This window comes from Meleagris gallopavo, chromosome 1 (genome assembly GCF_905368555.1).
Source record: "Meleagris gallopavo chromosome 1, MGAL_WU_HG_1.1, whole genome shotgun sequence".
NCBI classification, from domain to species: Eukaryota; Metazoa; Chordata; class Aves; order Galliformes; family Phasianidae; genus Meleagris; species Meleagris gallopavo.
The window spans coordinates 128,177,404-128,320,132 of NC_139404.1; the positions used below are offsets into that span (position 1 = coordinate 128,177,404).

General features: G+C 40.5%; 5 protein-coding genes and 1 long non-coding RNA gene across 12 annotated transcripts; 2 read left to right on the forward strand and 4 right to left on the reverse strand.

The window, feature by feature from the left end:
* Positions 1–877: 877 nt before the first annotated feature.
* On the reverse strand, positions 878–5,394 carry LOC146545611 (uncharacterized). Its single transcript, XR_014880468.1, has 2 exons — positions 4,441–5,394; positions 878–1,121 (listed from the first exon to the last, which is right to left on the reverse strand). It is a non-coding gene; the product is annotated as an uncharacterized LOC146545611 (long non-coding RNA).
* Positions 5,395–5,518: 124 nt separating this feature from the next.
* Positions 5,519–28,782, forward strand: TUBGCP5 (tubulin gamma complex component 5). 2 transcript variants are annotated; one of them, XM_085213431.1, is made up of 24 exons: positions 5,519–5,773; positions 7,804–7,857; positions 7,961–8,069; positions 10,135–10,231; positions 10,784–10,894; positions 11,436–11,515; positions 12,526–12,661; positions 14,714–14,831; positions 15,482–15,571; positions 16,123–16,216; positions 16,497–16,728; positions 16,952–17,154; positions 17,688–17,803; positions 17,988–18,256; positions 19,157–19,355; positions 20,593–20,781; positions 21,674–21,856; positions 22,135–22,219; positions 22,335–22,455; positions 23,410–23,588; positions 24,383–24,508; positions 25,046–25,134; positions 26,235–26,335; positions 27,733–28,782. In XM_085213431.1, exons 1-24 carry the CDS (start codon positions 5,589–5,591, stop codon positions 27,777–27,779), a joined length of 3,213 nt encoding a protein of 1,070 aa, XP_085069557.1. In that variant the 5' UTR covers positions 5,519–5,588; the 3' UTR covers positions 27,780–28,782. The 2 variants fall into 2 exon arrangements, with proteins under 2 accessions (XP_085069557.1, XP_085069566.1); XM_085213440.1 differs by lacking the exon at positions 10,784–10,894.
* Positions 28,783–34,267: 5,485 nt separating this feature from the next.
* On the forward strand, positions 34,268–97,736 carry CYFIP1 (cytoplasmic FMR1 interacting protein 1). 3 transcript variants are annotated; one of them, XM_085213423.1, is made up of 31 exons: positions 34,268–34,448; positions 46,648–46,771; positions 46,940–47,029; positions 48,124–48,201; positions 48,874–48,975; positions 50,414–50,595; positions 51,283–51,379; positions 51,519–51,647; positions 52,285–52,389; positions 52,582–52,673; positions 53,760–53,877; positions 54,501–54,623; positions 55,958–56,083; positions 56,385–56,551; positions 57,553–57,700; positions 59,566–59,719; positions 60,930–61,086; positions 61,697–61,793; positions 62,521–62,597; positions 62,683–62,791; positions 63,357–63,476; positions 65,622–65,821; positions 70,823–70,910; positions 81,175–81,318; positions 83,148–83,238; positions 90,763–90,893; positions 92,537–92,609; positions 93,727–93,821; positions 95,422–95,660; positions 96,554–96,701; positions 97,124–97,736. In XM_085213423.1, the coding sequence occupies exons 2-31, from the start codon at positions 46,655–46,657 to the stop codon at positions 97,286–97,288; spliced, it is 3,762 nt and encodes a 1,253-aa protein (XP_085069549.1). In that variant the 5' UTR covers positions 34,268–34,448; positions 46,648–46,654; the 3' UTR covers positions 97,289–97,736. The 3 variants fall into 3 exon arrangements, with proteins under 3 accessions (XP_085069549.1, XP_085069539.1, XP_085069528.1); XM_085213413.1 differs by lacking the exons at positions 34,268–34,448; positions 59,566–59,719 and adding an exon at positions 59,120–59,267; XM_085213402.1 differs by lacking the exon at positions 34,268–34,448 and having other exon boundaries at positions 52,585–52,673.
* On the reverse strand, positions 74,992–76,467 carry LOC104916013 (fibronectin type III domain-containing protein 9-like). Its single transcript, XM_010726986.4, has one exon. It carries the CDS (start codon positions 76,347–76,349, stop codon positions 75,696–75,698), a length of 654 nt encoding a protein of 217 aa, XP_010725288.2. The 5' UTR covers positions 76,350–76,467; the 3' UTR covers positions 74,992–75,695.
* A 1,825-nt stretch (positions 97,737–99,561) lies between the features above and the next one.
* NIPA2 (NIPA magnesium transporter 2) lies at positions 99,562–110,630 on the reverse strand. Of its 4 annotated transcripts, none has more exons than XM_085213443.1 (8): positions 110,354–110,629; positions 108,181–108,237; positions 104,178–104,236; positions 103,635–103,857; positions 102,153–102,209; positions 101,694–101,784; positions 100,946–101,106; positions 99,562–100,542 (listed from the first exon to the last, which is right to left on the reverse strand). In XM_085213443.1, exons 4-8 carry the CDS (start codon positions 103,771–103,773, stop codon positions 99,905–99,907), a joined length of 1,086 nt encoding a protein of 361 aa, XP_085069569.1. In that variant the 5' UTR covers positions 103,774–103,857; positions 104,178–104,236; positions 108,181–108,237; positions 110,354–110,629; the 3' UTR covers positions 99,562–99,904. The 4 variants fall into 4 exon arrangements, with proteins under 4 accessions (XP_085069569.1, XP_085069572.1, XP_085069575.1 ...); XM_085213446.1 differs by lacking the exon at positions 110,354–110,629 and adding an exon at positions 109,930–110,283; XM_085213449.1 differs by lacking the exon at positions 110,354–110,629 and adding an exon at positions 109,807–109,828.
* A 3,214-nt stretch (positions 110,631–113,844) lies between these two features.
* On the reverse strand, positions 113,845–128,342 carry NIPA1 (NIPA magnesium transporter 1). Its single transcript, XM_085213465.1, has 5 exons — positions 128,081–128,342; positions 125,137–125,184; positions 121,528–121,618; positions 120,178–120,338; positions 113,845–118,862 (listed from the first exon to the last, which is right to left on the reverse strand). The coding sequence occupies exons 1-5, from the start codon at positions 128,238–128,240 to the stop codon at positions 118,351–118,353; spliced, it is 972 nt and encodes a 323-aa protein (XP_085069591.1). The 5' UTR covers positions 128,241–128,342; the 3' UTR covers positions 113,845–118,350.
* Positions 128,343–142,729: the final 14,387 nt, after the last annotated feature.

The following is a 142,729-nucleotide window of genomic DNA, read 5'->3' on the forward strand; positions in this document are numbered from 1 at the left end:
TACAAGGGAATAACCTCTTATCACAGTCTTACTTTGTTTTCTTAAGTAGGTTTTACGTTACTGCAGCAGACAATACTAAGCAACTGTACTGGTACACTAAGTTGTAATACCACTGTACACAGGAACAGAATAACAACGTGCCAGAAGGACCTGACAGGGATGGAAACTTACATCAGTGCATTTACCATTAAAAGAAAACCAAAACTGATCTATAAGAGCAAAATATTTTTAGTTGGGAAGGGTAAAAAGAAGAGAAAGCATTTATATTTTTTAGCAAGAAGGAAAGCAGCATATGGTAAAATTGTCCAAGAAAGCTTGATAGCTTTAATGGGTGGGAAAAGTGAAGAATGCAGAAACAAAATATAAATGACTGTGACAAACTTCACAAACTGGAATACTTGTTAATGTTTGTGAAGGGCAAGTGCAGTTCCCATAGAAAATTAAAGAATGGTTCCTCAACCTCGTTCACAAACAGGTGAGAAAATGTGGGGAGTGGCAGCTCCCGTGACCTTCTGGAATTATATTAGTGAAGGAAAATGCATTATGCCCAAATAAAAATTCAGACTAAAAAGTAATTTCAGCAAAGAGGCCTTCCATGGAGCCAGTTTCACCAAGCTGCCACGTAACTGTTGAAGTTGTAACTACTCAGGAACACTGGAAGTTTTTCAGTATTCCAGCAAGGATTTGCTGTTGCTAGTGCAATAGTGACCTGGGATACAACATGATTTCTTTCTTCTCTGACTTTACAGCACAAGGCATTACAGCCCTGATCAAATTGATGGGCTGGCTGTGCACACGAACCTAAGCTGAATCACGAAGTGTGTTACCCTCTACATTGTTTAATGTCTCTTACTTGTTTTCTTCCTTTTTTTTTCCGTTCCCCTTTTTGGAAGTCTTCTGCTCATCTTTTCTTGTTTTATTTTTTTCTCTGTGTGCTGGGTGCATCCTGTAAGGTTTCCAGTCTTAAGTCACAGTATCAGTCTTCTAGCTCTTTCTTCACCCACTGTGTCACATGTTTGTGTGCTTTGGTTAACTGACAAGGAAAAGCTTATGAGTCTGATTTGGTTTCAACAACATGCGTAGGTGAGGGGAGACTGTTGGCCCACACTGCCCTGCAAGACCTGTAAGAAAAAATGACACGAAGTCAGAATTTTATCTATTATTCTACTGTGTAGTTAAATTAATGCTTTAGGTGCATCAGATCTATACAATTATCTTTTTGAAGCTGGTGTTAATAGTGTAATTAGAAGACTTGCAGTATGCATTCCGTTTCAATATGAATAACTTGAATAACAGACGAGTGGAAACTTAACCTGCATATGAAATACTGATTCTTAAGATTAGCAAGACTTTAACATGATGTGAAATTCATCAAATCAGCCCTACTATCCCACTGTCTTTTTTTTTCCAGTTAGTCAGTTCGGTAGCCTTATCTGCTCTCCTACATCTTTTTATGACTGCTAAAAATTACAAAGTTTTTTTTTTTTTTTTTTTTCCCTCTAGGACTTATACCAAATCTTTATCAGGCTAGCATAAAAGACTGCTGGATCTGTAGTTAATGATAGTTTAACTTTTGTCCTGGAATGTCTATTTAAACAGGAAACACAAGCAATTGTAAATCACAAGAGTTAAAGTAAGTTCCAGAAGTTTTTTATAATCTGTCCTACATTTTACTCTGTTGTGAAACTCCACCAGAGGAAGAATTCAGAGTGAGATGTTATAGCGTGCTTAAAAAACTATTGTAGTAAAAAGTTATCAGATGACCTCCTTCCTGTTAAGGATAAAGATCAGGTACACCATCTTCCTGTTACTCTTCTGAGATACTTTTTATGCAGCTTCTGGTGCAAATCATTACCTAGATTCCAATAGCTTAAAGCCTCCCCTGGTATTCAGTCACCAAGATTGATTTTTGCAAGACCATAAAGGCAGGCCTTATTCTATAATGATAGTTCAGCACTCAGATTAGCCTCATTCAACCTATGTTTATTATTAAAGGAAAATATAGCCACATCTTACTTATAATAAATATCTATTTTCTCTAACTTCCTCCAACTAATTATTAAATAATTATTTCTGTAGATACACCGACAATGAAAAAAAAAGCACCTTAAAATATTAAATACTTCTTTAAACATATATTTTAAATATACTCTCCCTCAATCCTTTGGAATTTATTGCATACTTTTCTGGTAGCAGCCAGCAGGCTGAAGGAAGCAATTGTCCATCTCTACTCTGCCCTCGTGAGACACCACTGGGGGTACTGCAGGAGACCAGGGCCCCCAGCACAAGAAGGACATGGGGTGCCAAAAAGATGATCGGAAGACCTCTCCTGTAAAGGCAGGCTGAGAGAGCTGGGATTGCCCAATCTGGAGAAGGCTCCGAGGTGACTGTATAGCAGCCTTTCAGTAAGCCTTTCACCTTATTCCCTAGCAGTAAGGTGGCTTACAGGAAAGCTGGAGGGGGATTCTGTCAGGGAGTACAGCGACAAGACAAGGAGTAGTGGTTTTGAACTAAACCAGAACAGGTTTAGATTACACATTAGGAAGAAATTCTTTACTCAGGGGATGGTGAGGTACTGGCACAAGCTGCCCAGAGAAACTGTGGCTGCCCCATCCTGGGAATTGTTTAAGGCCAGGTTAGATGGGGCTTTGAGCAAACTGGGTGGCAGACCTGCCCACAACAGGGGATTGGAACTAGATGAACTGAGAACCTCACATAGCTGATCTGATGAATGATCCACTGGAGTCAGAATTTCACCTGTTATGGTTCATATCATACAATACTTTTGCTTTCAAGTCCTACTTGACAAATTAGCTTGTCAGCTGTAGTTGAAAAGCAGGGGAGAACTCACAACAATCTCACTAAAAGAAATACTTCAACAAAACTTGCTTCTAAAACAAAAAACTTTTAAAACTTGCTTTTTCCTCCTCCAGCACGTAACTGCACGCAGATGTTTATATGACTTTATATGGAGAAATGTGCCTCACAGATATGACCTAGTTCTATGATCAAGGAAAGTGTTAGTAGAAATGCATCTAGTTCATAGCACTATAATCTGGACAGACAACTCTTAGGCTTCCTAGCTTTAAATCTTAATTTGAAATAAGTTGAAATCTCTTTTAGAGAGGGCCTTCATGCCCTCTCTCTGCCCAGTGCTCTGTCTCCAAGTTGAAAACAGACACCAAGCCTTGCTACTGTAAACTGTCAAAACAAAAATAGAAAATGAAGCTTATGATGAGAAAAAAAGAGAAAAGGAAAAAAAAAAAAAACTAGCATTAAAACCTTTTATGACTGAGGGAGCACAGATGTTACACATTTGTCCCAGCCCTTGTATCCTGTTTTGAAAGCCAGCTACAGATTTCTGATTCACCAGCTACTGAGGGTTTAGTTTTACTGCCTGGAGGCTTTAGGGTGTGTGGTTCTTCCCTCTCTTCTTGACGCCTCAAATGCAAGGGATTGGTAATTTGGCCTGGGTTAAAACTCCTTGCAAAACAAGAACAAGATTATTTTTTAAATGGGACCAATCCCCTGATACAGCTCACTGTCAAGCTCCAAAAACAGTGCAATTGAGGGTGTGGTGTGAGGGAAAAGGACTTGTACAGGGCAGCTGGGAAGCAGGAAATCTTTCAGACCGTGTTGTTATTAAAGTCTGTGTTTTGTGGGACTCAACTTGTCATGAGGCATCTAACAAGATTTGGAACCCTCCCTGTGAAAATCCCTTTTATTCTGATGGTGTATCGAAATGGGTGGCTGCCAAGTATAGCATACCACAAAGGGCACAGAAGACGCATGCCACAGTTACTGCAAAACCTGGAACTTCCCCTCTCAACAACTAAAGCAATGGCACAGATATGCTTAAGCACACGGGAGTAGGCGATAGGCTAAAAACCACAGCAGTGTTGTATAAAGAACATCTGAAGCTTTAATGTCTAATAACTTTCTTTAAACACCGTTCATAGCATTCCAACCATTAACTGCTATGATATATACCACTGAAGTGTCTACTGCTTTTCCTCTGAGTATTTGGTAAGTTAAGGCTTTACAGGAAAGGCCCTAGAGTCCCTCTGAGCTCAGGCTCATGCCAAATTTCCTGCCTGCAGGTGCACTGAGAGCATCACTTCCTTGCAAATGTACTCTGAAACTTAAGATTTAGCCTATCTACATAAAAATGCACTAGTGCTCCTTAATATAACTTATAAGAATTTCAATCTTATTTTCCTGTTGTCAGGAATATAAAATTACACTGACTACTGTATTTTCACAGGAAAACAAAACAAAGCAAAACAAAACAACAACAACAACAAACACCCAGAAAGAAATGTCCTTTAAAAAATACATTAAATGTATCAACAAAATGTAAAAGCTATCCTCCTCTGTTGATAAATTTTGTGTATTTTAAAAAGGGACACTTCTTTCCAAGGTCCCTTTTTTACTGCTCACTGTGTCCCACTGTCTGGTCCTTCGGTTGTGCGAGTTTCAATGTTGTAATGCTAAAGAAGAAGGTCATTCCTCTTCACCGCAGAGAGGGAGAGGAAAGGTTACACCCAGTATTTGTTGGTGAAATCAGGCACAACAGAGCCTAACGGTAAAGGATATGGGGTATGACAGCTGCAGTAAAGGAAGGACTTGCAGTAAAAGGTCAGTAATCATTTCCCTCTGATTCGGATGATTGCTTTCCAGAAGGAAGCTCATGCTCAGGATGCTGTTGCTGTGCTAAAAAGCTACTGTGAAGGACTGAAGTGCTTTAGGCTGCTCAGTGCCATAACTATGAACATTTAACACAGAACGAGGACAACACTGAAGCTGGTTTATCACTCCACTCCTCCCACATAACCATGTACTATTACAGAATATACACAGTGGATTTCTCCAGCTATGCAAAGCAGTGCTTGGTTGGGGAGGTGCAGATGCAGCTGCTTGAGGACAGCTCACTGACAGCTGGACCAGCTGGGGATGCGGGAGGTTATGAAAAGGCTGAAATCCAATTTACAATAGGGTGGATGATGTGACACCGCACACAAAACCCCAGGGAAAATCCCTGAGTGGTGGAGCACCCTACTCTGACTTCAGACCCTCCTCACTGCCAAGACAGGCACAACATGAGTTGGGTTGGAGCAGACGATCTCTAGAGGTTCCCTCCAAACCCTACGGTTCTGCGCTATGTTGGGTCACTGAAATGAACTACGTAACGTGGGGCCAGCCCTGACTCTTTATTAGAATTGCTACTCAGCAGTTAATGACCCACCCTGTGTTGTGCTTCTGTGAACAAGTGACACCCACCGACCATGGAGCTGTGGATGTGGCTGCAACCACCCTGAGACGACCCACACCCCCTGAACTGTTCAGCAGCAATACCCACAACCCTTCACATCCCTGAGCCCTCCCACCTCCACACGACCACACAGCACGTCCACGATCACCCTACCTTCCCGCCCCGCGCATGCGCACACTCCCTTCTCGCCTCACTCCCCCCTCCCCACACTGACGGAGGGTTTGTGCTCTCGTGAGGAGTCGCTGCGAAATCTCGCGAGAGGTGCAGCAGGAGGCTCCGTGGCGCCTCCCTGAGGTCCCCTTCCCGCGCCGCGGTGATGGCGGCCCCGCTCCTGGCCTCGCCCGGCCGCCGGAGCCGCTTCGAGCAGGAGCAGGACCGGACCGTCCGCGCCCTCATCCGCAGCGTCACCGGCCTCCCCGAGGAGCAGGAGGAGGAGCAGGAGGAGGAGTCGGGCGGCGGCCGGTTCCAGACGGCGCTGAATTTCGCCTGGTCCAACTTCAGGTCAGCGCCCGCGGACTGAGGAGCGCCGCTGCACGGCCCCGGGGCTCGTGTGTGGGCTGCGCTGTGGGCGGCTGCGGAGGAGGGCTGAGCCGCTGCTGCGGTGTTCGCGGGAGAAGGTGCCCTTCGACAGCCTCGCCTCAGCGGGCAGCGTTTTGTTGGTTGCCGGGAAATGAAGAGTAATGGCTGTGCGTGGTGAGCAGGGGAGCGAGCTGCCGGCCTGTAGCGTTGCTGATACCGAATGTCATCTGAGCTTGTCGTAAACATGGTGCATTTTAACCTGCCTCCCTTAATCCTGCATTGGCTGCATCCCTTTCATTGTGTTACAGTGCCAGCCAGTTCCTACTGAACTTCCCTCCGCTGCTTTTTCAGTTGTCACAACCACCGTTTCACTGTCTGCTGCCACTCCTGACATGACCCGTTTCCAGTTTCCCTCACCACCAGTTGGCTGCTGTCACTGCTGGGCCGTATGTGCTTGCTGAGCTTTATGCAGTGAGCGCTGAATCCATACTTTAATGCTGTTTAAATCCAGTTTTTAGATAAGCAGTTGCATTGAGTGAGGCAGGGAATCAGCTCCTCATAGGCTCAAATAAGGCTGTTTTATACAGAACACTGAATAGCTGTTGGACAACAGTGTGGAGGCTTGACAAATTCAGCTTGGATAGATATTCAGGAGGCCACTTGTGTGCATTGGGAATGTGGGAATATGGTGTAACTGCTGTCCCGTTGTGATTTTTTTTATTTACCAGAAGTATTTTGTATTATGTATCACAGCACTACATTTAATCCTTTTGTAGCCAGATCAGAAACATTGCTTGTAACAGTGGTCATGCTGAGGCTAAATGTTGCTCATGGCCCCAGGGTTTCTCAAAACCTCTGATGATTCTCATTAATAACTTCCTTTCACCTTAACAACTTATCTTTGCCTTGGATGGGATTTTTAAATTTTTCTTTCTAGCCCTTTTTTTTTTTTTTTCTTCTAAGTCTTCCAGTTCTTGTGCTTGCCACTATTTACTGTCATTTCTAGTTGTTCCATCTGGTATTTATTCCAAAGCCTTAGATGCATCTAAAATCAGGCTAGTAGATCCGTGGTTAACAGAAAAGTTCTTCTTCATTTCCTAAATACAGGTATGTCTTTATCCTTCAATGATGTTATTAAAAAGCATTGCTATTAGGCTTGCAGTTTGATTTTTTAGCTCATTACCTTGACCATGAAGTGATGTTAGATTGTTTTTTCCAAATTCACTTGGTTAAACTTGGCTTTTGCCTCTGATTCAGAGGCAACGATTTTCATTTCTTTCTGCAGTCATATGAGTTTAGCGTAGCTTTCAGGCCTGTGTTCTTGGTATCTTGAATCTTGCTCATGTGCTCAGTGCTGTTACATCCCATTTCCTGTTTTTTCTCCCTCTATTCCTAACTGAAGAACCTTATTTGTGTTCTGATGTCTTCTGCAAAGTCTATTGTACCTTTCACAAGTTTGGTTTTTTTTTATCCCTATGCATGCTACTTTTTCTGGTTTATCTTTTTGTTTGTTTGGATGAGGTTCTATTTTCTTTTAGGCACTGCCCTTTGCCATTTACAAAGGAGTTTCATTTGGGTTTGCAGACCTTTCCATGTGGGTGTTTGTTTTGCCTGTGCTTGTGGTACAGGTCCCAGATAATTTGTGCGTTTGACACAGATGACTTTGACAGTATTTTTTTTTTATTTCCTTGCTCTGCTTGACTTAACTGATGACATACTTTAATTACTTATTTTGCTATTACTGCGGTAATTTTCCATTCATCTGGAATTGCTGGTTAAATTTAAGCTGCGTTCCATTTTTCTGTCTTTAAGGCTGATTGCCCTTAATCCTCCTTGAGATAAGAGGCACGGAGATTAAATTTTGTTGATGTTTAATGATGTTGCTGAATTAAGCAGGCTTTGTTAAACAGAAAATAAGATTAAAAAAAATTGCCATCGTGTAAATTGACTTTATTTTCTTTCTGACGTAAGTTGCCTTATCAAGCATCTTCTAATACAGATTTCTTATACAGATTTCACCGTTTTCTTGATGTGAACAGTCATAAAGTAGAGAGGACTATAGAAGGGTGAGTTATGTGTTTATTTATGTGTTTATGGATTAATAATGGATTAGTTAACTTTTTTTGAAGCATTACTTGTACTTTTTTTTTTTTTTTTTTTTTTAATTAGAATACATGAAAAATTGATAGTTCATTCTGACCTGGGAAAAGCAGCAAGCTGGAAAAGATTAACAGAAAAATTTCTGAATTCACCGCTCCCAAGCATAGAAGAAACAAAAGTATGTATGTTACAGTTTCCTTCTCCTTTTTGCACTCTTCTTGATGCAGTGGGCTTCTACTGTAATGTCATGTTGGAAATTTCAGATGGCTTAGCAGTAGAGTTTGTGGTTGCTGTTCACATCGTGTATTTTTAGAGTTGTATTTTGTAGTTTCCCTATTTGTTTGAGAAGCAGTCTTATTGTCCTTTCAGTGTTCCAGTGTGCTCATTTTCACAACTTAACATATTTTTCACTGCCAAGCAAATGTATTGTGGTCAACATTGTACAAATGTAGCTGAACCCTTGTGTAGATGTTTTAAAACAGTGGCTGAGCAGAAATTCTTGCGCTTTGCCCAAATTTTTACCTTAGGTAATGAATCTGAACTTTTTGATTTTATTATTCCCAAATGGAGCAGTCATGGATTGTAGCTTCCTTACTGAGACTGCATTTGTGGCTTTGGAGTGGATTGGATTTTTTTTTTTTTGCTTTTGATACAGTTTGTATCAAAGCAATTTAAGATGTGGCCTGAGTGGAAATGGCAAAAATTGTCTCACTTGAGCGTTTTCCATTGTGGTAGTTTATTATGAATTTCACCTTTGAAAACTGGAAGTTTCTGCTATTAGGAGGTTTGAGCTTGCAATTTGAGAGGTTTTGCTCCATATAATGTCATTCTTTAATACAAGGCTCTGTTTATAGTTGGAGTCAATTCTCCTTCTCATTGAACTGCTGTCATATACCTTTCTTTGGACTTTTTTTTTAGTTTTCTTCTACTTTGTGGGAAAAAATGTGGAGCCCTCAATAGCTGGCACATCTTGAGTTACTGTACTGTGCTCCTTAGTTTTTTTAATTACAACCTTTAACTTGTTTTGAGAGTCGAATAAAAACAAAAATCCAAGCAAACATTCTATAATTGAATGTTGCAAGTATCCCAAGACATTTTTATTTATTTTTTTTTTCCAATTGTGACTAGAATACAGTTGGAGATATTATATATCTCATTCTTGAAAGTTAAACTGCTTTTAGTTTTTAGCAGTGTCACATAACTGGGAAGATTGGGTATTTAACAGTTTTGTGCCTGCTAAGTGGAACGCCAGCTCTCATTTGTGGCTCTGCTGATGACCTACCAAAGCTCTCTGACTAACACTTAAGGTCAGTAATGCTCAGTAGGAACATGTTATACTCCATGTACGCTAATTGAGGGTGATGCTGGTCTACAAAAAAATTGAGAGTTTTTATTAGAAGTGGTCTTGGATCACATTCCCAATGAGCTTTTCATGTATTTCTTTTTAAGTCCATGTATATGGGATGTAGATAGCAGAATATCCACGTGGCTAGATGTGGAGTGTTCTGCTGAAGAACTCTGGAAGGTGAGAATGAGGCCAATGAAAAATCTTGCTTCAGAAAGAGAAAGCTCACTAATGACAGCAGTGGTTGTCCTCTAAGCAAGTATTAGGAATTAGGACCATAACACCAATCTTTGCCAAATACCACTGTTGCTGTAATATTCTAGCTTAGTTGAAGGCCTGTTTCAAAACTGCTTTAGCACAATATCAGAGTTAAAAATGTGTCCTTAACACTTTGCGTAGGTTTTCAGATGAGGGAAGATGATGTTGAAGATGATATCTAAATGTAGCAGTTTTAGTGAAATGTTTTCAGCTAACTTTGATTTAGCCTCTATTTGAAATAACAAACCATATGAGTGTGAGGAATTAGACTTAGATACCTGCAGGCCCTTTTCTTTTGTCCATGTTGATATAGCTGTGTACACTTACCCTGGCCTCAGCTGACTTTTTACTTTCACAATAGTTGTGGGTTCCTCTTATCTCTTTTCTAAATCACCTGATTAGCTGCTCAGTAAGAGGCAGCTGAGAGTGTTTTTATAGTGTTTGCATATTGATCAGCTAGCTGGTGGGCAGAAGAGAGCAGATAACTTTTGATATTGTGTTGCAGATTTTATTTTTTAGTTCAGGACTGAGGTGAGGGAATTAATTGTGAGCATTCTTAAAGATAATAGACTGAAGTTGTTTTTAACCAAAATCTTTTCAATCTCTTTTTAATTAGCTTTTTTCCCAATGTGTTTTATAGACAGATACACACTATTCCATACTGTCTCTTCTGCTATGTTTGTCTGATTCTCCATCTAACACCACCTATGTGGAAAAACCAAGAGAAAAAGAAGCAGGTAAGTTTACAAGATGTTTGTGTTGCTAACAAGAGATGCACTCAGTTAATACAAGCTGATAAGAAGGCTGTTTTCCCTCTCCATTTTATTATCTCCATCACATCAAGGTGCATTATTGATTGTCTTTTTTACGATGTGTACATTTCAAATAGCCTGCAAATAACCTTTCCTACCTCCCGTTCATGTTACATTCCATTATTGAGTTTTCCAGCCAGCGAAGTACCTTGGGAGCTCTAACACGCTCAAAGACAGACAGCTTGTTTCTATCCTCAGTCTCTGTCTTGCACCTTAATAGGATATGTATTGAAACAGCTTTGGTAATATAAATTCCTGTGTTCCCAGTGTAGTCAAGGAAAGGTAAATACCTTTGAAGGTTCCCGGAGGGAGACCCCAGTTGCCTGCGTTCTGAAGTAGGACTGTTTCACTCAGTGCCTAAAATGAGGCTTGTGCTTAAGTTTGAGTGGATACCATCCCCCATTTGTTTGCAGTGTTGTATCGTAGACTGAAAGAAGAATATTTCAGACTAACCTAAAGAAAATCTTGCATCTTAAGATTCCTTTTTGAATGATCTCTGCACATTCCCTCGGCGGTGTTTTGAATGCACTTTCAGCCCATTCCAGGAATGTGAATATGAAGAGGTTATCTCAAACAGCTCTAATTACAGTTGAGTAAGCTTCATGTTTAAGATATAATATATTCTAAGTGTGATTTGTTACTTTTAAAATGTGACACATCACATCATGGATATGTGGTGTCTTTGGGAGAGTAAGACAATTCTTGCTTTATTGTTGTTTATTGTCCACTATGATTGTAAGTTACACATTTAGACTGTCTCCACTGAGCTAATGGAGTAGTCACACTTAGTGTTATGTTGCATTCTTGCATGTTTTTTCAGGACTGAAGGATAGGCTAGTGTAACATAATAGAGATAAATGTGTCAAAAGCACTCCGTGCTGCATATTTTGAGTGTATAAACAATAAAATTGAGAACTCATAGATAAAGAATATACATAGTCAATATCACAGTTTGTGTGTCATGTTCAAAGTGTATAACCTTGTTAAAAGAACAGTGGTGTAACCTTAAGTGGATGGCTATGTCTTTGCTTTAGATTTAGAGTATAAAGGTAATTTAAGCTCTGGAATTTGTTTTCAAAGGAAGTCAGAGTGAAGTGATACTTACTATTTACTTTATTTATACTTCTAGAAAAGGAAGAAAAATTTGATTGGGGAAAGTATTTGTTGGAAGGAGAAGAAATTTACTTTGGCCCAGGCATAGATTCACCAGTAAGTAATTTCTTAAAGTAAAAGGAAAGCATATAAACTGTTCTGATGTATGCTGGAGATCTGGTTAAATTACCCTGACTTTGTGTGCTCTGTTTACATTGATTCTTAAAGGATTCCCTGGCATGCTGTTGCCTACTTAACACCATGAAATTCATGCAGATTCAAACAGAGTAGCTGCAATAGAAATGCTTGTGTTCTTCATTCTGTTCTGACTGAGCTGGCCTCGTCTGCCTGCTACTAATCAAAACTTCCTTTAGCTCTATAGTTAAACTCTTCCACTCCTAAATTCTGATCCCCCTGAAAGGTTTCAGAGAAAATAAATGGCTTTTCTTTGGCAGCCTGTGTACTTTCTTGACCTCTTTCCTACTTAATATAGGTGATTGCTAGCCTTAACTAAATATTGTCCATAGTATAAAGCAGTATATGAAATTCTTAGCATCAAAGTAGAATGTATATGGCAAGAGGAGATGAGGACTACAACAGATTTCCAAGCAAGTTGAAATTAATGGAATGTATGTAGCTTTCCCAGATCATCCTAAGATGGGTTTCCAAAAGTTACAATCTTGCCAGTATTGTGACAAGTTTTGGTGGTAAGTAAGAAGCAGAGGAAGTTCAGGTCATGCTACATTTTGAGTCTCAGGAGGAGAATTTCTATCAGTAACTTTGAAAAGCACCGTATCATCATCAGAGCCTTCTCCTGTGACTGGGCATGAGGAATATAGCTTGAAAAATCAGTAGCGTGTGTTTTATTCTACAGTGCTCAGTTTCTGTGCAGATAAATACAAATGCTTCTTCCACCTAAAATTTGCAGCTTTAATGTTAATATAATTTAAACCAGTCTCTGTGAGACAGTTATGTTAGTCTTAATGTCCTGAATTAGCTTTGTAGTGAAAGAAAGAAAATTGTTATATCCAGCTACAACAAGTCAATAGGAACTGAGTATAGTATATAGTATAGGAACTGTCCATTATGTTGTAATGGAACATGTGGGGTTTTGTTTTCCTTGTTAGGATTGGTCTGGAGAAAGTGAGGAGGAGGATGATACTCAGCCTTTGAGCAGGGAGGACTCGGGTATTCAAGTAGACAGAACACCTTTAGAAGACCAAGATCCAAACAAGAAAACAGTACCTAATGTTTCCTGGAAAGGTTAGTTTAAGTATTAATGTTTCTAATCTAATCATACATACTCAGATTTTACAAACAAATACTGCTTTATTATTCTTTAGTGAGATACTAAAGATACTTAGTGAGATACTGCATTTTAGACCTATAATTCACTTTAGTGTTTACTTGTTTAATTTTTCAATATGGAAAGCTTGATTTAATTTCTGCTGATGCTAATGGAGAAGGCTTCTGTTTATTTGTGTGGAAACAGGCGTAAATATTCAAAGACAGAAATGAAAACTTCCAAAGTGGATGTAGCATGCAGCTTTATGGGTATAAAGTAAATGTTTATTATTAACTATCAGGATGCTAAAATAATATTTAATTGGCAACAAAACTCATTGACTCAGTTCTAGGTATAAAACACTTCCAAAAAATTAGTTTTATGTCATTAGAACACTGGTGGCTTATTTTTGAATAGTTTCACAGAATATTAACTATAGCAGTAGATTTTCACATAGAATATTGTTGGATTTATGATATCCTGTATAAGAAGTCTGTAATATTCATAATTTGTAGAAGTAGTAGTTATCTACTGAGATTAGTTATGGTTTTCTTAGTAATCACATTTAAGAAAAAAACATTTTTGTGTAATGTACTGAATAGTAAAAAGGAACAGCATGACAAAAATGGTGATATTTGGCAGTTTATTTTTGAAGTCTGCTTTGTTTTGTATTGCCAATGGCTTATGGGCTGGTTTGGCCCAGTCCTGTGACTAGTAGGACAGAGGGACCCACAGATCTGTGCCTTGGAAAAGGATAGAGAGATGGGCCCTAAAACAAAACAGCAGTGTTGATCTGAGGAGAAAAACTATTTTGCTAAATAAGATATCAGAATGCAAGATAACACACTATAATACAGTATAATACAATACAATTAGAATTTAAGCTAATAAATCAAATATGAGAGAGAGTGTCCAAAAGCCAAAGACCTTACTGTAATGCTGAGATGAGACAAGCAACAGACATGAGCCAGATGATTCATCAGGTGACCTACAAAGGCCTTTTGTCTTCTTCCCCTGAATGGAAATGCTAACAGAACAGCAAACAGTCCTCTGTGGTATGTAGTAGCTCTTCTCTTCATGGACAGGTACCTGGACCTGGAGCATTGATTCTTTAACTCCCAGTGCACTACATGATGTTATGATGTGGAATACTGATAACCAAATATCATAAAACCATGACGTACATATATCATATGAAAATTGCCTGAAATAAAAAAGCATTCTCTGAGGAATAGTTGAAAACTAGGTACATCTCTGAGTTCTTTCTTTAAGACATAGATTCATAGAATTGCTCAGGTTGGAAAAGACCTTAAAGATCATCGAGTCCAACCACAACCTCACCATACTACCCTAACTCAACAACCCTCCACTAAATCATGTCCCTGAGCACCACATCCAAATGTTTTTTAAACACATCCAGGGATGGTGACTCAACCACCTCCCTGGGGAGCCTATTCCAGTGCTTAACAACCCTTTCTGTAAATAAATGTTTCCTGATATCCAACCTATGCTTACCCTGGTGCAACTTGAGGCCATTTCCCTTTGTCCTGTCACCAGTGAGAAGAGACCAACGCCACTCTCACTGTAAGCACTTTCAGATACTGGAAGAGAGCAATAAGGTCTTTCCTCAGCCTCCTCTTTCCCAGACTGAACAGCCCCAGTTCCTTTAGTCACTCCTCATAGGGCATATTCTCCAAGCCCTTCACAAGCCTTGTTGCCCTCCTTTGGACCTGCTCCAGTACCTCAATGTCCTTTCTGTACTGAGGTTCCCAAAACTGAACACAGTACTCGAGGTGAGTACAACTTTACAACTTTAGGAGGTGAGACATTTCTGTGTGAGTTAATTAATGCATGATGCACAAGTCACATGATCAAGGTGAAATGTAAGCAGTTGAAAACTCTGATTTATATGAAAAGATCTTTGCTTCTGCAGCTGAGCGGATAGGCTTATAAAAACACACGGAAATGTTATCATAAGCATTTCCTGAACAAATAAAAAATACCTCACCCACAGTCGTGTGTTTTTACAGTTGGGGAGCCTGATGCCCGCAGCTGGCTGGAGCAGCATGTCGTTCCTCAGTACTGGACAGGAAGAGCTCCTCGTTTTTCTCATAGTTTGCACTTGCATTCCAACCTAGCTGCAGTCTGGTGAGAAAACAATGTCACTCGCATCTTCCTTGCTGGCACGTAAAGCTAAATAACCACTTAATTAAGCGCCTTTACTGTAAAGTATAAAGCTAGTATAGTTACTGCTTGTGTAACTGCTGCCTCTGATAAAGAATCAAACATTACAAATATGAATAATCGTTATGTCCTAAAATATGAAAAATACTGTGAAAGAATTGTGCATTACTACACAGAAGAGTTCATAGTTGCCTGTGCAAGTTTCAATTTCAGAAGCAAACTTTTGAGATAGAGTATGAATTTGCTGCAATGAGTTAAGGAAATTGAAACTTTACTTTTTAGCTTAGTTTTTGGAATGGAAAGATTAACTCCATAACTTTCCATACTGTTGAATGTGAAATAATTAAAAACAGAAAACAAATATCAAATTCATTACTTATTTCCTATCTAACTGTTTGCCTTGCTGTGTACAACTAGATGACAGTGAATGTTTTCCATAGTATTATATTTAGCAATGTGGAAACAAACTGACTTAAAATGTCTACACGAACATTGTATCTATCCATATACAATTAGAGCAAAACTGAGCCTTAAGAGTATTGCTTCATCCTTACTTTCAGATTATTGATCTTCAATTTCAGGCCTTAAATTGTTTTCATTTCACATTTTACCAGGGACCACCACTTGTACACCAGTGATCCTTTGTATGTGACAGAAGAGAGAACACTAGTCACAGAAACCCAGGTTATAAGGGAAACTCTTTGGTAAGAGCAATATCGAAAAGCTTGCATTTTAAATTTCTATGTTTTTGTATCCTCATTCAAGGAAATAAGAGATTTATCTTTGAAGTTGTATCTGAAGAAAGAATTATTACAGAGCTTTTAGCTTCCAGTGTTGCTGACAACAAAGATGCTGCTAGTGTATATTTAACCATTGAGATTTACAAAGAAAATAGTTTACTGCTGCTTGTATGTATTGATTCCTCAAGTCTAACTGTTAAGAAGAACCAAGCTGTTCTTACCTTGCCCTAGAGTCTTTTAATACAGTGTCCAGCTTTGCAAAGTAGGTTTTGATCTATCCCATGGCTGGAACATGTCTTATTTGGAGAGGAACTTTAGGATGAGTTTGCCTAGTGTCAGTGTTTTGTTCTTGTTCTAGCAAAAGCTTAACAGTATGAATAGCATTACAGTTGATCTGTGAGCACCTTTCATTTGAAAACAGAAACGTAGGTAAGGCGGAGCTGATTCTTTTACTAATGTTATTGTGAGTCCATAAAGGCAAAGAAAAAGCATTAATCTTTCTGTTTCTTTTCAAGGCTACTTTCAGGAGTGAAAAAGCTCTTTATATTTCAGCTGAATGATGGAAAAGTGGTTGTGCGGAACGATATAATTGTAACTCACTTAACCCATGTAAGTTGTTTCTGAATCTCAGCTGAATGTATCTGTCAGTAGGAAGATGTAGTTTTGGGAACTAGGAAGTTAACACTGCTTGTGGGAAAGTAACGTTTCCGTAATTGTTCTTCATTTAGTCAGAGTGGAATGGGCTGTTCCTATATGTGAGAAAGTGATGAAACAATAAAGATGGCAGAATTTCATTGCATGTTTATTCCGATAAATATTTTGTGATTTAATTGTTAGGCTTTCATTAAAAATATATATAAATATATATATATATATATCTTTATTCTAGAACTGCCTAAGGTCTGTGTTGGAGCAGATTGCTGCGTATGGTCAAGTTGTGTTTAGACTGCAGAAGTTTATTGATGAAGTGATGGGACACAGCCCGGAAACTGTTTCTACTCCAAAGAAAACCACCGAAGCCCCATTCAGAACATACCAAGCTTTTATGTGGGCCTTATACAAATACTTCATTAGCTTCAAAGAAGAACTTACCGAAATTGAAAAATGCATCATCAACAAAGGTACAGTGCAAGGGAAATTTTATGGGATATTTCACAAGAGGGAGGCACAGAAGGAAATTTTTATGAGGGAAGCATGCAAAATATTATGTGAATGCATTTTGAAACTGTGAAAGACGCAATGCTTCATTTTAAAACCTCATGAATAGCAATACCAGAATATTTGATTTTCTGTTGCACGTTGCCTTTATACATCTTTCCCACCCTCCTTTTTTTTTTTCCCCAGACAAAACAGTCACACTTTCAATAGTAATAGATAAGCTGTCTCCCCGCCTGGCACAGCTGAAGGTACTTCACAAGGTTTTTAGCACAGGAGTAGCAGAAGTGCCACCTGACACTAGAAATGTTGTACGAGCGTCTCATCTGCTTAATACTCTTTACAAAGCTATTCTTGAATATGACAGTGTTGGAGAAGCATCTGAGCAAACGGTAGGCAAAAATCATTCTTCCTTAATGAAATCATACTCTAGAATATTTGGTAAGGCAGATTTCATTCTGCTGACTGAGTACATTGTCCTTCAGCAACTGAGGATGAATCTGGTAGCCATAATGAATTACTGTTTTCTGATGAGAGTTCACTCAAACTACCTACAAGATTAATAAGGAGATGAGCATTAGTGAAAATGTAGTAGATGTCACCGTGTCCATTATAAAACCACAGTGTGTTACAACTATCAGTTATCATTTAAGGAATGTCAGAGTGAGAGTAATGAAAGTTGCTGTTTGGGTCTAATTGCAGTGACAAAAGTAATAAGGGGAAACTTGCACAATGCATGTCTGCATTTATAGTGCGAGGCCTGTATTTTTAGTTGAATATTTTATCTTTAAAAATCATTAAGTATAGTTAAGTATATCTTATAAACTTACTGCCATACAATTAATGGGTTAGACTTTGCCATGTTGCTTGTAATATTTACTGGAAAAATGTTCAGCTTTTTTTTTTTTTCTTTCTTTAAATTCAGGTGTCCCTTCTGTTTTCTCTCTGGGTTGAGACTGTGAGGCCATACTTACAGACAGTGGATGAGTGGATTGTCCACGGCAATTTGTTTGATCCTGCAAAGGAATTCATCATTCAGAGGTAGGGATGCTGATGTTGGACACTCAAAGTTTGAAAGAACTTCTTGATTGTTCTAAAAGAAAGGCTACGTATACAGCAAAGATGACGATTAACCTTCTAGTAAGGAAGTTTCATCTTTTAAAAAGGAAAATATTCAACACATTGTTTTTTCTTTTTGTTTTTTCTTTTTCTTCCTTCTCTGCAGGAACAAAAATGTTCCAGTTAATCACAGAGATTTTTGGTATGCTACCTACACATTATATAGTGTGTCAGAAAAAACAGAGAATGAAGAGAAGATGAGTGATAATGCCAGTGCCAGTTCTGGCAGTGATCAGGCCCCTTCAAGCAGGCAACACACTATGGTCTCTTTTCTGAAACCTGTGCTAAAGCAAATCATCATGGCTGGAAAATCCATGCAGCTGTTGAAGAATCTTCAATGCAAAGATGGCTCTCCACAGCAGGCCGCATCCAGGGGTGAGCTGTCAGTTGGTGGAGTATCATGCCATAGGGTAACTAACAGCATGGGAATATTTTATATAACGGTGTTTCTGTGGCTATAGAACAACTTAACTGTCCTCCTTGTATGTCAGTATCATGGTTTGTAACTCCAGTTCTGATCGAAAACTTACTCTTCCAATGCAATCAAGTGACAAGAACAAAGCAAACAATGATCAGTGATCAAGTACTCCCTTCAGGTCTTGTTGCTTCAAACTTTCATAAACTTGTTTTCATATGCTTTCAAAACATTTCATTTGTTATTAGACAAACAGTAAACAGTAAAACTGTGTTTTGGTCTAATAAATAGTTGTTTTTCATTATTAAGTGGCTGAGTAATTTCGAGGTAACATACAGTACTTCTTCAACAAAAAAAGTTTACTAATAACCAGATGAAACTTATACTGACATTTTTATGTGTATCTATAGTCAGGTTACTTTTTTGAATGATTGTAAAACATAGTGTAGCAGGTAATCAATGTTGATTATTTATTTTTTTATTTATTTTGAAGGAGATGAAATGCATTTTTTGGTCATGCAATTTCTGTGGGGTTAATACTGATAGCTGAATTATGTTGGTATTCTCCATAGGCTTGTTTCCCTCTGTAACATGGTTGTTTTAGGTGCTGAGAATTGCCTTTATGAGAAAGAAATTCTGTTACAGTCTCTAATTAGCAGTGCATTTAACCAGATGCCTGACTTGAAGCATTGGAGTAGCCCCACTCATTTAGCAATATTTAGTTCTAAGCACTTGAGAAGTGGCCTAAATTTTGTTTAAAATCTATCAAGTGTATGTTGGATTTTGCAGTTGGTCTTGTAGTTCAGGCGATATTTTCTCTTACAATGAAATCTTAGCATGAAACACGTTGCCCAGTTTAGATGCTGAAAGGAAGAGTTTGTATACGCTGTTCCTGGAATCCGTGCAGTCTCGCCTGAGGCATGGGGAAGAGTCTGTTCCAGATATTATTACAGAGCAGCAGGCCACCAAGCAGAGCCTAATAAAGATGCAGTCTATAGCAGAAAGGCACTTGGAACTGGATGATGTCCATGACCCACTGCTGGCTATTAATTTTGCCAGGTAAGTAAATACCCACTAGATGAATGATCTTCCTGCTGTGTTGTTGAGAGCAATGTTCTGCTCAGTGACATCTGGTAAAGCAAATTTTTATTGCTGCTGCAGTAAACAAGCAAACAGAATGAAGAGGAACACCAATAATCAGTGGCAGAATCTCAATAAATACTACCCTTCTGCTTAGTTAGAGAAAAACAAATCAGTGAGGAATTGGCTGCTTACATCAGTTAGTGTAGTAAACAGGTGCAGCCTTTCTCATGACCTTTTTTGCACATAAATAAGTGTTTGAGTAATGAATGCTATGGTAAAATCTAAATTGTAAATGTGCTTGCTTGGAATTTGTATGCAGTATATACTAAAAATCTTTTTCTTTTGTCATTTCAAATAAAAAACAGCTATTGAGGTTTTTCCTAAATACTAGTTGGCAATTTCTGTGTTTTCAGTTCAGACTTCAGAGGAGGTTGTTTTAAAGAAATCATAATTATTAATAGGTAAAACTATCACTTCTCTCAGTTGTTGGTACTATTTGTTTAAGTTAGATAGGTAAGTTAATTCAGTGTCTGACTCATCCAGTCTATCAGGGCGATATCTGCAGTGAACCAGGCTTCTCACGCTGGATTCAACTATTGAGCAGCTTTTCAAACATCATTATAATAAGTTGACCTTTTCTGATACAATAATAATTAAACTTCACAAATGTAGATTGCCTGCAAATAACACAGGTACCTTATACTCAAGGTGCCTCAAACAAATTCTATTTTCCCCAAATTGTTGCTTTTTTTAAAAAAAAAAAAAATTCCTTACAGGGAAGTTCATCTGGCTACTGTGTGTGCATAACAGTAGCATAGTTTTAAAAGTTCCAATGAGAAAGGGTTTATTAAGCTGGATAGTGTTCAAACTTGATGTTGTTTTTCGTAATTACTCCTTTAGCATTATTTAGCAAGAATTAGTATGCCATCCTTTTTCATATTCTTATGCCTGGTCACTATATTAGGTGAAACTAATAATTAATATATTAATGGTTGCAACTGTCATATTATTTAATTCTATGTTACGTAGTAATAATATAACTTTTAATGTAACAGTTACAATTAATAGCTGCAAACAGCTTTTATTCTGCAATCCTGTTTTTTGAGCAGAGGTTCCAATTTTGATTAAAATTTTCTAAGGTATGACATTTTTCTTCTATAGTTTGCACAATATGTATGTATTCTAACCTAAGTATTTTTATTTGATTTTTAAGATTATATTTGGAGCAGAGTGACTTTCATGAAAAGTTTACTGGTGGGGATGTTTGTGTGGATAGATCCTCAGAATCCGTCACCTGCCAGACTTTTGAACTGACACTGAGGTCTTGCCTTTATCCTCACATAGACAAGCAATACTTGGAGTGCTGTGGTAATCTAATGCAAACTTTAAAGAAGGATTATAGGTAAGAAAGTAATGTGTTTAGCATTTCTAATTATCAGTGTTATGCCATTTAAGTAAAAGCAGGAATTTTCCTTAAAAAAAAAACAAACACAAATGTGAATTAAAGGCCTTTCTGTACTAATCGAATCATCAAGGAAATACTTAACAAAAAAGGGGAGGTCTGAGATGGTCACAAGTGAAACTATCTACTTGAAACCAACAGCAAATACATTGTTGAACACCCACTGAAGGAAAACAGGGAAATTGTTTTGGACAGTATTTTTAATAGTCTTGTCATTTGAAACTGGAAGATGAATTTTAGGAGGCCAGAATGTATTTATATAGTCTGAAATTTGGTTATGGTGATATAGAAATTATACTATGTGAAACAATGTTACGCAATATTTTTTTACAACATGAAGTAAAATGGCCTATTGCTTTTAGGTGGTTAGAAGAGGTCATGCTTTTAAGCTACCTTAAGTACTTAATGAATTTTTGTAGTTATGTTTTGAAAGAGATGCAGAGGTACTGTTCTTCTTACTGCTTTGTGAAGGAAGAATCACTATCATCACTTTCTGGAGCTCCATTTTGAAGTCCTTGCTTACACAGAACTCTCTTATGTTGTGTTCAGAAAGAAGGAGAGGATTGCCAAACTCTAAGCCATTTTTGAGAATTGCCTGGCCTGTAAGAAGGCTGAATACCATGATCACATCTGTTGAAGACAGCATACCTTTCAAGTTGACAGGAAAACATGAGTTGATTATTTTGTTTTATTTGAACATGTTTGGAGGCTTTCTTGAGCAGTGGATTTCATTACATTTCTGTTCAGCACATATAATGAAGAGTTGTTAAGGTTTGGCTTTGCTTGTATGATGAAGGCTTATGTAACATTCTGTATTTTTTTCCTTCTTTAGGCTTGTAGAATATTTGCAAGCTATGAGAAACTTTTTCTTACTTGAAGCTGGAGATACTATGTACGATTTCTATACATCCATTTTTGACAAAATCAGAGAAAAAGAAACTTGGCAGAATGTTGCCTTCTTAAATGTTCAGCTTCAAGAAGCAGTAGGACAGCGCTATCCAGAGGACAGCTCAAGGTAAATGCAAAATCCCGTAAAATAGACTTTAGTTACAGTTTCTTTTACGTCTGCCTGTATTAATACATTTCACTGGCATAGTTCAATACTAATTACTGCATATTTATTGCAAGAATCTGTTTCAGTGAAGCTTTGAGCTGTTGTCACCTTTTCAACACAGCTCTATCAGATTAAATTAGGCAATGTTTAAGAAAGTGGAAAAAAAAAATCTCTAATGCAAGTAGCCACTAATTTAGAATTAGATCACCACCAATAAAATCACTTCTTTCCTTGTAAAGGTTGTCTATATCGTTTGAAAGTGTTGATACAGCAAAGAAGAAACTGCCTGTCCACACCCTAGATGGCTTGACATTAAGTTATAAGGTAGGGTATAGTAACTTTAATATTGCTGCTGGTTTTTATTCTAGAATGGATTTGAAATGTTGTATTAATGTGACTTACCTTTTCTTGTCTCTGTCTTATCCTCTGCTGTTCTTAGGTTCCTTGGCCTGTGGACATAGTTATAAGCCTAGAGTGCCAAAAAATTTACAACCAAGTTTTTCTGCTCTTGTTACAAATAAAGTGGGCCAAGTATAGTCTAGATGTTCTAAGATTTGACGGTAAGAAACTGTTTGAATAAGAGATACTCTAAAAACTTGTTCTGGGGTCTAAGGATATAAATGGTCTGCTGCTTTTTGAAGTGAGCAGTTTGATTAAATCTGTAAAATATTAATCTCTTTTAGCTTCACAGTTCAGACATATTAAATAGGACATGGTTTTTACATCTCCTCATAACCTCATAAACAATGTTGTTCCTGCATTCTTGTTGCCTGTTTGGTTCAGGCCTACTTGGTTTATGTATGATCTTCTTACCTTGCTGTTGTAGGAAGATCTGTCCATTACCCCCCCTTATTCATAGCCCAAGTTTTTTGTGAGTAATATCTTGCAAGCAAGTTTAGAAAACAAGATAAAAAAAATACTGAAGTTGAGATTGAAACAGTAAACTTGATAAGAATACACACTTTAAGGTACAATTTAATAATTTGATGTCTGTAGAAAGAGGTCTGCTTCTTAATCTGTACTAATGTTTATGCTTTTCCTTTCGTATATGAAGTTGATATGTGATTCATGTCCTGGAAAATCAAATTAGAGAGTTTGGTGCTTCATCTGTGTTTTGTACATCAGCTAAATTCTGTTCCTAAAAGTATGCGGTTTTCTATTGTTAAAACTTTACAGATAAGGCTTTGTGTTTTACGTATTTCCCCCTTTGTGGAGGTAGTATACACTTTATTTATCTATTTATCTATCTATCTATTTATTTATTTATTATCTTTTTACATAATTAACTCTTAAATAGCATTTCCTATTCTAGTATTTATCAAATTACATTGTACTTATATTTTCAAAATACAATATATTGCTGCTATATTTTAATAAAAACACCTGAATTGCAAGAAAAATCTTATATCAGTGTATCTTGCATAGTAATGAGAAATAAATCAATTTTATTGATTTATAGTAACATCTTAGCTACAGTTTGTTTTCATAAATGTTTTAATATGTTTTATTTTTAGAACTAGTCTGTGCTGCAGAAAACTCACAGGTTAAAGAGGGACCTTTATTAGAACACGGAACACTTCCTCGATTTGGACCACAAACAGAAAGTATAAAACAACAAATACATCGCATGTTCCTCTTAAGAGTGAAACTTATGCATTTTGTTAACAGCCTGCACAATTACATCATGACTCGGGTTTGTCTTATATAATAATTTCATTTATGCTAAGAACTTGTAACTGTAAATGCAATGTTATTTTTTATTTAAAACTATCCAGACCAAAGAGAGGGAAGTTAGTAAAGCAAAATCCTTTTCTAATGTCTGTTCTGCAAGGTGATTTTAATCTAAAGTTTAAGCTAAAAAATGTTTCAGCTTTCACTTGGGCAGTTAAAATCAATTCTAAAAATGCTTCACAAGTTCTATGTGCAGACTGATCTTTGGATATTATTTTTTCATATCTCTTTTTCCTTCTTGGCTGTTTGTACCAGAGCTGTGTGTGCAATGCATGCCAAAATAGGCTTCTTTAAACTGTTAACAATCTCTCAAGAGCTATTATGGTCATAGAAGTGTTGCTGCAGATGTTTTTTGTAATTAGATTCTTCTAAAAAATCTCTGCTATGCAGATCCAAAATTATTACTACTCAAAAATAAAAGTAACATCTAGAAGGCTCATATCTAATCAATTGCCTTTTTTTGGCCTTTAATGAAATAATATAGTCCAAATTGATTCCTCCAGAGCTAATGTATCTGCCTGTGTGTAGTGATAATGTTCCTACTTGTGCAAAGTATACAAAATGTCACTGAGTTATGAGATGAGTTCAGAGTTTTCACCTTATAGTAGCTGGGAGGCTGAGCATCCAAGTTGAGACTGGAAAGGGAAGAGTGAATGTATCAGGCAGTTATTGGCTCTCAAAAAGGAAGTCTTGGAAATGAGTCACGAGGATTTGTGTGCAGCATAGGATTTAAATAACTGTGGTTTTCTCTTTAAGATTCTTCACAGTACTGGCTTGGAATTTCAGCACCAAGTAGAAGAAGCTAAAGATTTAGATCAATTAATAAAGATTCATTACAGATACCTATCTACAATCCATGATCGTTGCTTACTAAGAGAAAAGGTGGGTAAAAAATGAAATATTTGATGTATTGAGTTCAGCAGGACATGAAAATAGTTTAGTACTAATGATGCTGTGCCTGTTTTGCGGTTCATACGTACATTGTGATAAATAGATCCTCTTGAGGAAATGGTAACTTGTTTAGGATTAACACTGATATTGTTTCCTTTGCAAGTCTCAGCTTCATTTCTGTGAAGGAGAGAAAATTATCTACACTGGAGTTTACATACGTTTGTTTTTTTAGAGATGCTGGGATTTGAACAAACAGGCTTGGAAATGTAATGAGGATTGTACACATGGAGGCATGTCTGTTGTCTCATATACTGTCTGTACTAATACTCATTGAAATAATCATGAAATGAATGAGGGCAAATACAAAGCATATCTTAACTGGGCAGACTTGTGTTATGCCTTGGAGACCATTTTTACAGATAAGATTAGAAGGCGTAGGATACGTTTGTGTCCTTAATAATGAAAATGATTATTCACTTCATTAACAATTACTTGCTGATTGTTACTCCTTTTGTTCTGTTACTCTAGGTGAGCTTTGTCAAAGAAGCTATAATGAAAGTTTTAAATTTAGTGCTGATGTTTGCAGACCGTTGGCAGGCGGGTCTGGGGGCTTGGAAGTAAGTATACGTACCTAAAATAAAACACACTCATGATTTCACTCAGAACGTGCTTTTGAGATGTTTAATGCTGGATGCCAGAAGCTAATCACTATTTCTTAACAAAAGTGAAATTTATCTTAGAACATAACAAGTATCATATGCTTCTGTGAGTGTGCGTTTGGTATTTTCTAATTACAAGGGTGGTTTGTATGTATCTTTAAAATATTGGAAAAGGTTGTACAGCGTAGCAACAAAGAGAGGTTTTCATCCATATTTGTTTGCAGTGATAAAATGGGATGTTCATAGGTTTTGTTTATCATCTTGTTTTCTGGCTGTGATTTGAAGTCGTAGGCAGCCAGCTGCTGACATTTATTGGTTCACGAAAAGTGAGATTGTTTTGCATGACTGTCATTCTAGAAGGCAGTGCATTTTTGTCTTTCTTAAAAATAAATGTAGGTTAAAAATAAGTGTAGATAAATCTAAATCTAACACCTAAATAACCTTATTCTTCCAACTTAGACTGTCCACATTATAAAACCTTTGTCAAAATTTCAAGGGCAAAAATGTGGAGATGTTGAAGTCTGTGAAAGTTGACTTTGGAGTGAAGATTTTCATGTAGAAACTAGGTGATCTCCAGAGGTCCTTTCCTGCCCCTACAATTGTGTGGTGTTCTGTGGTTCTGTAATAAGAAAGCAGTGTGGGTGATTGGGGCCTGTGCGTCCTTGTTTTATTTGGTAGTGTAAGTTTATCCCAAAGAGCTCCAAAGCAATTGGGACCAGGAATGTTTGTCTTGAAATTCCTGAAAACTGTTGTGAGTACCTCAGAACAGTGGTTCTCAGCTGAAACCACAAAGTTCCTCCTAGTAACTGCAAATACTTATAAGGGAATGACAAAACCACTAGTAATGCCGCTCTGATAGTGTTCAGGCACTTCAGTCTAAATTGGCCACAGTTTAGATTCTAGAGTGGTATACTCAAATATAACTGAAATATTTTAAGTTGAAGATGGAATGCAGTGCGAAGAACATGTTGGTTGTTCACTGTGAAGTTTTGGTTATATTTTGAAGGTAACAGTTGCTTGACTGACTGGTAAGTGTACTTCCCTTATACTTCTTGTAGGATGGAATCCATAGAGAAAATGGAATCTGATTTTAAAAACTGCCACATGTTTCTTGTAACTGTCCTCAACAAAGCTGTCTGCCGAGGCTCTTTTCCTCACCGTAAGTACATGATGCTATTCATATACCTGCACTCATCACACAAAATGTATTTAAGTTTTAATCTATTTGTCAGTACAGATTAAAGAATTGTGAAAATTGTGAAAATAATAAATGAAGTATTCAGAGAAACATAAAGCCTTACTTCTGAATAAGTTGAATTAATTCATTTTAGAATATACGTACCATAATTTATTTTTTATGGCAACTATCTTCAGTTTATTTATTTGCTTGAAGAGAGGATCATAGTATCACAGAATGGCTTGGGTTGGAAGGGGACCCAAGGGTCATCAAGTTCCAAACCCCCTGCCACAGGCAGGGCCACCAGCCTCCAGATCTGGCACTAGACCAGGCTGCCCGGGGCCCCATCCAACCTGGTCTTGAACACCTCCAGGGATGCGACATCCACAGCCTCTCTGGGCAGCCTGTGCCAGCACCTTATTAGTCTCTCTGCAAAGAACTTCCTCCTAACATCCAATCTAAACCTTCTCTCCTTGAGCTTAAAACCACTCCCCCTTGTCCTATCACTGTCTACCCTTGTAAAAAGTTGATTTGCCTCCTGTTTATAATCTCCTTTTAAATACTGAAAGTGTGCAGTTGAGGTCTCCTTGCAGCCTTCTCATCTCCAGGCTGAACAAGCCCAGCTCCCTCAGCCTGTATCCCTTGACTGATACAACCAAAGCGGTCTTCTAAATAGGTAATTAAAACAAAGACCTGAAGAGCGTATACAAGCATTTTCTGATGTTGCTAGGTGACAGCTGGGGAATAGCCTGAACAAATAACATTTTAGAATTTTGATGCCTTAGCTGCAGCTGCCCTTGTGCTCTTGACTGCCTGCTGGAGGTTACTCAGTACCAGAAACAGCAGAAGAGGATATTTGTGCTTCTACTTGCAGCCTGATACTAGCTTAAATGGGTTCTCAATGCCAGTTAGAGCTAGGTTGCAACTTCTGAATTGAATGAGCTGGGATTTAGATGCACATTCACCTGTTTTTCCTCTGAGATCAGCCCTTTCCGATAGGGAAGGGGAGATGGGCTTCTAAAAGAGATTATATGTTATCGCTGCTCTTCAGTCAACAAGAAGTTGTCTGCAAGAACTGTCTGTGAGAATGGCTAACTGCACATAATTCCCCCCAACTTTTATCCAGTTTTCTGTTTGCTGCCATTTGCTGCAATTAGTATTTCAAACAAAGGAGCTTATTTCTTGCCAGTTCTTACCAGAGAAATGTCAGAAATTTATAGAATTTAAAATATCTTACCATCTTAAATCCTGAAGTGTTAACATTTAAAAAAAAATAAACTGGTATTTTCCATTTAAACTATGAAATTGAATGTTACAGTGAATGTTTGCAGACTGATGTAAGTGCAAATACTCATTTTTTTTAATGGTTTGATTCACAGTGGAATCTTTAGCTCTGTCACTGATGGCTGGCATGGAACAGAGCTAGCCCCTGAATCTGCTGAGCTGCAGAACAACTGAAAGCAGCATTTATGTTGAATGTCCTTTGTTAACTGTAAGCATCTTACACTTCATTTTGAAACGTATATAGTTGAATTATGCTGATGGTTTGGAGTTGTGTAAAGTATTTTCAAATGTAAATAATGTACAGGTATTTAAGTGTATTGGTTGTGGCTGTATTGTTCTCTGTGTGTATATGCTTTAACATGAAAAAATGTGCATTGTAAAATGCATCCTGCGTGAACAATCTTGCCTGAAATATATGAAGTGTATTTTGTGCTGTATAAAGTATTTTTATCTTTTTCATTATTATTATTATTATGAATAATTGCTGATTTACTGTTTCCATTAATTTTGCAGCTGTGACTAGGTCACAGGGCACTGTGCAGTGGTGTGACTCAGTTCTTATTATTCAAAAGGTTGGTTGAGTTCATTTTGGGGAGAAAAAAAAAGAAGCTAAGAGCCATTTATCTTGTTTGCTTAATGGCTCCTAAGCACTCTTTGGGAAGAACAATTATGACTGTTACAATAACCTGATATTAAAAAAACAACAGCAACATTAACTTAATTGAAGTGGGTTACTGCAGGCCATAAAATACTGGTATTTTTTGATGTTAAATGATGAAAGCATACTAATTTTGGTGGTAAACTTGTCAGCTTAAGCATGATGAAGATGATAGTGTGAAATACATTGCTTTTACCTGTTGGATTGCTGAGATATTTCAGAGGTTATCAGATACAACTTGATCATTCTCCTTCAAAGCCTTTTGCAAACAAAGCCATTCATTTAATAGTTAATTTCTTGTAAAGAGGTAGATCACAATACAGAAAGGGTACATTTTTAGAGAAGTGGATGTAGGGCTTGTTTTACAACCCTGCTACATCCCCATGATTTTTTTTTGTCATTCTGACATGTGTACACCTACATTTAGAAGAAGAAAATCACAGCCTTTTTATTTGAATAAATAAAAGATTAAATAATTGGAATTTGACCGTTGTGTGTGAGTTTCTGCTTGAATCTCAGTGGTAACTTACTAAAGTTAGAGGGGTGTTTCTGCTATATAAGTGCAGTATATTAATAATAGCTGTGGAACAGTGGCTCACGTTATAAAGCTGTTTTTGGAGCTGTGAGTTTGCTGCATTGCTTTACACGTATAAATATTGTTGTCTTGTGTAAACAGACAGATCTCAACAGGTTCCTGCAAAGTTATGGCTTTTTTTTTTTTTTTTTTTTTTTTTTTGTTTTGAGTCTTTTTTGTTTAACTGAAGAGCAAGTCCTTTGGTTTTGGTGAGTATGCCTTCTGGTGCTGCCAAGACCTTTCATTGGCCTTCTAGCAGTGGCTAAGTAAAGATTTACCTATTCAGAAAAGAGGTTTTTCGTGAAGTTTTGGGTATTTCAGCTATTTGCTCAAATTTCAGATTAAAAAAAAAAAAAAAAGTCTAGCATTTTCTGATTTCTTTAGAGAGAAGTGCTGTTAGTTGGATTTCACTCCCTGTCAATTTCTTCTGGATGATTTTGACTGCTTGCAAATTCCAATTTCCATCAGTTATCTCTGATTTGAATCTTCAATTTGGGATCCTTCTCTTCAACACAAAATGTAGCATTTCTATATTCTTTATTTGCACTTTTTGGATCTTGAGCATGTGAAAGCTTCTAAGGGATAACTTCTGATTTAAAACTTTTGTTGTTTAAAAAAAAATAAAAAATGAAAAGCCCATTAGGTAGCAGATTTTAAAATTTCAAGGAATTGATTTTGCAAAGTTGATCTTTTTGTGCTTACGGCTGTTGGTTTCATAATATCAAAAGGCTTGTGTGTACTGAAGTGAAAATGGTATGTCCTGTGATAGAAATATGTCTGATCTAAAGTAAGAAATAGGGACTTATTTTTAAAAAAAATGATTCTTGATTATGGGGATAATATCTTAATGAATTATTGAATGAGAGGAAGCTCAAGCTGATTTGTAGCTGCAGCCAGATTGTTCTCGTGCTAGAGATATGGAAACTACAAAGCAAAAATACTGTTAGATCCTACTCTCAGCCAAGTTATCCAGTTCTATGCTAAGCCATAGAAGGCCTTGGGTTCTTGAAAAACAAGTACTTAAATGATGTGCGTGGAGGAGTGAATGATTTTATAAAGGAGCACTAATCTGGGTGAAACAGCAAGCATGGATTTAGGTACTTAAAAGTAAGGATCTGGCTAAATGGTATTAGAAAAGATTATAATGTTCAAGGTGAGATCTGGTTAAATCTGGTGTCTAAGAATCTTTGGGAAAAGAAAAACAGCATTATTGGATGCTGTCACAGTTAAATCTACACTTTATGTCCAAATCTGTTTTTTCCTCTCTAACTTCTGGGTGCACTCTGTCAGAAGTTAGTGTAGAGGCCCTTATCTGTCAGCCTCAGTACTTCTCTTCCTTTTCTTTCTCTTTCCTGTGATCTTCTATCATATCTAGGCCTCATTTTAGAACAGATTTCAGAAATTCTCTAATGCTTTCTTTGTTGTTTCGTTTAATAACCTTCTAATTAACTAGGTCCTTGGGGACCTTTGCTAGTGTCAAGCTATTGATAGCAAAAACAGTTAGCAAGCAGTTGCTGATTGCATGGTTTCCTTGGTAGCATGGATTAAAGATACCATCTCTGAATTGCATGCCCATAAAAAACATAAAAATATCCACCCCTCAGCTGCATTTTAATCTTATTCACTCTACAGATTTACATGTTGCCAGCTTTCTTCCTGTACTCTTTTGCTTGCTTATAGAGAAACATTCCCACATCTCTGCAATTTGTAGTTATTGGATCATGCTGTGGCTTGTTGCTGCACTGCTTTTATTACTGGGAAAGCTGTATGGGGTTGTTGGTCATGGCGTCTAGATAACTAATAAAATGACCAGCACTAGATGGGCCTTAGATGAGGCCAAGTGAGGGATTATATTTGAGCTGTTGCTTGCATGATAGAGATGGGACTTGGACACAGCAAACACTCTCAAAGTGCTCTGCCAACCTCCTGAGAACTGAAGCAACAGCTGTTTTATGTGTGGGAGTACGGAATAGTTCCATAGTCTTGCTCTGCTTTAAACCATTTGTCATGTCTGATACAAAATTAAGTGTGTACTGACTCCTTATGTCAGACATTTTTTTCCCCAGTCTTTTAAGAGTGTGGACAGCTGGCTGACTATTTGCTGCAGGTGTAGGTTTATTTTTTAACTAATTTAGAGACAATTATCACTTTTCTTTCTTTGTAGTTTTGCATGGTGTCCTGTTACGGGTGTCCTTGTGGCCATTGTTTGTGATGGCTTCATAACAACCTTTCTGTGTTGGATCATGACAGATCATAGCACATGCCTGTGTTGTATTATCTCCTTTGTGAGGATAAAAAGATCAGTGTATGGACTCAGCACCTCAAACAGAGAGGTAGGAATGCTATTAAGCTTAATCACTAAGATACCTGGGTGGAAAGGTGTAAAACTGGAGTACGTAAGCGTCTTAGAAACACATAAGCAAGGCCTCAAGACTTTTGTCTAACCTCTTCTTTCACATGGAATGACATGGAAATCATCTGGGCTTCTGCAGATGGTTTTCATTCAAAGAGCTTGGATAAATACAGCCGAAAGAAAGGAATTCAAAATAGAACAAAACCAGCTGGAATTCAGGAAGTAGTCTTGTGGGTATCTGCGGCTAGCGTAGCTAGCATAGAGCATTGAAAAAAGTCTTTATTTGATCTGCAGGTAATTGGGTTAAGCTTGTGCTGTTTTACTATCTGGTGTTCATCTGATGAAGATGTAAGGTACAGAAATTGTCAGGAGCATAACACATTGGTGTTATAGATATCAGTAAAGATAATGGTGACAGGTTAAATACTGAGTTTAAATAAATACCACCCAAGAAAGGTCTGTTTGAGATTCTAATTCTAGCCATTGGTATCATAAAGGCCACACCTACCTTCTAGTGGGTAGGACATCAGGTAATGATCATGTATATGTTATAACTTTAGCCAGACCCAGAAGGTCCGTATTCAATGGTGCAAGAATAAGAGGGATGATACAGTAAAAGGAGAAGCTGGTCATGAAGACCCACTGAAACCCTTTATCAAGTACAGTCATTGCAGTACTTAAATTGCACAAAAATGGAAAGCAAGGAGTCATGGGGACATTCCAGAATGTGATACTGATAAGTATGCCTCATGTTACATGAGAGTGTAGACATTCAGATGGTGATATGGATTGTCCTCTAATTCCTCTTGGCAGCCTGGTCCGGTGGTTGGTGACCCTGCACATAGCAGGGTGGTTGAAACTACATGATCGTTGTGATCCTTTTCAACCCAGGCCATTCTATGATTCCAATATACAAAAAAAGTAGAAAACATCTTGATAGACAAAAAAGCCGCATATAACCAATTATCAGTATTTTTTATCTGACTTCATGGGTTGGTATAAATTTGAGTATGGGAATGTCAGTGAAGAGCAGATGGCTCTCCACTAGTGGGGGAATATCTCAATCACTCAAATGTTTCAGAAGGAGCATGGGAAGACCCTGGGATGTCAGCCAATCCTTAGGATAAGGTGAAGCAGCCGCTTCTGGCACTGGGTGACTTTTGGCAAAGATGGGAGCTCCCAGGAAGTCTAAGTAGTATCACGTAGCTGGAGGCAAAATGCTGTAGATCAGATCTCACTAGGAGCTTTTAGCTTTGGAGTAAGTTCCCTGTCTAGTGCTTGCAGACACAGCATGTTTCAAGTCTCCCTTACTTCACTTGTGGCTTGGGAACTGAGGTCTCAATGCTGATGTAGGCCAAGTGCTTCACTAAGACAGGGCTGTTGTCAACTCTTTTCTCACTTGGGACAAGGAAATGAAACCAATCCTTCATTATGAAGGTGAGGTGTTTTTTTTTTTTTGTTTGTTTTTAATTTAACAACCTCTCTGCTCTAGGTTTATGATAAAGTGTATGGAGCAATAGCAGCTAGAAATGGAAGCATCTGGTTCTGGTCTTCTGCAGTTTTCACTGAGCTAAGAAGCCTAGGGATGTGATGGGTGAAATTCATTCTGTCAAAACAAACACATTGCACAGAGATGTGCTGGATGCCCCATCCCTGGAGACATTCAAGGTCAGGCTGGCTGGGGCTCTGAGCAACCTGATGTAGCTGTAGGTTTTCCTGTTCTTCATAGAAGAGTTGAACTAGATGGCTTTTAAGGCTCCCTTCCAATGCAAACAATTCTATAACATATGCACTCAACATATATTATGGAAATATCCTATCAGAGAAGAGCAAGTAGCCACATCCTAGAAAATAAACTTCAATAGACAGCACTGGATTGCAGCTCTGGGTACAGCACTGGAAAAATAACTGAAGATATGCCAGGAACATGGTGAAATGGTAACATTCTGAAATGATGCAGAATTTCTCCACAAACTGTCGGAATTCTTGATGATGTGGAATGGGTGGAATAATTTGATAAGACAGTAGATGAAGTACTGAGAACGATGGGAACTTATTCCCACTTTCCAAAGGCTGTTACAAGAAGGCTATTTAAGGAAGCTTAGTAGAATGGAGACTCACTGGGGAAAAAAAAAAAAAAAAAAGACATCAAGTGAAGGAGTAATTGTTCTGTTCTCAGCAAAACCAAACTATCAGCTGTTGAAAGCAAAGGCAGAAAGTTGCTTGCTACAGAAATACTGCCTCATTTGCTAATGACTGCAGAAGATTTCAATAGTGAAAAATGTTAGGTACAACTTAGTCCATTTACAAGCAAGCAGGCTTTGGGGAAATACCAAGATGGTCTGGAACTTTCCAAGCTGTAAGCTGGCAGTAACCCCTACACATAGCATGCTTGTTTACCCGGCCCACCCTCACTCACAGCGATTCTGACAACCTTTAAGGAAGAAGAAGCAGCAGCAGTTTCACATTGTGCTAATGCTTCCACGTTCATCTGATGAAGGATGAAGAAATAGAAGGAAAGCAGAACTGCAGACAGGAGAACACTGAAAAAAGTAGGCACCTATTAAATGGAGGAAGTACTTATGTGTTCGTTGTGTTTTATAGAAAAATCAAAGGTGGGGAAATGGATACTCTTGGTTTGGCTCGGTTTCAATTAACAGCAGCGCTTCAGCTACGAAAAAAAGCCATGCATGAGCACCACCTAGAGGAAATATTTTTAGACGGTTTTATGTCGCGTCCCCTTTGGTTCCTTAAGGTTAGATCCTCCACCCTTACTGCTGGGCTCACCGTCCTGCCGGAGAGGCGAAGGAAAGAAACCACTTTAGTTTTCCACCCAGACGAATGTCACCGGGGTGCCCCAGCACCGCTGTCCCCTCAGCCATTCGGAGTACAGCTCCGACGGCAGCACGGCCTTTGGTATACCAACGAAACAAGCCGCCGTTGTTAAAGCAAGACGCCGGCGGGCAGGGAGGGAGGAGTGGCCGGCCCGGGCGGGAAGGAAGGGAAGGGGCGGCAGGCTTGGGACGGGCGGCGGGAGGAGGGGCTGGGTCGCAGGAAGGGTGTTTCCCTGCGCGGCTCCCAGTCCGGTGACTCACACAGGAAACTCCCCGCCGGGCGCGGCCCAGGAGCGAGCAGCCGGCGCAGCGCCGCTCTCAGCCGAGCCGAGCCCCGGACGGGTCCCCGCCGCCGGGCAGCGCCATTCCCGGGAGCCGGCGGCGCCGAGCGGGTGAGCAGCCTCCGCGGCAGCGCTTCCCGGGAGACGGAGCGGCCTGGCCCGGCCGGGCCCAGCGCGACGGCGGCGGCGCCGTCGCTTCGGGTGCGGCCTCGCCCCCTGCCCGGTCCGGAGCGCTGCGCCCGGTGTCCGCCCCTGGGTTTTGTGTGCCGTCTGATGGGTTGGGGCTGCTGGGGCGGGGGCCGTAAGCTCCGGCTGCCTCGGTGGGGGCCGTGTTCCAGCACCTTTCGGCGAGGGGTCTGGGCAGAGTTTGGGCATGTGCGTCGTTATGTACAGCAGGGAGCCCTGTGGCTGCACGGCGGGGAGGAAAGGTATCTGAGGGGGCTTCTCCTCAGTTAGAGGTCACACAGCATTACAGTGATTGTGGGGGGCACGAAGCCTGGGCTCTAATTGCAGCTGCAATCTTTGTTGCGTTCTGCTTGCTTGTTACGATTTTTATTCTGAAAACTTCCCCGTGCATTAGTGTGTTTTTTAGAGTGGTGGTTCTGATAATTATCATAACTTTCTGTTTTCTAGACTGTGCTTAAAAATTGCGTTTATACAAAGAGTTTTTTGTGTTCAGACTGGGTTTGTAAGCTGCGTGCTTGAAACTGGTGCTGGTCCTCACATCAGCGCTCTTCTACTTCTTGTCCTTATCTCACTTGTCCCTGCATCCTTTCCAAAACCCTGGCTTTTTCAGCACGGAGCTCCTCCTGGCTTAATGTGAAAGGCTTTCTAAGCATTCCCAAACAAGAGGTCTATGAGGTCTGGCTGGTGTGGGCAGCAGTGTTTCTGTAGCTGCCAGGACCAGGAAAGAGGAGGTGGTGCCCCCACAAAATGTGGGGTGCTGAACGGATACTGGTGAGGGTCACAAGGAGGAGAATGGAGCAGCGTTTGAGCTGTGCCCAGCAGGGTTACCTTAAAGCTTCTGACTGTGATCCCTACTCATTGCAGGGGAGCTGGACTGCCTTTATAAGTCCCTTCCAACTCAACGTGATGTCCAGAGCTCACAGAATCATTTATGTACTGAACGAATCTGAGTTACAAAAATTGTTTTTAAAAAAAAACATGTTGTAGAAAGGGGATGTTTCACAAACAGTATGAATTTTTCATTATTTGACTCCTCTATGCTTGTTTTACATAGAAGAAATTGTATTTATTTAGTGTACTACATACACTCAGTATCTAAAGTATTCATTAATAAAATTATTGGGTTTTAAGTTAGCTTTAGGTAGAAATTTACCTCAGGACTTGTACCTACAAACTCTCTTGACTTGCATAGACCTTAAAGTGTAATTATGTAATTAACGGATATCAGTTCCAGCTGCATCATTTATGTTAAAAGTTTGTCTGATGTGCTCCTTGGTTTTGCTTAGTGCTTTGTTTATTCTCTCTGACAGAGATCTGTCTTGGAAGGTGACTGGTTCCTGAAAGGGTTGTAACAAGCTTTCCATAACCTGTTTCTCAGGATCATCAGATTTTCATTTCTTGTTTTGCTTCTCAGAGATTTGAGATACTCAGACTGAAGTTTGTTGAAAGCATGGAAGCTTCAGAGGAGTTGTATGGGAGCTATGAAGTTACATAAAGTAGAACAAAAAGCCCTCATAAAGCTTGTCGGACTCAATTTTATTCATCTGCTAGCCTGGAAGCTGCAGGATCACTTACACTGTTACGCAAAAGAAAACGAATTTTAGTATAATTTTCGTATACATTTTACATGTGAGTCAAGACAGCTTCATTTTACAGTCATTGCTCTGCATTCTTGGGGCAAATTATTCTTGTGGTTCCTTTGCTGTACCAAATAAAAGTAAACTTCAGTGTTGGGCAGCGTGTTATGTCACAGCAGAAGTCAGACACATGATTGACTTGGCTTCTCTTTCAACAATGACAGTGTGGATTTCTGAACTGTTGTTGTTTATATGATTTTAAATAGCTGTACTTACTATGACAAGCCCCAACTTAGTAAGCAATTATTCCTGAACCAGATTTGGTGCTTGTTTTTGTAGGGAAACTGCAGGAGCTTGACACAAACTAAGTGTGAATGGTGCTCAGTGAGGTGCTTCAGATGAATCCATGCATGTGTGTGGGATTGTGATTCCTTTAAATGCTTCTGAGTTCTGTTAGAATTTGAGAGCAGGTAGTAAATGTAACAGATTTGGAAACTCATGATACTTACAATATGAAACTTGTCACAGGCAGCCTCTGATAGATCAGATAACCTCATTCCTTTTTTTTTTTTTTTGTTGGGTTTTGAGTCATTGAATCGTCAAGATTGGAAAAGACCTCTAAGATCATCCAGTCCAATTTCAAAATTTGGCTATGCTGTTACTTGACTGTGTAACAAACCCACCTTTATTTGGCGTGTGTGTGTGTGTGTGTGTGTGTGTGTGTGTGTGTGTGCAACTCTGTCATGGGAACATAGAAGAAGGACATTTCAACATTGTGAAATAGGATTGTGTACCCACAAAAACTCACTGAGACTTTAGTAATGGTATTTTAAGCTACGGATATCAGCTTAGGACACTTCTGTGCTGTACATTTGTCCCTAGAAAAGCTTATGTTTGTAGGGATCAGGGTACACCACTTTGCCGTGTGGTACTGATAGCTCAGAGTACAACTTGCTTGTTATGAGTATGCTTGCACTAATCAACATCTGTCATTGTAGTGATATAACAAATGTAAGATGCATTGGTGTGACTTGTGTTCCGTCTCCTAGAGAAATAAAGGTGAATATGATGGTCTTTGGGCTGGGCAGCTGTTCTGTGGTTCCAAGTACTGCACAGTTACTTCATACTCAGAGCAGCTACTTGGAGTTAGATTTTTCCAGTTCAGTGGTGTCTCTCTCAGCACCTCTCATAGAACAGCTTTCTGTAGGTCTGTGATACAATGAGCAAACAAGTTGGTAAACTCAAGAATTACTCATTTGGAGCACAAAATGCCTTTTCTCCTTCCTTTCCTCCACCCAAAGGTATGTTAATACTTTAGAGAAAGGGTGGACATGCTAGGTAGATTCCGGCTGTAGAATTGGACATGGAGCTCCCAGAAATGCTGACCTTAATGCACTACAGCCATGTAAGAGATCTGTCTCCAAGATCTTGATAAAAATGTAGTGTTGCTGCACAATACTTAAACATACCTCAGTTCTGATGAGGGCATGGACACTTCATTGGCAGGAAATTAAAATGCTGTAAACTTGAGCTTGACTTCTGTTCTTCTCTCAGTACAGCCCCATTTATTTCAAGTGGGTTCACTGATATCTACTAACTCAATAGGAGGGTGTGAGAAATGCACATTCTGAATGTTAAGTTGAAGTGCACTGTTAGGATACACTGCTCAAGATTCACATGTAGATACTTTTTGGGTGATGCCATAAGTAGAGCTTTTGATGAAGCATTTTTACTGAGACTGCATATTTTTATTTGCTGAATGAAAATGAAAGAATAAAACTCATCAGGTGATGAGCGCATTTAAAGGAAAATGAAAATTTAAGATACTAGTAAAGACTATTAGCTTTCTTACTGGAAAATGTCTTAGAGTGCAGCCCCTGGAAAAAAAAAAAAACAATATTTTCTGTTTTGTTTTCTTTCCTCTGCTCTGGTGAAATAAGTTTGAGAACTTGGTTCTTGTTTGTATTAGCATCTAAGGACTCGGGCTGGCCTTTCAGTCCCTGTGGCTCCCTCATCTATAACGTGGCAGACAGGTGCTCTGCCTACCAGCCACTGCTGTTTCCAGTGCATACACAGGTGTACCTTTTTTAGCCATTCCTAAAGCAGTGCCATGCAGTGCTGCCTTCAAGCACATCCATGTGGCACAGCAGGGACTGGTTTGCAGAGCTCCTGCAGCAGCGGAAGAATCTGAAATGGAGGCATGGAAAAAATGCATTGAGGACAGCTGCAGCAGGTGGAGCAGTGGGGCAACACAGCAAGACAAGGAGAAAAGATTAAACAACAGGGGTGAGGTGAATTGTGTGAAGGGAAAAGAACAGAATCATAGAATATTCTGAGGTGGAAGGGAGCCAGGAGGACCATAAAGTCCAGTTCCTGGTTCCACACAGCACCATCCAAAATTCAAACCCAGTGTCTGAGTGCAGTGTCCAAATGCTCCTTTAACTCCAGCAGCTTGGGGCTTTGACTGCTGCCCTTAGAAAGAGAAGGAGAGTTAGTTAAGTGCTGTGTGCACTTAGAAGCCTGGTTCTAGGTGAACCATTTCCCTGATGTGACCCTTCTGGGATTTGCTGTGTTGCTGGGTGGCATAATTCAAGACTGAAATTTTTAGTTTTCCCTTTTATGTTTACTGAGCCTTGTTTATTCCAAATGCAAGCTGCTTTTTGAAAGCTGAGGTGTATGTCAGGTTGTTGCATAAAGGGTTGTCAGCTGCTGCCTGCTTCCTTTGGTCTCTTACTTTAATAAGGTGGGTCAATAAATGATGAGAAAAGCATTTTTATTTGCTCCTTCAGTTTATGCTAATCTGTTGCTTAGGAACACAGAATAGCTCCACTGCTGCAGAAAAATACCACACTGCATTAATCCCCTTCACAAAAAGGCAGATTCTGTCAACCCAGCACTGAAAAAGAGCATTCACACAGAACAGATCTGGCACGTTGCTTATCTCTGAAGCAGTTTACTTATTAATTTAATAAAATTGTTTCTGCATACTCAGAATACACAGTTGATCAGCTGCTGCTTTTGAGGTTTAATTCATAGAATTGTAGAACATCTTGAGTTGGAGAGGGCCTATAAGGATCGTAAGTCCAGCTCCTGGCTCCACACAGGACCACCCAAAAATCAGACCATAAATTAACATACAACAAAAATGAAATTTTGGGAGATATCTTGGAAGTTTGGAAGGAAAAAAACCAAACATCGTAATCATTGCTGTGCTGCTCTTGGAAGGGAAGATCAGTTCTTTTTGTTAACTCCTACCTTCAGGGGCCTTTTGTGATCAGTCTCATGACTTATCCTGAGTAGGAACATTGCAAGGAGTATTGAAACAATTTATCCTCATAGAAAAATGATTTAATTGATTTTCTGCAAGCCAGTAACATAGAAGAATGACAAAAGGGAGCAGAAGAAATGACGAAATGTTGCATTGCTACAGCGATAAAACTAAACAACTTCTGCTGTGTAGACCAAGCTTGTTCCTCTGGGAATGTTGTCATTGTTTCCTATGGAGTTCACCGCAGTTGGTCCACACACTGCAGTTTAACTGACCATTAAATCATCTTTTTAAGTTTATCCCTACTGGCCTGCTGAATGCTTTTGCTCCTCTTTAGAGAACATAGAATCACAGAACCACCGAGGTTGTAAATGACCGCCAAGATCATGCAATCCAACTGTCCACTTATCATCGCTATTTCCCACTAAACCATGTACCTCAGTACAACACCTCCAGGGTCAGTGACTCCCCCACATCTCTGGGCAGCCCGTTCCAGCACCTGACCATGCTCTTGAAGTATTTTGTATGTCCAACCTGAATCTCCCCTGGTGCAATTCGAGGCTGTTCCCTGTAGTCCTATAACTGTTACATGGGAGAAGAGGCCGACCCCCTCCTCACCACAACCTCCCTTCAGGTTGCTGTAGAGAGTGATAAGGTCTCCCCCTGAGCCTCCTCTTCTCCAGCTTGAACAATCCCAGTTCCCTCAGCTGCTTTTTGTAGACTTGTGCTCCAGGCCCCTCACAGCTTCATTGCCCTTCTCTGGGCGTGCTCCAGGCCTCAGTGCCTTTCTTCTAGTGAGGGGCCCAAAACACAGCACTTGAGCTACAGCCCCACCAGGGCTGAGCACAGGGCGATGGTTACTTCCTGCTCCTGCTGACAACACTATTTCTGATACAAGCCAGGAATGTACTTATTTTTCCCTTCCTTCAGTGCCTTACTCACAGAGAATGTAGAATTTCCCTCATTTTCATTATTGTATCCTGCCCTACAAAGTAGGATAAACTTTGATTTGCTTATTTTTCATTTACTTATTTAAGCTTATTTAAAAAAAAAAAAAAAAAAACACAAAAACCCTCATGTAGGTGCATGTTTAAATTCCTGAGTTGCAATGCAATTATAATTTTAAGTATCCACACTAGACTTAATTTAAGATTCTTCATTTAATTTGAAATTCAAAGATGCTTTTGCAAACTTGGGAGAGAAGAGAGCCAGTGTCAGAGGAAGTACTGTTTAAAGAGCAGACAGACTTCCTTTTTGTCTTATTTTGAGCCTGGGAACATGCACAAGCACTTGGAAATGCAGTGTATCTATTTAAACACAAAATGAGAAATGCTTCCAGTGGTCTGCAAAAAGATAGAGAGAATCTCTTCCCAGCACCTGTTTTCAGTCAAATTAAACGGTGTTCTCATCTATGAAGTCATAAAATATTCTAGAGCTTCTGTAATCCAGCAGTTTCTTTATATATTGTTTAAACCCAACCTTAAGGATTTCAAAATTCAAATAAAAAATATTTCTGTCACAAATTTCAATGCTTGCGATCTTCTTGGGTTGTGTAGAACTTGACCTTACCAAAACCAATTCCCTGAACATCCCCAGACCCCTTTGCTTTTCTCAGCAGTATTCCCACACTGCCCATGGCACGTGGGTTGGGTTCATGCTGGTTTTAAGAGCTTGCATAGCTGTGGGTGCAGCTGTACATTGCCTGCATCCCCTGACTGCCTGGGCTGCCTTCAGAGCTGTTGGTGCAGCTTTTCCTGTAGAGCTGCAGGGATTCCTACTGTAGTTATAGCAGCAATACGGTATGCTTTTTCAAAAAAATTTCATTGGTGTCACTTCTTTTTTTTTTTTTTTTAAATGGATTTGTGGATTTTATATCTTTCAGGCTGTTAAAAGTGTAATTCTGTGTTTTTAGCGGATTTGCGCTCATTTAAACTTCAGGTATGCTTGGGAATGATGGTTTAATAAAAATAAATACTTTGGGAATTTCTTTTTCAAATAGTTATTTAAGATACTGGTGTCAAAAAATGGTGATACAGATGAATCCCTGTAGTCTGACTTGCACATTGTGTAAAATCGTGACAAAAATGGCATCATCTTAAATAAAGGTCCAGAAGGTTTATCATGTCTGCAGTGGTTCCTTGTTGCAGTCCTTCCTGTCAGGAAAGCCTGAGCTTTGTTGCTGTGTCTGCTTCTCTAACCCCAGTGATCAAGACAGATTGTCTCTCTGTGGCATTGCCTGTTCACTTGTCAGATCTCTTCACCTGCTCCGTCCTGGGTAAAGATTTAGATTTGCTCTAAGGAGCTGCTGGCAGAAACCACCTAGAAATTGTCACCGTGTCCAGGCCATTATCTGCTGCTTTTCCCCATCTTCTAAGAAAGAGAGCTACTGGGTTACTGCTCTGAAAGTTCTGTGCAGATAAATCTGTAAAGATTTCTGGATTTTCAGGACTTTGAGTGAATGATAGAAAAAAAAATAAATAGAGATTAGCAAGCCCAGTTACGAGGTTGAACTTCTTACATTGAGAATCAAAGCTTTTTTCAAGTTCAGCTGAATAGATCCTTGAGGCCATTAGAGGTTGTTTCTGTGGAAGTCTTGGTTCTGGAAGAAGAAGTGAAAGAGGAAATGCTTGGTGATTTCTGTATTTACAAGGAGATCTCAAGAAACATACGTTTACCTAAATTTACTTACATCTGCAGGATTTTATGTGCTATTTCTTGAACACGCTTAACAACTATCTCTTAATATCTAACATCATTTTCCTGTTATAGGTAATTATAGACTGTGAATGAGTTGTCTTTTGATTTCTTCTTTGATAAATAATTTGACCTGCGTAACTGTCACTAGAAGATATCTTAAAAACTCAAAAGTGTTTTTTTCTTTTTTTCCCTCATTTAAAAAAAAAAAAATCCTTAATTCCCTTGGGTGTTGGAGATTTAAAAAAAAAAAAAAAAGTTGATCTTGAGGGTGGAATAGTATTACAGCAGTCTTCTTTTTCATAGACTCGTTCTATGAATCGTTCAGGTTGGAAAACACCTCTAGGATCGTCTAGTCCAGTCGTATCCATGCCCCTGCTGGGAGAGCTACATCCTTGCCCCAAGAATGAAAGGAAAAAAACTTTATATCTGTAGAGGAACCAGCCCAGAAACATCATTCTTCCACCCAAGAAACGGCATTTTGGGGATATGTTTCCGTTCTGAAATAGAATAATAGAAACACAAAGGTTGGAAATGATCATTAAGATCATAGTGATTCTGAAGTTACTACTCTTTCCTCTACCTTCTGCTTTCTCAGTCCTTACTTTCAATTTTTTTTTAATGTTCTTCTGGTCTCTCCTCTAGATGGATTGTTTGTTTGTTTGAAAGGCTTTTTCCCATAACGTGTTCCTGTTTGTATACGTTTTTTCAAATAGTCTGAATTATCATCATAGAATCATTATAGAATCATAGAATGGCCTGCGTCGAAAAAGACCTGAAAGATCATCTAGTTTCAACCGCCCTTCTGTGGGCAGGGTCACCAACCAGTAGACTGGGCTGCCCAGCTATCAAGAGGCCTTCAAGAGCAAGGCTGAAAGATGCACACTGAGCATTTTCTGGAATGCTTGGAATTAATCTTTAGCAAAGACATTATTCTGTTTAGATGGAGATGTGGAAATAATTTATCTCTTAGAATTGACTCTCACCTTCTCTAAATACCAGAGCAACGCTAAGCAAAGTGTTGTGTGCCATACAATTGCATAGCTGTTAACAATGATACAGAATTATAACATTTAAAATAGATTGGCAGATCTTTTGTTTGAATATGTTTCAGTGCTAAGCCAGCTCTGAAGTTAGATCAAGATGTAAACAATGCTACAGGAACTTCAAGGTCTGGTGCCTTTCTTTTGTTTTTCACCTGGACAAAATATCATGGAGATGGCACAGTAAGCTTCTCTGCACTGCAGACTGTTCTGAGCAGGTCAGGCCCATCTGGTACTTGTCTAGGAAAAAAAAAAAAAGAAAAAAAAACACCCCATGATTGATACATCTGACCCTTGGATGCAGTGGGAATTTGCATGGTAAGATGCTTGTCTGTGCAGGAGACAGGGATTTCTTGTCTGCTGGCTTTGCAGTCTGGAAAGAGTCTGGGAATCAGCACAGACACTGCTTTCTCCTGCTTAGGAAGATGTGTGTGTTCATCAAAAACTAAAACTTAGCTAACCAACATGCAGATGCGTGTGATTCTCCTGGAGGGAGGGTGTAAGATAACGAATGGCTTTTAATTAAGTTGTGTATGTCCAGGAAAGCGTGTTCCTGGAATGCATTTTGACTTCAGTGCCGTAATGATGCGTTGTGATGCAAAGACAACAGAAAAAGAAAAAAAGAAAAAAAAAAAAAAAAAAGGATTGTTTTGAAGTAATTCATTATGTTTCTTTTGCTTTAGCGAATCAGTCCTGGAAAATCCCAGATGGGTCAGCTGAAAATACAGCATCACAGGAGTGCAGTAAGAAAGTAAACCTTGCTGCTTGAGTAAATTTACCAGTATAGCTATAATTATCAGTGTAACTACAGTGTTTTAATCTCTCCTCATTTAGGTGAATTCATAATCAGACAGTGGTTTGTGATTTTGTTGAAGGAGGTCTTCGAAGTTTTTTATGTTCTTTGCCAGAAGGAAGTCTGTTGAAATACTAGTGCTGCTGCCCAGTAGTTTCACAGATAAGTACTCATACTGATCAATCTCAAGGAGGCAAAACTGTTCGGTTTTGTGTCTTGGGAACTTTAGTTTCCTTAAATGATTTTTCATTATACTTAGGGGGGGAAAAGAAAATGAACCTTGAAGGAAATCTTTCCCACCAAGGTCGCAGTGGTGTGGAGAACAAGCCGAGCTCCAGCTGCCCTTCCTCTACTGCTGTCAACATATGCAAATGTGTCAAAGCTGGGCAGAAAAGAGTTTCTTCTTCTTTCATGTCTTGCTAGACAGCAGGATAGGAAAAGTGGAGGACCGGCGTGCCAAAATGATGGCTTGGCCAGCCAAACACCAACTGTGTGGATGGCAGTTACCAAGGGAGTCTGTCAGTAACCTAAGAACAAGAGGGCTTTTGTAACAGTCTGCTCCCATTTGCTTACATTCTCCCAATTCACAAAATACTGTTCTGTCTTTGTGAAATCATGCCGAATGGCTTGGAAAAAATGCACTCTCCTGCTGAAGGGAGTTTCTTAGACTGATGCTGTTAAATAGACGGCAGTGTAAGTGAGAGGGAGTTTGGGTTTTGCTTATCCTTTGGTTCATATTTTCTAATTCATATTTTCTATATTTTCTTTTTAGTATTAGTATATTCATATTTTCTGTATTTTTTTTTTAGTATTAGTATCCTTGGCTTTTCTTCCACACTGGGGATCTGAGCTCTGTTTGATGAGGGGGAGGAGGATCACAGCATGGCTGAGGCTGGCAGAGCGTTCAGGGCCCACCTGCTCCAGCCCCTGCTCCAGCAGGGCCACCCAGAGCAGGGTGCCCAGGGCCAAATCCAGGCACTGCTGGAGATCCCCAAGGAGAAGGCCCCACAGCCCATGGGCAACCTGTGCCACTGCTCCGTCACCTGCACAGCACAGAGTGCTCCTGGTGTTCAGAGGGAGCTCTTGTGTGCCAGTTTGTGCCCATGGCCTCCTGTCCTGGCATTGGGCACCACTGACAGGAAGCTGGACCTGACCTCTGTGCGTTCTTTCTTAAGGTGTTTAAGGGAATCAGTGAGATCCCTCTGAGCTTCCTCTTCTCCAGGTTGAACAGTCTCAGCTCTTTCCTCACAGAAGAGGTGCTCCTGTCCCTTCAGCATCCTGGTGGCCCACTGTTGGACTCTTTGCAATATATCTATGTCTCTCTTGTACCATAGGGTCCAGAAATGTTGCTGTAGCTGTGTCCATGGTGCTCAAAGTGTAGCCTCACTGGTGCTGGTGAGGGGAGACCTGGCCATTTCTTTTCCATTAAATGACAATTCCCTTTTGGGTGGATAAGTGCAGTAGTTTGCAGCGTATAATAGGCAACCATTTTTTCACTTTTGAAGCAGGGATGGACCAGTGTTTTTGTGCCTGTGCATTGTGGCAGCGTGGGGCAGCTGTGCATGCATCTGTCCCATGGGTGTGAGGCCCAGTAGAGCTGTGTGAGTGGGAGTTTGTTTTGGTCATGAGCATACAGGGAGAAGTTTCAAGTTGGAAGAAGTCTCTCAGTTAAATTATCCCAGGTAAAGTGTGTTGGTTTTTATTTTAGCTGAAGCTTGACCTATAAATACTCAGAACAAAAATATTAAAATAATGTTTGCTTGTGGTGCTCTAACTTCTTAGCAACTCTCTCTTGTTTTCCTCCAGGCTAAAACTGTTGACAGTTCAACTTCCTTGTCCTTCCTGGGACAAGTGCCCAGATATGGAATTCTTTTGGCATCTGTTTATTTATTGAAGGGAAGATGCCATGGCTTTTGCCTGCCTGTCATTTAAGAATAACCGCATTCGCTGTGAAGGAGCTGCCTGAGTGTGGGCAGCTCTGTCAGCAAGCACTCCTGTCAGTCCTGTCCTTCATCATTTTTCAACAGGGATTGCAAGTTGCACAACATGTGCACCGCTTATTTATTTATCTTAATGAAAACTAACCTGCTCAGGCTCGAAGCAAAGCTGGAGCCATGGTTTCAAGAACCATGTCTGACTGTCTGACAGTAGTTGTTAGAAATTGTTGGTGAGCTCTCTCTGTATGTGGTTTGTTGGTTTTGCAGTGACAGCTCGGCATGCTGGTTGGTCTCTGAGGGCAGGTGGCGTATCAGTTCGGAGTGTTTCCTTCCCTTTGCTTTGGTTTTTGCTTTTACTCTGTTGTCTTTGATGGTTTCTTCATTTGTTTATTTTTAACTTCAGATTGATGTTACTGTCCTCGTGGTTACATCTGAGGGCAGTCCTTTTTTCCTGTGAAATTGATGTCAGTGTTTTCTCTGTTTTTGGTGCAGCAGGGAGGAAGTGAAGTACTTCTGAAGTCAAAAAGTAAGGAGGAGATTGTTATCCTAATACTCATTTTAAACTTGCATACTGAAACCAAGTGGGTTTTGGTTTGACTGTGTCCCCTTCCATTATGGTGTCTAGGATATGTCCTCATCAAAGGGAAACCACCTGTTTCCCACAGTAGTAATGGTTCCCTGCTCTTTGTGGTATTCGTTTTCTGTTTATATAGTTAAGTGTATTTATATAAAAAACAACTACAGGTACGTGTATGTATACATACGTATATGTATATACATACATACATATGTATGTATTTTTTTAACCACAGGTGCAAAATGACTGCTCAAGTAACACTGGAGGATGCCTTATCCAATGTGGATCTCTTGGAAGAATTACCATTGCCAGATCAGCAACCGTGTATTGAACCTCCGCCATCATCTCTGCTTTACCAGGTCTGCTGTCATTTTAGAAAAAAAAATTGCAGTTCTTTTGCAAGAATATGTACTCTCAAAAGGCCAACGAACAAAACAAGAATAACAGCAGTGTTCACATTTAATATATATAAAAATTATTTTCCTTACCAAGAATTTGATTCGATATTTTGCTTTCTTTCTCTGCAGCCAAACTTCAACACTAACTTTGAGGACAGAAATGCATTTGTCACTGGCATTGCGAGATACATTGAGCAAGCTACAGTCCATTCTAGCATGGTAAGTAGGTATCCAGGTAGATACTTCTCTGCTACCTAGAATAAAAGGAGAATGATGTGTCATTTTGCATTTCATTGAAAGGATTGTGGTCACAGAAAAGAAGTTGTCTGTAACTTTTCCAGGTGGCAGTAACACAAAAGTGTGTGGCATTTCTTTTCTTGCATATAATTGCTGGCAGTTTTAAAGTTGTCCTTTTTCTTGATCAGCCAGTATTTTCAAAATTTTATTGCTTTCACTGTGTATTTTTTTCAGCATTTGGAGATGGGTTAGTTTTGTTGACAGCTTTCTGCTGTAACTTGAATAAAAAATTACCTTTCATCCTCCCAAGTTTCCAGTGCTTCTCTGTCAGTTTAGTGGTAGTAAGGGTTTTTGATGGCTTCCTCACTGTATAATGTATACATTAGTTGTTTATTGGCATGCTTTTGTGTAGGGTCTTTTGTGTTTTTTAACAATTGTACAATAGAAGATGAGACTTCTGACTCATAACTATCTCTGCTGGTGGTATTGCTGTTTTGGGATACAAAGGAACTTGCAGGTTGCAAACACTGTTCCATTCTGAACTTTTAGTTGTTTTATGCATTTTTGAAAAATGAGGATTAATACATTTTGTCATTCTAAAACCCATTTCACAAACTGCATAGGTTATATGCAACTGAAAATTACGTCAATTTACATCAATCTGCTTTTATAATTATCTGGCAAGTTCTTAACTTGTTTTGATTGTTTTGATTACTTACAGTCCCCAGGTGATAAGAATTTTCTCAGAATTAGATTGAATGTTAAAACATGACTGTGAGTAGATAGAAAAATTTAGCTGTTGCCCAAGCTGGGCATCTGTAACTGATCAATTCAAATGTTACGTTTCTTTAATGGTAGAAACAGCATTGATGCATACAGTATGCCAGCTTGCACCTATGTATTATGGTAGTGCTACTTTACATACATGCAGTAAGATGGATCATTTAGCTTGCAATACATGTTTGCACACATACTTTCGGATAAGAAAAATAGTTTGCTTTGGAATGATGGCAGAGAAGTGAATTTAACTCCTTTATTTTACAATGCCTTATTATTATCAAGTGTCTCTCTTGCAGAATGAAATGTTAGAAGAGGGCCAGGAATATGCTGTCATGTTATATACATGGAGGAGCTGCTCAAGGGCCATTCCCCAGGTAAAGGATCAAAATTAAACCGTCATGCAGCATGTGGACTTCTGTCTTGTATTGGTTACAGATTTAGTAATGAGTTCTGAAATAAAGTTTGCTTTGGTCCCTGAATTAGCAAGCTGTGCATGCCATAGAACAGTGTCTTAACACTTGGGAACTAGTTGGACATCTTTTTTTTCCCCCCAGATATTTAAATTCAAAGCAGGTTTAACAGGTGATACAGCATGTAATAATTAGCATTTGTGTTGAACATTCTAGGTTTTTAGATGGTCATTCGCTTCTTGTCAGAGCTATGCACTGTTTTCTTGATTTATGTACAAAAACAAAATCCTATGAATACGTGTCTGGGAATGGTGATATGGTGATGGGATGGGAGGAATGTTAAGATGCATCAGGAAACTGACCAAAAGTGAAATTGTGAATTGGCAACAGCTTGCAAATATTCTTATGCAAAGAATAGAGAAAATAGAGAAGAAATCTCAATTTATATTTTTAAACTCATAATGAATCTTAGCAGAACGGCCTACATCTACTAAAGCCAGCAATAGATACCTTAAATTTGTATCGTCAAGATGATAATAATACGTTTACCAGCTTGTCATTTGGGATCTTAGTTACTGAGGGAAATTTTTTATCGGGGAAAGCTGTAAGTGTAACGATCTCTCTAATTGTCCTCAGGTTAAGTGCAATGAGCAGCCTAACAGAGTAGAAATTTATGAGAAAACTGTGGAAGTGCTGGAGCCAGAAGTCACAAAACTGATGAATTTTATGTATTTCCAGGTAAAAGGAATAGAAAATGTGTTAGCAAGCTTATATGCTTATTATGTATGCTTAATATTATATGCTCAGTTACGCAACCTAATTGTTATACTTTGGGGGGAAAAAAGGTCTCTCAGAAGGGCAGCGTTTCTAATGCCTGTCTTAACAACTTCAGCAGTTTCACAGAATCAGAGAATTGCATGGGTTGGAAGGGACCTCTAGAGATTGTTGAATCCTAATCCCTGCTAAAGCAGCTCCCTACAGCAGGTCTCAGAGGGAGGCATCCAAGTTGTTCTTGAGTATCTCCAGAAAAGGAGACTCCACAACCTCTCTGGACAGCATCTTCCAGTGCTCCACCACTCTCACTGTAAATAAGTTCTTCCTTGTGTTTGTATGGAATTTCCTGTGTTCCACTTCTGCCCATTGCCTCTTGTTCTATTGCTGCACACCACCAAAAAGAGATTCCTCCCTTACGGCTTTGAGCTTTGAAGAAAAAATAGAAGATAGTTGCACATGGTCCCTGACACCTTGGAAGGAAAAGAAATAGAAATAAAACACATCTCGTGTATACATAAGACCATTTGTTGGGTGGTTGAGGGTTCTACAAGCCTCGACATTGTAGCACCCAGTGCAACTCCGCTGCAGAAATTCGTACTTGAGGCAAGCTAACCCAGTTTTTCTGACCTTCCAGCCACCCAAACTAAATATGGACTAGAGAACAGCCATTTGTCTTGCTCTGTTCTCCTGTGCAAGCAGCTTACCCCTTTATTCAATGGATGGAGGATGTTTCTTGGCATTTTTCTGAGGAAGCCAGAGCAACTAGAGCTTGCAAACAATGGAGCACACAGGAGAATGAATGCAATGTAGCATTTTCTGTCATCTTCCTAAACTCATGGATCTTACTGACTACAAAAATCTCCTTTCATTTGAGGTTATTGCCCTAAACTCAGAACAGATTACTCTTTGTATCTGAAGTTTCTATTTGTACTTGTAATCTCAGAGGGCCCTGGTGCACACTTGGAAATAAGCCCTCAAATAACCATCTGCAAGCATGATTTTGCAAATTGGCATGTGCTAGCATTAATCACTATTCTGATATAAAATCACTTGTTTCAAAGGGATTTATTTTTTCTGACTTCAGATTGTAAATCATACTTCCAGTTGTGCCAGGCAGGCTCTGTGGCTAAAATCCTTTATGACACTTGTAGTACACGGAGGTGAAGCTGGAAAGGCTGTGCTCGTGTGTTGTTGGCCTCACATGCCTTAAATGTTTTTTTCTGCTTCGATGGTACTTTTCATTAGCTCTTGCAGGTGCACCAAAGTGGACTGTTGTGCCAGTGAAAGACCTCACTTAGAGGGGAAGACAGACAGGTGTCAGATCCCCAGTTGTGTGTGATAAATCTTTCTTGGAAACATCATGGCTTTTACTCCCTGACTCGTCTCTTTTGTTTTCTGTTAGAGAAATGCAATTGAACGGTTTTGTGGGGAGGTGAGACGCTTGTGCCATGCAGAGAGGAGAAAAGACTTTGTCTCTGAAGCATATCTGATCACACTGGGCAAATTTATCAACATGTTTGCAGTACTGGATGAGCTGAAAAATATGAAGTGCAGTGTGAAGAACGACCATTCAGCCTACAAGAGGTAAGCTGTTAAGAACAGGATCAGGATTTATGCTGTGGGGAGACAGAGCTCCCACAAGATGGCAGCAGTAGCTCCTGTTTGGGCAACTTTTTCTGCTATTACTGCAGCTAAACTGTTGACTAAATTGACTTTCTTTATGCTGCTCTTCCAGCAACTAAATATTTTCCTGTCTTTTAAGGCAAAACTGGCAAGTACGTCTATCTTGGTGTTCACTAAATGTGTGGGATATGCATTGCTCAATACTGCTTTGCTTTTCAAGTTTCGGAGAAAGCTGACTTTTTGTTATATTCCAGTTTTTGGCATCCAGTTTTGATGCTTGTAAATCAAAGTTGTCCTTATGTCATATTTCAGCATTGCTCTTAAGAGGTTGTCAATAAAAGGGTGGGTTTGGCTAATATGTTTTTGTGAAGGTGTGGCAAGAAGGCACTGGCCTTATGTGTCATATTCTCTTTCTGCTTGATTCAGGAGATGGGAGATACACTCAGGTCAACAACCTTGTACAAGCAACAAATGGCATTGCCATTGTACTGATTGTACTGACAGTGACAGGTCTGCTGATGTCTTAGAGTTCTGCTGACTACCTGGTAGATGCAGAGACAAATGCGTTTCTGTTGAAAGGGGTTGAATTTGCGTACAAGCAGAGCCACTGAAGGGAAATATGCTTGTTGTTTTCTTCTTTTTGCAAAGAGCTGCTCAGTTCCTACGGAAAATGGCAGATCCTCAGTCCATTCAAGAGTCCCAGAATCTCTCCATGTTCCTTGCTAACCACAACAAGATAACACAAGTAAGCTTTAATTGTCTTTTTCCAAAATACTGAATGCTGTATAAAACCTTTAAAAGAAAACCCTTTCACTTCGGTAGTAGCTGCTGATCCTGTGAGACTGTAACTTCTTGACTCATGTCCTTTTCTTCTTTTTTTTCAGTCATTACAGCAGCAGTTGGAGGTGATTGTTGGCTATGAAGAACTGCTTGCAGACATTGTGAATTTGTGTGTGGACTACTACGAAAACAAAATGTATCTAACCCCCAGCGAGAAACATATGCTTTTGAAAGTAAGTTTCTTTTCAGTACAAACTTAAAGAAAGGTTGAAACAGAACAAAGATGTTTGCGTTCTTGTTGGATTTTTGTTTCCTTTTGTCAGAACCACATGAACCAATTAACTCAAATGTTGCCCTTTGTTTTTATTCTTCAGTGTCTTTGTCTTTCTTTTTTTTTTTTCTTATTTTATTTTAAACACTAAATCTATTAAGAAAACTTCTAATCCATTTTTGTTCTTCATAAATTGAAGTTAGTCTAACTGAACTGCAGCCTTGTTAGGAAACTAATTCTATGGAACGGTGTCTCTGTGAAGTATAGCAACAACAGAAAGGAACTAGGAAATTTTAGTTCTAGATAGGTGGCAAATTTGTGCAAAAGGCTTCTGGAGGTGATGCTGTGTATCAAAGCTTTGAGGAAACAAGTAACTTAAAAATTAGGGTTAGGAAGCAGAAAAAATGAACTGGTATAATTACATCTAATGAAAGAGTGCCAGGGAATGTGAAATTGGTTGATATTATCTAGTGTGTGTCTTGCAGTGAAAGAAAAGGTATGGAGTGAACACTGAATGTTTGTCTCATGACAAATATTTTCAGCATGTTTATACCACTGATCTCCTTTTGCAGAGAGGTTTATTTTTTTTCTTTTGCCAGGTTATGGGCTTTGGATTGTACCTGATGGATGGAAGTGTCAGTAACATTTACAAGCTGGATGCAAAAAAGAGGATAAATTTAGCCAAGATTGACAAATTCTTCAAGGTTGGTTAAGAGAAGCATTTCCTAATATGTAATGTGGAAGGCAATTCCCCCTGCGTTTTAAATATACCTCCAGATTAATATAATCAAATAAAACAAAAATCACTTTGAACTATCATTGGGTAAATAGCAGTTTCCTTTCACTAAGGTGCATATTTCATCATTTATCTAATCTGATTTATTCCCTGTGTACAGCAGCTGCAGGTTGTCCCGCTCTTTGGTGATATGCAGATTGAACTTGCAAGATATATCAAGACAAGTGCCCATTATGAAGAAAACAAATCCAGGTAGGTAGGACGAGGATACAGAGAGGGGAGTATGTAGGCTGGGGAAGGTCAGACCCACAAGGTATGATTTCATAATCACCTGATAATCTGTGATAATTACATTAATAGGATTTTCACCTTGGTCCGTTTTTTGGTGTGGGTATTTCACTATTAATGTACTCCACATAGTAGAAACAATGTAAAGGACATAAAATCTTTCTGTGCTGCTGAGCTATTTCTTGCATCAGTGGCACTGCTTTTCACCTGGGTTGGAGAATGTAAAATTTATCTTACACTAATGTAATTTTTATTTTTTCCTTTAAATATGAAACTTTCTTTAAAAGAAATGAAGGATTATACTAAGCAAGGTGAGCAGTAGTGCATGTATATATTGTACATGGAGCAGAAACTTAGCTTGCGTCCCTCTTCTTTTTGTTTTGGTAGGAGTACAACAGCAAAATGGCTGGAAAATGCAGCTGTTTTATACAAATTGTTCCATGGTTTATGGTTTTTGCTTTATTTTAGCAAACGTTCCTGTGCTCCTCTGAGACCTTCCCTCCATGCAGTTATGTGAATTTAGAATGTAGTGCTTTGCTTTTTAATTCCTGCAGAAAAAAATATGTAACTTGCATGTAATTGCTAAGAGAAAATCAATAGTAGCGAGCCTACTGAGCTACTAAAAGTATGAGGCTGTTTAACACAATATTTGGTAGCATGTATTTTGTGTCTCTCTTGATAACATGTTAATAGTATTTAATAATAACTATTTTTATATTTGGAGCGTACAATAAGTTCTTCTCAGTTAAACATGAATGAAGAAAAACAAGCTGAAAGCAGCTAAGCATCTCATGGCCTATATCTGTCCCTCTGCCCTGGCTTTCAGTCCTTTTTGGTCCTGTCCCTAAGTGTGTGCTTTTGAAGAGAGATGGCAGTTTGTATTTCACAGCAGCAGCGAAGTGAAAGAGAAGAGGAAAGGCCTCACATGGATGAGAAGGAAGATTTAAGGAAAAAAAAATGAGTCACACGATTTTTGTTCTTTCTTTTTTAGTATCAGCTGTACTCTTTATTGCATCAACTGATTGAAGATTTTTTTGTCTTCTGCAACAGATGGACGTGCACGTCTTCCAGCAGCAGTCCCCAGTACAATATATGTGAGCAGATGATCCAAATCAGAGAAGACCATATGCGTTTCATATCAGAACTGGCTCGCTACAGCAACAGTGAGGTGTGGGAGATTAGAGCTATTTGCAGAGATTTTACATCTGGCTAGCAGTTATTGTAAAACTATATTGTAAAAAAGTAGGCAAATCTCAGGCTGGGTAAAGGATAGCTCAAGGACCCGACTCAAGAAAAGCTGGCTGCAAGGCTGGTACCCACTCTGTGCATGATATTAATGCTATTTAAACTCTGATACATCATACCAACTGCAGACATCTTGTGTTTGTCTGTGTATCCCAGAAATTTTTGACATGTCTCTTTGGGAATAGGTTGTCTAACCTTTACTCCAAATGTGTGCTCATAATGCTTTGAGTGAAGCTATAATTTGAGAGATGAGTTGAAAACTAAAATCAAGTACACATGCATATATAATATATAATCAGTATCTTGAGTTTGTCTGCAATTATATTTTGGTGATACGGAGTCCTTGTGATTTCTATCTCTTGACCAAAGTCTGTGAAATGTAATGAGATAATTCTTTAGAAGAAAAAAATGATACTGGTCTTTTGTACCCAAGTCTTGATAAGTGATGGTGTTTAATGCTTAAAAAAATCTTGAGAAATATGACTGTAAATGTTGTACACAATTTGTTTTAATTTTTTTTTGTTTGCTTGTTTAAAAACATTGTAGGTAGTGACTGGTTCTGGCAGACAGGAAGCTCAAAAAACAGATGCAGAGTATCGGAAGCTCTTTGATCTTTCTCTCCAAGGCTTGCAGCTTCTCTCCCAGTGGAGTGCACATGTCATGGAAGTGGTATGTTTTCTGAAGAAGGAAAGCAGATGAAAATGAGGTTGGACAGGCTTTGCTTTAACAGAATAAAAAAATGCATGTTATGTACTGTTCTCTTAATTCTCTTCTCTTTTCCTGCACTCCTTTTCTCCTGATTCAGAATGTTCACAGAGGAAAGCAGCACCTCAGCTCTCAAAGTCTAGGAGTAATGTTACTGCTTTAAATATCCAGTAGCATGTGCCTTCTCATACACTACATTTAACTTTTTACATTTACTGGATAGGTGTTCACCTGTGATCCTTGATCAGATGCTATTATGTTTCTCTTGACATGTTTTGTAGACTGACTTCATTTATTTTTCCATATATGTCGTTTATTACCTACATGCAGTCACATAGGAAGTCAGTGTATTCAGTTGGCTATGGTTAGATTGTCACTTAGTAAACTGAAGTGTGGGAGGTCTTAACTGTACACACAGGAAAGATGGAAGGGCTTCCATTAGCCAATGGGAGAAGACATAAAGAAGACTTTTAGTTGATAAATGTAGATAATACAAAATTTGAGAAGAGATGAGGGAGAGGAAATAACCTGCAAAGTGGTTTGTATCATAAGAACCTACTTTAAAAACAGATGCTAGTTAGAAAAGTAGCCATTTATGTATTTTTTTCAATCGGAAACTGCTTAATGCAGAAACTGAAGAGGAGACTGTGGGAATGCTTCATATATTCCAGACTCTTACTTAGATAAAAGCTGTGTGTCTTACCTACAGCAAAGCACAACCTAAAAGGGGTGAAACAGGTGATATATTGTATAAGAGAAGACAGATTTGATTTATTATACCTCTGTAGAAATATACCTGCTTTGTTATACCTCTGTAGAAATCTCTCAATTTTACCTCTGTCTCCTAGTTCCAGAACAAACCATAGCAGTTGTTTTGTTGGGACTTTTTTTTTTGTAGGTTTTTTGGTTTTTTTTTCTTGTTTGTTTGTTTGCTTTACCTCTTACTACTGCCAATTTTAGGTCCATGCTTTTCTTTGTCTTTTTTATTTGTATGGATTTCCTTAAGTGCTTGTCACATAAGTTCTTCTGCCCTCCCACTGAGATTTTCTTCTGGCATGGAGGATCTCACTTATTGATCTGTTTTCTGAACTCACTCAGTATCCATTAACCTTATTACATACATCATGTTCTGTTTCAGAATTTATGCAGGTTTTGAGAATAGTACCAAATATTTTTCAGATGTTCTTGAAAACATCAGAGTATTTTATAAGCATATTGTTTGTGTTCAGATATGTTTTGTTTATCAGGCCTTTTTTGTTTCCATCTTTCTTCTCCCTCTTCCATTTTGTGAACTGCAGTATTCATGGAAGCTGGTACACCCAACTGACAAATACTCTAATAAAGATTGTCCTGACAATGCAGAAGAGTATGAAAGAGCAACAAGATATAATTATACTAGTGAGGAGAAGTTTGCTTTGGTTGAGGTAAGAAATTTTCCTTTTTCGTTTTAGACAGGGATTTCCCAAAGATTAATTCCATACAAAAGAGAGAACATTCTTTGAAAGCATTTTCTATGGCTGTGTTGGCTCTGAAAGTGCATGTTTTCCTTCATTCAAAGCACAGAAGGGGCCCAGGAAAACTAGCCTCTTCAGACTGACTTTCTCCTTTACCTTTTTGAACTTGTTAATTCCTCTTCTTTCATTTTCTATATTGAAAAAAATGACTTTTTGAACAAATATACACAAACAAAATTAAAAAAAAAAACACATTGGTTTTGTTTTCCAGGTGATTGCCATGATCAAAGGTCTTCAGGTGCTGATGGGAAGGATGGAAAGTGTTTTCAATCATGCCATTCGCCATACCATTTATGCAGCTCTTCAGGACTTTGCCCAGGTCACGCTTAGAGAGCCATTAAGACAAGCGATTAAAAAAAAGAAAAATGTCATTCAGAGGTAATGTTCTTCTTCTTATCTCTCCCTGTATTCTTTTCTCCAACTCTTATTAAAATTGCACAGTTGATACATTTTGCCTCTTGAATCCACCCTCCCTTTGTAGTCTGTATAGGATTCAGAGTTAGCTTCCCTGACTGTATCTTGGGAGTCAGATTGAATGACTGCCAGTATGGCTAAGGTAGAAGTCTGGGTCGTCTTGAGCTTCTTAGCACCACGTCAGGATTTCTTCTAGCAGGATTGTCTGTAGTTTATTTCTATCCTAAGGAAAGATAAGTACTGTAATATTTAAAGAAAGACTAGTATTTTTATTTTGAATAAAATTGTTGCTGTCCACCTTCCTTATGATTCCTTGTGTCTGATATTTACATCCCATAGTCTTTTCTCTGCCCTCTTGGCATCTTGCTTTGTTTCTTCACTTCTTCTGCTTCTACCTTATTAGCCTTCCACTTCTTTTCCAAATGCTCTGTCCCACACTGATTGCTATGACTTTTCACTTTATTTTTCTGTCCCTAGTTGTTTGATTTTAAGCTTAACTTCTTTATCAGTTGTTTACTCCCACTTCAGTTAAAGTATAACGTTTGTATAAAACCCAGCTGAATTTAGGAGTTCTGCAGGAAACAGGAAGTATCTTCTTCCTTTTCAATTCAAGCTCAAATTGTCTTGTTTTAGTGTGGTTTTATTTGATTAACTTGCCTGCATTTCATGATGCACGAGTACAAAATGGCTTGATGCACTCACCAAGGATCACAAAGGCAAATTCTTGACAGTTGGGTTTTGAACCAGTTTCATAGGTCAACTTTCTTCTGAGAAAGGAGGAGCGCTCTGCACTGTCCTTTCTGAGGGAACAGTGTAGAATTATTGTCACGTGAATCTGGCTGTCTTGAAATTGTTGGCAAAGTTGTTTGTGGTTCCTCTGAGTTACCCTGAGCTCCAGAGCACCGTTGCAGAGTTTCTGCACACTTGGATGTGTACAAGTCTGAAGCGATGTGAATTCTGTTCAGTGTTTTGCAGGCCATCAGAAAGACGGTCTGTGACTGGGAAGCAGGTCATGAACCATTCAATGACCCAGCTCTAAGGGGAGAAAAAGACCCCAAAAGTGGCTTTGATATCAAAGTCCCAAGGCGTGCGGTGGGTCCCTCCAGTACTCAGGTATGTTCCTGTCTAATGGTTGTGATACTTGTCAGTGGTTATTGCACATCATGTTTTCTCTCTGGCTAAACTACTTTAAAGAGCAGTTTTCTTTTGGAATGTTCAAAATCTACTTTGATTAGTTTTATATTTACAAAATGACGTATACTTAACCAAATCATCTGTCTGGGTTGCTGTCACTTTCTATTCAGATGTGTGATTTTACTAGTGTTCCATCTCTGTAATTTGACTCACTTCAAAGAAATATTTTCTCCTCGAGCTCCTAATATTTTAATACAATATTTTGGAATCATTTGATTATTTCTTAACTGTTTCCATTTTAGATTCTCTCTCGTGGCTGGTAGATTTTTTCTTTTAGTTAAATCTCATAAATTACATTGTTTTAAATTATAGTTTTAAATTATATTTAGAATTTAAATATAAAGCATGGGAGAGTATTTGAATCTCAAAAAGATCCCTCATCTTATTCAGTAATGAATAAAGAAACTGCTCCCTAAAATCTGTATAATATTGTGCTACTATTAATAGATTTCAAGTGCATTTTCTGTGGCAGTCATCAAAATCCCATACCTAGACGTTGGTTTTGTTTTCTCTGTGTAATTTCCTGTTTTATTTTATTTGTAAATTTGTTTTGGAGAGTGTATGGCCTGGGTATTCACAGTCCAACTAGAAAATGAGATACTGAGCACTTTGGGTGAAAAACTGAAGGCCACTGTGGTTTGTAATCAAATATTCTTATATACATCAGTGGGGAAGAGAACCCATGTGTATAACACTCTTGGGTAGTAAAAGATTGCCTAAGTTTTACTAGGATGATTCTAATGAAGATTTTGTTTTGATTTCTAACTTTCTGAGGGAAATACGATCAACTTAAAAAAAAAACATACATATATATATATATTCATCAGTGTGTTTCTCTATGCTGGGTGTGTCGGAGAGCTTTGTTTCAGAGGCAGCTACAGGGCTTGTTAGAGCACACAGTTCTGTTGTCATTTCTGCTCTTGGGGTGGCACACTTGTTTGTCTCTGCTGAGGGGAGGAGATCAAAGCTATCCACTCTAGGTACTTCTCTCTCAATCTCCTGCAGTTCTAAAATGGCTATTTATGAATTGGATATGCTTGGAAATCTTTGTGAAATACTCTGAGAAGCCAACAGCTGTGGGCCTGGCTCCACATCTGCTGAGGTGAATGGTGATTTTTCCATTCACCTCAGGGAGCACTGGATGGCAACAATTATTCTGAAGGAAGAAACCTATCTGTTTTAGAAGTGTATTATTTTCCTTTGCATGCTTACTGTGCTGCTTTTCATTTTTAACAAACTAACACAATTTCTCTGCTTCTGTTTCCCTTCCTTATTTACCTGTGTGTTTTTATTAACGGATTCTCTCTCCCCTGCCTGCCCCTGTCTGTTGGTTTTTAGCTCTACATGGTTCGCACTATGACAGAGTCCTTAAACTCTGCTGAGCTGTTGAAGCAGCTCAAGGCTCTGGGACTGGAAAAGCTATTGCAAATGACACACAAGTTTCTGAGGCAGTCCTACATCTATCCGCCTCTGTTAAACTTTGGTGGTAAGACGTTACTTATTACTTCTACTCTTGTGGTGATGTGAACTGTTCCACTGCAAATGGTCTGCTGCTCAGAGTCGGTGGAGGCCCCTTGGCATGGGTAGGCATTGTGCTGCTGGGTAGGCTAGCTCTGCATCCGTTCCTCTTGCCTGAAGGCTTTTGCCCACACAGTGCCAATTTTCAATTTGAAGTGGAGCAGTCGCTTACTGATAGTAATTCTCAGTGTTGCTCAACTAATGTGCCATGTGTATTTTCCTTTTTTCCCCCCCTTCCACCACAATTGTTTCCTTTAATGATACAGCTTTACATGGTGAGAACTATGTTAGAGTCCCTCATTGCTGACAAAAGTGGTTCCAAGAAAACCTTGAGAAGTAGCCTTGAGGGACCCACCATATTGGACATAGAAAAATTCCATCGCGAGTCTTTCTTCTACACTCATTTGATAAATTTCAGTGGTAAGATATGGAGATGATCAGTGTCCAGCTTAGCATGTCCTAACACCTCTAACACAACCTGGAAAATGTTTCCGATTGCCTAAGCCAACTTACTGTTGTTTTATTGATCAAAAAACCTTGGTCTGTCCAAACGTTTTCTGAGATGTGGTATTCATTATTGTGGTAGGTTTATTTTGACTTGTAACACATTCATTTATAATGGGTCAAATTTCATATTGTTACCTCATTTTTTTTTCAAATGTATTCATGCAAACAAGGGACAGATAATTCTTTGTGCATTGAAATTTTAAAAAGGAAGTCGTTTTTGTGTTTTTTTTTCTTTTTTTTTTTTTCTTTTTTTTTTCCCAAGTACAGAGGGAACGGATTCTCTGTTGTGGTAAATTTGATGTCATTTCACCACTTTTACTATTCAGTTAATTGTAATCGGAAACATGCTGTCCTAAAGAATTCACCTACTGACATTGAATGTATTTAGTCTTTGTCATCACCATGCTGTGTTGTCTTCCATTTTTGTTTTGTTACTGGACTCCTTTACCCTCAAAGAAGGGGGAGCCTGTTAATTTCTGTTATAATGCTGCTGGTGAGCAGCACATCCAGTTTTGCAAGATTTTAATGTAAAAAATCTTTTTGTTTTGGCTCTGAAGCTTTATACAAATGAAGGCTTGTGCTGAATGTTTACTGGAGAGGTGGGAAAATGTATATCTGTGTCCTGACAGTGGCCTTAGAAACTTTTTGTTTTAATCCCTTCTTCATGTGTCTGTGTGTCACTTACAACCTGTCTGTTGAACAGAGATGTGTGGAGTGATTTAGTCCTCCATAAGGATGGATTGTACTAGCGGTCCCAGTACTGTGTTGTCTCCTTCACCAGCTACTTCCCAAGTTCAGTGCACAGTTGAGGAGCAGACCCTAAATGAAAAGTTAAATTAGAAGCCCCCCATAATGATGTGCAGAATTTTTCCATTTAACCGGTAGTCTGGTCCACTCCCACAGTATTTTCTGTAATAAGGCACCTCTTTGGGGGCCAACATGGAGTTCAGAACTATTTCAAAAAGTCATGGGCTCTGCATTTTGAATTGAGTTTACACATTTGGCTTGTGTATGACTCAATGCCTGCTTTTATTTGTTTCACCTTGCATCGTCAGAATCACAGTTGTATTGTCCTTGATGTACTTCTGCAAGAAGTGTAATTCTACCTTATTTATCCCAAAAGAAACCCTGCAGCAATGCTGTGATCTGTCCCAGCTGTGGTTCAGGGAATTCTTCTTAGAGCTGACCATGGGAAGAAGAATCCAGTTTCCCATTGAGATGTCAATGCCTTGGATTCTGACAGATCATATTTTGGAGACCAAAGAGGCATCAATGATGGAGTAAGACCTACTTGTGCTCTTCCACTGAATGATTATTCTTAATGATTGCCACTCTTTATTATAATGTTACTGCTTTAATTGATTTTAACAAGCAGTCACTGAGAAGGTATTCTAAACCTTCATACAATTTTCCTCTTTGCTTACTTCTACAACTCACAGTTTTTTTTTTCAAAGTGAATAAAATATTAAATATTTAATGTAAATGTAATTGCAGTAGCTAAATGTGATGTTCCCTGGATGAATTCTCCTTCTATGCTTATTTTGCAGTAGATCTTCTTAATAACTCGATATAATCAACGTAATTGATTACCTACTCAATATAATCCACGGTACTAAGAGCAAGCGTGGTTTCACCTGATGAAAAACTGTATCTGGAAAGCAAGTTTCAGACTGCAAACTTATCTGTAAAAATTATTAAACTAACAAAAGACTTTCTTAAATGAGCAAGTATGAATCTTTATATAAACTCCAAGAACAAAAAATCTTGTTTATGTGACACGCATGTAGATCACAATATTCACAGGCTGAAAGTATGTTGACTTAACCATTTTGAAGAGCCACATCTCTACAGATATGTAACATTTTTGTTTGTTTGTTTGTTTTCATTCAGGTATGTTCTATATTCTTTGGACCTTTATAATGACAGTGCTCATTATGCGCTTACTAAATTTAAGAAGCAGTTCCTCTATGATGAGATTGAGGCAGAGGTAAAGCAACCTTACCTACAGGAGGAAAGTAGTCCGTGTGTTAATGTGGAATTATAGAATCATAGAATCACAGAATTGCTCAGGTTGGAAAAGACCTTAAAGATCATCAAGTTCAACCACAACCTAACCATACTACCCTAACTCTAAAAACCCTCCACTAAATCATGTCCCTGAGAACCACATCCAAATGGATTTTAAACACATTCAAGATGGTGATTCAACCACCTCCTTGGGAAGCCTATTCCAGTGCTTAACAACCCCTTCTGTAAAAAAGTTTTTTTTGATATCCAACCTGAACCTCCCCTGGTGCAACTTGAGGCCATTTCCCTTTGTCCTGTCACCAGTGAGAAGAGACCAATGCCACTCTCACTGTAATCACCTTTCAGATACTGGAAGAGAGTAATAAGGTCTCCCCTCAGCCTCCTCTAAGGAAGCTAAGTTAAAGGAGGAGACCTATTGCAAGAGATTCATAACAGATGGAGATGAGGAACAAGTTGCAAAGACAGAATATGGATGATTGATTTGCTGATGCGTTGCAAGGATATGTGTAGATCTTTACAAAACCCTTCACATTAATGATAAAGGCTGAATGTCATCTTCTCTTGTGCAAGGATCTTTAGAAATGTTAACTCTTCTAGATATTTTTAGTAAGTGGTGGAGTCTTGGATAAGTTCCTCTTTTTTAATACTGAGTAGCCATAAATACACTTTTTTTCCTCTCTCCTAAGGTAAACCTGTGTTTTGACCAATTTGTCTACAAGCTGGCAGACCAAATATTTGCGTACTACAAGGCAATGGCTGGCAGGTAGATATTTCAGTAGCAAGAACTTTTATTCGTGCTTGGGTTTGCTGTTTGCTATACTTTTCTCTTTGCTTTCTTTTCTTGATAGCCTGCTTTTGGATAAACGTTTGCGTTCAGAATGTAAGAATCAGGGAGCAACCATTCAGTTGCTGCAGTCCAACCGCTATGAGACGCTGCTGAAACAAAGACACGTCCAAGTGAGTTAACTCATGCTCTTGTATTTGCATTGCTGGGCATTTTTCCAGCGGTGTTGATTTCTGTAGATACGCAAAACTATTTCTGTGCTTTCTGTTCTGCTTTGTAAGTGGCAGAAGTGACATTTGAGATAAGCTTTTTTTGTCTGTAGAAGGAATAAACTAACTAAAACCTTAAAAGATCCCATTTTAGTTGCAAGTATGTGTTGCAGTTAAGCAAATGCAAGCCAAATAGGAGAAATGTGTGTAATGTTGTCTTCCTGATAACATCTTTCACCACTTTTTTTTCTAACGCGTTGTTGGCACAATGTAATGAAGCCATTAAATGATGATATATATATCTAGATAAGAATACTGCATGTGATATTACTTCTTTTTGTGAGAAATTAGATGTAACATCTCATTTATTCATGGATTTATAAATGTTATCCATATACTTTGTTTCTGTGTGTTTGGAATGCAAATTCACTGTTTAAAAGTCTATTAATTTGTGGAACCTTGTAGTCCGTGTACAGCTTGTCTTGTGATTTGATGTTCAGTTCAAAGCTTAATGGCAGTTTTTCCTCAGCTTCTTGGTAGGTCAATAGACCTGAACCGATTGATCACTCAGCGAATTTCAGCAGCTATGTACAGATCAATGGAGCTGGCAATTGGTCGATTTGAAAGTGAGGATTTGACTTCCATTGTGGTGAGTGTTCCACCTTTTTTTTCTTTTTTTTTTACTTTTCTCATTAAAAACATGTGTTCCTTTTTTAATGGTCGAAGGAAAAAAAAGAAAAAAAAATCTCAAGTTTGGCTGGAAGCCCTGTAGGTGTTCTCTCAGTGATTAACTGCACGGTCACACCTGGAGAGAGGGGAAGAGGCTGAGCTCCTCGGAAGTTCTAAGTGTAAAGAGCACCTGTAGAGAAAGTGTATTCTAGGAGCTGTGAGCAGGCAAGGAGAGTAAGCACTCTTATGATTTAAGCTTTTGGAAATGCCCACTTCTGCGTGTCCTTATACATAAACTGCAGACCAAGACAAAACAACGCTGTGCCTGGTAGAATCAAAAGGAGTTTGTTTAGCCCCCAGCTTGTTTTTTGTAGCATGACCAAATCAAGGTAAGCTTTTTTTGCAAAGGGATGAGATCTGGCATGTGGAAGGAGAGCATCTGTACAATATTGAAGTGTCTTTTTGAGTTAGTTTCCTGATGAAAATGTTAGTGGGCAATTTTTATTGCCAGACTGCATGAATTTGACAAATCAATATTCAGTCAGAAATGCTAGCTGTAAGCTATATTCTGTTCTGCTGGAACGAAATAAAATAAAAAGTTGTGCAAGAAAGTTTACTGTCAATCTTGTTGTAATATGTTTGTTTCACCTGTGAGATCTTGACATGCATTAACTTGCCCAATTTCATGTCATCCTTTACTGGGGGTAAATAGAATTCTAAGACCCTGAGATGGGCAGGAGTCAGGTTTTTCATGACGTTTTGGAGCACGGTGTTATAACATTTAAATTACTTAAATGTAGTTTTCTTACTGGCTAAGTGAACAGAAACCATTGATGATTCTTAGGTCGCTGGCTCTTACTCTTCTTTGAGGTAGAGATTGGCAGGGCTAAGTTGCCATCCATTGCCCTGTTGCCATCTTCCCTTTTTTTCCTTTGGTTTTACACAGAATCATTTCTGCTGAAAACTGCTTAGTTTCCTCTATGAGAAACTGGTACTAATAGCTTAACTTGTAGATAACTTCTGCTGTTTTTGAAGCTAAATAAGTTAAATAAAGGCAATTAAAAGATCAGTCTGTTTCTGGTCTCAGATTGGACTTAGTGCTGTTGTAGCCATCATAGTGGTTGTTTTTGTCTTCTTAAGTTAACTGTCACTCACAAGTTTGAAAATCCTTTGAAAAATGGAGCAGTTGAATCAGATAGCACTGTATGGGAACATGACTGCATAGCCAAATGAAGCCCAATCTCCCCTGGTATTCTTTCATATGTCACTGCACAACTATAAGCAATGCTCATTGGTGGTTTTTGGAATGAGAGGTTGTGTTCTCTGTTTTTAATTTTTTTTCTTTTTTTTTTTTTCTTTCTTGGTACGTACTGGTTAAAGGCTGTGCTGTAACTTGCCTTGCAATTGCTAGACCAACTCTGATCATTAATGAGTTCAGTGCTCTGTTCCATAAATACTAGTGTTTCGGTGTCCGGTGTCAAAGATGCATTGTTTCTATTGTAATTTATTTAAAAGAAAGTGCCAGAAACTGTACTTGGAAATGTCTTGTCAAGAGAAAAAACACTATGAAAGGCAGTGCCCATATGTATAATCCACAGCTAGTGATTTTTGTAGGTATTTTCACTCCATTTGTAAATGGCTCATCTTTTGTTGCCTCTTAGTAAGCTCTTTCCCTGACTAAACCATGAGAAGGATTTATGATAAATCAGTACTGCTACAAAAGTTTGGTCACCAGTTGCTCTGTCCAGCAGAAAGAACTTTGCAGATGCTTGTAATGTAGGAAATGCAGAAGCTGTTTCTCGATCTGTTTCTGACTCCAGTTAAGTGTTAGAATTCTAACTTTAGTTTAGTTGGCCCATATTTGTGTTTGAGACACCTGCCAGCAGTGCAGACAGGTCATACCCTCAGCATCTCAGAGGGTTTGGTGGGATATAGACACAGAGCAGTCTTGGGAACACAGATTCCTTCCAGCTTTGTCACTGGACTAACAGTGGAGAGGAGTCAGCTGTCCATTTTTCACTGATAGTCTCCTATTCAATTAAGGCTCTTTATGTACTTTGTTGAGGTTCTCTCCTTTGTTAAATTTACTGCTCGTTTTCTTTCCTCTTGATCTATTTTTTTGTAGGAGCTGGATGGCTTGATAGAAATAAACAAAATGACTCACAAACTTCTGAGCAGATACATGACCTTGGACAGCTTCGATGCCATGTTCAGGGAAGCCAATCACAATGTGTCAGCCCCTTACGGACGAATCACTCTTCATGTATTTTGGGAACTCAATTACGATTTCCTTCCAAACTACTGCTACAATGGATCCACTAACAGGTTGGCATGGTGTAGCCTTTTGTTGGCAGCAGTTCTCTTGCTCTCCTGCAACTTCTCTCACAGCAAATGCTAACAAATTCCATCACCATTCATTTAGTGTATTTTTCGCTGCTAGTGCTTTTCTTGAAATGAGGTAAAATGAGTCATTTTACTAAGTACTGTCAAATGTATGAAAGACTGTTATTAGTCCACAGTAGAAATAGAATTTGGTTGCTGAGGTTACATTTTATGACATTTTATGACTTAGTTATGATATGCTGAAAATAAAGTGTGTCCAAAAATACTGCTACGTGCATGTCAGAAAGACATTTGGTAAACAGGATCCTCAACTGTGCAATGACGAAAGTAAAATTATATTCCTTGTTTCTGTGTTGATAAGAAGGAAGAGGGAAGAGTTCAGTGCTCGCTGAGTATGGTTTTATCTGCCTTGTTGCTGTCTGCCATGTTTCTGGAACTTGTGGCCATTTCGTGTCTGATGGTTGTGTATCACTGAGTCTTTGTTAGCCAGGGAAGTCTTACCTTGAAGCGTATGTCTTTTTGAGCAGAGGAAACTCATCCTAAGTCATTCAGAGAAGCAGTAAATTGTATTTCTTCTCATTTCTTTTTCTCAGGTGGCTAGTGCTACTTTTAAAAGATGTTCTCTGATGGTGAGCTTTTCTTTTTGAAGAACAGTGTGTATCTGTAGCGTTAGAGCTTTGTTCCAGGCGTACTTCCTTCCTGCTGTTGCAGCCTTGATGGAGAGTGAGTAACGGAAATAGGAAGCAAATGATAGGATTCAAAGTTTGAATGAGTGGAAGGCACAGCACTTGGGCTTCCTGATTTTGTGTTTGCTTTTGGCTTTTAAGCAAAACCTGATTAAAGCATTGTGAAGAGTCAGTAAAGCATACTGATATTGAGCTATGGCAGGAGGAGAAGCCTGTTCTCGTCTTTCACTCTCCTTGGAGTGCTTCCTCTGCTTGATATGTTCTTCTTGATGGTTTTGTTGTGGTTTAGAGCCAACATTCTGTCTGGGGGGAAAAAAAAAAGCAGGACTAGACAATGTGAAGTACCTATGCCCTGCCTTCTGTTAATTCGAGTGGAGCTGAGGCATGAGGGTTGTTCCTTTAACATTAGTGTGTTGATCAGATTGATTTGTGCCCAGCATCTTTTTTTTTTTTTGGAAACTTTTTTCCTAACAGTGCTTGAACTTGGTGATTTCAAACATTTGTAAGAGTTGAAATGTTTACAAAGCTTGTGGGTTTTATTCAGAGACTGCCGTTATTCGTGCAGAAGTAATTGAAACATGTGGCATCTTTAATTATTTGGGATTTAGGAATATTTTTATATGTGATGATGTACAGAGATGGAACAATGAAGCTGCTATCAAAAGATAGAGCAATTTAATTATTGCAGTTGCTGCTTTTGTGAATGTTACTGTGTTTCTGATCCTTTGCAGACTGTTTTTTTTTTTTCCCCACTGCTTTATCCAGTCCTTTTTTAAAGCTATGTGAAGCTTTCACATTCATGAATGCTTTGTGAGGGGTTCACAGGGAAGCTGTATGCTGTAGGAAAAGGGATCTCTCTTCAGTTTGTTCTGAAACTGTTCTAGCCAGTTCTTACTCTGAGAGTGATCATGAGCAGCCATTTCTCACTTGTCTTTTCTGTGTTGCTTGGGACTTCTTTTAAGAGCTCTCTTTATGTTTGCCCTCAGTTGCCCCCTGCTTTTCCAAGCCAAGGGGCTTTCTGCACCATGACATTTTTTCATAGTTTATGCCCATGCCTGTGCTTTTTTCATCCCTCCATATTTGTGGAACTAGGATGACTGGGCCATCCAGAAGATTTAGAGGACTCAGGGGCAATTTACGGATTTTTCTTACTTGTTCCTTTTCAAGTATTGCTGCTAGTGTTCCTTTTTCTGCCACGTTTTCTGTCTTATTTCTGAGCTGATAGTGTGTTTTGTGTTCAGGGTTAAGAAAGTGAGACAAGTGTAAGACAATCTGAATGCTTATTGGGATTAAGGGTTTTTGTATTTTCTTGAAATACTGATGCAAGCTTCCCAAGAGAGCCATCAGTCCTGGTGTCCCATCTCCTCTCAACATATTATACAAATCCTGAATTCTGTGGGGAATCTCACATAAGCCTATCATGACCCTTTGAGCTACTGAAGGATTTTAATGTGATCCTGATTTTGGAACAGAAATTCTTTATCAGTTTCTTTTTGGGCTAAGTCCAACTGTTATTTTAATCACGCCATACCCAGGATCACTGAATTTTGAAAGAATGTTGATATTTCCTTTGTGATATTCAGGCATTTGCTGTTTGAAAAGATTAAAACATAGCATCTTTGTACTAATCCAAGGTCTAAACTCTCGTTTTCTAGCTAAATATGCCCCCCATTTTGTTTGCTTTTTCTCCAGTAGCACCATCCTTAAGTGCCAGCCAGTTCTTCATCTCAACCTCCTTCATAACAACCCCCAACCCTGCCACACACACAATTTCTAAGCAACTGGAAATACAGCTGTAAAAAAAAAAAAACAAAAAACACCCTGTAAAACAGTAAACGATGCGGATGACTTAGAAATGTTCTGTGCACTCCTGTAGCTTTTATCTTCCCAATTGCTCTGGTCTTGTTTTTGAATGGTACTTGGCACTTCATGCAGCAGCACTGCAGCATGCTTAGATACTGCAGTGATGGGCAAGCTGCAGAAAACCCAAATTAAAGGGTTGTGTAGTGGTGATTGTGTGCAGTGTGGTCTTAAATCCTCAGAGCCCATAGAAACCGTGGCCTAAATAGGAGCTTGTCCCAGTGGCAGAGCTGAATTGTAGTAGCCACAGTTTTGATCAAGCCAAAGCAATCGCTTCATCTCTGTGTTGCTCCCATAGCATGCTTTGCTTTTCTCAGCAGCTTGGAGAAGGGATCAAGATTCATTAGCAATGTCATGCAAATGCTTTTAAGGTGCGCTGTACCATATAATGTGCAGACAGGTGTGCTTGGCATTCATGTTCAGGAAGAGTGCACTGGATCTAGCGTTCCTGAAGAGGAATAGGGACTGTGCTTTGAGCTGGTAGGCTGGGCGTTGAAAAGATCCCTATCCATTAGGCAGGGAAGTCCAGAAGGACACTTCATGAGGAGGGAGGGAAGGACTACTGTGAGTTGAAGCTCAGTAAGTTTATGAATGAGATTGCCTCATCTGGTGCCTGTGGCAGCAAGGAAGTGAGATCATTAACCACAGTGGTCCTTTTCAGTTTTCTCTTTTCATTTTTAAATAGATGATGGCAGTTGGTTGTAAAGTGCTCACCATGAACTCCTTCCTGGGAGGTATCACAGAGACACTGACATAAAATGATTTGATCCTGAAAATACTTTAGGGCTCGTGTCATCCTTTAGCAATCACCGCTGCAAAGCTCTGTTAAGCCAGCAGGCTTTTCATCCACTTAATCTACTTCGGCTGCTTACAACCTGTGTTGATTAAAATGGATAAATTACTGAGATCATCAACAGTGATTAAAAATGAAAAGAACTGATGTGCCAAAACCTGCAGCCAGCAGCGCTGGAGGGAAAGTAAAATCTGTCTTGCTTTATCTTTGGTATTGAGAGAGTTGATTCTTCAGTCCTTGGAAGTGGTACTTCTGTTTCTTGGAAGAGAAGCAGGAGGAAGGCAACCTGCAGGATGTCAGAAAGAGAACATACCTGCTCATTGAAAAAGATTGAAGAGTGCAAGTGATGGCTGGGCTGTAATGGTTTCTATGTGTATCTTTTAGTGTTGTGGGAAAAAATCACTTATGGCTTAGGTTGGAAGGGACATCAAAGCCCACTCAGCTCCACCCTCTGCCATGGGCAGGACTGCTCCCCACCAGCTCAGGGTGCCCAGGGCCCCATCCAACCTGGCCTTGAATGCCTCCAGGGATGGGGCACCACAGCTTCTCTGGGCGGCTGTGCCAGCGCCTCACCGCCCTCTAAGTGAAGAATTTCTTCCTAACATCTAATTCCAGTTAGGTTTATTTGAAGTTATAAATTCTCAGAAGAATAATTCAGATTACTCAGAAATAAAATGTAGTAGAAATAATTTTAAACAGAATGGTACAATTCGTACACGTTTGGGTGAAACAGATTTTGTTTAGGTAACTGTTCCTGTTTTCAGCTACAAAAATTGTCATAAATAGAATACCTACATATTTACAAGGAGAAATGATTAATGAATCACTTATTTTGTATGTTAACTCAATTCAAACATTTAAAACAAAAACACATGCAGGTACAGTATTATTTTTCAATGTTATAACATGCTGCAAACTTCCCCTTCTGAAACCTTTTCCTAAATGCAATTTGTTTCGGACACTATCAGCTGGAACAGCTTGACTGGATGCAAACTCTTGATGTGCAATTCTTTATGATTCATTTTCAGCTTCCCTATGTCTTTGCAACTTTGTGCCATTTACCAAGAAATGCCTAACCTGCAAGCACCCCCACCCTGTCCCTCATTTTGCTTCATTTAAATTTAAAGCAGAATTAAAGTTGTAGTAGATGCTGACTAACTTCTTCCTCCTTAAAACCATACTGCTGTAAAATGTGAATTACATTGTTACATGGCACTATCACAGGGCTGACAGCTTAGGAGAGGATTCAGACTTGCAGATTCTCAGGCTCTTTGAGCCCTCAGTTCAGAGTGGACTGTTTGTTCACATCTTTTGCAGCATTCCAGATCCTTGTAGTTCTTTTCCCCTTATGCAATATACAGCAGTAACACTGTTTGTTAGGCGTTGTTTGTGTTCCTACCTACATATCAGAACATCAGTCAAGTATGATGAATGGTTCAAACCACTAGTTTGGCCACTGAGTTTTGCATTGTGCTTAGGTGTGTTTGGGTGTTGCAGGCTCTGTGCTTTCCCATCCTCAGATCTGAAAGGCTACCGGTCTGGCTTTGATGTTATACATAGACAACAGTGTACAGGATTAAGTGCAGTAGACACGCACCTAGTAACTAAAGGGTTAATAATTATGTCTTTGTTTTATTATTGTAGATTTGTTCGGACCGTGCTACCATTTTCTCAGGAGTTCCAGAGAGATAAGCAGCCCAATGCTCAGCCCCAGTATCTCTACGGATCAAAGGTTGGAGTTTATTCCCTTTACATTTATGGTTTACCAATATTTAAGGGTATTGTTACACATGAATGTTACTAAAAATATTCATATATTTTATGCATATGAAAGTTACTAGAAATGGACTCGAATACATTCTGTGGTTGTGTTAAATTCAATATACGCTTTGTTTTTAGACTGTGCCACGAAGTCCACAGTATAATTTAGCCAAAGTGCAAGTGATCAGTCTGATGGTTAGTCTTATCTGACGGCTAAAAACAGCTCCTGCTCTCAACCACCTTGCACTGCAGTTGCTTGTAGTGGCAGAGCAGGCTCAAAGAGTGCTCAGCTGGGGAAGGGAGAATGAGAGCCCATCCTGAGTGCAGCCACTTCCTTGCTATGCTGCTGGAGTTGTAGCAAGAAAGACAAGAACAGATGGGAAAAACAGCTTCAGTTATTGTCTGACATAGCAGGAATATAGACACTTTTACTGTCCTAAACTATCAGATACTAAAGTGCTTAAATTGTTCTAGAGAAAGTGTAGCATTTCTTTGGCAACTTCAACCAAGGATGTCACAGTCTCTGTGATAACTTGGCGTTCTGGTCAGCTCATCTCTTCATCTTGTATTGGCCTCTTGGTGCTCTGCAGGTTCATGCAGGATTTCCCCAGATGCCTGTGTGATTTGTAGTTGTTTACTCTGTGCAGTTACACATCTTAGACATAATGAATGTGCTGCTCCTGTAAAATGTTCATGTTTAACACGTAGAAGAGTTGGAAAGCTTCACCTTTTTGTTTTATTTTTAATACGGAACAGTAACAAGTGATCATCTGGTCCTGTGAAAAGTGTTTTTATGTAATTGTTCTCCAACTGGCAACAGTAAATTATAGGAGCGCAGGATTCTCTTACATTAGAGTTATTCTGTTCTTTACTATTTTAGGAATTCACCAGATGCTGTGTAAAGACCAGAAAGCTCACTGAATTTAGTACAGATTGCTAACGTAATTTATCTAAATGATGATACAGTGGGGCGAGTGAGGAGGATTTGCCAGGGAACATTTTATCAGTAAGGTTACATTATTAAAATGAGTTCAGTAATCCTTAGTCTGAGAGCCATACGTTTTTAGATATCTGAATATTTTTCTATATTGCTATAAAAAGAAGCCATCAAAAGGGTTCTCAGATGTTTGGTTGAAGAGAGTGGTGAGGTGCTGGAACAGGCTGCCCAGAGTGGTTGTGGAGGTTAAACACCCTGGAGATGTTCAAGGCCAGCTAGGATGGGACCCTGGGCAGCCTGATCTAGTATTAAATGGGGAGGTTGCTGGCCCTGCCTGCGGCAGGGGGGTTGGAGACTCGTGATCCTTGAAGTTGCTTCCAATTCAAGCCATTCTATGGTTCTGTGTGTTTCTGGAGCAAATTTTGTAACTAGATACACCTGTGTTAGCAAGGATTCCTTACTAGTTCTGAATTTTTACAGAAGTATATATTTTATTCTTGACTCCAGTGCGTTTTGGAATTGAGAATATCAGAATGGGATTGTAAGAGGGAAATTTCTATGTATACAGCAAGTGATGGTATTTCTTACATGATGGGTGCTACAAATTCCACAGTGATATTACCATGAGATGTTATTCTGTGTACTGCACAGCCAGTAGATGCACTCTGTGACAAGTTTTGAGTCTTTTAGCTGTTAAACTGTTCAATTGCTACATGTGTGGGTAATAGAGGAATATGGAACAGCTGTGTATTTATTTTTACTGTCTTTCTGAGTTCTTGAACTACTTGGAATATTCAGGTAGGCACTTTGTATTGATTAGATACCCAAGCAATATGTATGTGGTTCTTTTTTGTTTTTTTTCTTTTTCTTACTGGATTTTTTGTTTGGCTGGTTTTAGGCAAGTGTTGGTTTTTATTTAGGTCAAGACAGAGGCATGGTGGCTTCCTGTGCATGCAAATACTTAGGCTTGTATGGGATTGTAATAGTTACACATTTGCTGCTCAGAATTTTTGCATAAGCACAGTACTTGTTTGTGAGTCACTGATGATATTTCTAGTTTTGATCTCAAGGGGTTCACTCATTCTCATATATTTCTACATGGGTTAAATCATTTGGTCTACGTTAATGTGTATTCATGTTCAGCGTAGACAGTTGTGTCCACATTCTCTACTGCATCCAGAGTTTTCTTAGCAGTATCTTCATTATCAAAACAGAAGACCATAGGTGTAACTTATTCTGGCTGAGCTGGGAGCACAGCTGGAGACAGGAAGGAGCTGTTGGCCTTGTAAGTGAACAGGAGTATTTGACATTGCAGTCCCCTTACACCACTGAAACGTGTGTAGGATTAGCAAAATGAATGTCAGCAGACTGAAATTTGGCAGTGTTGGCTGGATGCAGGAAAGAGTAATGCAGGTATAAGAAATAGTCTTCTGGGCATTCGGAACTAACATTACATGTGAATGAACTGTAGAATATCCCAAGGTGGAAGGGACCCACAGGGATCATCAAGTCCAGCCCCTGGCTCCACATAGGACCAGTCCAGAAATCAAACCCTGTCTCTGAAAGCAGTGTTCAAACACTGCTTGAATTTCAGCAGCTCGGGGCTGTGCCCACTGCCCTGGGCATCCTGTTCCATGCCCACCGCCCTGTGGTGCAGCCCCTTTCCCTACCCCCAGCTGCCCCTCCCCTGACAGCTCCATGCCGTTCCCTCGGGCCCTGTCGCTGTCACACAGAGCAGAGCTCAGCGCTGCCCCTCCGCTTCCTGTGAAAAGCTGCAGCCGCCATTAGGCCTCCCCTCAGCTCCTCTGCTCTGCTCTGAGCACACTGAGGGACCTCATTTGCTTCTCTTACACCTTGCCCTACGGATCCTTCACCATCTTTGTAGTCCTCCTTTGGACACTCTTTAACAGGTTTATGTCCTTTCTGTGTGACAGTGGCTTCCCTTGCCTGGCTGTCGGTGCTGTGCTTGCAGCACCCCTAGGGCATTGTTGGCAAGAGTACCCAATTATAAAGTGCCTGGTTCTGTAGACCAGAATTTAATGGTCAGCTTTCTGCCTTAAACAACACTTACTGAACTTTTTCACACTTGTATGTCTTCTGCATTTTGTATGTGCTGACTTATTCAGTGAAAAAAACTCAGCCCTTTGGAAAATACTTCTCAGTGTAAAGATGATGGTTTCTATCTTTATTGGTGTGCAAATAGGCACCAGTTTGCATTATGCTGCATATTGTTATCAGCTGAATTATTAATTAAAATCTTTGCCCACCACCCTTACCCTTTTTTGGAAGCGAACCTGTAGTGTTTCCCTTACATTCTGAAGAGCTTATCAGTGCATTTCATGATTCACCCTGACTTGAAACAACAGAGAAGTGCTGTCATCTTCATGGTTTATTTAAGATTGGTGTCAGACAAACACTTGTCAGCTGTAGGAGGTGCTGTGCAGGGATGGAGAACACGTTGCCAACTTAATGCAACAAAGATGCCTTCTGAGGTGTTTTTTTCAGAAAAGAAGTATTCTCCTTTTATTTGGCATGCCTGTCTGCATACTTTACCTGTCCTGGGAGAAAAAAGTAAAGAAGCCTGACACTTAGGTGTGCTCATCTATTTCCAGCAAGACAGGGGTTGAGGCTTTTCACAAGCTGTGGGAGATGTGACCAAAACAGAGCAGCTGCTGAGCCCCACTACCTGCTGTGATGCATGTTGTCCCAGTGGCTGCCCACCCTGTACCTCTGCTGGCATCACCAGGCTGTGTCAGTGGGGCAGGCTGTACGTGGATGTCTGTGCCAGTGGCAGCTTAAAATACCTGCAGGCACAGTGACTGCGTCCTTCTTTCAGAAAGACCGTGTTACACAGCGATGCAAAGATTTGCTATGTTTTTAGGGAATGTAAAGAGATTTAAAACAGGGTGACTTATACACATAAGAGAGACGAGATGCATCATTTTGCAAAGGTGAACAGGTTTCTGTCTGAGGACTTTGCGTGATACTTTGCCATGAAGTCCAAGGCAGAGTGAGATGAGGAGCAGATCTGGTTGTTACAAACAGGAAATGCGTTTCAGCATGTTTTTACTTCCTTGCCTCTTGGCTGTACAAAACTTTGAGTGTGGTTGGAAACTGGCAGCTGCTGGATGAGTTCTGTCATCAAAAAAGGAGGAAGGACCAGGAGCTGCTTCTCTGAACTGCACTGCCCCTGGGGCAAGTCACTTGCCTGCAGTACGGAAAGGAGCCTCTGGTGGGAGCCAGAGAGTGCCAAGTAAGGTTAGCCTGGAGGATCTCTTAGGCTGTGTGGAATTGTCCTTCAGAGGCGCTGTACTGTGTGTGTCCAGCCGAGTGGAGATTTCTGAGAGATGAAAGGATATGGTGAAAACCCGGTGAGTGTAGCTGATGTGCTGTGACTGAGCCGTTGCTGAGAGTGGGCACTATTGAGAGCGAGTGAGAAGTGGTCAGAATTGGGCAGTGACACGTGTACCAGCAAGCTGTCATGCTCAGGGCGCGTGCTTCAATACAGCAAACTGAGCTCTCATGTGGAAACTTCTATTCTTGTTTGTATTTGTTAGGAAAAAAAAGAAAAAAAAGAAATTAAAAATTAACTTGGTCACTGTTTATGTTTGTTTTTATGTCTCTTTGCTCATTTCTATGAAAGGAAAGCAACCAAATCTGCCCCTGGATGCAAGCCCATGGCTTGCTCCATGCTTCTTTTTTAACTAACAAACTTCTGGGGAACCTCAGCTTTCGCCCAGGGCATCAGTGGCTGCATAAGGGCATTGGAAAGGGCCACAGAGGCAGCAGGCACAGATGGGAGTACGGCTCTGCCATGACCTATGGTTCCCAACTGACAGTGGGGCACTGTCCTGCTGCTGGCACTTGTTCCCGGCTGCTGGAGACCGGCTGGCCAGGCTCCCTGCAGACTGCAGGATTCTCAATGATGGTGGCCAGCTGAATGCCATCTGGCTGCCTCTCCTCTCTGTCCTGCAGCACTTGGCTCTGCCTGCTGGGGTCCTCCAAGTCATGTGCCTCCCTCTGGGAGGCCCCGGCGTGGCCCTGTGACTGCTCACGCCTCGCACGGCACAGCAGGTGCAGGCAGCCGTAGAGGAGGATTGCGGCAATGATGAGCAGCAGGAGGCTGCTGGCCAGCCAGATGCCCAGTGCCAGCTCCTTCTTGGTGGTGCTAGCAGATGCCGGGTCTTGTTCCAGCGTGTTGAACACCTGGCACTGGTCGCTGGAAGGGCTGGCGGACTGGCAGGTGACACACAGGATGTACGTAGTCAGTGGGGTGAGGTTTTCCACCATGAATGAGGAGCGGCTGGCAGGCACCCTCTCCTCCTTCTGGAAACTCTTCCTGGAGTAGCTGGACAGCACGCTGTTCCAGTTGGGGTGATACATGACGCTGTAAAAGCTGTCGGCACAGCTGGCCATTCTGGGCCAAATCACCATCGCTGTGTTCCCTGTGATGTTCTGGACAGTTATTCCCATTGCGGTGTTGCTGTGGTGTATTGGTTTTCCCAGCAGTGATCGCCCTTCCCAAAGGAATTATTGCTTCCCAGGATGGCAGCTGAGATGCTGCAGCACAGGGGATGCTGTGTGGATCACAGCACTCTGTAATTCAAAGAAGGAATTTGTTAGGAAACAATGCTCTTACCTTTAAACTGTATAGTTCTTCGCCAGGTTAAAGGCTAAATGTGTGCCTGTATTAGTTCAGCCGTTGCTGCTGCCTGTCCAGGTGACCATTTGTATCTTGTCTCTGAGAGATGGTGTGTTTGCTGGGTTTGGCTTTGGGGAGCCACTTTCTTCCAAAGGGATTTTCATTTTACCATGCCCTCATAACATGGAGCCAAGGGGTATTAGCCCTCAGTATCCCGTTCAGAATTTGCCTCCTCTCTTTTAGGTGCATAAATGTGATACAGTCTTTAGAATAAAGTCTGTGGGTATTTTGGTCAGAGGAGTTGAGGTGAAACAAAAACTCCTCAAGACTGGAAACGTCATTTACAGTTGTGAAAAATGCAGCCATCCAACAGGGAAAAAGTGAATGATCAGAAGTTTAAATGAATGCATTAATACTCCTCTGGGACAGTGCTGGAGTATTCTGATTAGTAAACCAAGCATTTCTGTTAGGAAAAAAATCTTTGTATGTAGCTTAATCTTATGTTAAGGGACACTGTTATGAAAAAGTGATGTTGAAGCCTAAATCAAACTGAAGTTCTTGTCTGAATTGGCATTAGACTGAAGACAGCCAGATGAACCACCCAAGTAATTAACTCCTTACCTGTTGCAGTTACTTCTTGCCTGATGAGTGTGTTGATAAGTGGCGTTTGGGTTGGTTCTGTATTTGTTGTTTTTTGTTTTGTTTTAAGAAATGCAGTATTTGTTTTTCTCTCTGAGTATCTAGCATTTTATTTTACTTACATGGTGATTACTGTAATCCAATTCATGAGCAACTGATTTTCTTACTTGGCAAGGGATGGCAAGAGTGGCAACTGAGTGATAAATTGCTCTGGCCACCCACAAGTCTTTGATTTCTTCCAGTCATGGCTAACTGAAAACAAAACAGCATGCGGAGCCAACAGCAGCCAGTATTTTTGTCTCCCATCGTGTTTTACATTAACTGCATGTTCCCTGCTGTTCTCCTTTCCTGCCGGTGAGTTTGCACCTCTCTGTCTGCAGCTAAGGCAGCTGCTGTGGTGGCTGCACACTGTTGGCATCAGTCACGGTGCTTAACCCTGATACCCTCTGGAAGAGCTTTCTCAAGCTGGGGTTAGTTGGTGAAATACAGTTTTTATCATTGTAGTGCTTTATTTTTATTTTTATTTTTTTAATTGCTAATATTCTTTCCTATGCAAAGTCTGGTCAGGAAGGGCGGTGATGCAGTGGCACAGGCTGCCCAGGAAGGTGGTGCAGTCACCATCCCTGGACGTGTTCAAGAACCGTGCGGATGTGGCACTGAGGGATGTGAGAGAGCATGGTGGGGGTGGGCTGATGGTTGGACTGGGTGATCTGAGAGGTCTTTTCCAGCCTTAATGTTTCTGTGATGGTATGGTTCTGCCTTCCTGATCAACTTAAGTACACTCTTTTCGGTACAGCAACCGGATAAAGGAACTGAGTTTGCTGTCAGATAAGCTTAACAGAGAGACACATTTTGACACATCACTGACTTCTGAACATCAGTAGGAGCACACCTTTTCCTTGCTCAATTGTCTCCTTTCTAGCTGGTGAATCCCAATTATTTAAAAATATAATTATTTTTTATAGATTACTGTCTAGAAACATTTATTCATCACAGCATTTTTTAAGTAGAGTATTTGGTGCTTTACTAAACAACAATAATACTATATTTTTCTGTAATTATAACGCATCATTTGTTACAAGATGCGTAATTAGGACAAGTAAATGTTTGGAAAGCACATCTGGTGTTTTGTGAAGTCAGTACTTACCATTGCCTCCTGGGAGAAATGTCAGAACAGGACTGTCGGGTGGTGATGCCGAGGAAATGAATGAACAGGCACCAAACGTTCTGCATCGCTTTCCTCAGGAGTTACTGCTTCATGCTCTCTGTTGCCAGTTTGCTTTCTCTTCCCTTCAGATTCCTGGGACTGAGTTCTCACTGCTCGCTCCTGGCTTTTTCTTCACGGCACTGCTGGTGCATGGTTTCTTTGTCTCTTCTACTTAAATTCAGGCAGGGCCACATCTTGTCTAAAGGTGCTGTTGCCTTGGTTTTCAAAGAACACGGAGGAGAAAAATCATGTCCTTTCCCCTCCCTCCCTTGCTTGCTTCACATTGGGCAGCACGCTGCCTGCACATCCCCGTTATGTGCTCCTGTGCCTGTACTGATGGTGCTGTGAGTGATTTATGTTAGCACTTGGATGACATCAGCAACCAGCAACTCTTTTTTTTGTTGTTGTTGTTTTGTTCACTTTCAGGAGGGGAGGGAGCAAGGCGTAGCTGAACAAATGTAAGCTCCCTCCCTCTGTGTTAGTGGCATTTTCCCTCAGTGTTCTATGGTTTAGTGCACCATGGGGGGGAAGCAGCAATGCTGTGTGATGGGGTTTTCTAAATCCTTGGTCCTGCTTCACTTACTGCTGATCCCGTGCTTAAAGGTAGACCATGTCAGGTGCTTCTCTGCAAAGGTTACTTGGAAAAAGGTGTATTGTTAGATTGGCAGACTTACTGGTATGCATTGGTGAGTTATTTATAATGAAACCATGTTTTCTGTGACAAATTTCTGCTGTATAAAGGGAGATCCCTTCTAACCAGCAGCACAGAGAGCTGGTGGCAGTGGGATGCTTTATAACAGTGAAGGAAAATTCTCTTAGTGCTGTGGCTGAAATACTTTGGGACATGTTTAATGTGTAGATCTTCCTGATTGGGAACATCAAGAGAAAGAAAAGGAGTCTTCCCTTTTTGGAATAATTCTATAAAATGTTTCATATGTTGGAACATCTGTGTGCATGCATAATGTTTTACCAGTTCTCATTCTCTTCAGTGCTCCAGATCCTCTCAGTGTGAGCAGAAATCTGCACAAATAGGTTTGTTGTACATGAGGGACTGCAGCTTCGTGCTGTCCAGTTGCTGGGAGTTTGGAATTAGCATTGTCTTCACAGGGTGGCAGAAGACACCTCAGCCATCAGCCAGGGCAGGGCCGCCTCTAGTGGGTTGCTCAGGGCTGCAGCCTTGAACATCTTCAAGGACAGAGTCTGCACAACCTCCCTATTTGACCACTCTTACAGTAATCACGTGTTTAACTGGAGTTTCCTGTTTGTGCCCTCTTGTTTGTGTCCTGGCACTGGGCACCTCTGAGCAGAGCCCAGCTCCCTCACTACCCCACCAGGTACATTGGCACATGGACAGGATGCTCCTGAACCCCTCTCTCTCCAGGCTGACCAACCTAGCTCTGTCTTTCCTTGTAGAGCAGATGCTCCACCCTTTAATGATCTTTGTGGCTCTTTGCTGGACCACAGGTGAAGTTGCCCAACTCCCCTTTGATCCATAGCTTTAGCAAACATTTTCTAAATCCCTACCCAGCATCAGTTTGTATATTTCTGCTTACTCTTTGATATAGCCAAGGCCCTGATCCCCACTACCAATACAGGCTGTGGAATGTAAGGATAGAGCACAGCCTTGCTGAAAAACCTGAGAATACTGGTGGATGTAAAGCTGGATGTAAATCAGCAATGTGCCCTCACAGTCCAGAATCCATATCGTGGGCTGCATCAAAAGAAGTGTGACTGATAGGGTGAGGGAGATGATCTTGCCTCTCTGCTCTGAGCTGGGGAGGCCTCACCTGGAGTACTGTGTCCTGATGTGGAGTCCTCAGTACAGGAGGGACGTAGACCTGTTGGAGCATGTCCAGAGGACCACAAAAATGAGCCAAGGATGAAACACCTCTCCTCCAAGAACAGGCTGAGAGAGCTGGGGCTGTTCAGCCTGGTGACCTGAGCACAGCCTTTCAGTATCAAAAGGGGAGCTATGAGAAAGAAAAGGACAGACTCTTTAGGAGGGTCTGTGGTGATAGGACAAGAGGAAATGGTTTCAAACCAAAAGCGGGGATATAAGGAAGTTTTTTACAGTAAGAGTTGTGAGACACTGACACAGGTTGTCCAGAGAGGTGGTGGATGCCCCATCGATGGATACACTCAAGGTCAGACTGGTCAGGGCTCTGAGTGACCTGATGTAGCTGTAGGTGTGTCTCTGTTCATTGCAGGGGAGTTGGACTAGGTGGCCTTTAAGGGTCTCTTCTAACTTGATTCTGTGTTTCTTTATAAACTCCAAAAGAATTTCTGTGAGGGTGCATCCCAGACTTGGATTTGCTTTAATCTTGTGTACAGCTAGGGAGGTTGCAGAAAAGAGATCCTTGTTAATTAGTTAGAGAGAGCAGTAACTGCAAAAGACTGTTTTCTGTAATGGGGTCCTCAGAGGTTTACAACACCTATTGTGAGCTAAAAATTGAAGTAACTTCTTTTAAGATGTGTTGTATGGAAAATAGAAGTTGTGCTTCAAATTCATGCACCCATCATCCTTTTCTACTTGTGTAAACAGAAAAATACATGACCTAATGTTTGTGACTTTATAAATGTCAAGTAAAAAATGTCTGGTGAGTAAATACTTCTTATGGGCTTTTCTTGCTTAGCAAGAGAGTTCCTGCCTTACAAAAATGAAGCTTTATATTTTAACTTTCTACATAGAGAGTGAGATACAAGGTTTACGTTGTTTTTAATAATCTACAAAGTAGTGTTTAAATGAGATTATTTGTAAGATGCAGTCAGCTGAGATTTTCATTAATCCAGTCTGTTTTTCCTCATTTCAGGCATTGAATCTGGCATATTCAAGCATCTACAGCAACTACAGGAATTTTGTTGGCCCCCCTCACTTTAAAGTCATCTGTAGGCTTCTTGGCTATCAGGGGATTGCTGTGGTGATGGAGGAACTGCTGAAAGTCGTCAAGAGCCTGGTATGCCATTGTCTGTCCATTTTGCTATTCCGAATAGCTTCTGGTAGGAAATATTTTAAGAAAAACAAAATGGAAGTAGGATTTCTAAGGAAACTAAGATCTCAGCTTAAATTAAAATGTTACACCCACTGAAGTTCAATACAAGCTGTATTTGGGAATACCTGGTGTCTCGTGAAAGCAATAGAAGATATACCTTGGGAAGCTCAGCAGTGTTTTGAAAATCTTGAATTCTGCTTTGGGGATTAATTTAATTTGTGGAGATCTGTGTTGCTGGGTCCTAGGTAAACTCTGGAAAAGTATAAATGTTTCTATTGAGTTGGTTGAAACTCAAAAATGTACCATAAATTTACTCTCTCAGAATGTTTCAAAGCAGCTGGAGTGTGCTTTCTGCCTTCTGTGACTTCAGAGCTTTGATTAATAATGTCACTGACGGATGACCCTTAATCACAAGGGAGGCTTAATCTCAGTGCTTTATCTACAAGTGGGTAGCATCAGGCCTATTCAGAGGAGTGCTCAGACCATCAGATGTTGGAGGAGTACTATGTATCTAGTACTGGAATCAACCTTTTTTGGAACTAGGAGTTGAGGGGCTGTTTGTTTACTGTATGAACATCTTTGCATACAGTCATAATATGTTGCTAGTAAGTTTAAACTACAGGAATAGCTCCCCAGCTCGTGTTTCTGTAAGGAGCATGCTGCCAACTTGGTCCAACTGTAACTGGTCATAGCTGTACTATTCATAATTTCACTTCAGGCAGTTGACATATTGTTTATTGTCATTCCAACAATGTTCTAAGTATGTTTTTGAAATGTCTGAAAAGAGCCTGTTTGAAGGAGTGCTAGGGGGAATGGTTATTTACAAGGGTGGATAGTGATAGGGCAGGGGGGAATGGTTTTAAACTGAGACAGGGGAGGTTTAGGTTAGATATTAGGAGGAAGTTTTTCATTCAGAGGGTGGAGACACATTGGAACAGGTTGTCCAGGGAGGTTGTGGAAGCCTCGTCCCTGGAGGCATTCAAGGCCAGGCTGGATGTGGCTCTGGGCAGCCTGGTCTGGTGGTTGGCGACCCTGCACATAGCAGAGGGGTTGAAACTAGATGATTGTTGTGGTCCTTTTCAACCCAGGCCATCTACAATTCTATGAATCTATATGATTCTATGGTATAGTCTTCAGAGAAAGATGGAAATGTAATTTTCATGCTTTGAAGCTGAGTGTTGGTTTATTGTTTTGAGGGGGATTATTTTTACTTTTTTGCAGATCACCTCAATTCATTAAAGGCAGCATGGAACAAGTAGGCATTAGTAAAGGTGGCTGAAAAGCCTCGAGATGGGGAAAGGGTCCTGATGCCTGATCTGAATGCTCAGATGTTGGGAGATAGGTGTCTAATGGCAGGAAGGTAGACTGACTGTGGACTGGAGCTGTGTCTTAACTGGTGTGCCTGGAATAGCCGGTTGAAGCTGTTACAGACGTGTCTCATACTAAGCACTGTTCTTTTGCTGCTTTTGAAAACATTCTGATGAACTTGTTTACTAAAATAAAAAAGTTGGTTGGACAGTCAAGGCTGGCTGTAAGAAAAGATGATCATTTCCTGTACTTCTTTTTCCTTCCTGGCTTTAGCTGTCGAGCCACTCTTCCTTCAGCAAAAAGCAGCTAATACCACGTGACGGAAAGTGCAGCTCTACTCATTTGAAAAAGTGACCTTTTTTGAAAATGATGGCTGGCACAGGTCCTAAATTCAAGACCACGTTCAATCTATATGTGGCTTGAGCACAATTGTTGTTTTTTCTCTAGTAACACTGACACATTAACAAGTGCTTCTTTTCTCTTAGTTACAAGGGACAATTCTTCAGTATGTCAAGACCCTGATGGAAGTGATGCCTAAAATCTGTAGATTGCCAAGACATGAGTATGGTTCTCCAGGTTAGTTCACATTTGGTGTTACTATAAACTTAATAAAATGATACTAATTACCATCTTCTGGGTTATATGTACCTCTGTCTATCCCTCCCTCTCTTCTCTGTCCCATTAAACAGAACATAGTCATTTTTTTCATAGCAAGTATCGTTAAGGGCTGAGCTTTCAGAAAATACTTAATAAAGGATTAGATGGTGTTTTACAACTTCAGTCCTTAGGGAAAATGAAAGGATGGCAGTCTGTCTATAGACAGCCTTGTGACACGATTACCTTGAGCTGGGACATTCACTGTAGTTTCTCATTCTGGTCTTTATCTTAAGCACGTTGAGCTTTCCCTCTGCAAGTTAGCTCTTTGTACCAGTGCTGTCAAGATGTCTCATTTAGATAATCCTGACACTCCAGAAAAGCCTTTATTTCCTCTTGCTTTGCCCTTAATGAAATGTAAGATAAAAGGAACATTACTACTGAGGGGCAGACTGGTCCTGCCAGAGCAGTTGTGTCAGAACGTTGTGCAGGGAGCACCTCGACCACTTAACAGGAAGTGTAACAGTTGGAGAAGAAGAAACGTCTTTGAAAGTTATGTGCCACTATGGGAAATAATTGGCTAATTAGTATTTATCACATTGTTCTCTGAAATTTTGAAACTGCTTCACCCCCTTCAAAATATTCCTCCTCCACAATATCTAATTAACACAAATTAATCTTTTAATCTTTCCATGTGCCACCCACCTCCTGAGCATATCTTTATTATTTCAGAGTTCTTCAGGTTTATCAAATGCCACTCCAAATGGAGTAAGGTTGTTTTTTCTGCTTCCCACAGCTTGCTTGACGCTCATTACCAATGTTAAATGAAATCGAGGACTCACTAAGTGTTTCCTTCCTGTTTTTCTCCCTGGAGTGTAGAAATGGATGACTCATGGTACTCAGCAGCTTAAAAATAATCTTTCTGAGATTTTTAGCCACTCATTAAGTCCTGACCACAATAGCATGTATTCTCAGATACAGAGTATGTATCACTGAGGTTTGAGGTGCTGCAGGTGAGGTTAGGAAGCCCTGTGTTCTCTTGCCAGAAATCCTCAACTTTAAGAAGTATTAGGGACCTAAACAGAAACTTCCTCCTGAGGTAAAAAGGCAATCTATCCTATAATAAAGGCAAAACATTACTTGTGCAACTATTCACAGAGATTATCTACTCTTGCTGCAGGACCTAAACCTTTTAAAATCCTTCTTAACATTCCTGTTTTCTAGAGAACGCTAATAACTTTGACCTCACAATTACTACTTGAAAAGAAATCCTCTATGATTGGATTCCTGCTGTCCTGAGATGTCAGAGTTCTTCATGTAATGGTAGAAGACAGCAACTCGAATTGGAATGGAAATTGGAATTGGAACTCAAATTGGAAACTCAAAAAACCCACTTGATTCTGTGCTCCTAAGCACGTCTGTGGCTGGTGCACAGGCTGATTTTGTCTCGATGGGTATTTTTCTGTGCTGAAATATTTCTAGCAAAGAACACTTGATAACTTCCCAGAAAGTCTCTTCCAAGAAGCGGCAGAAACAGCCTTTGTAGCGTAGTCACAGCTTTTCTGTGTTCTTACTGAAGCTACTAAACAAAAAACGTGTGTGGAAAGTCAGGGGGTTTTCATCCGACTGTAGCATCGCTGAAGAATTGCACTGCTGCCTCTGGAGCCTTTCCATCATGAGCTGCCTGCCCTTGGAGCGTGTCTGATTGGTGACGGAAAATGTTCTCTGTGATGGCAACCTGCTGTAGATTTTAGCCCCGGTCTGGCATGCTGAGAGGAATTGTCATAGTGTGGAGGGAAAAGGCTCAACCTACGTTTGATTTAAAAAACTGTCCTCTCTTCTCTGTGCTAAAATCTCCTCTGTCCAGTTTCTGCCGCTTGTTCACCTTATTCACTTGGCTCACACTGAAAATGCAAGCAAGTGCATGCCAACGGTTGTCTCTTGCCTTCTCTGTCTCTGGCAGCCTGCTGCAGAAGCAGCGTTCAGTAGTTGTAGTAGTAAGTTTGAATCTTACAGAGCGTGTTTGTATGCTGCTTTTCATCCCTAACTCATTTAATCACTTCTTTATACCTGCCACTGCCTACACATCAAGACCAAAGATATGGGTACACAGATTCTCGTCTGCCTCAATGTAACATTCGTTCATCAATTTAAAATTAACTTCCTGAGTCCATTCTCCACGAGCAAAGCAATTTAGGTTTGCTCAGTAAGGCTCCAGCTATTTCATGTGCTTCAAACTTTGATTGAGAGCTTTGTTTGAACTCTGCTGATTGCAGTTCTGGGAGCTCTATGTGATCAGCCCTCTGGACCTGTGGATTTCTGAAGAGAGATTTATTCTTGCTAAAAGGAGCAGAGTACAGACAGTGGCATTAGAATTGTTCAGGACTCCTGCTCACCAATGGACTTGTTTCCATAGAAACAATCTTACAGCAGCGGGGAACTTGCTCATCTTGTAGTCATAAAAATATTTGTCTAAAAATACATTAAGTGTAAGGGTTCTTGAAGGGACCTGTTAAAGTCTCTGAAACTCTTGAAAAGAATAATAGTTTATAAAAGTCTGAACTTGACTTTTGATCTTGGAAGTAAAATTTTTCTTCTGGTGTTTTCCTAGGATTTAAATACAGCTTTCCTTCTTTTCATAAACAAGTATTTCATGTCCTGCCACTGAAATGCCGTTAGTTGTGGTGAGGAAAATAGTTCCTCAGCTCTACTGTGAGATGAGGCTTAGAGGCCTGATGTGAGACAAAATGTGCATTACAACATGCAAGAAGCCATGACCTCTTGTGATCACGTGTTTGCCCTCCATCTGGGAGAAGCCCCCCAGCTCTGTGGCTCTGGTTGGCTGTCAGCTGTGCTGCCATCTCTCCTTTGACCAGTTGTGCTTCTGGCTGTACCTTTCTGCTCAACATAGCAACCCTGCAACTCACTGTCTCACCCTGTACATCTTCTGGAGTATCTAATGAGCACTGGAGGGAGCCTTGGCTGGAAGAGAGCAGTAGTGGTGAGAGGGAAGGATAGCTTGGAGCATAGCAGAGAGGCTGTGGATGCTTCCAGTTATTATTCCTGTTTTTTTGACTGAACTTGGATCAGTGGAAGGGTAGGTTAATTTTGCTGGAGGGCCATGTCTTGAATTCTCTTGGGGGAGAACATGAAGGAAATTTATTCATAGATTTTTCTGAAACTTGTCCATTGGAAAAGAATGTTGGGACATGGGGAGATGCACAGCAGGAAAAGATAGGAGTGCTGTTGAAGGACTTGCAGAAAAACATGGGAGAGGCCATTTTCTGAGCTCCAATATCAGATAACTCAGCAAAGCCAAACTTTCACAAGCTTTCCATACTGTATTTCCTTCTGTCTGATTTGGACACAGAAAGGAAGCTGAGAAATGACACTGAAAAACTTCAAGAGGCAGTGGTGTTGGAAATGCCCTTCACATGCCCATACTTAACGAGAAAAAAGGTAATCCTGGTTCTCTGTTGACAAAACACTGCAGAAGTGTACATTATGTTTTCATAAAACAAAATCCTAGATGATTTTGAAAGGACAATAAGTAACACAATAGATATGAAGACCAATAGGATATTTATTTCTAACGAAATAAGCAGTGCACAGGCTTCGTGATCAGAATTCCTTTTTCTTTTGAAGGAATGGTGTGACTGCTGAGATGCAAAGCTAATTAATGATGTCTCTACTGAACCAAAGGAATAAGCATAGATAGCACTTGAAGGCCTGTAGGGGAATGGACATAAAGTTCATTACATCACCCTGTTTCTTGGGAACAATTTTGATGCTGCAGATCAGCAGACTTCACCTCACAGTTGTTAAGTCAGCACTGTGCAGAAAATAAGCCATAACATGGGTAGATCCAGAGTTATTTTCAAGATCAGGTTTGTTGTTAGTCAGCACCTTAGGTCTATAATTAATAGCCAATAGCTAATCTTTGAGGTACGAGGCTTGTTACAAGCTCTGGAACATGTTTGATTTGAGTCTCTAGGTGTGAATTGAAATTGTTTTATAGAAAATGAGAGAAGATCAAAGTGAAGAAATGTGACCATGTGTCGAATTGATCTGACTTGCTAAATTAATTAGTGTACAGGCTGCACAGCTGAAACTTGGCATCTGCTGTTTGAGCACAGTTGAGATGGAGCCTAATCCTTTACTAATCTCCTGTGCTTTACTAGATCTGTTTGATCTCAGCAGAAGCAAGGCTGCTATCTGTGTAAATCAGAAACTGGGATTATATGACCAATTATTATTGCACCTAACGTCATCCCATCTGCAGGAATAGACAGGTTTAGTTAAAGTTGCTTTCTTGGAAAGAAGGAGCAAACAGATTAATTTTCCTTGCGAAATACAAGATGTATGTTAACTCAGTAGCTTACAGCTTGCACCCACAGAGTTAGGAGAAGGATGGAGGCTGCATGCAATTATATGAAACTAAGACAGTTGGTCTTTCTGCAGGGCTTCATTATGCGGATGGAGTCTCATGGGAATGCCCTTCTGTGTGCTGCACAGTACAAGTAGATGTAACCAGGAGCGCCATCATTTAAATATTAATAGAAACTTGATAATGTGCTGCTGCTCCACTGTGGAGCAGATTGTGCTTCCAGCATCATTTCTGTTCCATCAGAAATTGCCTGTGTACTTCTGTAAACTTTCCTCTGCTTTGCCCCTAAATCAAGCGCTGCATCTAAGGGAGATAGTTGATATGGCTTTTGGAACAGCTGCGTAATAAATACGGAGTGTCAGATTCTCAAAATAATGACACCATTTTGTTCATGAATGCCTGTGTGTGGGTGTGTGCATTTGTGTATCTGCATATGGCCATGGGAGCTTCCAGGGAAGAAAGAAAAGTCTTTGTTAAGGACTTTGAAAGGAACTCAGTAACTTGGAACAGTTGCAGAAGACTGTATGTAATTTTCATAGAATGAATCATAGAATGTTTTGGGTTGGAAGGGACCTTTAAGGTCATCTACTTCCAATCCCCTGCTATAGGCAGGGACACCTTCCTCTAGACCAGGTTGCTCAAAGCCCCATCCAGCCTGGCCTTGAATGCAGGCCAGGAGGCATGAGGCCAGGGGCGTTTGTAACCTTGCTGGGCAACTTGTTCAGTGTCACACCGCCCTCACCTCTCAGGCTTGTCGAGGTCCCTCTGGATAGCATCCTTTTCCTCTAGCGTGTCAACTGCACCACTCTGCTTGGTGTCATCTGCAAAGTTGCTGAGGGTGCACTCAGTCTCACTGTCCATGTTGCCTACAAAGATGTTAAATAACACCAATCCCTGAGGAATGCCACTTATCAATGGTCTCCAATTGGACACTGAGCCATTAACTGCAACTGAGTGCGACCATCCAGCCAGTTCCTTATCCTGCAAATGCTCCATCCATCAAATCCATTTTTCTCCAACTTGTCAACCAGGATGTCATGCACGACAGCGTCAGACACTTTGCAGAATTAGGGGTAGATGATGTCACTTGCTCTTCCTTATCCACTGATACTGTAACTCCATCATAGAAGGCTGCCAGGTTTGTCAGGCATGATTTGCCCTTGGTGAAGCCACGTTGGTTAGCACCAATCACCTCGTCCTTATTTTCTGTGTGCCTTACTTGGGCATTCAGGAGGATCTGCTCCATGATCTTGCCATGCACAGAAGTGAGACTGACTGGCCTGTAGTTACTTGGTGTTCGTGATGCGAACCTCCTGTTTCTCTAGCTCCTGCTGCTTTTGGGTGGACTTACAGCCTTGATTTGGTTTCTGCTGCACTTTCAGTATGGCTTTAGGTAATAGTTTTCCTTATTGCTGGTCACTGTTCTTTGTGCGGCTCTTGGTTTCCCTGTGTGCTGTCATCCTCCTTTTTTACATTTGCTGTAGACAACATCAGTTATTCTCAGGATTTCACTGCAGAGCAGTGAATAATAACATTAATAACATTCCCTTCAGCTATATTTCAGTTTCTTCTTTGAATCCATCAGAGTCAGCAAGCATTCACAACAACTGATGACCTCCGTTAGAATGTCTGTTCTGTTTTCCTATTCAGTCATTAAGCTACTCAAGCTGGGTCTGAAACCTCTCTTCACTGAATGCATGGAGGAGCACTCCTTTACTGCACATTTTCTGTTGACAAACAGATCTTTGAGATGTAGCAAAGGCAGTTCTGGCTCCCCTTACCATGCACTTTACCGCTGTTCTCTGTTGCTAAATTTAATGGCGTGAGACTTTCTGTAGAAACGCGTGGGTTAGCCATACTCTTTTTTCCTCCTCTGTAAATACTTAAGCTCTTCTGAAATTGAGGGATTTCCTTGGCGTGGATACGCTCCAGCATATACTTTGTGTTAATGTGCTCCCCCTGGGCTGTTGACTTGATGGGTGAATATGGAAGGCTTATCCTCTATATAGGAAGTGTTTTCCAGCTGCATCCAAGCAGCACGTGGGAAGGTGTTAGAGGCTCTCTGTGTTCCTCATTGAGTGTAATGGAAACTTTATGCTTTATCTAGCACACAATCCAAAAGCTTTGCACTATGTATTTTCTTCTATCACTACTCTTGAGGTTGAAAAGGCCAGATTTATGCAAACAGATGGAAAAATGCTGATGGAAATATGTTATGAAGAGCCTGGAAGCTGTCTGTCCTACTGCAGTTTTCTGCTCTTCCTCACCCACCCTGTATATCTCTTCAGCCTCAGTGCTGCTGACCTGCAGGAGCCACCTGAACCCAGGGGCTTCCTGAAATTGCTTGTAAACCAGGAGAAGGCACAGCCTTTCTCTGGAGTGGGAGGGAGCTGGGAGTCCATCAATGCATTAAGCCTTACTGGAATGGTTTGAGATGATTCTGTAAGTTGTGTGGCTTTGAAAATGACAATTTAGCTGTTTTTCAGCAGTTTTTGGGAAACCTGATAGATGCACTGTTCTGATGTAGCGCAGCCTTGCCAGCAGAGCTTGACTTGGCTTTTTTGTATGTGTCTTGTGAGATTATGGATCATGTCTGCATGGCTGTGGTGCTATCAGCTCTATCTTGACATCACCTGTGCTCCCTTCAGTGCTCTGCTCCTTGCTGGCTCTGTCATCTGTGGGAAGAAGAGCTGTGAACGGAACATGTTGGGTGGTGCAGCAGGCTGGGGGACAGAAATAGAATCAAGAATAAGAGGCTGGAACAGGACTAATAGCAGACAAGAGCCCTGCTCTGTCTTTCTGCTTCTGGAAATCATTCTCTTACCTCCTACTTTAGCAGCTCTATCCAGCAGAATGTAGGCACTCCATTCTGCATGACTTAGCCAGTTGAAATGATCAACACACCACTGGCTTAACACTTAACCTCTGATTGTTAATATGTTTAAATACTGCTCCTTTCAGTTTCATCTAGGAGACATGTCCATGAATTAAAAATAATCTCACGTGCTAATACATGCAGAGCTGTACTGGTGTGATCATCGCTAGATTTCTTTCTGGCTCCTGAGTTTTGATTTTTTTTTTTTTTTCCTTTTATTTATTTGCTTCTCTGTTGATTTCAGGTATCTTGGAGTTTTTTCATCATCAGTTGAAGGACATAGTTGAATATGCAGAGCTGAAGACTGTCTGTTTCCAGAATTTGCGGGAAGTGGGAAATGCTGTCCTGTTTTGCCTGCTTATTGAGCAGAGCCTGGTAGGTACCTGCTGTGCTGGTTTAAAACCCTGCTGTGTCTCCAAATGTACTCTCAAATTTGTGTTACTAATGGCACAAATAACAAGGTTGAAATCTGCAGTATTGCTGTTGTGGATGGACAGATAGGTAGAAACAATTTCCTATGCTGAACTCTTGGTCTTGATGCTTTTGGGTGCTCACAGAGGGAAAGATGGACATTGTTTATGAGCAGTGAGAGCAACAAGAGTGGTGTTTTCCCTTTCTTTACCTGTGTTGCCCATTCTAGGTGGGGAGAGATTCCCCACCTGTGCGTATAGGTAATGAGGCTGGGCTGTCCATCAAGGAGAGATCTTTGCTGACTGCCAACCAACCGAACTTTACCTCACACAGCAAGATGGCTGGGGGCCTGCTATGCATAAATCCTCATGTAGGAGTCCTTCTCTCAGGTGTTTAAAACTGTTAATGTTAGCTGAGATAATGAAGGCATACTGTTCCTCAGGAGACCTGTTCAGCATTAGAGCATCCCTCCCTAGGGACAGAGGGTGACGGGAGGGCCAGGTGACTGGCAGTGAAAGCATATCTTGTGATGGGATAACTGTCACAGTGGAGAGAAACTGGATTCCCAGAGTGAGCTTCAGGTTAACAGGGCATGAGGTGAGAGGCCAGACAGGTGAAGGCCCTGCTGCTGCCTTGGAGAATTGGCTGTGGGTGCACCAAAGTGATGCCGGTGCTGGAGTCACATTCAGTGGGACATGACCATGAAGGCACTTTCTAGTAACACACCCCTGCTTGCTACTCCTCCTCTTGGTTTTGCTCTCGATGGTGCCCTGATGTCCCATCAGTATCCCAGTTGTTTTTCCACTGTGGTCATCTACCATAACTAGTGCAAAATTTAGGGTCTTCAGTGCATCTCTGCTAGTGGCTGGATCTTGTTAATCTTTACTGCATAGCATGTCCATTTTTGTGTTGTTGACATTGAGGATTAGAGCTAGGAAAGGCACATAGCCATAATACCCTGGTCTTGCCGGGGCTATGGCTGATGAACATCTACTACTAGCACTGAGGACTGCAAATAGGCAGAGCCTCTGCTCCAAGAAAGAGACAGATGCACAGCAAAGCTGTGTGTCATCTGCTGGTCATCTGCACATACAGCAACGAAAAAGCAGGAAGCATCTCTCTTCCTTCCCCACATCCCTGAAGAGGTAAAGCAGCTCCCGGGAGGTGTCTCAACCTGCCTTAATGGGAGACGTGCCCAACGTGATAATGTGTTGTGGGAACAGTGCTGGTAAAAATAGCTGAGCTGTGCGTCATCCATCACAGTTCTGTTTGTCTGCTCAGGATCCGTCTGCCACTTTCACACCAAAATTACTCATCCTGAATTAGTCTTTTTAATAAATATCCTGTCCTTTAAGAACTGCCAGCTCAGGGTGGGAGGAGAGCTGCTGATTGCTTTGTCAATCCAAGGTAACCTGGTGAAATCATGTAGTCTTTGGAAGTATTTCTGTAAAGAAAGCACCACAGCAGTTATGTGTGTAGCTTTGACAGCAGAGGCTGGCTGCCCTCTGCTGTTCCAGCATCAGCGTGCTTTTGGAAGCCCAGTTTTTGTATTTTGTGTGGTCTGGAGACTCTTTATTCCTAACTGCCTCCTTTCCATTTTGTTCCAGTCCCTAGAAGAAGTGTGTGACCTGTTGCATGCGGCACCGTTCCAAAACATCCTGCCGAGAGTTCATGTCAAAGGTACGGAATGAAAACACCCCGTTTGGGCAATGCTTTCTGCTTTCCTTACGTGCTGCTGCACTGCTGGTGACCACTTCCCGTTCTGCTGTTACATTGATGGTAGAGGTAACCGATTCAAGCCTGGTTGCCCGGCTGAAAAATATATTCTGGGCGAGTTGCAGTGCAAACTCCAAGAGGGAGATGAGGAATACTCTGTCAGAGATGAGTGGGGTATTTGGGGCAGTAGTAATGCCTCAATGTGGGTAAGGTGAGAGGCTTTTCTGAAACTATTGTCTAATGTACATAGCTGTCAATCACAATGAAGTATAAGAAGCCTGGGAGCAGATAAAGTAAATGCAAGCAGTTCCTGTAGGCTTTTCATATCTTTGTTTTCTACTTTTTTTTTTTTTTTTTTTTTTCCTATTACATTGATACACACTCAGTGTTTTTAGGATTGCTTTCTCGAGTATCCCCTTTTCTTACCCATCAGTGTTAGGAAGTGAGCTTTTCTCCCCTTGCTCTTCTGCTTCTTTCCAGGTTGCTTTTCTGTCTCATCTCCTCTATTTCTCACTGCCAGAGCAGCTGATCTGTTCTGTTCAGAGAGATCCCATCAGCTAAAAATCTTTGAGAACATTTTCAGATTCTTGCATCTCTGTACATAAAGCAAACCATTTGTTAGACCATTGTAAACAGTATTTCCCACTTGCCAGAGAATATTTCCTACTTGCCAGTGACGAGGGGGTGCCAAGTGCTTTTTTTAAACCTTACTATACACAGAATTCCACCCTCACTATAACCCACCTTCTACAGTCAGGCAGTTTAGTTGGTTAGTACAAGTGGGAGTCAAATATGTTAGCAGCAGCAGCATAATAGAGCCTTACTTTCTGTCTTGAGTCTAGTAATGCATTAAATGTATTCCACTAAAAATACTTGGTGTTTTTTTGTTTGGCTGTACCAATCTACGATTTAAAATTTTTTTCTAAAACCACATTGAAGATTAACCAACTGTTAAAATGTTAAACTGTTGAAATGGCCTATAAAAATAAAAACATATTCAGCTTTCTATTGCACTGAATAAATTGCCAGATATCAATCAAATAAATCAGATGAATCAGAGCTCCTTTTATTTTTTTTTCAGAGGGTGAAAGGCTTGATGCTAAAATGAAGAGACTTGAATCAAAATATGCTCCTTTACACTTGGTCCCTCTCATTGAAAGACTGGGAACACCGCAGGTAATCTTGCTCTCATTTCTGTCTGAGGCAATTCGGGACATTTCTGGGCACTCAGAAGCCTGTTCTTTGACACAGCACAGATAGCCGTGTCAGGAATTCAACCCGCACACCCAGCTTGCTCACATAACAGGAATTGTATTAGATCCACAGATTTGGTAAAGCTGCTATAGCCCAGAAGTTTAAAATATTTGAGATGGGTTGGGGTGACAGGTTTGGAGGAACATTGTGTTATTCATGTACGTTGCTATGTAATACATGCTCAGAGTGTACAGGCCAGGCTGTAAGCTGCTAATGCAAATTCCACCCAGTGTGATCCATTTTAATGTATGTAATTTTCTTAAAACAATTTCTTCCTCTTTCGGCCAGTAAATTAGAAAGCCACTGGAAATGAGTGGTCGTTTGAGTTGAGTTCTCCAGGCAAACTGATGACCAAGGAGGACGTTGTTTTTCCACTGCCTCTGTAGCTTCAGCACTGTTTTTCTGTCACTGTGGGGGCACAGTAATACTCTGTGAACTATAGTGGTTTACAAGCCATTGAGATGTGAACTGTGTAGAGCAGAGTGCTCTGAAGCAAAGCCTTCAGACTGTTTATTGTAATGCACGGTGGTGGGCGCTGCTGTGCTGCAGAAGAGAGCAGTCAGTGTGATGGTGTAAGTGGGACATTTGATATTGCCATTTTTTTATTTTATCCGAGTCCATTTGTACTGTCTTTGAAGCTTTCTCATCTCTAACAGCTACAGCTGCTACAGCCTGCACTAGCAGCAGGACACTGAGCACTATTCTGGCTTTCTGCATCCGTCCATGCAGGCAAACCCCTTAAAACTTCCTCAGGACAGGAAAGGCCCCTTAGATTTTTCTGAGTGCTTTTTCACTGAACTGAACTCTAACTTCATTTCAAGGACAAGAGAAACTTCTAGAATAAACCAAGTGAAACTGAATTATGGTTGCTTTTTTTTTTTTACCTTTTTTTTTACCTTTTTTTTTTTAAACTCCTATTACATGTTTTCCAATCACTGTGCCCCAAAGGAGAGCACAGTGTGGGAACTGGAGCATTTATGTGAACAGTGCTGTGCTATTAGTTCAGGATGGTACTTTTCTAGAAGTTGTAGAATCATAGAATTGCTCAGGTTGAAAAAGACCTTAAAGATCATTGAGTCCATCCACAACCTCACCATACTACCCTAATTCAACAGCCCTCCACTAAATCATGTCCCTGAGCACCACATCCAAATGGTTTTTAAACACGTCCAGGGATGGTGACTCAACCACCTCCCTGGGGAGCCTATTCCAGTGCTTAACAACCCTTTCTGTGAAGAAATGTTTCCTGATATCCAGCCTAAACTTACCCTGGTGCAACTTGAGGCCATTTCCTCTTGTCCTGTCACCTGTCACCAGTGAGAGGAGACCAGCCCCGCTCTTGCTGTAAGCACCTTTCAGATATTGGAAGAGAGCAACAAGGTCTTCCCTCAGCCTTCTCTTCCCCAGGTTGAACAGCCCCAGTTCCTTCAGTAATTCAATGTGAAGTAAGTCAGAGTGGAAGAAGGCCTCTAAACTGAGTGCTTTTTGTGACTGGGATTTTGCACTTTCTTTCCGTTCTCAGCAAATAGCAATCGCAAGGGAAGGCGACTTGCTGACCAAGGAACGCCTCTGCTGCGGCCTCTCCATGTTTGAGGTTATTTTGACAAGGATCCGATCCTTCCTGGACGATCCCATCTGGCGTGGGCCCCTACCCAGCAATGGGGTGATGCACGTGGACGAGTGTGTAGAATTCCACCGCCTCTGGAGTGCGATGCAGTTCGTCTACTGCATCCCCGTGGGAACGCACGAGTTCACTGTGGAGTACGTATGGGCAGCTGCTGGCCGCGCACCTGTGCCAACAGCCCTTCTTTTGTTCCTTCTGCACTGGGGGGGCTGCGAGGCACCAAATAGAGAGGGGTTTGTTTGTGCGTCTGCTTACCGCAAAGCCAAGGGAAGCGATGCGATCGCCGGGAGGGGCTCGTAACGCATGAACACAGAGATGATTGTATCTTTAAAGAAAATAACCCTCTATTTTAAGTACTGGCAGAGTAGAATGAACGATCCCATGACAAGCAGGCCCTAGCACATGTTGTTCAGTGGTAGCCTTACCATTACAGAAGCTGAATGCAAATAAAATAGCTGGACATGTGCGCGCATTCCTAGTCAGTATTTTGTCATCTGACTCCTCTCTACAAGGATGAGCATTTGAAAGTTAACAAGTTAATACGGTTCTTGGGTTTGCTAATTTGTGCATATCCGTATTTTGAAAAACAGCTGCTGTTGAGTGCTTTTCATTGACCAGCTATGGGGGAAATGACATTTGCTTCCTTTCCTGTCTGCAGCCCAAAGCAGAGTAACAGTGTTGAATTCCCCCTTTGTTTCTTTGAAAATGAAATGTATGCTGCGAGAGCCGAAGTGGGGGAGGGGGTAAATGTCCTTGAAGTAACTAACTGTAAGTTGTAGGAAAGCAGAAAGTGGAGGCTTCCTTTTTTTTTTTTTTTTTTTTTTTTTTTGTGTGTGTGTGTTAAGCATTCATTTGCATCACTTGTGGTACCTGGAAAGCAAAATTGTTTTACTAGACTTTACAGTATTTTTTAGATTCATATTTGTCATATTCTGGAGTTATTTAACATGTATTTTAGCATGATGGCTGATTCCTAAATGTTTCCTGTAGCTGTGTTTGAAGGCTCTTTGTGTTCTGGTTTCTGTTTCAGGCAGTGCTTTGGAGATGGCCTGCACTGGGCTGGCTGCATGATCATTGTGCTCTTGGGACAGCAGCGTCGCTTTGACGTGTTGGATTTCTGCTACCACCTGCTGAAAGTCCAAAAGCACGATGGCAAAGATGAGGTTATAAAAAATGTGGTATGTTGAAAATATTTGTTCTTTCTTAATTCACTAGAACAAACAAACAAAAAAATCAGAGCTGTTTGTAGTCAGGTGCTTTGCAGATGTACTGATCGCTTTTTGGAATGAAATGTTGAAAATGAGAGTAGAAAGGATTAGATGCTAAGACTGGAGCCTGAAGGCTGCAATTACTTGGCTGTATAGGATTTTCTGAACGCTGCTCATCTCCTACGCTTGCGCTTAGATTATGATTACATGAAGGCAGTTGTAAATTGCTCTTTTGGTACAAAAAGCTGCAGTGTCAGAAACCAGAATGCACCTTGGATTTCTTGATTGCATTACCAGTAATGGGGAAACGTTTGTAACGAAGTGACGTCACAGCATTTGGTGCTTTTCATCTCCAGAGCTAATTGTTGGGTTTTTTTCTTTCATTTTTGCAGCCTTTGAAGAAAATGGTTGAAAGAATTCGCAAGTTCCAGATTTTGAATGATGAAATAATTGCTATTTTGGACAAGTATCTGAAGTCTGGAGATGGAGAGAGCACACCCGTGGAACACGTGCGCTGCTTCCAGCCGCCCATTCACCAGTCCCTCGCCAGCAACTAGATTTCCTCCCTAATGATACTTTTTGCACCTGTTTAGGCTAAAAGTATGAGAAAGGAGAAAAACAAAATGCCAGCAGGTTAAAGAAATCCTTTTATCTGCCCTTTTCAGTTCTCCTGTGCCATCTGAGTGATGCACTGTCCTCTTCAGTCTCCAAGCACAGTAACTGTATACAATCCATACTTATTTTTCTAGACTAAAATTTTATATACTTTGATTAAAAACCTGCAGCTGTAGAGGGTTTGTTCTTGCAATCTCTTTGCATTCCTTTTCTGAGGTGGCCATCTTAAACTGGATCAGAATGAACATTCCCCCAAGCTATCAAAATAACAGCTGCGGAGGGTAAGAAACTGGGTTCTGTAGAAAGATTTAGAAACCAATGCCTAATTGTATTAGAGCATTAATTGCTTAATTAGCCTTTATTAAAAAAAAACAACAACAACAACAACAATGAATTCTGCAGCTGCTTTGTGAATAACTGATTTTTTCAGTCGACTGTTCTTCCTCTACACACAAAACTATTCTCTGTGATCAGTAATTGTGGAAATGAAGGCTAGCTCAGGGGAACTGCTCTATGGTTACTTAAGGTGGAGGTGACTGATAATACTCCTGGTATTTCTAAGTGGCAGAACCTTAACTGACTAGAATGGGATCTCTACGTTTTCCTCATAAAAGCTTCTTCCCCAGCTTGTATTTTGATTGGAGATACAAACGTGTTTACAAGTGAGAAGGAGTTCTTGTTTCTCCTTGAGGAAGGAGAAAAAAACGAGCTAAAATTCCTCACAAAACAGAAGATAGAGATTTGCCAGGCAGTCTGCAAGTAAATTTACTCTGATGCAAGTTTTCCCAGACTGTCTGTGCTTGAGAGCCACTGTTCTGGCAAGCAGGCACACATGGCTGCCATGGTGTGTGGGAGATGCTTGTGCTTGATTCAAGCATTTCTTCTACTAGATAAAGAAATGTTTCTTAAAGAAAACTGTTATTTCTTCACAGTGGAGTGCCAGGAAACCTTCTAGTCAGTCAAACATTCCCCTTCCTGCTTCAGGCTTCAATTAAAGAATTGAAGAGATGCTTTGGGCCTGTGCTACATAAACAGTTAAATAATAGAACCTGGTTTTTGGCTTAAGAACTCTGTAAAAATAACTAGTTGTGGTGTGATTAAAGTAAATTATAATTCTCACTGGTTAACTAGCAGCCCTCTAGCTGATCTCTAACATGTTAAAAATACTAGCATTAGTATGGATTTAGAATATTTTCCCTTCAATGAATATGCATAAGAGAATTTCAGATTACTTCCCTGTTAGTTAAACACTTTCAAAGGTGGCTTATTATTTCTTCAACCAGATTTAAGTAAGTGTTTTAAAAAAAATCCACCACCCTCTTCACTTAGTATAATTGCTCGCCCTTAAAGGGAAAAAAGAAAGCTCATAAAAGGCATAACTGTCTTATTTTAAATTATCAAACACAAGGGATCTAGAATCCAAAGCATCTATTACAATATAAAGTAAAATGTTACATGAAATTTTAGCCTGTTGCTCAGTGAGTCAGGCTGGTGTTTTGGTACTGGAAGTGGCAGCCAGCAGTCTGGTGCTACTGCTGCACAACCTGCAGTTTTTAGGGTCTTTGGAGGGCTGTGCTCTGTACCTGAACAATAGAGACGTGATGTTCCTTCAAACCAGACAGAAATTCAAATCCTCTTCTTCACCCAGAATTTCAAGGACCTTTTCTTGTTTGACATCTTGGTGTCTCCTCCACATACGAAAAGGAAGGCAGCAGAGTCAGTTTCACAGGTGGGAGTTGCTTGATTTCTGTCCTGGTAATAAACTGTACTCCTTAACATTAAGCACTGAAACTGACAAAATGAGAGCAGTAAACAGTTGGCTCTAGCCTTCCCCATCTACAGGAGGAATGCTGTTATAAAACTACATCACTAATACTTATTTTCTGCCTTTGTGAGCTTGCTTTAAAAAAAATAACCACTAGAACGTTTTGGATTTGTTTTTTTTTCTGGTCCACTTCCTGAAGTACTGACAAAGGCAGCAACTGCATTACTGCAAGCAGAACTACAGTTCTCTGATTAGGGTTGGTTTGTTGATGGAAATCCACCAGGTCTAACAAAGCCTCAGGTAAAAGCAGGACTTTCAAAGGATTACTGCTGCTTGGTTGTAGCTTTCTTTTGCCAAAGGCTGGAACAGCTCCCACTGTAATAAAACGTTACAGTCATTCAGCAGTCATTTGGGGCATAAGGACAAAGGATTCAGGCCCACTGCAATCCGTTTACCACCAATGCAGAAATAAAGCCATTTATTTCGGATAAAATTGTCATTAGTGCAATACATCTTGAAACAGAAGAGGGAAATGAAAGTATTTACATAACTTAAGCAACAACACCAACTGTGGTCTGAGGTCATTTTAGTATTTTCGTAAAGTAAAAATAAGGCAAATCAAAACCCCCTTCAGTGTTTGTGATCCAAACTAATAGAACTTAAAGATTGTCTACCCACACTGTTAAGAAGTACATGAGGTTCCAGACAAGCTCAGACATTTCACAGCAGGAAAAAAAAAATAAAAATCCAGAGTTACAGAATTGTTCTTCTCTTATTTAACAAGTAGATGTTTTCAGAAGGCTGACAGACTTCCATTTCTCCTGGCTGAGAGACTCTCTGTGGATTGTATTTCACTTACACAAGTAGAACTTTCTTCATCGTGATTAAAACAGTCATACGTGCTCAGCAAAGACCCATTTGCTGCTCTATCATCTTTCCGCAAGGAAACGGGCAAATTTGCTAGGGTGAAGTTAACATCTTTGAAGGCATGCAATAAAAAGATCCCCACGATAATAGTAAGGAAGCCACTGAAGGTGCCAATAATATCATCAGCCGCCATGTGTTGCCATTCCTTGAACAGGATAGCAGAACAAGTTAAAACAGACGTCGTAAAGATTACGTAGTAGATTGGAGTCACTATTGAAGTGTTGAATATATCCAGAGCCCTGTTCAAGTAGTTGATCTGCGTGCTCACACAGACAGTAAGGCTTAGCAGCAGAATCCAAGACAAGGGACGTTTCAGCACTGGTTTTCCTGCAAAAAGTTCCTTGATAGCAATGCCCAGACCTTTTACACAGGAGACTGATAATGCTCCGATCACAGAGCAAATAGTGATGTACACAAGAATGTTGGTCTGTCCATGGCGAGGTCCCACCACAACTATTAGAATTAAAGACACAATGACAACAACTGTTGCGAAGACCACAAAACCTGTGTTTGGGGAGAAAAGGCATCTTGTTATTTACATTCTATCAAACATCTTAGGGGTAACAAAAAAAAAACAAAAAACATTAATAAGGCGATTGGCTCAGCTTTAACAGAAAAGATCAGCAAGTTTGTCGTTATTCCACCAACAATGAAGTTAAAATAATTTTATTGTGACCTTGCTGAAATAAAGAAACTTGGGCACATTACCTTTGCCACTCTATCAGCCTGAAGACCCTATGGAATCACACTGCAGAACCTAAATCTCTACTCCACTGTGACAACGTGAAGCAGACACAGGACATCCTTCTGGTATTTGAGGTTGGTAATAAAACTCTCTGCTTAGAGAAGAGTAAGTACACGTCTCTCTGTATTAACTACTGAGAAATCAAGCCAGCATTTTTCTTACCTGGATCACGTAGTTTGTTGGACATTTCATCTAAAGTTTCTACTTCTTCCTCTTGTGGAGCATGAATTACCATCACAGTTGATCCAAGTATACTTAGCAAACACCCTATTTTTCCATGTAGATTAAGTTTTTCATTTAAAAAGAAGGATGACAAAATGGCACTAAGAAGAAGAAAAAAATGAACAAAACATGCAATCAGTAATATTTATTTGCTCATCAACTTACAGCTTGATTTGACCATACATGCCAGTTGCATACATAATGTGCACTTTTTAGTGAGCAAGAACACCTTTAATAGCCATAAATCACTTACAGCAATTCCACTGGTTAAGCTTTTATTCAAAATAGCGACATAGTTGATTTTCTATCAAGATACTTGCTGCAGGCAGAACTAACTTGTAGGATTTTGCAGCTCCTTTTTATGCTGCCTCCCCTGAACTCTGTATCGAGGCACTTGTAAGAATCATTTTTTAAAAGACAAAAATCTTGAAAATACTCTTGTGTTGTATACAATATGTTTTTAAAATGGAGAAGGCAACGGTTTTTCACATATTGAGGTGCAGACTGCCAGAACCATTTTAAAGCAGTCACTTCGAATTTGGAGAAACTTAGAGTTACTTCTGACATTTATAACTGCTCTTCATTTATAGTTAAGAACAAACCACATTTATTACAGCATATCTCAGGCACTTATAAATATTTAGCTTCACTCTCTGCAATCATATTGCTTTCTGTTAGTATTTCTTACCTTACAAGAACACTGAGAGCTCCTAGAGGAGTCACTAATGTAGCTGGTGCAAAAGCATAGGCAGCAAAGTTAGCTACTTCTCCCGCTCCCACTGCAGAGTAGTAATGATAACAAAAAAGAAGTTAGGGTGCCTTATGCAACAAACGTGTGAATCCATGCAAATCTTCTTGCACACACAAACATGCAGTAAGGGAACAAGGGAAAAATCTAATGGTGGGGTTGGGCTAACAGTACTTGCAGAATACAAAACCTCCATTACTATTTTCGACACAAAACAGGCTGGGGGACTACAACAGGCCCTAAAATTAATTCTGCTAAATTAGAAGAGGTGCTTTACTTTGGTGTCCATGTTGTATCTCCCGAGCCTGCTAACTGGAATCATGAACTTTTGCATGGAGGTATCTGCAGGCTACAAGGCAAAACACAGGCTACAGCATACATGAAGTTACAGTTACTTACTTGAAAGAAGTCCTGCCCACCACAGCCATTCCTTAAGGTATGCATGACCACCTTGACCTGAAAGAGTGTTTGTTACTCCATTAAAAACATACATCAACAAACAGCTAGCTCTGTCACTAATAACACTGCCAAAACATTTTTGTTTGCTCTTAAAAATACGGGCAGTCTTTACTATGTTTTTTATATGGTCTCTTGAGCTAGAGGAACTGAAATCATTGTCAAGCTCTAACGTGCAGATGCTTACAGCCTGCTTTGGAAACTGATTATTTATTTCCTTTTTATTAGAAGTGGCAGCGATGATCATACTTGCTTTACAATGAAAAACAGTTCTTTCAACTCACTGTAGCAACACAAAAAGCCAAGTTACACGTCTCAGAAAAACACTGTGGAAATCAGGCATGGCTTAGACAATCAACTACATACATCAATGTGAAATGCAGTCACACTTCCCCATTCCAAACCAGGCAAAATGAATTGTGCATCTCACTCAAAATCTTTCAGAAGCAGACAGGACTGGCACTAAATTAAAAACATTCAACTTTCTGAACGATCTAAGGATTCTGCAACTATCTGCATGCTCATCTCATGCTGCTCTCAAACCAATATTCTATTACAGCTCCAACTTAGTGTAACAATCCCTCATTTCCCTTACAGCCATTCAGGTGTGGGGAAGTGGCTTCTAAAATCTTTAAGACCTTAAGTTGTACCCTTCCCTGCTACAGGCAGAACTCAGACTTGGTTGCTACTAAACACTGCAACTATGAGCCTCATTTAGCAAACACAGGGACAGGCAGAAGGAAAACAAAGAATCTAGGTAATGCTAGTCAGAATTTTATTGTTCCAATCAAAACATTGACAGACTGATGAAAAATCAATTCCCAAAATGGTAACAGCTATACTGAAAGTGATTTAATATTGTTAAATTCAGTTCAACAAAATAAAGCTGAAAATGTATAAAGTGTCTCCATTAACATGGCTTTTTGTGTTGGTACTATATTAATCCACAAGTAGAACTGAGCACTGTTTAGAATGTTCCTGGCTTTAAAAAGGCAACAATGAGAGACAAACACTTTCAGCAGCTCCAGATAACAGACAACACTACAGCATATCACTACATGTGACTCTGAGTTTTCTAAAACAATCTCCTGACAAACGCAGTTAAATCCACCCTCTTAGGAGCACAGATGTAGTTAAGAGTGCTGGTTCCAAGTTCAATTTGCAAAATGAATTCAAACCTTACCTAACATGCAAAGGAATAGTTTATAACAAGGGTCCCTAGAGGGCACTGTATGCAAATCAAGTAGTATGTGTCACATGTTGAGTTAGCTGTATTTGACACCAAAGGGAAAAAACACAACAAAAACACTACTGAATAAATATTTTAGGTTCCATATACCTAAAAGTAAGAAGGAGATCATAAATTCAGTAATCTATTAAGCAGCAAAACTGGAATGTCGTCAAGCTTCTTAAACATGCATTTACCTGCTCTCATGGAGCCCTTCCTAGCTAATCGGAGAAGGCCTTTCTTTTTCAGGATGAAACTCCCTCCAATAAAGATGCTGGAGCTCATAGCCAACACCAGCCCAATGCAGAAGTCATATCTCCCACGGGCTTGGCTCATCTCGTAAACTTCTGGGGACTGTCACATTGATCAACGAACAGTAGGGCTTCTGTTACTCAACACGAGGTGATGCAATACTGAAACCTGAGCAAAACAAACACATGATTAAAATGGTGGAAACGTGTAACGTACAGAGGATTCCTCAGCAGTTCGTGTGGCTGGTTCTTCCTGAGAATGGCCTATGGAAAGAAAGAAGCACGTGTAAGCTTGACTCACGGATGAGCAACTAACATCTTTATCTGGCCCAGAATATAAAAATGGAAGTCTCAAAACATAAAAGCTTCCCAGAAAAGAAAGTAAAGGAAAACTTTTAAGTGATGCGATTTATCTTCTTTTTCCTTATGTACACAGACCTGTGAGCTGCATAACAATTAACTGACAACAGCAAACAAATAATTACTTACATTGAAATTAGTTTGTCAGAGAGCTTGAGAACAGCCACAGCATTTCTTCCATAAACTCACTAGAAAAAGTGAAAGAAGAGCAGAAAAGGTGTTAAATTAACATCAATTTGCCTGGCACAAATGAGCCTGAATGTAAGCACGTGCACATACCAGCTACAAACAAGGAACAAGAAAATGCCTGTTTGTTGATGCACTGTACAAAGAACTTCCCACACCTGTATGAAGCATTTTTCTGCTCAGCTACAGTAACTATGAGCTCTCTGCTGAAAAGCACCCACCCAACCTAAGCCTTAGTTATGTAAGACCTTCAATGACAGCTTAGCAAAAAGTACTAACTAGACTGGAGTAGAAATGTAGGTTTTACATACTCATCCTCTAGCTCAATACTGAAATTCATTTCAGTACATCCTTTCTCCTGTTATGTACTGCAATGAAAATCTCCTGGATTTCATCTAATATGTAAGATTGAAATTTAAGATATCTGTATAAATCCCTTTAAAATGAAAAAAAAACCAAACCCAAAACAAAACCCAACCCAAAGTCCTTTCAAGAAGATTAACGTCTCTCTAGTACGAAAGGAAATGGAAACTATATTTAGGCTTTTATTTTAAGGCTGCTGGTTATTATGAACATTCAGAGAACTGGCTGAAAGGAAGAAAACACCTCTAGATAAAGGTGGTTTTATTTCCTGGGAGCACGAGTCACAGATTTGCATTTATTTCCCCAAGCAATCATTTTCCAGATAATCAGAAGAACCGCACGTGCTGCACGTTGTATTAACAAGCTTTTGACTCAAGAGGGAAAGGGGGCAAAGAACAGGAGGGAAAAAAGTGTTTCCATTCTGGTGCTCATTCAAGTCATGGAATTCAGATTCTAATACTGAGAGACAGCAGCAGCAGCCTCCCCACATAGGAATACAGTGCCAGCATCAAGGCAGTCCAATACCAAGCACCAGGCTCTGGCAGAGGTGGGTGTACCAATGCAAGCCTTGGACTTGTTAAAAGCACACTTCAAGTCTGCCAGGCAAGCTCACAGCTCTGACTCCTGCTCTTGTTTCTTTAAATTCATTGCTTTCTTCCAACACTACCCTTCCCTTTATGCTCTTGCTGCCAACTTCCATTAATTCACTCCACTCCTAGGAAAACCCAGCAGAGAACCACAGGTAGGTTAACATTAAAAGTGAACACAGCTCCCCTTGTTTGCACCCTTTTAGGCTGTGAAAAAGCAAAGAAAAGCAAACTTATTCCATAAACACTCGACACAGCACTATCTAAAAAGCTACAAGATCGGCAGTTCAAAAATCTCCAACTCTCTCAGACTATCCTTACAGAAGTTTTAGTGTCTTCTTTTGTAGGAAAAACTGAAATAAAAGAACGGCAAAGATCTGCTTTAAAAACCAACACAAACAACAAAAAAACCTGAAGTTTTTCATGCATGATTCAAAGACACCTACCAAGCAAAACTCCAACAAAACTCATGAGTGAGAGAGCCAGACCACAACAAGTCACCTCAGAACAGCTCCAAACATTTCCTGGCTTTGAATCACCTCTTCTCCCAGGAAACAAACAGGACCCGAGAAAATGGCCCCAAGTTGTACCAGAGGAGGTTTGGATTAGACATAAGGAAGAACATTTTCTCTCAGAGAGTGGTCAGGCACTGCAATGGCCTGACCAGGGAGGTGCTGGAGTCGCCGTCCCTGGCAGTGTTCAAGAGGCGTCTGGATGAGGAGCTACGAGATACGGTTTAGTAGCTTGTGGTAGCAGTGGTAATGAGAAGATGGTTGGACTAGATGATCTTGTACATCCTTTCCAACCTTGTGATTCTATGAATTCAGAAGAAGACCAACAGAAGCTACTCCAGTTATATTACCAGTAAGAGTAATTTTACTGGTGTAGTTTTTTATTAAAACAGAACTCAAACTGACAAAATCACCTTTCTTCGGAGGAAGAATCTGATTATTTTTTCACATTGCTGTTTTTTCCTGAGCTCAGTTGCCCTCACAGATGTGGCCAGTCCTATTCTGGCTTGGATTGGAGTGCTGTACTTTCATGCATAGTTCACTCATGTCTACCTTCACTGGCCATTTCTGCAGCAGGGTTGTGGCAAACCCAGCTCCTCACTGAAGAGATCTGGCTCACCAGGAGGGAAGGAAGGTTGCTGGTGGTTTTAGTTGGACTTGGCACTGTTCTGCAAAGATTCTTTAATTGAATTCACAATTGATTTTAACACTGAGTATATCTGTGAAATAGCACAAATAACAGGCAAAGCTGCTGACAAGCTAGAATGAATCACATAATCATAGAATGGCCTGGGTTGAAAAGGACCACAGTGATCATCTAGTTTCACCCCCCCTGCTATGTGCAGGGTCACCAACCAGCAGACCAGGCTGCCCAGAGCCACATCCAGCCTGGCCTTGAATGCCTCCAGGGATGGGGCATCCACAACCTCCTTGGGCAATCTGTTCCAGTGTGTCACCACCCTACCACAAGGAAACATTTCTTTTCCCTCTTTGCTCAGAAGTCCTTTTCTCTCCACAGGAACACAAGGTACAGAGCTTAAAAGATGTTAAATATTTATTGTAACAAATTAGCTACATGTTCAGAAACATTAGACGTGATTTTGTGAGACGAAATAATATTTTACATTTAAAAGTAGATAAGTAAGTATGAGGGAGTTATCAGCCAAAGAAAATTAATTATCACCTCTAATTGTTGTACTTTATATGAAAGCAATAATTACAGTCAGTAAAAATTAACATGGTGGATTGTTCTAACTTTGTCTACTTGGCCACCAGCCCTCAAGAGCTAAGTAGACTGTCTTTTCTCTGAGAAATAGCCTAAACGTACACTAAAATCTCTGAATGCTAGAATTCTGGATTTTCTCTCTGATTTTTTTTAACTGTGAATGAGACGATGTCACTAAACTAAGGCAGACCTTAACAAGCCATTTACTTCAACCCAAGTACAGCATCACTTAATGCTGTTCCTCACAACAGGCAATTCAAACACTCTTCTCCAAGGAAGATATTTATGAATGAAACTTTACATAAACATCACAGGCATGCTTTGATGTTCTGATGTTTGTCAGGAACTCTCTCATTATCTGATGATCTTCATCTAGATCTTCCCTTTGACTAACAAAACCTATCACAAATGTCCACTCTGGGCTTGGAACAACGTACGACTCTGTCACTGCAGGTCAGGCGTTTGCTGCCTTCCGCTGCGCTGCCCTCTGGAGCCTCTCTCAACAGCCCATGCTTTTTTCTCAAGTGCAACTCTTGAAGCTGTGCACTGTATTTCAGCTGAGATATTATCACTTCCACAACACAATGGAAGTCTTCTTCCACTCAACCCAAAATGAGTGGTCTTTTTTTCCTGCACAGTCAGCTTCAACTGCTCCAACAGCGTCACCTCCAAACTCTTTTCTGCAGAACTACTGTTTTCTGAACTGCATTTGTTCAGCCAGTTCCACCTGGCTGAGCGTAATAACTTTCATTTTCCTACAGAAGCATCTCCTTTTACAGAAATGTTTCCTGAAAATATTCATCAGCATTTACTCACTGGCAACCCTTCCCTGCTCAGTGCCATTAATTACCACTCTTGTTTCGGCCACACCACCAACACTACATGACTCACCAGAAGGGTTTTAAAACAACAGGCCTGTTTTGATACGACATTACTAAGAGTTACCCCCAGGTACAGCCGCTCACAATTTTTTTAAACTTTTCTGCTGTCTTTTCAATTCTGCTCATCTATAAGAGCTCCATGAGAAATTTTATGTTTCTGACTTTCAAATAAGTGCACCTGCTTAATGCCCTCCCATCCACAAAACTTTATGTGGAAGAAGAGTGGGTTCAAGCAACCAAAGCTTATAACAAGTGTACAGTGACTATTATATGTTCCCTTCTTCCCTTCCAGAGGCATAAATCCATAGGAACCAGAAACACCCCCTAACAGCACAAGTGTTCAGTAATGTACCCTTTGGAGGCTTGTTACATACATACCAATTTGTTCCAAAATCCAGAGGCATTCGCTTCTTAAGTATTTCCAATGTTAGGTTTCTAAAATATAAGTTAATAAGAATATTAATTGGTACATTAAGAATTCAGCTAGAAAACCCTGATGTCCATAACGTAATGCTAATCACACTTTCATGCATGACACACAGAAGTGCACACAGTCTCACCTATGCTTTACAAAGGGAGCTTACACTTTTAAAAATGCCTGAGTAACAAAGTAGAGTGATTTTCCAGTTCAACATTCCCTACAAACATCTCATGTGGAACCTCACAGTTCTTTCATCCCTTTGCTTTTCACTTCACTAATTGAAGAAATTAACGTGCAATCCAAGCCGTTCCTTAGGAGGGAACATGCTAAAAGTTGAACTGAAATACTGTTGTCATCCCTTCATATTTGTTCAGTAACTTAAATTCTAAGGCACTTTTTTATTATAAGAAAAACTAAAGTTTTAAGCATTGGCTTTGGTACAGTGAGCTTTTAAAAGATGTTCATATACAGAACTCTTAGGTTGGGGAAAAAAATAACAATGCAGATATTCTCAGTAAGATTCCTTAAATCTGCAATACACAGCTAACTCTGTAACCCAAGTCTTCTTCCTCAGTCACGTTATGCGTACTCATGAACATCTCTCTGAGACATGGGGGCAGAGAATACATAAAGGACGTAACACACAATTCAGACTTCAGAGCTGCTGGTTCAAATCTCAGTCACGTGCACCTTTAAAAGGCCAAGATGCATGCCATCCAGAGCCCAAGGAATCCAGAAAGTAGGAAAGAGCACCTCCAATTTTGCAGCGCAAATCTAATTCCAACAGAATCAGATCGCAGAATCATAGAATGGCCTGGGTTGAAAAGGACCACAATGATCACCTAGTTTCAACCCCCTGCTGTGTGCAGGGTCACCAACCACCAGACCAGGCTGCCCAGAGCCACATCCAGCCTGGCCTTGAATGCCTCCAAGGATGGGGCATCCACAGCCTCCTTGGGCAACCTGTTCCAGTGCATCACCACCCTCTGAGTGAAAAACTTTCCCCTGATCTCCTAAAGCAGAGATAAAGTTTTTCAGCTTTGTCCATGAGAGCGCAGTCTTATGCTTATTTTTAAGTATTACACAAACGTGGTAAACAAGGACATACACTTTATCTTAATATTATTATTATTTTTTTTTACAAAGATGTCATACAAGCGTTTAGATAACACACCAGAGGCACAAGTGCTCAAAGCAAAAGACACACCAGTTTCAAAAAGCCCATTTAAGAAGGTTTTTTGAGCAGTAAGGAAATGTACTCCTTTAATATAGTATTAATAAAGAAAAAAAACAAAGAGCATTCAATTTTAAGTTACTGGGGGAGAAAACAAGAAAAAAAATCCATTCTTTACCTTTTTGTACATCTTATTCTTCCTACGCTATTTATACTTATCCTCCTCTATATAAAGAACAATCCTCAATTGCAGGACTTTCACTAAAACAGAGCGTTATTCATCAACTAAATGACTACAGCGTGTTTCGTAGCTGCTGCCCTCCTGCCTGCATTTCCCAGAAGTCTATCAAAACGGACCCAACAGTCAATGACACAACCTCCTCCATCCCTGCTGCAACTATTTCATTACCTCATTCTCAGCCAGATGACCAAAGTTCACTCAAGTCCCACCTTGAGCTTTTAAGATAGGCAGCCTCGCGTTTCACACAACCTAAAGACGCTCCGGGACTGAGACGCCACACGCAACCCTTACCTTCACAGAACGGAAACAAACGCAAAACCTCCCTTCACACCTCACACCGAAGCCGAGCCCGGGCTGGGAAGCTCTGCTGGAGCTCACCCGGCACTCAGCCTCGCACCGAGTCGCGGAAGAATCCGTTCATCTCCACGGGACGAACGGGGCACCGCGAATACCCCGTTGCCAGTCTCACGCACGCAAGCACACGTTACCACGGCCAGGCACGGCCCACCCAGGCCTGCCGGCTCCTCATACACACGGCTCCCGGCACGTCGGCACCGGTGGCCCGCGGTTCGACCCCGAGGCGGGGCGGCGCCTCGCGCCCACAAGCCCCGCCCGTCGGAGCGCGAGCGCCCGGCCGCTTCCTCCCCCCGCTCAGCCCGCCCCCCTCCCCCGGCGGGCCGCGAGGCCTCCACCGTCCTCGTCTCTCCCCCTTTACCTGCGGTCGCCGCCCCTCACGCTCCCGTCGGGAGGAGCCCCGCGGCTGCCGCGCGCGGAAGAGGAGGGGGAGGCCGGAGCGGGCGGTGGGAGGGGCCAGCCCCTACGCTCTGCACCGCCATGAGGTGAGGGGATGGGAGGGTGAGGAGTGACGGCGGGCAGCTACAGCGAGAGGCGAGGGCAGGCGCCTTCCCAGCACTCGGCTGTCCCCGCCCCGCTGGTCCCGGCAGCGCCCGCCGGAAAGGGCGCGGCCGCCTCGCTCTGGGCCGGGCCGCGCCCCGCCCGCCCCGGTCACATGGCCTCTCCCGTAAGCCTTCCCTTCTCCTCCCTGAGGGCGCAGTGTGACGTCAGAGCCACCGGCGGCTGAGGGCCGCGTAACCGCTCGTCACCCTCTGGGCGAAGGGGAGAGCTGCCTCAGCCCGGAGCGGGATGTAACTCCACTTAGGAACGCTATTTCTGAGCCGACTTTGTTGCCTTCTACGGGCAACTTTTTTATATTATTATTTTTAAATAAAGAGCCATTTAGTACATTGCAGAATATTTCACAAGAAACGTGTTTCCTCACAGCCACACATCATTGGTTAAGATTTCCTACCCCAAACATCCCTTCCAAAAATCCACCTTCCCCTTTCTTTTTACACTCTTACAGGAAAACTTACAAACCATATACAGTACAGAAAAAAAAAAAAAAAAAGGCCATTTTAAATACTTGAATGATTTGAACGATTTATTAGTCCATTTAAGCCAGATCCCACGCTCCTCATGCACAGTTTCCTACCAAAGCTATTTGAATCTCATATGCCTAACTAGATGTTGGCATGTTTCTCCTAGCTTGTAGTTTAGACTCTGGAATGCAGCTCTACCAATTGCTAAGTGTCAGGCTCAGAGAGCCCTTCAGTTCCTTCAAAATTACTGATACACACCTTCTGCTCCATTCTTCTACACCTGCTGCTGTGGAGCATTAGCCTAGATTGCCACCACTCCCAAAATGTCCACAATAGTTCCACCTGAGAGCTGTGACTTTCAAGGACTGACCTGTTGGTCACATCTCTTAGTGACAACATTTTTCTTTGCTAGGATTTTTCAGAACATGACCACAGTTCTGCACGGGCTGCTGCTTCATTTCCGTAAAACTCGGAAACAAAACCAGAGCAGCAATCTTGGCTTACCTTCTCATGATCCCTCAGTTTGCTCATCAGCTGGACCAAAAAGGCCCCTTACTCTGTCACTTTAAGTCCTGCAATTTCCAGGACACTCAAAGAAATAATTTTTAGGCCTATTTTATGTCCTAGGGCAACATTCTATCCCCAGGCTTGAAACTAGACTGTTAGATGCAACATTAATTTTGCACTGGAACAGGTTGCCCATTGAGGTTGTGGGTACTTCACTCCCAGAGGCTTCAAGGCCAGGCTGGATGTGGCTCTGGGCAGCCAGGTCTGTTGGTTGGTGACCCTGCCCACAGCAGAAACTAGACGATTGTTGTGGTCCTTTTCAACCCCCACCATTCTATGATTCTGTGATGATCTATATAATAGACAGTATGCAGCTATTTGCTAAGCACTTCACAGCTGGCCTTTCTGTGTTTTGCAAGATACCAGAACTGTGAAGTCTTTAAACAGATGTTGAACTTTTTCAAACTCTTCTTGATATATTTTTTTCCAGCTTAATTCTGATGAACATACTGTTACTCTTTCACACAAAACACATTTTTGAGTGCTCTCAGTTCATCACAAGTCATCGCAGCCTTATTTCACTGCCAGAGGTTGTGCTTAACAGAAAATTATCAAAGTGTCTCTTGATAATTTACAACAGCATGATACACCAGACATGTTTTCAGAGTATCTGGAAGCAACTCTGAAAAGAAGAACGATAGTAAGCTACCTACCCTCAGCCATTCTCACAATACCGCTGCACGTTCTTTGTACTCAATGAATTTCACAGCAAAAGTCTGCTAGTATAAATAATTTTGCAAAGCTAAGAGCAGAACTTTTCAGAGCTCAGTATCTATTGTGTACATAAACATCCCTCAAGGTTTAAGGATAAAGAGCAAGGCTGCCACCCACACAACCTGCAGGTTAGCAGGTTCGTGCTGCATATGAGCTAGCTGACTCTTGTGCAAGAATTTCCAACTCCAAACAGTGAAAGGATTGCGATAAAAAGCTATCTTCCCGGAGCTGCTGTCTGGTATCCCTTGGCAAAATATCACAAGCTGGCAGAGTTTTAAAGCATCTCATCAGGGTGATAAATTCAGTGCTGTCTGTAGATGGCAGAAAACTGATGAGGAAATCAGGCAGCTGTAACGGCCTCTGGTGGCCATGTCCCTGCTGCATTTAACCAAGACAGCTGAGCAGAACAAAGGATCTGTATCTGCGAGTCTGTTGCTACAAGGGTTGCGCTCCTAGATGCAACTTAATAAGCTCTGCTTAAGATCTCAGAAATAAGAACAAAAACAATTAAAAACACGTCAGAAAAATCAACAGCACTTTTTTTTTTTTTTCCCCTCCCCTCCACCACCTCTTGTTAAATAAAGAGAAAATGGCACTATCAGCTTTTGGTCTTTTTAGCACCCTCCTCACGTGAGATGTGGGGATGAGATACATACACTCATGACTGGTTATGTCACAGACTTCAGTGGTAACAGCAGTATATTCACTTACTTTAAAAATAAATAAATAAAAGAAAAAAATGGAAATCAGAGATGCTGCATACAGAAAGGAAACCTCTAGCTTCCTGGTCTTCCTATCTCCATACATTGCATTAATACCAGCAACACCTTTAAAAATAAGATTTCAACCACATACCTTGTGAAAAATCCATGTCAATCTCTTCCAACGCATGCAAATTTTATACTCAAGAGACACTTTGCTTGTTTTAAAATAACTTTTAACTTTCACCAGCAATAATACTGGTCTGTTCCCTAAGACACAAGCCTAAAGACTGAAGCAGTTCCTCATCAAAATCCCACCATTTGAAAAATGACATGTCTGAAAGTCATGTTTATGAACCAGTACCTAATACAAGTAGCTATGAACTTCAGATGAAGGATTAGCTGGTCAGACATCATCATCTTCTGAAATGATTTCTTCTGTGGAAAACTCTTGTGACAAGAAATTAGACCTGTCACACAGGTTTCCTTAGCCTATGTACAGGAGAGCATGATAACCTTTGAGCCAGTTTGAACTGACTCAAGCTCCACCAAACACTTCTGGCAGGAGTGTTTATTTTATATGTGAGCATACCTCAAGTGCAATTAAAACATCATGGCTACAGTTTTTGGTAGATGCCACCACATGATGACTGAGCCTTTCATGTGGTAATTGGTCTGTACACATGAAAGAATCGTCCATCACCAGTAAAAGCAAGGCTACAAAAGTAAGGAAAATAGCTTGGGCTCATGAATTGGGATTAGACTGCACGACAATTGGGTGGGAAAATACTTTTTTTTTTTTTTTCTTCCCTGTGTGATAAAGAGGAGGAGTCACAGAACAAGCATTGAGCTAGAAATAAAATCATTTATTTTAAAACATTACAGATTAATAAATAGATTAGTTATCAGAAAACTTAATAAATAGCCTCTTATAATTTACACAAGGCAAATACAACATGCCTATAACTATTTTTTAAAAAGCAAAGAGTAAGCTTGACTGGTAAGCCATTAACAAATATATATATATATATACATTATTTGAAAGCTAATAAAATAAACCATTTGTATGTAATCCATAGTGAGAATATTGCAATAGCATTGAAGCAACCTGACATTGTGTGTTTGTTGCCATCCACTTTTTCCCCACATCACATCAGAACTGTTTTTTTACATTCCAGGAAAACAAGTTAGAAAAAAAGAAAGTTCCACAGTTTAAAAAAAGAATTAAGTTAAAAATACCCCATTTGTGTAACATTTTCTACTCTCTAGAGTAGCTTGTTAGAGAAAAAAAGAAAACAAAAATCCAAACAAGAAAACCCACCAAAAACACTTATTTTCAGTTTTTAAGAAAGATTTCTTAATCTCTAACTTTGTAATCATTTCAACATTGTTGTCTGAAACAGTTGGGCACTAATAGTAATAACTTTCCACATCATTGGTGCCTCACATGGTACATTTAACATTCTGCATCACTTCAGCCTGTATTCAGTAGCACCAAAAAATTATTTCAAAGATTGGTCTCTGTAAAGAACAGACATCAGGTAATTGATAAATATTTGTTAATAATTGATTTAACAGTGCAGCTTCAGCTAGACAGCTGAGGAACATCTGTAGAATGCTTTATATTTATGAAGAAAGAAGAGAAGAAGGGTAGAACATGCAAAGTCCAGTTTTAAGCACTCTATACTTATTAACCCCAGATCTTTCTTCAAATACAAACCCTCTATGTTTCAAATAAAAAGCAAAGCTAAACCTCACAGATTCTAATATTTCAACAAACAAAATCCAGTGTTTTCATTTTTCAGTGCTAGTTACTTCAGAAAAATACATATGTTTAATACAAACCAAGATTATTAATAGGAAGCCTCACTTGTCAAACTGTGATATGACAGGTTCTCTTTAACATTAGTTTCAGCTCACTAATAAATAAGCTCTATTTACATATATAATGTGTTGGAAAGTCAGTACAGCAGATAACCTTAGGTATTTTTCATTTATATGTAAGTACTTAAGGTAACAAATTTTTTTTGGTTGTTGTATCAAAAATGTTTCTATTTTCCTACTGAACATCTGAGGAATTTTTGTGTTTGACACCTAATAAAGATTGGGAGTGACACGTAAATCCTCCATACACTGAAGGGATAATCAAAGTCAAGTGAGTAACAAGTGTGTTTGATAAGTACAACAGAAGCCAGACATACAGAGTGAAACACCTTTTGTATGGGTTTGAATTTAACTCAAATGCATTCCACCACTGTAATCAGTCCATTTTACACATGTAGGTTCCATCACTTCCATGATGGAAAGCCCAGGAAACAGCTATGCATATTTGCTCCCTGAGATGACGGAACTTGGATGTCTTTTTCAAGTGCTTACTTGACAGAGGTGGAACAGCTAAAAATTCAACAGTGCCTCCTTTTAAATCAGAAAAGCAACTGGTAAAGACTAAAAAAGGGAGGCCACGGGATGGAGGGAGGAAGAATGATACCAACAGTGACAACAAAATGCTAATACACTTCTAAAGTTAGAACTGAACCAGATCCAGGTACAGCAGTACTCAAAAGAACATTGTTATATACTGAACAAAGTAGCAAAAATAAAGGCTTCCATTATTTAGCATTCACAATGTAAAAGGCTGCAGATATAAATGATGTGCAAGGCCACGAGAATTTCTTTCATCTTATGTGCTGGCTTTTGACATCTGTTTTAAACAACAAGGTTAACCAGACATTTCTAGAAAGCTCATCATGGATGAGGAGCAGCCGGGGAGAAGACACCTATACATACATTTATCAGCTGTAAGGAGGGCCAAAGGACCACAGAACATGGTTGCTACTTAATTCTTACTCTGCGTAGAGTGCTCATCAAGTAAACTTGCTCGTGTGTTGCAGAAAATGGCAAGAGTTAGATAGGGCAGTCAAGTTATTGTGGATAGAATATTAACTAATAATTTGCATATGCACCTAACGTACTAGGATAGGCACTTTCTAAATAAATAAGAATGTTTTTAATACAAAACACACAAACATGGCCAAAGGAGGTCTGAGATAAGACCACAAATTTTTTCACTTTAACCTAAAGAAAATCTTCATGGAAACGTTTGGAGATTAAAGGCTAGTACAAAACCAACATGCAACTTGTGAATGCGGGTTTTGAAAAGACAATTTGACTGCTTCAGAAAACAACTAACATTGTTTTAAAAAGTAGGTTACTACAGGTCTCGTAACTTATGTACAATTCAGATTTCAGTAAAAAAAGGGAACTAGGGTGACAAAATGTAACTGCTGATAACCAATACACCATCTTCAATCAGTATTAACAGAGTTTAGTAACTATCTTTCATAGTTCAATTTGCCCCATCTACAATTCTGAAACTTTCTAGAAATCATATAAAGTATCTGCAAATCCAAGATGGCCCCTTTTCTGCTAGTGCTATTTTATTACATCAAGATACCCAATTTCTGTGCCAGTCTATGAGTGCGCATTTCTGCCAGTTCAGACCATGAGTTCAGAGTTGTCAAACTGGCTTCCAAACAGTGGGTGAATTTTAAGATAGCATTAATTCATACACACAAAAAAAAAAAAACCACTTCAAAGTGGGCACTATTACCTCCATTAATCAACATTTCTATTACCCTCAGCCAGTCACAAAGACTCATGAATTCTTCAAAAAAAATGTCATGAACTTTTTCCAAACGCTGTCTTATAACCATACTAGGATTTTGTTTGTTTCAAGAAACATCCTGACCCAGAGATATTGAGTTCCACTGTATGGTTTCTGTTTTTGCACTCAAAATAGAAACAAACGTTTATTACTTTTCAAGCTTTCCTCACAAATTTTTGACTTGTGATTTTTTAACTACCAGATACAAACATGTGAAAATTAACTATTTTTGACATACAAATGTTCTCTAAAAGGTTTAACCTAAACAGTTCAGAATCATTTCACTCACAGCTTAAGCTATTGACTACTACCTGTCAAAATATTATTGCTGAACTATTCATAAAGGTCTGTAAGTTAGTGGATCTGAATGTATGTTCCAGTTGGTTTCCTGAAACTCAGCTCTCTGAACGCCTATGTTTTGTCAGGCTTCAATCTCCTTTTCCCAGGTTACAAGAGGACAAGGCCATCTTTTCTTTTTCTGAGCAATGAGAAATTTTATGCTCTTCTGTCTCTTAAACATTTATTTTGTTTTTGCTGCTTATTAACTACTTTGCAACATAGCTTATTGTGTTTAGTCAATTAGAATCAAGTAATAACTAGTAGTATCAAGGTGTGTTGACTGGCTTTGAACAGTCCTCTCGTAGGTTACCTCTTCCCATTACAACTATGCCAAAGCTGTCAAAGCATCTAAGAGTTTCAATTCAGGCTAGTAAATTCTTCCAAAAATGTGTGTCTCCTAGATGCTTTACATGTTTACAATTTGAACACAGTCCAGTATTACTGACAGTAAGACTGAATTATTAAACCAATATAGGCCATCTGAAACAAATACATTCGCATTTATGCAGTATTTTTGGATTACAAAGGCACTGAAATAGTTCTGAGCTGCTTACAAATAAGCCACCATATAGGCAATGAGTGTGCATCATTTCCACATCTTTTACAGTCTTTGTCTCCCGATTAAAAACTCTCAGGTGAATGCAGTATGTCTTAATGCACATGTTACAAAGGAAAATGCATACCCTGAACAATATCATCAGCTAATAATTAAATAGTGAAGGATTTTAAGGGTTCACTGCTCTGTGTAAAGAATTCAATTTAAAACTCCCCAGTGTCTTCACCACATGGCAGACCAAACTGCCAAGATAGTCACTAAAAAAGGACAAATCTGCAGTCCATAATTCAGCCAACATTAGTCTCAGAATTCACAGCCTTGACGGTGAACACATTGCAGTATTAACAAATTGTTCAACTTGCATTTTTTTCCTCTTATTTTTAAGGTATACATCACTCATGGAAAGGAATCAGATTGAGTGCATTAGAAACTGATATTTTCTACCCACAAAAAACAATCGCTCAGGACAGCCATAATACAAGGATTCACACACAAGTCTGTCAGAATATCCTCACATTTCTTCTGATTGATTATCCTTTAAAGTAAGGAAATACATCAGTCTCTATGCTAACTCAATCCATGGTTCCAGTTAAGGTCATTTATTGTATTGACTGGGGTACAATGAAAAACTGCTCCTTTGAAACTGGATGGAGGCCTCCAATTCATTTCACATAGGCCACCAAATTATCAGAGGCTGACTACCAACCTGAATCATATTTGAATCAGTAACCTAGAAATGAAACGTTCTTTATCTTTCCCTGAGCCATCCAGTTTCCCCTCAAAAGAAAAAAGTTAATCTGTCTTCATGTTAGGTTTATTTAAATCTCCAATATTGAAGTTGAACTCCTTGAAGACCTGTATAAGAACAATTCCAATAGATACTGTAGTGAATCCACATGCCATTCCCAAGAAATCGACCACTCCTACATTACTCCATTCCCTGAAAAGGATGGCTGAAGCCAGCAGGACTAGAGTCGTAAACACAACATAGTAGATGGCTCCAAACACAGAGGAGTCAAAACATTCTAGTGCCTTATTGATGTACCTGAACTGAATTATAATGCTACATCCTAATACTGCCAAAAGTACCAGACAAAGGTACAAAGCCCTTTGACTTGACGGATTATTGTGAAAGATATCTTGAGCAGCCAGCCCAATGCCTTTTGTACTGGGAACAGTGAAACTACCCAAGAGAGAGCAAATACTGATGTAAACCATGATATTAGTAGGTCCATGAGCTGGAGCTATCCAGAAGATTAGCAGGAGAAGCATAAGCAGTACTACGCAGAGGTAACCCACGAAAACTGGAAAACAAAACAAGATAATAGCAAGGTAAGAAGTCTTGGCATTCTGAAGATTTTAGCAGGCAAATCATGTCCTGTCAATGAACCTAAAGTATACATCACAGCTATGATTCGCTGTTGAATGCAGAGCCAAAACGCTGTGCTTTCAGTGATGTTGTGGGCATCTGAAACTAATGATGTCCTCACGTTCTTTGTGGAAAGCAAATCTTCAAGTAGTAAAATAAGACAGCTGCACATTTGAACAGAACTTAAGATGTCTTTTTTGTTTTTACTTAAAAAACTCTCTTCTGTCAGGCTTAAAGTCCCTTATGACAGACAGCTGTGATAATACCTCATTCATCACTCATTCACTAAAGCACAGCGCGTGGATCCAGCAAAAAGCATAAGCACAAAAATTCACTCCATTAACTGAGTGAGATGAGACAGGACAGATGGAAGAACTGGGAGACCGTATTGTTTACATTATAGTGTTAGTATACAAATTGCACTAGTGAAAAACGTTGCATGCTTTAAAACTTTAAAGTAATACATTTCCAATTCATTTTGTTCAGATAAATTAAATTTAGACCAGAGTATGTTTTCTTTGTTTGCAATTTTTTTGTTTTGCTTTTATTTTTTTCCCTTTATCCATAACTGTGAATAGCTGATGCTGTTAGGTTCGAGTTCTTCTCTCACCTAAAGCAATTAAAGAAAGTAACAATAATTAGCTCTTAGGAAAGAAAAGCAGAAGTGGATCTGGCACGTGTCAGCACCGGTATGTGTTATCCTGGAACTTCTGGGGTGTTATGAAAAAGAATAGGCATTTCAGCATACATCTCAACAGTCTATTTATACACACTTTTATCATGCAAAAAAATTCACTTGGAACATAATTAACATTCAATATAAACTTATTTTTTAAAAAAAAAGTAGAATTAAAGAACAAAAGACAATGAGAATTTTTTGTTTTGTATAAAATAGTGTAAATCAAGATCCTAGAGTTATACCTTTCATGTCTAAGAAAGTGATACACTCTTCCAAAATTTTAGAATGTTAAAAGCTCAAATGGCCACTGTTCTAAGCTTCCTGTGAAGGAGAATTTTTTCAAAAGCATCTATGTTTTCCTTTCTGCATAGACGGATCAATAAATCTGAGGTATCCTACGTACATCAAGTCACAGTTTTCTTACACAAAAGCTGTACCAGTTTGCCTTTGTCATCATATTTTCTTCAGAAGTCAGCTCTCTTGTGTCATTTAAGTCGCTAGTTTCCTCCTCACGTGTTCTCTCAGTCAGCCTCACAAAATCATTCCAAGTTGAAAAAAAGGAACAAAGTACCTGGATTTGTAAGTTTCTCTTCAAGCTCAGCCTGAGTCGTTACACTCTCAGACTTTGGGGAATGAATGATGAGAACAACAGACCCGGCGCAGCTCAGCAAACATCCCAGCTTGCCAAGAATGTTCAGTTTTTCTTTCAGCAAATAAGAAGCTAAAATGGACCTTTCACAAAGAAAAAGAAGAAAATTAAGTCTGAATACATCCTGTTAATGCAGTAAGTTACATGCATATGGATTTCCTTCTTAAAGAAATAGTATCATACATTAGTGAATCTTCAAATAGCCTCAAACATACTTCTTACTTATAAAAAGGAAGATTCATCCAGTCTCTGCTTTACTCAATCCTAGATGTTTCACCTCAAAAAAGCAAACCAAAAAAACCACCAAGAAACAAAACTCATTAGCAGATAACCACCTGTTAATGATATGGTGAAATATCATTGAATATTTTATATATACTATACAAATATGAGATGAAAGTCATCTTTGACTACAAAGATCCAAGGACTCAGCTCAAACATGTAGCTGACCAAAATATTAAAAGCGATGTGGCCTAGAATAAAATAAGTGGTGAGTAGAGCACCAGTGTGCATCATAGCATACAAAACTTCAGAAAGGCATGTGGCCCACACAACACAATGTATATTCTCAAGTAGATAACCACTACAGTCAGATACATAATTCAGCAGACAACAGTAGGCAGGTGCAAAAATTCTCAGAGCAGCACTCAGCACTGTTTTTAAATAATTGTACCTTTTCTCTGCAGTAGCTTCATAGATAATGTCGAGATATTCACAGAATATTTACCTGTATATTAAAATCCATTCAGGAACGCTCACTGCCTTATTTTTTATCCCCTTCCCCTTATGTGAACATAACATTGAAGAAACTGTGAGCATCCGTTTGCAGGGGAGCCTCTCACTTCAGAAAACTGGGCCAAATCCAATTGAATTAAAATCAGCATCAATAAACACGTGTGGATTGTGGACAGCAGGGCAGAGAACAAATGTGAAACAAAGAGAAAGATCTACATAACAAGGGAACTGCGAGTAAGAGAACGAGCGGAAGAGTCCAGAATAATCAAAATGAAAGGGAAAAAACAGTTGTTTAATGATCCCTATAGTCTGGAACAAATAAAAAAGAAGATATTCAGGAACCCTTTCTTTACCACATTCCCACTTCCACCAGTCTATACACATACTTCATTGGGCAAAGCAGAACAGGTGAAGTTACAACTCATGACTACACTCACAAACCTGGCATCTCCTTAGCAGATGCCCAGTGATCACAGAGTGTATTTGACACCAAGTAGTAACAACATTCAAATAAAAACAAGAAAAATAAACTCTTACCCAAATGGAACACCAAGCGCTCCCAAAGGGGTCACTAACACAGTTGGGACTGCAGTGTAGGCCAAGAAATTCCCTATTTGACCAAGAGCCACTGTCAAGAGAACCAGAAGTTTTTAAACCTCTTTGTTAAAAGAAGGAATGAAAAGTTACCCAATATTGTTTGAGAAAGATTGATTTAACTGGAAAACAGATGTTACAGATTGCTTAGCTCTGTTAATTTTGCACTTAACCCAAATGGCTGGAATTTTTATATGTTAATACAGGATTTGTTCAGAATGTGCATTCATATAACACGAACACACTGGCCTACAGTTTCTAACAGCATAAGGACAATACTCAGCAAACAAATTTATAATAAAATATCAACTACATACATAAAAGCTCTTCAATATAGAATAGAATGCTTCAACTTCTCACAGCATTATACAATATCAGAAGAAATTTCTGATCACTGTAAAAAAAAAAAAATAAATACCAAGTCACATCAACAGCCTCACAATCTTATTTTCACTCCTCCGCTCCGTAAAAGCCAGTTCTAAAATTTACCACATTATTGCACACCACAGTGTGATAAATGTGCTCAAGTTTCCAGTAAACAAAAAAAACAAAAAAAAGAAAATGGCTGGATGGTTTTGCAAGTGTTGGCAAGTTTACAGTATGTTTATAATAGGTCAACACGATGCTTACACAGTTACAATTTGGTAACTGGCAAAAACCCTGAGACTGAACACAAATTACATACAGCTCAAATTTCAAGTTGATTTTAAGAGCCATCATAAACATTTGAAAACATTTCAAGAATCCACACTGTCTTTCTGCTCAGGCTGGCACTGCCATCAACTATCAAATGTTGTTATCATTAATCTGCTCTTCACACCTGCAAAGCACAGTGCAAATATTAATTAATTTATTAAATGAGCTCACATTTACATCAGTAAAAATGAAAACCTGTGTAACCCACAGGAAGCACGGATGAGATACGCAAACTTCAAAAACTGCAAACATGGCAAGATTATACTAATTGAAGTCACTGAAGCTTTTCTCTATATGCAAGAGCGAGCCAGAGAAGCTAATGAGCAGCACTGCTAGAGCACAAGCTGGTCCCTCAGTCAGCACTGGTCTTTTGAAGGCTTTCAGCCCCTGGGAGCAGAGTAACTCAGCTACCAACCCCAGTTCTGCATTTTGGCAGGCACACAGGGCAGCTGTGCCACTATCCTCAAGGCATCCAATGGCTCTGAAGGACACCTTGTATGGAAGGCAGGACCCACCTGGCATGCTGTGGATCTGCAGATTTCACACTTTTCCAAGTTATTCCAACAAAAGTTTGCACTTTTTTTTTTTGTGTAGATCAGCTGACTCATCTTTCTGACTACAGAATACTAATACATGGCACCAACTCAAGACACATAAATTAGGTCTGCAAAGCTTTAGTCACATTGCACGTGTTATAAACCAAGTGAACTTACCAAAACTTTTCAGCATAACCATAGAATAGTAACCACTGTAAACGATAGACTGGGATTAACTAAGAGCAATTAAAAAAAAAAATCAAATCTCAGTAATAGTTACCATCTGCCTGTTGTGGAAGACCTTTGCTGCCAACCTATCCAGTCCTCAGTAGTTAGAAATTCATTCCTAGACACATCAGTGCTGTAAATCAAGTCACTACTTCAGCTCATGAAGGTACAGCAGCCTTCTAGCTTGCAAAAGAAGCACTGATATCCCAGAAATTCTTGCAGCCCAAAGCCTGATGCACACTGACATGTCTACATCTGCGAGGAGATTGGTAAAAGCAGATCTGAACAGTGAAAGCTGTCTGCTCCATGCACTTCAGGGGCTTTCCTACAAACAAACTTTAGCCTCTTTCCACAGAGGCTGTGAATCTATTCACAGCTGATACACATTAGGAATGTACCTAGAGTACATCTACCAGCCTTGTTTTATCACAAAAAAGTTCAGCTTGCACTGAAAGTAATCAATTAGCTAATGAATGTAAAGCCAACTGAGATACCTGCAATCTCTCTTGGCTAGTGTTAAAAAAAAAAATTAGAAGTCAGAAAAGAAATCCCTCATTAGAATCTGTAAGCCTTCCTTTGAAGTCTTCCAGTGGATCCGAAGGCCACAAAATAGCTCGGCAATGTTATTCTGAGTTAGCATGCCAACACAGAAATGCTTGTGCAGCGTCTGAACAAATATTGGAAGAACAAGTTGACAGAGTTGATGCTGACTTTGATAGTCGTCCTAACTCCAAATTCCATAACTGAAAAATAAATATGAAATCTCACCCAACTAATTCCCAAAGAATTACCTTTCCCTAACTGCCACAGTTGCCTGCCTGCCCCAGCCCTTGCTATTGCAGTTTATAATGGTGTTGCAATAACAAACCTATAAAGTCCTTAATTGGTTTCTTTGTAAAATAATTGAGGCTGTGTTTTGAAATACCTGCACCTAGCTGATAGACAAAAGCCAACTTAAATCATCCCTTTCAGCCAATCCAGGCAGCTCTTTTGAGCATGAAGTCTTTTCCTCTGATTCCTGTACCAAAAACTCTCCTATGTAAACCGTCTGTTCTGAACTTCAGTAGAGAGCCTCACAGAGAACAAAAACAGTGACCAAAGCACAGATTTATTGCTTCCTAGGCAGCAGTGATCATGGAGTCAGAAGCCCACAAAGCACTAATTAAACTCAGCCTGAATTAGCTGAAGACTTGCTTTAGAAGCTCTGTTGGCTCCTACGCTTGCTGTGAAGCTCATCCTTCTAGGGATCAGTTTCCATTCCTGTTGTACAGCTTGAGGACAACAAAGTACTTTGTTGCATCAAAGCAAAGGATATAACTGGACTCATACGCTTCTCAGAAACTCATCAAAACATTTCCAAATAATCCACAGAAGGCTGGACTAGTGTCTATAAACCAGCTTTGCTTTTAAACTCCTGTGGGTAAGACTAGGACTGAACTACAAAAGGAGAAAGCTAGTTACTCTGCATGGATTGAAACTGAAGAGTGAACTGAGTGTGAGGATTACTTACAAAGACACTAAAACTAGAACTGCACAGATCTCATAATCAGCACCACGTAAGGCTTCATATTAACCCAGCAAATTAAAAACAACATGGAAACCAGAGCTATCAAACGAGAAATTAAAAAAAAATACTGTTTTTAAAATTGAGGCTAAGTGCTTTCTGATCTAAAACATAACATGTGCTCAATGAGCCCCTTTGTGCAGAGCTACAATTTCTTATTCAGCTTTGACTTTGAGTAAAAACTGGGTGTACCAGTGCAATCCAGAAACGGAAAACATGCAAGAATCCAGTCAGAGCAGCGTGTGGGTGCCAAGAGCTGCAAGTATCGGATGGTTCAGAAAATCCAGGAAAAAACATCTGATCTGGGTTTATCCCAGCTCTTTGCCTTTTCTAACACCATCAGGCAGAACAGCCAGAGAGGCAGTTTAGTAAAAGTGGGATATTTCTGAGGGAAAGCAACTTCGCTACAAGTGAGTGCCAGAGCCAAGATTAGAAACCAGATTTTCCGATGTCTCATTTTGCCACTTAACCACAACTTCCCCCTTCAAAATTTTTTTTTTTTTTAATCAAACCATTAAAGATACTTACTTGCAATAGTGCCAGACCACCATACTATATCTGTCAAGTATGAAGTACCTGGGAGAAGAAGTATAGAAAGATGTATTAGAAAAATATGAAACAGCATTATCAGAACAACAAAGTAGAATAGTTTAAATACTCTCAACTATTAAGCACTTTTATCTTAACCTTTTTTCTCAAGGCAGCCAAGTGGGAGGAAAACAAGAGAGAAGATGGAAGGTGCCCAGACCTGGCCTGCAGGGCAAATGAAACTGCCCAAGTCAGAGCTTCTCAAGGGAACATAACACCAAAAGGCTCTGATTTCCAGATTAGAATACCTGTGCACCACTAATGCTATATGACTTTAAAAAGCGTCCAAAACACCAGCAAATGCCACTCTAAAGGAAGTTTAACATACACATAGAAGCCACTACCAGGAGAATAGGAAATGTATGGAAACAAAGAATTATTTGGATAAATTCATTTGTTAACATAGCTCCAATGAAGTTGTATCAAGAATTTATCTTGCAAGCAGATTTGGCAGTATAGTAGTGTGGACAGATCATCCTGTATTTGAATATCTGGAAAATGCTGTGATTGAAACCTCTGAACTACAGACATATCAACACATTTCCAAGAGACATAAAAACTCAGGATGGTCTTTCTGGGCCTTCCCATCTCAAAGATGACTGATATTTTCCATGATGACCTGGACCGCACCGGGGAACCTGTGTACCACATTTTAACAGCTCTGTTTTTGGAGAACATCAATGCTAATCACTAGTTACTAAACCAAATGCTAGCCCCTGTCAAACATGACTTGAGCAGAATAAGAGAATAATACGATGCCAGCTTTTCCAGCAATCCCACTCTGCCTTTACTTGGAAAAATGCTCTCTTTCAAGATCTGCTGGACCAATAGGCAGTATTGCAGTGAGCACATTTCTCATTGATGAAAGTCTGAGGGACTTGGGCTTGTCTAGTCTGGAGAAGAGAAGGCTCTGGGGAGACCTCATTGTGGTCTTTCAGAACCTGAAATGAGCTTATAAGCAGGACACAGACCAATTTTTTATACAGTCTAATAACGATAGGATAAGGGGGAATGGCTTTAAACTAAAAGAGGGGAGATTTAGATTAGATATGAAGAGAAAATTCTTCACTCAGAGACAGTGAGGCACTGGCACAGCTGTCCATAGACACTGTGGTGCCCCATGCCTGGAAGCATTCAAGGCCAGGTTGGATGGGGCCCTGGGCAGCTGAGCTGGTGGGGGGCAGCCCTGCCCACAGCACGGGGTTGGAACTGCATGATCTTTAAGGTCCCTTCCAACCTAAGCTATTCTACAATTCTACCACATGCATTCTGAAATCCTAAATGAAAGAAAGATACAATGACCTGCAACTCTGGAAACTTATGAAATATTAAAGGCTTGGAAATCACACTACATAACTGAAGTGAGATGGAAAATGACTAATGAAAATGGCCAGCTTTAGAGTGGGAGTAATCATTTTTTAGACTTTTGTTATTGCATATAAAATTAAAACACTTGGGGGCACAAATTATAGAAAATATTGACTCAAGTAAGGTAACTTTGCAAAATATTTGCCACCCGCTGCTGTTTCTGAGGATTACTAATTGCAACGACATGATATTATTGACTCAGAAGAGATCACAGAAAAGACTTGCAGTGCCTCCTTGTTAATTATACAGCACCTACTGAAGCCAGTGGAAAAAAAAGGCATCATCCGACACCGAACATCTTCACGTTCTTCATTATGACTGCTAGATTCAAGGAAGAGCTACATGGCTTCACAACATTAAATAGAGAGAAACAGGGTATTTGGCTGGATGTTTCATAGAATCATTTGAGTTGGAAGGAAGCTTCAAAGGTCACCTAGACCAACCTCTAATGCAGAGACAGGAAACACTTGGAAAGACACACAAGTGAAACTCAGTCATATCTCCAGAGCAGATGTTTCACAGCTGTGACACAGCACCCACACAAACGAACTCCCATCAGCCACCTAATTCAGGGCACTACTGAGGTAACGAGGCCCAACTGTACCACAAGATGATACCTTTAGCAGGGCTGGGCTGGAAAGTCTTTCCTTTCTCTTTTGTTTCCCTTACAACAAGATCAGTAGTTATGACGCAGTGTAATTCCGCTATAGACAATAAAAATAGATTACAGCTATCTTGAAGGGAGAGCACACCTGTAAAACAGTGGTTTACCCAAGTCCTTAATGTGAAGTCATTGCAGGAAGCATAAAAACTTGTTAGATCAGGCTGTCAGCTGGTGGTAGCAGAGCTGGAAGTTTGTTCTACTCCATGCACCCACCCACCCACACACTGCAGTTTCCCTACGCTCTAGGCATCGGGATGCAAGCAGCAAACTGCTGTTTGCTGCACAAAACACAGAATACCTCCACAGCTCGTGAACTCACACCCGTATTCTGGCCAGGCTGCTCAGACAGCACCTTAAGTTCCCGAGTAGGTTTACATCAGAAAACAATAACGAGGGATGGGATTTTCAACACGAGGAGCAATGACTTCACGCTGTGGGCGCGCCTTCCTCCACCGAAGGAAACCACCACGCGGCTGCTGTAGCTCGGAATGGCCCCACCGAAGAACGAACCCGAACGGCCGAGCCAGCGGCACAGCGCGGCGGCACCACACGGAAGTGAAAGAGCATCGTGTGCCGGCAGAGGCGCGGTTCCCAGCGCTGCGCGGCAGCGGGACGGCAGACAGGCGGGCTGGGGAGAGCTGCCGATGACTGCGCCGAACGTCCCTCACCGGAGACAATGTGCCCACCGCGCTCCTTCCCTGCAGCCCGCGGCCGCCTGCAAGGTGCGCCCGGGGCAACCCGACGTGCCCGCGGCAGGCGGAGTTCGGCTCGATGCCGCCGTGCCGCAGGGAAACGGGAGCCCGCCGCGGCGCTCCCCCCGCACTGCAGCGCCCGGGGCGGCGGGGCCCCTACCTCGCCCGCGGGCCCGCACGATCCCTTTCTTCTGCAGAACGAAGGTGGAGCCGTTCACCAGGCTGGATACCACGGCCACGCTCAAGCCCAGCGACACGGCGGCGGGGCCGGGGTTCTGTGCCGCCCCGTCCCCCGCTGCCGCACCGACCGCCATCCGCATCGCCCAGCCGACGGCTTCACACACGGCGACTGCCCGGGCCCAGCGCTGCCGGCAGCGGTTCTGCGCCGGGACCGCCCCGCGCTGCGCGCCCCGCCCTCCGGGGGCGGCTCCGTGCTGGGCCGGCCGCGGGGATGGCAGCAGGATGACGTCATACCATCGCCTCCCCCCTCACCCCCATATACACACGTACTCTGACGTCACGGCACGGCGCTATGTGAGGCGCGGGCCTTGTGAGGGCAGCGGGATGGCCTGAGAGGGGTTCCAGCTTGAGCCTCCCCTGAGGCAGCGCTGAGCCTCTCCCTCGGCTCTTATTGCTGCCCGTTCGGCGTTCTTCGGGCATCACGGGGGGCATCACGTCCTCAGGGGCAGTGTGACTCCTGGCCGTGACACGTTTGAAAGGTAGTGTGGACGTAGCACAGACCCCGGCAGAGCCGAGCTGAGAGCAGCCTTCTTGCCTCACGGAGCTACTGTGTGGCACACATTTCACGGAACTACACAGAACCATAGAGGTTGGAAGGGGCCTCTGGAGTCCAACCTTCCTGCTAAAGCGGGTTCCCTGCAGTAGGGAATATATAAATATCTAATTCTATGGGAGAGAGGGTTTGTCCTTGTGAGACTCACAAGATCTGCAGAATAACACATCAGGTGGAAGAAGAGTTATCCATAGCAACCCTTTGAATTTTGCAAAGCACAAAACAAGAACAGAGGTGAAGGCAAACGCAGGGTAGTTATACCATCTTCTGATCTATATACAGCCTACTAGCACGTACAATAACATTTATTACAGGAAATAACTTGTGCTTTGCCCTGTAGAAGGATGAAATATGTTTAACAGCTTTCACAATTACCAAGCAAGTTTCTGAACGACATGAGTGATTTTTATAGTTAAAATCTCTGCGGAGTGGTCAAACCAAGAGTAAAAAAACCTGACATACCCCCCCACACACACAAAAAAAAACAACAGGCATCAGACATTGGAAGAAAAATTTACTTCTCTCTATCCATATTATTTTAATCTCTAAATTGTAATGCTTAATTATGTCTTTCTGAAGTACATGTTTGGATGGGTAATTCCACATGCACTTGCTGCCTCTTTCAGCTGGTTACTATTACTCTTGCCATATAAAAGTTCTCCAGGACTAGTCACAGACTAAAATAAGAAACAGAATGTTGATAAATAATGACTTTGCAAATATCTTGAAAACCAGAGCCTGACTCCACCAATGTCTTACCAGATCATTTCATTCAAAACATCTGTATTATCTATTTTACAAACCTTTTGAACCAAGGAATAAGCATACCTCAGAAATAACAGCTCATATCATTCACATAATGGCTTAGATTGGAAGGGACCTTGAAGATCACCTAGTTCCACCCACCAGGTCTGGCTGCCCAGGGCCCCAACCAACCTGACTTTGTGCACCTCCAGCAATGGGACACCTACATCTTCTCTGGGCAGCCTGTGCCTCACTCCCCTCTGAGTAAAGATTTTTTTCCTAACATCTAACCTGAATTTCCCCTCTTTTAGTTTTAAAACAAGTCCTGTTATCCTATCACTAAAAGACTGTGTAAAAAGTTGGTCTCCTTCCTGTTTATAAGCTCCCTTCAAGTTCTGGAAAGCTACAATAAGATCTCCCTGGAGTCTTCTCCAAGCTGAACAAGCCCGACTCCCTCAGCCTTTTGTCACAGGGGAGCTACTCCAGCTCTTAACTGTTAATGGAAATCAGATGACCTTTCTTAAACTCAAATTACATATACCCGGTATATATAAACTTCTATAGTAAACGCAATCTTCTGATTTCTGTTGTGATAGCATCACTTCTTCTGCTGCAGTTGTCATCTTGTTTGTAGTATTGCAAAACAACATGCTGTGGATTAGCTTAGCTTTTACATCGTACTACTACAGTGTACTGAGTGCCACTGTGGTCTGATGTCTCATGAACACACAAAGTGCACAGTAGGAACACCAGGATATATGTAGCATTTCCTCTGACAAACTGTTCCTCTCCATTGCTTTCATCCAACTCCATTTTAAGCACTCATAGTACCTGGTTCCACTTGTTAACCACTTTTTGCCTAATTCAAGCAATATGCGAGGACTGGCGTAAAAAGTCTACAGACTGCTTTGTAGAGGTAGATAACTCAACTCTGAAACTCAGTAACAGTACAGGTATTTGGGATCAGTCAAGAGGTACAATCTGTATTTAATAGACTTATCTTGGGATCCTCCTCTTAGGGAGGGATGAATGATGGAGGTAGGTCTCTTGGAAGGAAATGAAAAAGCTGGTAGAGGTTCTACTGTTGCTTTAGTTCGTTTTGTTTCCATGGGGGGAGGGCAGGGTGCAGAGTGGACATTTTCTGGTTAGGATGAGTTTTTCTCTGATCTGCAGGGAAAAGAAAAATGCTTTAGATCTCCTTGGTCCAAAGGAATGTATTGCTTCCTCTGTAACGGCTTTGATTCCTCTGTTGTGATTCTTTTATGTACGTGAAATAAAAATGATTTAAAAAATAAATTAAAGCAGCTATTGTAGTGGGGTTTTTTTCCTATGCTAGAAGAAAATCAGATCATTCTGTATCTGGCACAAGTCTGAGAACATAGTGCGTATACCCAGAAGTTGATCTGAAACTCCTGATAAAGTAGCTGGGAGAGCAGGGTGGAAGCCAACCAACAGCTGTATCTTGCGCTGAGGCAAGAGCAGTAATTCTGCTTGGCAGAAGCACTAAAGAAATCAACTTTGTCTGCAAGTGAAGCAGTAAGAATTGAGACTGTAGAGAAAACAGTCAAACAGTGGAAATCCTTTTTGTTTTCTGGCCCTTGAGAACTAAAACCCACAATAAGTACACTTACATGAAGATAGTTGCGTACTGGTCCACTGAAATTTGGCCTGAAGATTACCTTAAACTTCTTCCTAAGGACTCTGAAGCACAGAAGTGGATTTGGTACAAGTTGGCCATCACTGAGTTGGTCCTGCTTTGGAAAGGAAGTGACATGAATCTTGGTTTGCTGTGGGCATTCATATCAGCAGATGGGAGAATGAAAGGAAGCATTGGTACCTTGAAATATCATGGATCCTGATGGCTCTTTGACTCTCCTCTCTGCTGCATTGATAAGAATCAGAGAACACGCTGTACAGTCTTTGGGCCCAGGTTTGAGCTTTTGAATCTGTAATGGTTTTTGTCAAATGAAACCATAGCACTGAGCTCTACTGCATTGTAGACAGTGGTAACAGGACTCCTGAAACATCTTATGAAGCTGGCACTTAAGAAAATCAGGCTCAGTTTTGACGCCTAAAATTGGACATCTGAATCTGCAACAGTATGCTGCCTTATATCTTATCCGCAATATGAGAGGTGTCGTAAGCTTCCATGGACTCTCCTTCTCATGGGTGACTACTAGAAGACAGCTGTCAGGTACACCAACTGTCTTCCAGGGTAGAACAGCATTCTGCAAATCAGCACAACCTAATGTAGTCTGAAAATGTGTAGAGAAGTGAGGACAGGGAAGGTTTCCTTTGCTGCTTTGCCACTGTGCAGTAGAGCTGCTGTAAGTGTGCAATTTTTTAAGTCTGGAGTAAATGAACAGCAGAGTTTAGCTAAATGATAGCGGTCACTTTTCATGCTGGAGAACTTCAGCTTCCTTCTCGGAGAGATCATGCAAGACTGATGCTGGGTTACTGGCACAGGCAGCACAGCAGGTGTATTGCAGATAGATAGAGCCATTTCACCTCTCTTTCAGGTCCTTGGAAGGAACCTGTCCAGTTTGAAACAGGCAAAAGCTAGGCAAGTAATTCTGATGTATGTTCATCAACATGCTGCAGAGAACCCAATTTAATTAATACCATGCCTACTCACACATGCTGAGCAGAAATCACTTTTAGATCCCCAGCAACTAGAGAAGACAGGAAAAATCACCAATTTTCCAGATAATTTTGCAGCAGATGGTATAGTCCATTAGTTGCAAACAAATGTGATACATATAGTACCTGTAACGCCCAGTGCTTTGTCTTCGTATTTTGGAAGGATGATGAAAGCCTAGTATGCACTAGCATTTTATCATGAAACTTTAGAACAAGTCTTCCAATGAAGGTGTGATAATCACAGTAATTTTAAAAAGCTGACTATTACAGTGCAAAGGATTTGCCTGCCTTTCCCATGCCTTCATTGTTAAGTAGCCACATTGATCTTCTGCTTGAGTTTAAGGGAGTTCTGGACCATGTTTCAGACTTAGAGATGTTGGCTTTGACATGGTGATTTATAGAATTGCTTTGGTATACAGATGCATACCAAACTACCATGTCATAGTCACTGAATTCCCTTTGGGCTGATCTTTTCCTTTTAAATCAGTCAGCTGCTGAATTGAGTATGTTTCAGGGTATGCCTTGGAGACTTGGGCAATTCAAATTCTCCCAAGTCAAGAACTCAGAGGCACTCCTCTCACTCATCAAATAAACTCTGTCAAGAGATTTGCTGAGTAGTTCCAACAATACGTATGTGGATTTTCTATTACATTGCTGCTCAGGAAATAATCTTTTCTAGCATACGCCTCAGGGAATTCAGCAGTCAGCTGCCTGCTCAAAGATCAATTTTTGTAAGGTAGAGCACATCCTTTGTTATAATACTGCACTCCAAACCTGAACTTCACTGTAATGTTTATTTTTATATAGGTATTTTTAAATAGAGTTTCAAGCCAATATTGTTGCAAGACTGCATACTCACTACTATGTATGTGAACTGGAATTTTTTGTCATCCAACTAAACAATAGGATACCAATTTCAACAAGAGAATGGCTTATTATTCTAACCTACTTTCCACTTGCAGCCTCACTTTGAACCAAACATGCCTTTGCAAACTATAAACCACTGAGCTTGCAGTAGCTATCTTATATTCAGCTCTTGATGTTTGCAATATGCCACCTTTCTAGTAATATGTTTTACCTACTAAATACTTACCTTCTCAGCAGGAAAGCTACATCCCCAGCTTCACTCACTGTTGCCTCTAGGGTGATTCCTGCAGTCTTTCTAAGGGCACAGTGAAGTAGCTTATTTTCAATGGGAGAAACATACTAAGAAACCTCAAGCCCAGCTGTTGGGCTTACTCAGGATCCTATCATGAGAAAAGATAAAGGGCTGATAGGATTTATTTCTATTGAGAGTCAAAAGTGCACCAAAAAGTGCATGGTGCTAGAAGGCTTTCCATGAAGTTCCTCCTCTGCTTCAAATAAGAATAGCTACAGAGCTAACTACTCTCATATTTAACACTGAGTTTAATATAACAGAGCTGGTTTGAGAACAATAATGGAAAGTAGCTTTGGTAGTTATTTATCTAAGCTGGAAGGAAACCAATTGGCATGCAGTTAGTCTTAATGTGTTCATCAGCTGTTCAGTGTTATCACAAAATTATCACACCTGTGGATTTACACCTTTTAATAAGATGAGGCTATATTTGTACTAAGCACAACTTTAAGATCTTAAGTAATGTCAGAAAGTAAGTCATTGTTGCCATCTAAGGAAATTGTGTATACTGAAAAGTTGGTTTTCTTAGTAGTCAAGGTGTCTATTATATGATGAATCAATATTAATGCACTCTAGTATGTCATGATTCCTAACATAAAGTGAGTTTTAGTAATGACTAAAATGCTTGGGTTAAATCTGAGTTCTCACAAAGCAGTCAGACAGGAATGCTAGCTAACTTAGGTTAAATTGGAAGTCTTGTTTCATATTGTTAGCAGATGAGGCACCAGGGATACAGCCCGATTACTAGAGTCACTCAATGAGTTTCTTCTTATTTATTTCAGCTATTCCACTTTCACATGCAGCTGTCTTACAGATTTCTTTGATATTGTTTGCTCCTCAAATATTTACTCCAAAGGGTTCAGTCCTTTTTATGGCTCTACTAATGAGCTGGCTAGTTGTTGGCAGTGCTATGTTTATACTGGATATATGAAGATCTGCAACTGATCTGCACACAAAAGCTACTGTTGTTACTAAACTGTCACAATGAGAACTGAGAATGGGAATACATGTGTTTGGTTATCACTAACTTGAAAGTACCTATAGATATTTTCTGGCTATATGGGATACCCAGCAAATATTGTAGGTAACATCAACCTTAAAGACAAGTCTTCCTGTATATAGACTGCAGACTGATACAATGGTCTTCGATGTACATCATGCTATCTCTAGTTTTAATGATAAAATCGAATTTAATTATGAATTTAGTGGTAGCCACTGCTGAAATGATACTGTGTGTCTCAGTCATGGATGACTGTAACAAATAATAGCGTCTCTGGTCTAATGATCTAATCTTAAACTCAATGAAACAATGAGTTTTCTTTGTCAAATAAATATGACTTAAAAAAAAAAAAAAAGGAAACGGAATGAAACAACACTTTAAAAGGGTCCTGTGAACAGAAGAGTATTTTTAAATCTTTTGTCTCAGGATATCTTTCCTTCAAATGAAGCTGACTGCATAATAGCACTGTGCAAGGCAGATAGGATAATTGCTACTTCAGCATGTCTAGCAATAGAACAACAAGAATGTCTGAAGTCTCTTCCTCTCTTTGATTTAGCAAGTAGCTGAAACAGAATAATCTTCTTCCTTAATGTCTCTTTTGGACTCTGTTTGGCTGACTTCAGTATTGCCAACCCCCAAAATTAATATTTGGGAGACTTCCCTCCTTTGTCCGTTAAATAAATCATTCTTTTATCTATCTGTTTCCTTTTAACTACTTCTGCTTCACTCTTACCTCAGTGACAATGACAGCTATCTAACAGTTTCTAGGGCTAGTGTGGGAAAGGCTTTAAACTTTTTCCCTTTTCCCAAAATGCAAAAAGTCATCAGGAATCCCAACTGAAAAGCCAGCTGATTCTGAGCTGGACATTGTTCACCTGTGTATGGAGAAGGAAAAAATTGTCCCTCTGTACTCAGAACTGGTGAGGCCACACCTTGAGTACTGAGTTCAGTTTTTTGCCCCTCACTGTAAGGAGGTCCTGAAGTGTATTCAGAAAAGGGCGACAAAGCTGTCAAGGGTCTGGAGCACAAGTCTGAAGCACAGGGGAGGGCTGAGGGAACTGGGATTGTTCAGCCTGAAGGAGAGTAGGCTCAGGGGAGACATTATTGCCCTCTGCAATGATCTATAGGACTATGTGACGAGGTGAGCATCAGCTTCTTCTCCTGTGTAACTTGCTAGTTACAGGATGATAGGGAATAGCCTCAGGTTGTACCAGGCGAAATTCCAGTTGGATATTAGGAAAATTTATTCTCTGAAAGAGTGGTGAGGCAGTGGCACGGGCTGCCCAGGGAGCTGGTGAAGTCACCATCCCTGGAGGTGCTCAAGAAACGTGTGGAAATGGCACTGAGGGACATGGTCAGTGGGCATGGTAGGGCTGGGCTGATGGTTGTACTAGATGATCTGAGAGGTCTCTTCCAACCTTAACGATTCTATGATTCCATAAATATGCCAGATATAGTATCATGTAAGAAGATAGAAATCTTAGTCTGGGAAACAGAAGTAACATTGCACCGCACGCAGAACTATTGCTTGGCTTAGAAGGAAGGAACAATGTGGGTAGAGGCCATGCCAGCCTGGTTGTTCTTTCTGCAGGTTCCTACAACCGTGCCAATTCTTCCAGCAGTAGGAATAGCTGAGGAGCATTGTGTACACATGCCCTGCACAGCTGATGGGGGACCAGGCATTAGCCCATTTTTCCTTCCACCTTTGCAATGAGAGTGTGACTGAGTGATTACTGACAATATAGTGGGATGTAAAAGTGCTCTTTGCAGAACCTGGGCATCTGTGTTGTAAAAACACAAACTTATCAAATGATCTAATAATGAGTAGCAGAATCAAAGACATGGCTTGCCTTGCTGCTAGAAGGCAAGCCACAGCTGCGCAGTAGAGTGAGAAAATGGCTGACATGCTGTGATTCTGAGACAAAATGGATGGAAATTATTTTTCTTCTGTCAAGAAAGAAAACAGCCTGCCATTTAAATACATGCAAACTCTTGCTCATCTGAACTGTGAGATACCCGTATTGATGCTTTTCTCAATTTTTGTGGTTAGATAGGTGGATCTACTAACATCAGTGTGTGGAACAGGAAGTGGAATGCCTAGATGTGACTTGAGCTTCAAGGCTGCAATCCTTTACCACTGGCTCATTATTATTGGGGTGCAGGACATGTCCTCATTGGTCATACAGCTGTCGGTCATGTGAAAAGCCAGCGGCCCTTGTTACTCCTGGGTGAAGGCTAATCCTCTGCCTCTGCCTTACTGAGCTACAGTCTTCTAACTGCCTTCTGTTTTTTAAAATTATTTTTTCAGCTTTAGATCTTTCACATTAGTGCTCTTCCCTCGAGGCCGTGAGTTAATAACTAGCATGAGTCAACAATTTTACTTTTTTTTTGTTTGTGCCTGCATGTATTCACCTTTTTTTATCTTACCTAGCTCTCACACTGCTCAGAAACAATTTTCTTCAATAAAGTCGCGTATCTTAATTAATTAACCGGACCCTGTGCTTCAGGGTATACTTTGTGACCTTTGGAGAGGACATGGCATTTTAGTGCAGCTTTTCTCTGACTGACAGTAGTTGCTGCATTAGGGACCTGGGGACTGCATCTGCTGGTGTGGGAAGGTGGCTTGTCTCCAGGGAGGTGGCTTGTCCCCAGGAGCTGCTAAGAGGTGAGTAAGAGAGGGAGGAGAGAGAGAAGGAAGAAAATGGCCTGGGAATAGAGCCAGGAGAGGAAGATGTGCTTGTAAGGGTCCCTCTGGATGGGAAGACACAACATCAGAAGTGTCACTGAGGCCACAGTGGGCTGAGGCTTCCTGATATTAATTTTGGGTGATCCTGTACAGAGCCAGGAGTTGGACTCAGTGATCCTTGTTGTTGGGTCCCTTCCAACTCAGGGCATTCTTTGACTCTCTGAAGCAATCTGTCCATGGATTTTGAGAACTGTTGGAAAAAGTCATCTTTTGTTACCTCGGGTTCTGCTGTCCCTGATGAGGGACACTGGTTTGGCCCTGTGGCTTGCAGTAGTCACAGACCTCTGCTTCCTTTCCCAACATCACTGTGCAGAACTGATACCCTCTGCTTCTCATTCTGGAGCAATGTGAATGTAAGAGATTTGCTGGTTCACAAAGCTGGAGCTGAGAGAGGCGTATAGTTTGCTCCAAATCTGGCAAGGGAACAAGTAGAAAAAAACACTCTCTGCACCACATACAGCCACTGAAAGCATCTTGTGTTGCTATTTGATCTCTATAATGCTCCAACCACCTTCCATCATTTTGTAAAAGACACCTTGAATTATTTGATAACTGTGTTGTAGAATACACAGACTGCATTTTTATATTCTCCACCTTTAAAGGCACATACAGACCATTCCTGGGAGGTCTTTAATCACTAGCAGCAACATCAGCTGTGCCAAATTCAAGAGATAAATCTTTCCCAAGAATGGAAGCATGGACTGAAGGTTCTGCAGTTTCTGGCAAGCACCTGAGGCTTTTGTAGGGACTCCAAGGGAGACTGAGACCATTGTGATGGTGGGGTGGAACGTCTTTCAGTATTTGCAAACATCATTGATGTTTCATGAAAGGCTTTTCCTGGACTGTGGTTCCCATAATGGTTCTCAGTCAGAAGAGGTCTCACTTTCCACAGGTACCCAAAGCACAAGCAGTTTATCAGGAGCTGATACTAGCAGCACTGTAGCTCCTATCCTAGTCTACTCAAAATCCAGCCAGAATTTAATTATGGAGGCAAATGGCTCAGATGAAGTCATAGGGGCTATCCTTCCCCAGAAGAGTAGCCCCTTCCCTTTCATATGTGCCTGAAAAAAATGGAATTGTAACGCAGATGTCTTGTCATCGAAATCCACTAACAGGGTGGAACAAATTAGATGGTTTTTGTTTTTTTTTGTTTATTTGTTTTTAATTTCTTGTTTTTATTTTTGTCAGGTACAAAATCAGTGCAATAAAATGCCACCCAATCACTGCACACAAGCAAATGTCATGATACTAAGCAACTTCATTTTTAAAGATTATGGCCCCCTGATTCTCATAGCCTGCATTTCAGTTACCTAATAGAGAGTGTCTTGTTTGTTACCTTTTTTTAAAAATGGCAGTGGTAAGCATGTCCCTTAGAATACGCCAGTTAAGATCTTGATGTCTAAAATGGATAGAGGAACTAAACATATGAAAATGATGGCATAGAAAATTCTAGTGCCAGCATTTTCTAAATAAAACATCACTTCAGTGTGATGAAAATGTTTCCGAACTTCAGATTGTTTTTGATGCTGACCTGTACCTATCATTCAAAAGGTCTAACCTTACCACCAGCTTCTGCTAGGTATATACTTAAATACTTGGCTGAGCTGAGATCTCTGAATCATTCTTCCCTCATTTCTGTGCATTGTCTTTCTCTACATGCTGGCAAGAGCAAAGCAATGCTTTTGTATAAGTCCATCCCCTTTGAAAGAGAGAGGTTGGAGTTTTGTCAGACAGACATGCTGAAAAACGGTTAGTGAAATAACAAGAGTAAATTGGATGCAATAACTTCTCTTTTCAGCATCCCTCGTCTTGTTGCTCATGGTGCATGTTCCTCCCACAGCGTGGAGCTCTCTCACCAGCAAAATGAAAGGATGTGCTACCAAATCCTAAACTAGCACTGTAGAGCAGCACTGTGCTAAACTCTTAGGTAACAGGCCATCAGTTTGAAAGGGAGGATGGTTAGTAATGCAGAGTGCATCAGTTCTGAATTTAATGCCTTTTTCTAACGCTTTAAATGATTTTCAGAAAATATACTTTTTAAGGTAAGTGATCAGCTGCAAATCACTGGGTAAACACGTACAGCTTTAAGTTATTTCATAGAATCATAGAATAGCTCAGATTGGAAAGGACCTTAAAGATCATCAAGTCCAACCACAACCTCACCATACTACCCTAACTCAACAGCCCTCCACTAAATCATGTCCCTGAGCACCACATCCAAATGGTTTTTAAACACATCCAGGGATGGTGACTCAACCACCTCCCTGGGGAGCCTATTCCAGTGCTTAACAATCCTTTCTGTAAAGAACTGTTTCCTGATATCCAACCTGAACTTACCCTGGTGCAACTTGAGGCCATTTCCTCTTATCCTGTCACCTGTCACCAGTGAAAGCAGACCAACTCCTCTCTTGTTGTAAGCACCTTTGAGATATTGGAAGAGAGCAATAAGGTCTTCCTTCAGCCTCCTCTTCCCCAGACTGAACAGCCCCAGTTCCTTCAGTCTCTCCTCGTAGGGCATATTCTCCAAGCCCTTTACAAGCCTTGTTGCCCTCCTTTGGACCTGCTCCAGCACCTCAATGTCTTTTCTGTACTGAGGTTCCCAAAACTGAACACAGTACTCGAGGTGAGGCCTCACCAATGCCGGGCAGTACAGAGGCAGGATTGCTTCCCTAGTCCTGCTCACCACACCATTCCTGGTACAAGCCAGGATGCCATTGGCCTTCTTGGCCACCAGGGCACACTGCTGGCTCATGTTCAGCTGACTGTCCATCAGTACACCAAGGTCCCTTTCCATCAGGCAGCTTTCCAGCCACTTCTCCCCAAGCCTGTAGGGTTGCCTGGGATTGTTGTGACCGAAATGTAGGACCCAACACTTGGCCCTATTAAAACTCATACAGCTTACCTTGGCCCAAGGTAAATGGATGGTAAAGGTAAACAGTAAAATCATTTGCAGTCCTTTGTCCCTGGAGTCCCCTTCCCTTCCTGCAAAACACCAAGTGAGGATTTTATAAATTATGGCTCATAGAATCATAAAATCATTATGTTTGGAAAAGACTTCTCAGATGAGCTAGTGCAACCATCAGCCCATCCCTACCATGCCCACTAAACCATATCCCTCAATGCTGTGTCCACACAGTTCTTGACAACCTCTCAGGACGGTGACTTCACCAGCTCTCTGGGCAGCCTCATCATTCTTTTGGAAAAGAAATTTTCCTAATGTCCAACCTGAACTTCCCAACATAAGCCCATTCCCTCTTGTCCTCTCACTGTTATCTGGAAAGAAGAAACCAACCCTCACCTCACCACAACCTCCTATCAGGTTATTCTTGAAAGCAAAAAGGTCTCCCCAGAGCCTTCTCTTCTTCAGATTGAATAATCCCTGTTCCCTCAGATGCTCCTCATAATACTGGTGATCCAGATCCTTTACAGTTTCTTTGCACTTCTTTGGGCACACTCCAGGGCCTCCACGTCTTGTACCGAGGGGCCCAAACTACACAGCACTTGAGGTATGGCCTCACCAGTACTGAGTATGTATGCTGACAATCAAGAGCTCAATCAAGGACAAGATGTTAGAAAGCTCAGCAGCTAAAAGACACAGGCAACTCTTACAAAATATGCAAGAAATAAGTTCTCAAGTGCTTATCTGGGAGGAACAGTTCTAAATTTCTTTGCAGGAGATAACTTATTTAAAATCTGTATGATCTAAGGCAAGAACTGACCCCAAATCCTTGGAAATCTCAATTGTGAGACATTCAGAGTGGCTTACACATGCCAGCAGCCATGTTTTAATGTACCCATGCAGGCTGATTACACCAGCATGTGTTCCTGCATGGTTTCCTCTCCTGCTTTATGGCGAAAGTGGGGAAATGTATTTGAAAGATTTTGGCTGTCTTACAGGTCTTGATGTATTTTAGACCTATGCTGTGTGGCTACGAAAGAGGAGAAGATTAGTATGGGTATGAAGTATTATCACCATGACAGAATTACTTTTAACTTGCCTAAGCTTAAAGGAGGGAATATTGCACGTTGTATACCTATTAAAAAATCATGTTTGTGGGCAGCAGGGAGAAGGGCTGCCTGTTGGCCTCCTCACCGGCTGCTGATCTTTGGTGATGCTGAAGCTCATGGGAGGAGAGATACCACAGCTCCCATGGAAGGAACAGCCAAATCCACTTGACACCTGCCATTTAAATATATATAAGTCTTTATAAGATCCCCTCTGAGTCTTCTCCAGGATGAACATTTCCAGGTGTCTCAGCCTTTCCTCATGAGGAAGACGCTCCAGGTCCATAATCATCTTTGTGGCCCTCCAATGGACTCTCTCAAGAACTTCCCTGTCTTTCTTGAATTTTCAAAGTTATTCAAAATGTCTCTGCCAGCAGTCCTGAGGCTTCGTCATTTACAGGACATTTACAGCATACAAAGTTTGCATGGAAGCCCTTTGGCATGTTTACTTTGAGAGAAAGGGAGGAAAGAGTAAAATCTAGTGCTGCTGTTGCTGACTCATGGTCCCCTAGCCAAAAAAAGCAGGAGGACAAGACAGAATTTGAGTTAAGTTTACTTCCTTAGAGAGACGGCTAATACTGCATTGGTCCAGAAATGTACTTTAAAGAGATGGAAAGAAAATATTAAGAAATAAATCAGATTGAAGTATAAATGCATTGGTGTCTTGAGAAAGTTTAAAGGATTATGTAAGGATGATGGCTGGGGGAATTAGACTGAACTTTTGACATTACAAAGGAAAAATCAAACCCATTCTTCATCACCTGTGATTATGAGTACGTATCTAAGCCACACTAGGAAACAGATGCAGATAAATCCATTAGCCCCGTCTCTCTGTTCAGTAGGTGACTTCCTTGCTATGCTGTGGATGAGGATCTACTGCAGTTGCTGCATTTCCATGGAATAAAAAAGCTCTTACAAGTGACTCTCAGATCTCTTCACCATACTATTATAAGTTGTTGATCCTTGTGAAAGAAATAAGTTCATAACATATGCAATGCAGAGGGTATTTTTTGAAGACTCCCATGTATGGCTACTCAAACCATATGGTATAAGCCCATCAGTGACGTAGCTGAGGTGCTCAGGGAGTGTCTGGACTCACTGTCTTACAGGCTTCCCTTGCACTTTGAGACTGACAGCTCAATCTCTAGCAGCTCTAGGCAGCATCACCATGTTGTCAGCCCCCTCCAGTACTCCTCTGGCCTCATACATCATTAAAAGCTCTGTTCTTCCCCATAGGGAGCCAAAGGATGTGGAATTAGGCCTTCACCATCATCTTTCTGTGGCTGCTTTGGAATCAGCCACTCTAAATGACTTGCTATGCAGATATTTGAGACTGCATTGCTTATCCTAATATATTTGGAAATTTGTGAAAATTAAAGAAAATTGGGGTGTTAATATTTGCCCAGTCCTAGAACACCTCACTGTCCTTTTTTTGGGTAATTAGATTTGTTGGGTTGACATTGATTGTGGGCAAAATAACAGGAGAAAAAATGCTGAAGCATCACATTACAGAAGTGTTAAAAGGGAATGGATCAATGTTAGGAGATTTTGAAAGCTTCCTTGTTAAGCAAAATAGATCTTTGTCTTTACTGAGTTGACAAATTTGCTAAAAGTAATTCTGTATAGTTAATAAACTTTGCAAATATGTTTGGCTGTGTTTTGACCAGAGGATACTTTTGAACAGATAAGTGTATACCAGATGAAATAACAAAGGTCACTAACACG

What these genes read in the sequence shown, in the direction of transcription:
- CYFIP1 (XM_085213423.1), top strand. Translation starts at nt 46,655, where the DNA reads ATGACTGCTCAAGTAACACTGGAGGATGCCTTATCCAATGTGGATCTC. An exon ending in TACAAGGCAATGGCTGGCAG is followed by an intron (nt 62,598 to 62,682) that starts GTAGATATTTCA and finishes TTTTCTTGATAG; the next exon opens with CCTGCTTTTGGATAAACGTT. An exon ending in TGAAACAAAGACACGTCCAA is followed by an intron (nt 62,792 to 63,356) that starts GTGAGTTAACTC and finishes GTTTTTCCTCAG; the next exon opens with CTTCTTGGTAGGTCAATAGA.
- NIPA2 (XM_085213454.1), bottom strand. Translation starts at nt 103,773, where the DNA reads ATGAGCCAAGCCCGTGGGAGATATGACTTCTGCATTGGGCTGGTGTTG. An exon ending in GAAGGGCTCCATGAGAGCAG is followed by an intron (nt 102,210 to 103,634) that starts GTAAATGCATGT and finishes ACACTCTTTCAG; the next exon opens with GTCAAGGTGGTCATGCATAC. An exon ending in CAACAAACTACGTGATCCAG is followed by an intron (nt 100,543 to 100,945) that starts GTAAGAAAAATG and finishes CCCCAAACACAG; the next exon opens with GTTTTGTGGTCTTCGCAACA.
- TUBGCP5 (XM_085213431.1), top strand. Translation starts at nt 5,589, where the DNA reads ATGGCGGCCCCGCTCCTGGCCTCGCCCGGCCGCCGGAGCCGCTTCGAG. An exon ending in CAAGCATAGAAGAAACAAAA is followed by an intron (nt 8,070 to 10,134) that starts GTATGTATGTTA and finishes TGTGTTTTATAG; the next exon opens with ACAGATACACACTATTCCAT. An exon ending in ACAATTACATCATGACTCGG is followed by an intron (nt 23,589 to 24,382) that starts GTTTGTCTTATA and finishes TTTCTCTTTAAG; the next exon opens with ATTCTTCACAGTACTGGCTT.
- NIPA1 (XM_085213465.1), bottom strand. Translation starts at nt 128,240, where the DNA reads ATGCGGATGGCGGTCGGTGCGGCAGCGGGGGACGGGGCGGCACAGAAC. An exon ending in GTGGTCTGGCACTATTGCAA is followed by an intron (nt 121,619 to 125,136) that starts GTAAGTATCTTT and finishes TTCTCTTGACAG; the next exon opens with TGGCTCTTGGTCAAATAGGG. An exon ending in GCGCTTGGTGTTCCATTTGG is followed by an intron (nt 120,339 to 121,527) that starts GTAAGAGTTTAT and finishes TCTTTGTGAAAG; the next exon opens with GTCCATTTTAGCTTCTTATT.
- LOC104916013 (XM_010726986.4), bottom strand. Translation starts at nt 76,349, where the DNA reads ATGGGAATAACTGTCCAGAACATCACAGGGAACACAGCGATGGTGATT.